This window comes from Vigna unguiculata, chromosome 10 (genome assembly GCF_037176805.1).
Source record: "Vigna unguiculata cultivar grain cowpea cultivar isolate G323 ecotype 2 chromosome 10, ASM3717680v1, whole genome shotgun sequence".
Lineage (NCBI taxonomy): Eukaryota > Viridiplantae > Streptophyta > Magnoliopsida > Fabales > Fabaceae > Vigna > Vigna unguiculata.
Genome location: NC_140801.1, coordinates 45,454,843 through 45,592,978, shown reverse-complemented (window position 1 = coordinate 45,592,978; position 138,136 = coordinate 45,454,843). Strand labels below are relative to the sequence as shown.

The window sequence follows — 138,136 nt, the reverse complement described above, 5'->3', positions numbered from 1 at the left end:
GAGTTAAACTTACAATTTTCTCCTCTCTTCCCTTTCCTTCCCTTCCTTCTAATCACTCGAGTACCTTATCGCTCATTTGTTTATACCACTTGACAGGTTTCCCCTTCAATGTATGTTAGGAAATACGTTTCTGACATAAAAGAAGTTTAACAGAATTGGATTAAAATGACTATATCCATTCATTTTTAAGATTCGGAGATCAAAATGTATCAAATTTTTGGACAAAGACGAATTCTATTTTCGTGTTAAAACAGGCTTAACTCTTTTAAAATTATGCTTCGTTTTTGTTAATGTTAGACTACAAAAATATATAATTTTAGCTTTTAATGATATTAAATATTTAATGTTGTATTTTTATGTTTTAAGTTAATCTTAAAAGTTTTGCTTCATATATTGATATGCAAGTGCAAAATAGAGGGTGTTTTATCCTCTATCTTAAAAGTTTTGCTTCATATATTGATAATCAATGGACGGAACTTTTGGAGTATGCTCGAGTAATATAATGGCAATTTTGAGCTCATAAAGTCTAACACATTTATAAGGTTATAAGGACATATATATTTGTGACCAGTGGGAGATTGTTAGTAATTTTGGGTCATGCATATATATGACACATAATTAAATGTGTTAGGGCCATTATTTATAAAGCCAAATAATAAAGTGATCTGACTAAATTAAAGATTTGGCTAAAGGTAGGGATGGCAACGGGGCGGGGCGGGGACGGGTTTCGCTATCCCATACCCATCCCCGCATAAAAAATTCATCCCCATCCCCATACCCAAACCCAACGGGTATCAAACTTTTTTCCCATCCCCATCCCCACCGGGTAACGGGTATAATCTCGTACCCATACCCGTACCCGTGTTCTAACTACTTCAATATTAATTTTTATAAAAGAAAAAAAATTACGGTAAAGAAAACATAATATTATGAAATATTCAATATTAGGAGGATTTTCTTCGATGCCAAATACCTTAAAATAAATTATAATTGTTTACATTTTATATTAGAATACCAAATAAAATTTCATGTGAACCAAAACATTTATTAAATTTGCAAACTACAACATTGATGAACTTAGTTGATAAAACTAAAAAATATTTCAAAAAAATATAAAAGGAAAACAAATATTCAAATTAAAATATATTTTAAATGTTTGTTTACTTCAATTTTTTAAATTCTAATGAATCTTTTTTTTATACACTAATAAAAGTTATAATATATCACTTGATCAAAATGACACAAAGAACACATAATAAAAGGAAAACAAATATTCAAATTAAAATATATTTTAAATGTTTGTTTACTTCAATTTTTTAAATTATAATGAATCTCTTTTTTATACACTAATTAAAGTTATAATACATCACTTGATCAAAATGACACATAGAACAAATAATAAACATAATAATAAAATTTTGACATAGATTTTGTATCTTTTGAACTTCAATATATGTAGGATAGTGACAAAAAAATATTCATAGAAATTACATTAAATTTTTATATTGTAGTAAATAAAAGTTATTTATACAATTAAAGTGAAAAAAGTTACAGTATGATTAATAGTGAGTTATAAAATAACAAATAATTAGATAGAATATATCGAAATATTATTCTACATGATGAAAATAAACAATAAATAAAAATATTAAAAAACTAACAAATGTGTGTTTTAGAAATAATTTGAGAAACTATCGAAAGAAATCGCACAAAGGAAATCAAATGTATAATTAAGGTATGATAAAATGAAAAAAACCTTAGAGAACTGATTATTAAATTATGTTTGAAGTGGTTAAAAATAAATAGAAATATCATTAGTGACCAAAAAATGTGTCATTAAATTACAAATAAATTAGTAATTAAATTGGTCACTAAATCAAGTACCGATTCGATCATTGAATCGGTCACTAATTTAGTCATTGATTCAGACAATAAATCAACTACTACCACCAATGACGAAAAATAGTGACTGATATGGGTTACTAACTAAATCAGTCACCATTTCATATTTTTCTTGTAGTGAATTATCATATACTATTCCTAAATATCATTATATATATATATATATATATAATTTTAACCACTTCAAACAGAATTTAAAGTGAAAAAATTACATTATGATTAATAATGAGTTATAAAATAAAAAATAATTAGATAGAATATATCGAAATATTATTCTACATGATGAAAATAAAAAAAATAAATAAAAATATTAAAAAACTAACAAATGTGTGTTTTAGAAATAATTTGAGAGACTATCGAAAAAAATCACACAAAGGAAATCAAATGTACAACTAAGGTATGATAAAACGAAAAATATCTTAGAGAACTAAGAAAACTTTTCAAATATCAACATATATACTTAATGGTTGAAAAATAACGAAAATTATTTTAATGAAACAAAAGAGTTCTTCAAATTAAACAAAAATTAATAATAATAATAATAATAAGTAAAGAATATTTTTTATATTACCTTAAATTGAGAGTATAAACATTCTCATGTGAAAGGAAAATTTATAATAAATAAAAATATTAAAAAATAATATAAATATTCAAATATGAGGCATAATTTTTCTTTTATTAACATACATCATTTTAACATAATTACATAAAGGTTATGATAAGATAAAAAATATATTGGAGATGAGAATAAGTTTCATGACAAGTGAAATAATTAAAAGAAAAAAAAAGAAAAAAAAAACATATATATATATATGGGTTACTTGATTAATTGTGAACATTTTAATAATTTAAACGAGAATGGAAATATGACGGGGACGGGTATTATGGCGGGTATATGTACATCCCCATACCCATCCCCATACCCAACTGAAAAAGTCGGGGATTCCCCATACCCATACCCATACCCAGTCAATGCGGGGATTCCCCGTCAAAACGGGGACGGGTTCGGACAATACCCACGGGGACGAGTTTATTTGCCATCTCTAGCTAAAGGCATATGTCATGAAAATAAATATTGTGTAGAGACCAGTTAGTAATTTCTAATTTGATGAGGGACCAAATTAGAAATACTAAAACTTAAGTAATTCAGTTTATAAATGGTCGTGGTCCCCTTTTGAGAGCACACACACAGAGTCATAACGTACTTTTCCTGTTCCTTTCTCCCTATCCCCATCAAGAGAGAAAATCAAAGAAAAATAAAGGTGCTCTACATAAAGGTGCTATACAGGAGGAAGATCACTGTATCATTAGTGCTCTAATATTATCGTTATGGCCAATTCAGGTAAGCTTCCGTGTTTATTTTTTACATCATGATTATCAGTATGGGATATTGTTTATGATTGATTATTAGAATCAATATTTATATTTTGTTTATGTACATGAATGTGAGTTTATGTGCGTAAAAGGGTGATTATGTGCATGAAGATGTCAGAATCAATAATAGGATCATATCCTGCATTTATGCTTAGTTCGTCTGGGTTGCGGTTGGGCTGGCGCTCTTTGCTCTATGTGTTGGGTTCTTGCGGATTCTCTTCTCGATTCTCTGCGCTTAGTTCGCCGGTCTGTTCGTCGCTCAACTCGTCTATTATCATTTCTCTCATACCGGGGTCTGGATGGGCCTTCCCTTGTTTCTCTTATGTAATGTCTGAGATGTCCGGCCCGCACGAGCTCTTCTTTCTTGTCCCGCAGGGTGTCATATTCATCAGTTGTATGGTTGTTGTTGCGATGGTAATGGTAGTACTTGCTCAGGTCCGCGTTAGGTGGGTTTTGGTACTTCCTAGGTGGGGGAATGAGTTCTGCCTGCAGGACCTCGTCTAGTATGCGAGATCTAGGTGCATTCAAAGGAGCGTAGTTGGAGAGCTTAGCGGGCCTTCGTTCCATAGGGCAGTTCTGTTCACGCGGGGGGGGGGGGGGGGGTTCTTTGTTAGGCCTCCTGATGTCGATTCGCGCCGGGGGAGTCTGAGCGTTGCTTTGGTATCGCCTCATGTCCTCGACTCTGATAAACATGGTTGCTCTTTTCCTAAGCTCCTACATGCTTAAGGGGGGACGCATTGCTAACTCATCAGCGAAGGGTCCTGGCTGGAGGGAGGTCATCATGTACATCAATATGAGATTGGAGGTAAGGTCCTTGATTTTCATGGCGATGGCGCCAAATCTGTCGATAAAAACTCGGAGAGGTTCTCCCTCCTCCTGTCTGAGATTGAGGAGGGCAATTGTGGTGAGGTCGTGGCGACGACTTGTGTCGAATTGGGTGGTGAAGGTGGTGGTAAGCGTGGTGAAGGAGTCAATGGTGTAGGGGGGAAGGCTCATGAACCATTCTAAAGCCGATCCTCTGAGGGCCACCGAAAACGACTTGCATAGGGCGTCGTCCGTGGAATATAAACCTACTTGGTTGGTGTAAATAGATACGAACTCGTCTGGATCCGTTGTGCCGTCATACGTCACAGTGGGTGCCTTCCACTTATCGGGTAGGGGAGTTTTTGTGATCCCGTCTATGAAGGGGTGGCGGCGGTTCCTCTTCGAGGCGAAGGAGCTGTAGTTACCACTGCTCTAAGTGTCGCTGGTCAAAACTAAGCTTAACACTCCCAACCACTACTCTAAATGTCGCTGGTTGATATTAAAATTGACATTCATAACCACTACTCTAAGTGCCGCTGGTCGAAATTCAGACTAACACTCCCGGCCACTACTCAAAGTGCCGCTGGTCGAAATCTATTAAAATTCCTAGCCACTACCCTAAGTGCCGCTAGTCGAAAGCTAAAATCCGCATTCCCAGCCACTACTCTAAGTGTCGCTGGCCAAACTAAAATGAGTATCCTCAACCACTACTCTAAAAACGCCGAATGACAATACACTACAAGAAGTCGTATAACAAAACAAGATATATTAACTTAGGGGCATCACATAACACAGTTAAACAAATCACGTCACCATAAAACCAACCACACGCATACGCGAACAAATAAACCTCAACTGAACAGGAAATATCGCGATATACCGCATGAAAACAAATATGAACAAACAAGCTTTTAATATTCATTTCCAAATCAAGTTACCACCATACAAGCCAATACATAACGGCCCTCTCGGATTTACACAACAAAAGGGTACCCAACCACAAACAAATCAAAATAAAGGTTCTCTCGACCACAAAGGTCCATAGCCACATTACAAACATTAAACAAGATTTCGGCGTCCTCGCCCCAAAAGAAACTACGCTAACTACCTACTCCTCCGCTACGTCGTTATCTCCGTCAGCAGCCTCGGTCTCGGCCTCTTCCTCCACACCTTCCTCGTTGGAAACACGGTCATCAACAACGTTCATTGGAGTCATCACCAAAGTCCCCTCCTCATCCCATGCGACCTCCTCCCCCTCGGCCAGCGCCTTCAGTTTGCTAATCTCTGCCACGTCCAACATCTTATTATCATAGATGTCCAAATTCACGTTGAAACGGCAGTCGGTGACAAAGACCTCTTTATACAAAAACTCAGTCTGCCTCAATGCCTTCTCAAAACCCTTCACGTGTTTCGTATACACGGCCTGCTATAAACTGCTAATCTCATCAGTCGCCTCCTCAGACTCTGTTTTCCTCCTCGCTTGCAACTCGTCCACCTCCACTTGCTTTAACTTCAATTTCTTCTCCGCAGCCAACACCCCTACCTTCGACTTCTTCACTTCAGCCTCCAACTTTTTCTTCTCGTCATCCCAGTTGCGTTGATCATGCTCTACCTGCACCTTCAACGTAGCGATCTCTTCCTGCATCATCGCCGACAACCGGCGCCCCAGTACAAGCCCACGTGACATATACTCATTCCATGCCCTCATAATCAACCCAGGATCGGCGACCTCAACAATTGCAACCTCCGGATCCGTCAACTTAATCTCCACCCCCTTCCTCATCTGAACCTTCGCCTTCTCAAAACCGCCCAAGTCCGAGTTGTTAGATCCACCAGGCGCATCACCCCCAGTCTTGGCAAGAGCTCTCAACCTTTTCCTATCCTTTCCAACCCCCTTCAGCTTCGATACAGCCGGCCTTTTCGCAGCAGGACGAACCATCTCCACCACAGGACCAGCCAAAGAAGGCGCCTTTGAAGAACTCTCCCCCTTCGAAGAAGCCGCCAACTGATCCCTGATTTTAGCAAATAGATCTTCTGAAGCCCCCACTTTCTTCGCATAATGAGCCATCACACCTGCAAAAACGCAACACATTCAGATTAGTCCAACACGCGAACCCATATAGCTATAAGAAAACATACCACAAACATCTCGCCCCGGATCATCCGTCAAGTAGCAACACACTATCCACTTCCCAGGGGCCCTAGGCGACAATCTCTCCAAAACTTCTACAACCCGCCTACTTGCTACATCCAACGTATCTTTAGACATCAACTCTCACTTGGTAGGCGAACTCGTCCAGTACAGTGGAAACCTCGTCGCACCCACCTCTTCAAAATACCACGGCTCATTCCCCACATCCATACTCACACGGAAAAAGCCATCTTTAAAATTCTTGAAAGATTGTGTGAACCCATCCAACACGCAACTCCTTGGTCTACCCACAAGCGACACCCAACTGCATGGGTCCCTCAGCCTCGTCACATAAAAGTACAATAAGCTCTCGGCAGTCGGCTCCAACCAAAGCGCCCTACACAGCAATCTGAACGCTTGCAAACTACCCCAGCTGTTCAGATGCAACTGGGTAGACGCCACGTTCAACAACCTAAGGACACCCATCGTGAAGTCGTCAAACGGAAGTCGGACGTGCAACTTCACAAACATACATGAGTACATATAAAAGAAGTCAGCAGTAGCCCTCTCTCTACCATGACATACACACTCCACGACACTCACCCGCTCCACTTTCATCATGTCCGGATCAAAACCCCTCTCAAAAAGATATATGCTATTCAACCAAGATTTAAGCAGCCGAGACCACCTATACTTCGAGTAACAATTCCTCACACCTTCGGCCACCCAACCATACCCGTCCCGTTTCGGCCATAGGGACTCGACATGCTCACTAGGCAGATCCTCCCGCACTTCCCGCTCCACCTCAACTCGCAGTGACTCAGACGAACTACTGAGAAACTCCAACCTTAATTCTCCATAACTCGCGTCAGACTCCCCGGAATTAGAACCATGAGAAGAGGATGACATACCTTCACAAGAAACAACACGGCCAATTCACACGAGTATCCTTAATCCCTAGCCGCTATCTCTCTTAGCAAATTCAAGGCGCACAACTCAAGTGTGAACCAACCACCACCCACGAGCCTTAAATACCAACCACGCACCCTTTCACATCCCACGCGAAATAGTGCAAGCCCAAGGCCCAAACCCCTTCGAAAAACGCACCCTGACGCAGAACAGTGCAACCCAAACGTCACATCAATTCATTGCACCCTGACACCCCTATAGCACCTTCTGACAGCCACCTACGAACTCATACTTAACCCTGAAATTCACCCAAACCAGCACATACATAGCGGCCTATACACAACAAGCACCCCCTCACCGCCATCCAGTAAGTCTTTACATCACTTCGTTTCCTCAAGACTGGGAGGCTGGTATAGCCATAGGGTACGCGACCTTAACCCACAAATGAAAATTGCAAAGTACCACAACCCCGGTAAATCTTTACGTCGCTATCTCCTCAAGACTGGGAGGTTGATGTCCCAACCTAGGTACACGGCACCAGACACGCCCGCCAACAGCGTACCTTAACAAAGCCCCTACTGGTTCATGAAGCACCCAACAAGGCTGATGACCGCCCACATCACCTTCCGCTATGGAAGATCCCAACCCCTAGTATACGGCCTCCAGCAAAGTCTCGTAGCCGCTTACTTAACCCAGGTCCCACCAACCGCATACGTCACACCAAACGCCCTCCCTGAAGAGCACGGCCCTCAGCAGGATCGGGGACTGCATACTCATAGAAGGCAACCTCACAACTACGCGGTCCTCGGCGACCACCCTGGTGGCTGCCTACCTCGCGTTACAGATCGCATACCCCACATTACAAGTATCCTTCCACAAGACAGCCCAGATCCGTGACGTAACCACTTCAGCCAACAACATGAAACCATCCACCCACAGAGATCCTCATAACCAAGTACCGAATACCGTCAACCCCTGAAGGATCCCTTGGTAATTTCCCTTCTAAACATTGGATCCAAGAATAGCCAAAAAGGGAATGATTGGGCCAGAAAGCCCATTCTAGGTAGGACCCACAGGTAAAATAGTATAAATAGCACATTGTTCCATGCATTGATTACGCATTAAATTATTCTGATACTCTGACATCACCAATGCTGACTTAGGCATCAGAGTGTCTTTTGCAGGTCCCCTGCTCCGCCCCTGGAATCCCTTTGAAGCAATAGAAGAACAGCCGAGATCAGCCATCCGAAGTTCTCAAGTGATTTGTGAATTACAACCTTTGGTCCCGTAAGAACAGGTACCATAAATTTCATCAAGTAATTCTCTCATTTGGCTTCGAGATGAATCTTTTTTATGACTGTGTGTATCACAAGTTTAAGCGGAGCAGGTTTATTTTCCTGATCTTGTATGTTGATGACATTTTGCTTGCCACTAATGATATAGGCATATTTCACGAAACTAAGAAATTTCTGTCAAAGAATTTTGAAATGAAAGATCTTGGTGACACCTCCTTTGTATTAGGAATTCAGATACATCGAGATCGATCTTGGGGTATTCTAGGATTATCACAAAGGAGCTATATCGATAAAGTTCTTAAAAGGTTTAGCATGCATGAATGTAAATCCGGGGATACTCCACTTGCTAAGGGAGACAAGTTCAGTCTTAATCAGTGCCCAAAGGGAAATTTGGAATTGAGGAAATGCAGAAGATTCCTTATGCGTCAGTTGTAGGGAGTTTGATGTATGCCCAAGTATGTACGTGTCCAGACATAGCATACATAGTTGGGGTTCTAGGCAGATACTTAAGCAATCCAGGAATGGACCATTGGAAAGCAGCAAAGAGGGTCATGAGATATTTAAAGAGAACAAGAGGTTATATGCTCACATATAGGAGGTCAGACCAGTTGGAGATCACTGGGTTTTCTGACTCAGATTTTGTAGGATGTCAAGATAGCTTAAAATCTACTTCAGGTTACATTTTTATGTTGGCAGGTGGTGCGGTTTCTTGGCGCAGTGTCAAGCAAACCCTTACAACTTCATCCACCATGGCAGCAGAATTTGTAGCATGCTATGAGGCATCTAATCACGAGATATGGTGAGAAATTTTGCCACAGGGCTAAAAATTGTGGAAAGCATTGAAAGGCCACTTAAGTTATATTGTGACAATAAATCAGTTGTATTGTATTCCAACAACAATAGGAGCTCGACTAAGTCGAAGCACATCGACATTAAGTTCCTAGTTGTTAAAGAAAGAGTACAAAGTGGACAGATTTCCATAGAACATTTAAGGACAAACTCCATGATTGCAGATCCTCTAACTAAAGGACTTGCACCCAAGGTCTTTCATGAGCATGTTGCTCACATGGGTGTTTTACAGTTTGAGGAATATGAGGTTTAGTGGGAGATAGTCATTTTTATATGTTTTATGTTCTGTGTTTAATTTCTTGTATACATACATTAAACTTTCAGACATATTTGGTTATTTATATATGTGGTTTTAATTTTACACTTTGTACATTAAGTTTTTTATATTGATCTCATTAAGTTAAAGTTTGGACCAGTTGAAAATAGATGTGTATATATAGATCACCTTCACATAATTTTTCATGCTACACATCTCATGATGAATCCATGTCATTTGATTGTGTCAGAATTAGTGATCATTGTTGGTTTTAGTTGCGATTGATGCAATGAAAAACTGGTTTGGTTCTACATACTAATATAATCAATGGACGGGACTTTTGGAGTATGCTCGAGTAATATAATGGCAATTTTGAGCTCATAAAGTCTAACACATTTATAAGGTTGTAAGGACATATATATTTGTGACCAGTGGGAGATTGTTAGTAATTTTGGGTCATGCATATATATGACACATAATTAAATGTGTTAGGGTCATTATTTATAAAGTCAAATAATAAAGTGATCTGACTAAATTAAAGATTTGGTAAAGGCATATGTCATGAAAATAAATATTGTGTAGAGACCAGTTAGTAATTTTTAATTTGATGAGGGGCCAAATTAGAAATACTAAAACTTAAGTAATTCAGTTTATAAATGGTCGTGTGGTCCCCTTCTGAAAGCACACACACACAGAGTCATAACGTACTTTTCTTGTTCCTTTCTCCCTATCCCCATCAAGAGAGAAAACCAAAGGGAAATAAAAGTGCTCTACAAGAGGAAGATCACCGTATCATTAGTGCTCTAATATTATCGTTATGGCCAATTCAGGTACGCTTCCGTGTTTACTTTTTACAGCATGATTATCAGTATGGGATATTGTTTATGATTGATTATTAGAATCAATATTTATATTATGTTTATGTACATGAATGTGCGTTTATGTGCGTAAAAGTGTGATTATGTGCATGAAGATGTCAGAATCAATAATAGGATCATATTCTGCGTTTATGCTTACAAGCGAGTCTATCCAGCATTTATATTTTTATTGTTTTACGATAGTGATTATATCGTTCTAGTTGCATGATGTATTTTCCTTATCTGAATTAGTCATTCACGGATAATTTAATTTATTTTTTTAATCTTCCTAGTAGTGCTTTGTTAAAATTGATTTGCCTAGTAGTTGTGACTTTCACTATGTGAATCAAGAAAGATATCAATACAACAATTCTATGTAGGTTGCTACGTAGACTTTATCTAAGGTATATGTGGGAACAATTCTAAGAGAAGTATGAATAATGTTATGCTGATTTTTTTTTTAAATATTTTGATATTAATATTGGAATGGGAAAAACTATTTTGTATAATCAAGTACTTTTTGAGTTTTTGAACTATTGGGTGGGATGTTGCATGTGGAGAATTATTTAGAGGTAGTTTGGGAAAATTCATTAATGAATTTTATTCTTTTCTTGGAATGTAGAAATATCTTTATGCATAACTCATAGGTGCTATCTTGACACTTTAACATTGTAAATTGGTTTGGTATTGACTTATTTGATTGAAAAGTGATTTAATGTTGATATGTAAAACTTTCTCCTCTATTCAAGTTGTCTCATAGTCTTTTAAAGGACGGTGACGAACCATTTTAGAAATATGTAAAACCATAGAGTTTAAAAGTTCACCTATTTATTGAGAGGTAAATATTATGCGGATAAATTAACTATTACAGAATTAGGAAATGAAATTTTGTAACCTATATTACGATTTGATTTTTTTCGTAATAGGTTTCAACTACCTATGTTTAGAATTGTAATTTTTATTGCATGGATTTGGTTTGACCTCCCATATTTTTTCTATATTTTTTTCTTATTTCTTAATAAATTTTTGCATGTGAAGGCAAATGATCATCATGTTTTATTTTGAAAGTAAGCATACTTGAGATATCAAAAATACATAATAGTGTTTAGCATGAATCTAAAAAATATTAAATATTTAAGGTTTAATTAGTCATTTGGTCTCTGTTTTGGTCCCAAAATGTTAAGTTGGTCTCTATTTTTTTAATCAAAATTTGGATTCGATTTATGAAAAATTGATACAATTAAGCCATTTCTGTTAGTATTGACAAATGGTGTCAAAAATAGTGTTACATGTCAATTTGTGGTTTTTTATTATTATATTTAAATATTTTTAATTTAAAAAATGGAATTTTTTTTGTAGGTCGAAGTTGTGTCACGTGGCATTGTGGTGACAATAGCATTGTGACGTGAGAGTGTCACGTGACAAAGTCTGAATTTAATTTCTATATTTGTTTTTTATTCAATTTAGTACAAATTTTCATTAAAATGGATCAATGTTGTCCCTCTTCAATTTTGGGCAAAATTTATCTTTTGTATAAATTTTATGCTGATATTTTTATTAAAAATTTATGAAATTATATATAAACCAACTCTAACATTTTTATAGATGTTTTTATTAATTAAAATAAATTTTTATTTATCTAAACTTGTTTAATTAATAATTATATTTTTTAATTTTTACATGTCTAAAATTTTTAACTATATTAATCAATTTAATAGTTTTTATATACTTGAACTATAGATTAAAAATATTTCTAAAAATATTCAATAAAAATGTCAATTTTAATAGCAGCATAAGATTTATACAAAATATAAATTTGTTTCCAATTTGGAAAAGGACAACCGTGCTCAATTTTAACATAAAGTCAAACTAAATCTAATCAAAAAACTTAAATGTAGGAACTAAATTGAGGCTTTGCTACATGGCATTGTCATGTCCCACTAACAGTGTCGCATGGCACAATTTTGATATAACACGTGAAAAAAAAAATAGATAAAAAATTCAAGAAAACTAAAAATTAACATATGATGTTGTTTTTAACACCGTTTGTATTGTACTATCGGAAAAAAAAAAACTTAATTACATCAATTTCTCACCGACCAGGACCAATTTAAGACTAAAAAGAAAAAAATAGGAGATACAACTTAATATTTTTAGATCAAAATAGAGACCAAATGACAAATTAAACCAATATTTAATTTTATATTTTGTTAGCTTATTATTCAATATTGGTATTAAATCGTGGATAACATATGTTTTATTATATTTAATTTAAAAGGGGAAAATAAAAAGTAAATTTTTAATAAAAATAATAGAATTAGAAACTAAAATCCACAAAAACGAATCTAAATCAACTCGTACATAGAGATGGCAAATAAATTTGCCCCGTGGGTATTGTCCGAACCCGTCTTCGTTTTGACGGGGAATCCCTGCATTGACTAAGTATGGGTATGGGTATGGAGAATCCTCGACTTTTTCAACTGATATGGAGATGGGTACGAGGATGTACATATCTCCGCCATAATACCCATCCCCGTTTAAATTATTAAAATATTCACAATTAATTAAGTAACCATATATATATATATATATATATATATATATATATATATATATGTGTGTGTGTGTGTGTGTGTGTGTGTGTGTGTGTTTGTGTATTATTTATTTATTTCTTCTAATGATTTGGTTTGTCATGAAACTCATTCGCATTTCAATTATATTTTTCATCTTATCATAACTTTTATGTAATTATGTTAAAAAAATGTATGTCAATTAAATTTTTTTTATGTCTCATATTTGAATATTTTTATTTTTTTTAATATTTTTATTTATTGTATATTTTCCTTTCACATGAGAATGTTTAATACTCTCAATGTAAGTATTTAATATTTCTATTATATTTGATATTTATGTCTCATATTTGAATATTTCTATTATTTTTTAATATTTTTATTTATTGTATATTTTTCTTTCACATGAAAATGTTTAATACTCTCAATGTAAGTATTTAATAGTACAAACATTTCGTTTACTAGGTATTATTAAAAAAATCATTTACTTATTATTATTAGTTTTTGTTTCATTCGAAGAACACTTTTGTTTCGCTAAAACAATTTTTGTTATTTCTCAATCATTGAGTATTTATGTTGATATTTAAAAAGTTTTCTTATATCTCTAAGATATTTTTCAACTTATCATACCCTTAATTTTACATTTATTTTTCTTTGTGCGATTTCTTTTAATAGTCTCTCAAATTGTTTGTAAACATTGGTTAAATTTTTAATATTTTTATTTATTGTTTATTTTTATTATGTAGAATACTATTTCAATATATTTTATCTAATTATTTTTTATTTTCTAACTCATTATCAATTATACTGTAATTTTTTCACTATAATTGTATAAATAACTTTTATTTACTATACAATATAAAAATATAATATAATTGTCATGAATATTTTTTTATCACCATCCAACATAATTGAAGTTCAAAAGATATAAGATCTATGTTAAAATTTTATTATTATGATTATTATTTGTTCTTTGTATCATTTTGATCAAGTAATGTATTATAACTTTTATTAGTGTATAAAAAAGAGATTCATTAGAATTTAAAAGATTGAAGTAAACAAAAATTTAAAATATATTTTAATTTGAATACTTGTTTTCCTTTTATATTTTTAAATTTTATCAACTAGGTTTCATTAATGTTTGCAAATTTAATAAATGTGTTGGTTCTCATGAAATTTTATTTGGTATTATAATTTAAAATATAAACAATTATAATTTATTTTAAACTTTTATTATGATTATTATTTGTTCTTTGTATCATTTTGATCAAATGATGTATTATAACTTTTATTAGTGTATAAAAAAGAGATTCATTGGAATTTAAATGATTGAAGTAAAAAAATATTTAAAATATATTTTAATTTAAATATTTGTTTTCCTTTTATATTTTTTAAAAAATATTTTTAAATTTTATCAACTAGGTTTCATTAATGTTTGTAAATTTAATAAATGTGTTTGTTCTCATGAAATTTTATTTGGTATTATAATCTAAAATGTAAATAATTATAATTTATTTTAAACTTTTATTATAATTATTATTTGTTCTTTGTATCATTTTGATCAAATGATGTATCATAACTTTTATTAGTGCATAAAAAAGATATTTATTAGAATTTAAAAGATTGAAGTAAACAAACATTTAAAATATATTTTAATTTGAATTTTTTTTTTTAATTTTAAAAAAAATATTTTTTATATTTTATCAACTATGTTTCATTATATTTGAAAATTTAATAATTATTTTGGTTTTCATGAAATTTTATTTGGTATTATAATCTAAAATGTAAATAATTATAATTTATTTTAAAATATTTGATATGGAAGAAATAACCATCCTTCTAATATTGAATATTTGGTAATATTATGTTTCATTTACCATAATATTTTATTATTTTATAAAAATTATTTCAAATTAATATTGAAGTAGTAAGAAAATGGGTATGGGTATGGGTACGAGATTATACCCGTTAGCCGATGGGGATGGGATAAAAGTTTGATACCCGTTGGGTTTGAGTATGAGAATGGGGATGAATTTTTTTACGGGATGGATATGGATAGCGAAACTCGTCTCCGTCCCGTCCCGTCGTACAAATTGGTTTGGTTTAATTCTGTTCATATTTGTTCACTTTCAAATGAAACCAAAACGAATTGTATATATTTTTTATGTTTAATTTGAATGTATTTCAACAAAAAGAAAATCGAATCAAATATCACCAGAAATACTCCTAATTATTAGTTAATTTTCTCAACTACTTGATAATTTGAAACTTAAAGAGATTATAACTTAATTTAACTTTTATGTATTTAAATAATTTATAAATACATAATAACAAAATAAACATTACATGTTATTTTTTTATATTTTTTTAGAATGCATCCTAAAATATTTCTAACCATGTTAAAATAAATGAAAATTAATTTTTTAGTTAATTTTTTATGTTTAATTTGAATGTATTTCAACAAAAAGAAAATCGAATCAAATATCACCAGAAATACTCCTAATTATTAGTTAATTTTCTCAACTACTTGATAATTTGAAACTTAAAGAGATTATAACTTAATTTAACTTTTATGTATTTAAATAATTTATAAATACATAATAACAAAATAAACATTACATGTTATTTTTTTATATTTTTTTAGAATGCATCCTAAAATATTTCTAACCATGTTAAAATAAATGAAAATTAATTTTTTAGTTAATTTTTTATGTTTAATTTGAATGTATTTCAACAAAAAGAAAATCGAATCAAATATCACCAGAAATACTCCTAATTTTTAGTTAATTTTGTCAACTACTTGATAATTGGAAACTTAAAGAGATTATAACTTAATTTAACTTTTATGTATTTAAATATTTTATAAATACATAATAACAAAATAAACATTACATGTTATTTTTTTATATTTTTTTAGAATGCATCCTAAAATATTTCTAACCATGTTAAAATAAATGAAAAATAATGTTATGACTTATTTTTATTTATTAGTGTAAGTATGTGAAATAGTTTGAAAAATATAATTAAATTTATATTGTCTAAGTTTTATTTATTTTTTAATTTTTTACCTAAATATGATATATATATATATATATATATATATATATATATATAGCTTGATAATTTTAAAAATTATTTAATTTAATTAAATTTAAATTCAAACTTTCATTTTGGGATTTAGCCTGATAATTTCAAAATTCTTCTAAGCTTGATGCAAGATTCATTTTGGTCCAATGTAAGTTTTTGTTGTATTATTGACTTAAGTAATTCCATTTAGGGGAAAATGACTTTTAATTTAAGGAATGTCACACAAGTGAAGATATCTCACTCAATAGATATTCCTTTATTCCGAAAGTAGTTTTATCTTTTTCTATATTAGTTTTGAAAGTTTTAAAAGTAGTATATGATAATTTAATCAATTGTTTCACTTGATATGACTGGTTTCAACGACATGATTGCACCAAGAATATACAAGTAGGAGTATTAAATAAAAGATGTAATGACTGAGGAATGATTACTAGAGAGTAAACTAATTAACCTTGTTTGATATGAAATGTTTTAAGATATTTTTATTTTATTAATAACTTCAATTTTGTACATAAAGACGTAAGATTATAAAAAAAAACTACTAAAAAAACTCATATTTTTTTAATGGTTTTTCTTTATTGTTCCTATGTTCATTACTAAAAAATCATAGTTCTTGTCAATTTTATTTTAAATTTTTTTTAGAAAATACTTATAAATTTTGTTATGAAAAAATTTTGTTATGAAAAAAAAATGTGTAGAAAATTGCTATCAATTTTTTTGTAAAATATTTTGTATAAAACACTTTTCGCAACAATTTTTTTACGAAATACTTACAAATTTTATAATTTTGTAAGAAATAATTACTCACGAAGGAATTACCTACCAATTAAGATTCTTAAAAAAATAGCAGGAAAAAGTCTTTTCTTGCAAATTTTTTTAACATATTTGCAAGAAGATTCTCATGTAATATGAGAATTTTTAGCAATGGTTGTGTCTTCAAACTATACTGATGGCCATTAATTTTTAAATTTTAAAATATATTAAAATATAAAGTACCAAAACAATGTGTTTTTAATGTTCAACAGATCACATAACAAAAAATTCAACAGAGAAACCAAACTCAAAAATGGTACTCATGGTTGAAACATTAGGTAGACATAAAAAAGTTGAGCAACATATGGATGAAAACCTATTGTCTTAAGATTTTGGGTTGAAAATGATGTCAACCTCTTGTACAAGGTGGATTGCTGATGATATATATTTTGTTGAATTCTCTAATAATTTGTTTTTGTAATCTTTGATGTCCTTGATAGATGATAAATGCGTATGAAATACTTTATATAACCATTAAGTATTTTGTTTCATAATTATTTTGAGATTATATAATTTATTTATTTTTGAACTAATTTATGTACTTTTTTAAGAGACTATAATAATTGTATTTCACATGAGAACACACAAGCATGTGGGTAGGGAACAATCCGATGAAGAAGAAATAAAAGATATGAAATTATGGGGTTAGAAGTGTTTGTTTTGTACTAGTCCATACGACAATAACTTTAGCAGCTAAGCATGTGCAAGAACAGAAAACATGATGTGAGGAAAATTTGACGTACGAAACAAAAATATGGTGGCAGTAAGAAGTGGAAGATTAAACGGTTTATATAATTAGAAAAAGAAAAATGGGTAGGAATGGAGAAAGTGAAAAGAAAGTGGCATTAGCATTAGCCTAGGAAGATGTTCTTCCTTACCCAACCACAACATATGCTCCTAAGATACACACACAAACTCTTTTCCTTATCCTATCTTATCTCTGCCCTTTTATTCTTGCTTTTCACCTACACATTATTCTTTCTATCTATCTATCTATATATAGCCTACATCAAATTTACTTCATTCACCAAAATCAATGAAAATAAACTATTAAGGAATACGAAGTTAACTTTTTTCTAGTCCGTTCAAATAATTTTATTATAATTATTTAAACTAATAAGAGGTACCATGGTGCACCGATACTTCAATTTGTTCCACGTATCTGTATCCGGCATGTATCCGTATCGATACTTTAGGATATTTTACTGATACTTATTAATGAAATATCTAATATATATATATATATATATATATATATATATATATATAATGTTTTTATGATGACAATAATTTATAAATTTTTATGTTTAAAATATTTAATACATTTGATTTTAATTTGGATTCACACAATAATATATTTCTCATGTCTTTAAAAAAATTGTATATTTTTTAATATGCATATATCATGTGTCATGTCCTATTATTTTCAAAATTAGCGTATCGATATATAAGATACGTGTCATCTCCGATATAGGTATTGTATTTTTGCATCATACGTGTCACTTCATTTTTTTTTTTAAATAAAAATTGTCATATGTCAAGTTAACGTCTTGACAATGGCAGTATGATGTAGTCGTGGTAGAGTTACTTGTAACTATCATACCAAGTGTCAATTGCCTTAGTCTCAATTTTATCCCTATATTTTTATTTGTCTCACTTCAATCCCAATATTTTTTAAAATTAAGCAATTTGATCTCTTTCCAAATTGAAACCAAATTTAATTTTTATATAATATTATACAAATATTTTTACTATAATTGATATTTTTGAAATATTTTTAACAAGATTAAATTTATTCAAGTTTATATATTACATTGAATTTTATTTAAAATTATTAATAAAACTTAATGTTAATAGAAAAAAAAATTAATTTCAACTACCAAATATGCTAAACTTGTTTAACATTGCATTTCACAAAATAAAATGAATTTTTCAACTTTTTTAATATTTTTAAAATTTTAATTTTACATTGAATTTTATTTTGTATTAATATTTTGTTACATCATACTTTAATATTATTTTTTTATTTGAGTTTATATTTCAAATTATTATATATTTTTAAAATGTGTAAAATTTAATAATTTTTATACAAATATATGAGTTGATTTAAAAATAACAATTTTATAAATTTAAATATAAAATATTAAAATAATTTTAAACAATTTTATAACAATTTAAAACAAATTTAAAATTTGAAAATAATTTTAAATAAATTTTAATATAAAATATAAATTTAAATAAATTTAATCTTGTTAAAAATATTTAATAAAAGTATTAGTTCTAACAAAAATAATATTTGAGATTTTTTTTAAAATAAAAAAATGAAAGACATTATTTAAAGCGGTGCAAAAGAAACAGTAGTAAATGTATAAGAGAATTTTCCACAAAGAAGTTAGCTAACTAATAACATTAATTTTACTAAAAAGTAACATGTAGAGTTTAAAATATGATGATTTTATTCAATGAATAAATGTCAAATTGTCAGAATTAAAAGAAAAAAAAAAGTATATGTTTCCCCTTATTTTAGATAACAAATAGTGAAAGTAGATCTTGAAGTCACACAAACTTTTTAGGTAATTGTATCAGCTTTCAAACAAGACAAAAATCACGCCACTGTAACTTTATATATCATTTTTTCCATATGTCCAAAACTTTACATCAAAGTTATCTAGTTCCAATGTAAATTTACATCACCACATCCATATATCCAAATATTACTTCATATAAAAACTAAAAAATCTTAAAAAAAAACTTATTTTGTGATAGTAACATTTTAATTTACAGTGTATTGTGTATTAGTATATATAATCCTACTTTATTTTATATATTACCATTTGATACGATTATACCACATACATTTGAAAAATAAAAATACTAATATATTTTCGTCAATTAAATGAATTTATTATTAAAAATGTGTTAGTAGATGAAAAGTTTAAATATATATTATATATATATATATATATTATTTTTCTTGTTAAGAATTTTTAAACATACTTCCCATAAAAAAAGTATTTTATTTAAAACTTTTACGATAAATGGTGTAACAATATTCTTTTATTTTACCTTTTAATAAAGTTTTTATTGAAACAAGTTTTTTTGTTTTTACCATCCATAATAGAAAAAAATTTAATAACACTATCTCATAATTAAAAGAAATCATAGGTTTAGGTCATTCGAAATGATTTCTAAGTGTTGTTCACTGAAACGTGATTTTAAGTAGGGTTATAAAATTTTAAATAAATTTAGTCTTTTATTTTTAAAATATATAAATTTATTCATTTACGTTAACCATTTAAATTTATTTGACATTTCAAATATATTTTTCAACTAACAATAAAACAAAAATTATCAAACGGTATAAATAAATTAAAATAATAAAATAAATAAACTTAATAAAATTTAATTAAAATAACTAAATCTACACAATTAAAAAATTAAAAGATTAAATTAATTTAAAATTAAAAAAAAAAATTAATTTTTTTAAAGATAATTGAAAAACCAAAAATATTTAACTATTTTAAATAAAATGTTATACACACACCGGTGGAAGTCGTATATATTATTATACTGGCAAGGACTGACATAAATCACCAACTAAAAAGTTGATGAGTTCAGACCCTGCAATCAACTTTTTCTCATTAAAAGCCTTGTCTAAGGATGTTTACAATTCCAAGAGTGATAATCAGTTTTTAAGTATTTTTTTGAAACAAAAATTTTACCCTTTTTGGTAAAGAAAAGTTACCTTGGAATAAGTTAAGAAATAAGCAATAAAGCACACACACTTTTTCTGGTCCAATGTCTTGAAAATCCAAGAACCCTAATTTTATATAGTTTCTTCCCACCAAAACATTTCCCCATACCATATTTTGAATGTTTTTGAAGACATTGAAGTGGTCACAGGGAAACAAATTATGTTGCATGGTACATGGTGGATAGAAAATAAAAAACAATATAATGCTAACTTTAGTGAGACACAGATCTTTTCATGTTGGATAACTTTTTCTGGCATTATAATAGAGAAGATGACAAGTTTGTGGGGCATGCCTAAGTCTGTGATAGCTGTGTTCTATAAGCTTGCTTTTTCCACGTAAAGAATAGCCATGAGTTTTCTTTATCCAAAGTTTGGCTGCAAATGCATGAATTGTGCTACTTTTTTTTTCTTTTTTTTTTTAATTTTCTATTTCACATCTCATCGATCATATCTATGTTCATGTCATATTAGTTTGCACATGTTGTCACTTGTTAACACAACCTCAAATTCACTTCGATACATGCATATGAAGGACATGTGATGAAATAACTCTTTATGTGTCTATTGACCTTATAAGGTCCGAAACTCCGAATCTACCACTTCCTCTTAGGATTGTTTTGCCACAAAATGAGACAAATTATCAACCCATCCAAAAATAGGAAACCATCATTTTAGGTTTTCCCCACTTTTTCTACATCTAAATCCAACCGTTTTTCTTCCATTCTAAATTGTTTGTATACTTTCCATATAAAAATCAAATTAGTCACAGGATTATTTCCTATGATTAGTATGTATATCAATCAATATATTCTAAAAAAACATAAAGAGAGTTAAGAAAAGTGTTATATCGGATTATATGAACGATTTTGTTAAATCGTTCACATGTCATCTAATATATAGGGCTGGGCATAATTTACTAAACTATACTAAACTATAGTTAATTGTACTATATTAAACTAAAATATATTAAACTATTCATAATAATAATTGAACTGTACTATAAAATAGTTCAGTTTTAAGAAACTAAACTTATGTTAAGTTAACTAAGTTAACTATTGAACTATAATAGATTGAAAGAGCAAAATACCTCAAATAAAATATTAGTATTAGGATAAGAATTGGACTTATGTGTTTTATATCTTACGTTCTATTCTTTCTCTTTCATATTGAAATATTTATTTTATTTTGTCTTAATTTTTTTCTTTACTCTTTCTTTGAGAAAATTATAAAATATTTATAATTAATTTATTAAAAAAAATTATAAATTAATTCAATATCTTATTTTATTTTTGAATGAATTTTACTATGTAATGTTATTTTTATGTTATGATTTTACAGAAGTTATTTTTAAAAATTAAATTATGTGACAACTAACATTTTTATAATTTTTTATTTATATTAAAGTATTTTGTAACTTAAATATTGAAATTAGTATAATAAATATAAATATTGGTACTAATGTATTTTTTATTTTAAAATCTTATATAATATTATTTTTTTAGTTTTAAAATATTCATTATGTGGCATCAACTTTTTTAAAGAGAATTTAATTTAAAAAATTCTTAAAATATTAATTTTAGAACGTCATAAAATTTCTATAACATTTTTCACACAAATATTAATGAATACAAATGTTAAAAAAAAATATTAATTTTGAGAATTTTCTAAAATAAATCCTTTTAAAAAATTTTACGCAACATAATAAACATTGTAAAACTAAAAAGTAATATTACATAAGATTTTAGAATATAAAAAATAAGTTAATACCGATATTTATATTTATTATATTAATTTTAATATTTTAATTACATTTTAAGTTACAAAAAACTTAAATATAAATAAAAAAATTATAAAAATGTTAATTAGTGTATTGAAGTATGATGCATATTTCAAGTATTATTTTCTAAGCATTTTCAAATTATAAACTTTAGATTATTATTGCGTAATACAATCATATGTAATTAGTGTAATTCGATTCAAAATAGTATAATTCAGTTCAAAAATAGTGCAATTCAATTCAAAATCAATGCAATCCGGTTCAAAAATAGTACAATTCAGTTTAAAAAGAGTGAAGTTTATTCAAAATCAGTACAATTCGGTTCAAAAACAGTGTAGTTAAGTTAAAAATTAGTGTAGTTCAGTCCAAAAATAGTGCAGTTCAGTTCTGACGTAGTGCAGTTCATAAAATAGTTCAGTTTATAACAATTCAGTTCAGTTTATATTATAGTGCAGTGCAGTTCAGTGCAGTGCAGTTCAGTCCAGTTTATTTTTAAGAATAACAGTTCAGTGCAGTTCATCTGAATTGTTTTCCAGTTCAGTACAGTTCATGCGAACAGTTTTTTAGTTCAGTGCAGTTTTTGGTAATGCAGTGCAGTTTGGTTTATTTTGCCCAGCCCTACTAATATATAACACTTGTAATTCTTTAGTATTATTTTTAAGGTTAATGATTTTAATTCTTTTGATATAAGTTTTACAAATTCGTAGTCAAATTATCTTTAAAAAAAATGATTGTACATGAACACTTGTAATTCTTTAGTATTATTTTTAAGGTTAATGATTTTAATTCTTTTGATATAAGTTTTACAAATTCGTAGTCAAATTATCTTTAAAAAAAAATGATTGTACATGAGATATCGTAAGAAAATTCTCAATTAGAAATCAATTTTATAAATCAAAAATAGTTAATTATTATAGTGACTAGTTTAGATATCAATTTACAAAATTAAAAATTATTGGTTACTAAAATAGTCACTAAATTGGTCACTAATTAATTAGAGACCAATTTAGAAACTAAGTCATTTTGGTAGTTAAAACCTAGTAGCTAATTTTTATTGACCAATTTTCTTTGGTAGCCAAAGCCATGGTAGTTAATTTTAAATACCAATTTAGTAATCAATTATAATTTTTTATTCATAATAGTGACTATTTTAGTAACCAATAATTTTTAATTTTGTAAATTATTATCTAAAATTGATTACCATAGTTACTATTATTAGTCACTAAAACTGGTTACTATTTTTTTTTATTTTTTTTTTGTAGTGATGTCTAATAAGAATGAAGAAAATTGTTTTACGAGGATTACAAATTACAAAAGTATAACCAATTCTTTTAATTTATCTAACATTTTTCTTATGTTTTGCTTTTTTTTTATCTTATATTTCTATTTTATTTTTATAAGATTGCTCATGAACAACTTCTTCTTCATGGTATATTCATAATTTGAATTTGTAAAAGGTAATTCCTTTTTGGAAAATTGTGTCAATAAACACAATTGACTAAATGTTTCATTTTACTTTTATCACATAACTTCTAACTAATAATCTCACAAAAATAAATTGCGTTAATAAAGTTGTTTTATTAAATGCATCTTAACATAAAAAGAGAGAGAAGATAGACGTGAGATTAGTAAGATTAGGTGACCAACGCGTCAATTCGAGTACACATGGCCAACTTTAGCCAACTTCCTGTGGTTGGCTCTGCTTTGGAACACCAGGTAAGATTATATTAAAAAAAATATAATATTTTTATTTATGTTTTTTATCTTCGTTCTTACAAAAGAAACCAAATAATTTACTTTCTATGATATTTTTTACATAATTATTAGAGACAATAATAGAGTTAATTATTGGAAAGTTGTGTTATTGATACATATAAATGAATGGATTAAACACAATAGGTAATAAATAGTTTTAATATAGAGAATGTAGATGATTCATCAATACCTTAAAAATAATTTATGTCATGACATTTGGGCAACACTAATTCTTCCAGTACAATTTGAAATTAAGCAAACTTGTGAGATCAAAAGTTCTGGATTGGATCAAAATAATAGAGTTGAACAAATATAATGATAAAATCCATAAACTTATTACTTTAAGGATTTAGGTTTGGAAATAGTGTTAATACATTACGTGGATCCATCTTAAATTTTAGGGTTAAATATGTGTTTTGTCCCTTATCTTTTAGTGAAAATTAGAATCAGTCTCTCTTAACAACTTTGAACAAATTTAGTCCATTATTTTTAAAAAATAGGATGAATTTAGTTATTTTAACCAAATTTTATTAAATTTATTTGTCATTTTAAACGTATTTCTCAGCTAATATTGAAGCACGAAAATGAGTTAAACGGTGAAACAACTCAAATACTATTATGAAATACATTTGAAATGTTAAATAAACTTAAACAAGTTTAATCAAAAAACTAAATACACGCATTTTTAAAGTTGAAGGACTAACTTAATTTAAAATTTAAAAAAAAAAACTATTTCTAATTTTGAGTTATCTAAATTTTATTCCTTCGACGTATCCAATCCATCAACTTACATAATTAAACAATTTTATTATTGATTAACAAAACATGATAATATATATAATATTTTGAAGCAAAATGTGGATGAAGAATAGGGAAATATAATAAATGAGAGGAGGTTTTGCAAATTCCCGTACATCCGATGTCTGTATTTATTTATGGTTTCTGTAAAAAGGACATAGTACCTAAACCAAAGTGGGCATTGACGTGACCAATTCCAACTCGTGAAGGGTTTTACTTGAGAATTAGAGAATTATGAAGGTGAAATTGTTCCGTGACATGTTCAATCAAAATAATTGCCACCATCTCCATTGCCAGCAATGTCTTGGAACATCTATGTACCATGATTCATACAACATAAATCAACTGCAGCTTTTAAATTATCTAAATTTCTAACACAATTTCAGGACAATGCTAAATCTTCCACCCTTTCACTAGATATGCACAGAAGAATCACTGTATGTAATCAGATTTCGATCTGAGTCACCTATCACTCCGTATAAAGAATATTAAAAAATATATATTTAATATTATTAAGAAAAAACTAATATTAATTAATTAATTAATAGTATTCGATTCCATACTATGTTAACTTATTATAGTTTCCATTTTTGAAAACCAACGTACTGTAAATTAGTTTTTAAATTGATTTTATTAGAGGTAGATTTAAAGCCTAACTCAATTCTACAAAACTGGTTTGTAAGGTGAGGTTTGCACCTCATTTATATATCGTTAGCAGTCCGATATTGGGTGAAACAGAATATCCAAGAAAGTTCGCTAAGATATGCTCTAACTTGACTCTGATATCATGTTAGAGGTGAGTTTAAAGCCTAACTCAACCCACAAAACCGGTTTGTAAAGTGAAATTTGCACCTCACGAATTGGTCTTATCTCGAATCGATGTGAGACTTTCAACAACCAACAGATTTTGTTAATTAAAGTAGTTTAGTATTAGTTAAACTGCTTTTTTTTTATTTTAAAATTGACTTAATTTAATCAACGTTAAATAAAATCTCTTTTTAGTATTAATTAATTTAATTTGTATTGATTTAATAGATACTAATGTCAATAATTTAAAAAAAATAATCGTACAACGCTCCTATTTTAAGTAAAATAAAAAAACAAAAAAAAATAGAAAAAAATAATTCTTGTAGAAGATGAGTGGACACATGGGAGACGAAAGGGAATGAATAAGAAGATTGCGGTTGAAGGATATGGATATGAATAAAGGAGATAAGTGTGATGGAAAGAGATGAATGCAAATGAAGGAAATAAATGTAAAGAGATTTATATAAAAAGTGAGAAAATAAAATTGAGCAAGAAGATTTATTATCTTATAAAATATGGATCTTTGATAAAAATAATATAAAATTCATATTTATTGTCATGAAGATGCATGAATCTATGACATATAAAGTTTAGTTGACTAACTTAAATAAATATAAATTAAAAAATTAAATTAAATTGATATTAATCTTATTCATTTTTAATATTTATTTTAGTTAGTATTAACTAAACTCCCGTTAGTATACAAATAGCATAAATAATTTTACTTATTTAATTTCTTAAAAAATATTTAGTATGACAAATATTAAGAGAAAGTCGCTTCTACCTCAAAAGTCTTTTTAAAGAAGTTTATAATTTTTTTTTCTTATATGTTTTTTCATCTTAAGAGATTCTAACTTCGCACTTCAATCTTTCATAGAAAAGACCAATACAAATGTGAGAAAAGTAAATTGAGAGAGTAGTTGTAATATTAACATATTTAAAGACTTGTTAACTCCTTAAAGAATAAGATAATCCAAATACAATTAAAATAAGAAAAAAAATATAATTAGTTATTATTACATGCAATTTGTACATAAATAATATTTTTTGCCCTTATTATATATATTACATTTATTTGATTATCATATTAATCACATCACAAGTGAATTATAGAACTGAATATTGTATGAGAAAAACAAAAAACGCGTATCACAATAGGTAATATACATAGATGAGCTATAATTAGGTTGGATCGAGGAATTGCGACATATGATGGGAGATATTCAATATATCTATATAAGTTTTATCTAACTAATAATTTCACAACACAAAAATTATGTTGGATGACAACTATGGTCTCTCAATAGATAATTTTATATATATATATATATATATATATATATATATATATATATATATATATATATATATATATATATATATATATATATATATATATATATATATATATATATATATATATTCCTATTATCTAACACTTTACACTTGATTCATTTTTTTTCTATTGAAATGAATAAATTCAAAAAATTTTAAAAGTTATAACTCAAATGTAATAAACTTGAATGCTACTTGTTTTTATCTTCGTTTTCTATAATAAGAAAAAACAATTTTTTTTCTCTCTAAGTCAGCTTCATTATTTTGTTTCGTGTGTCTCTTTTATTATGAATATTTACTTGAAAAAGATCATGTGGAGCTTAAACTATTTCCTTTGAAAGAACTTTAACATACATGAAAGATATACAAAAGTGGAGAAGTAGAAAATTTATAAGAATATAAAAGTGGAGCAAAAGACAGACAAAGAACTAACTTGGAGGAAGGAATAAACTTTTTTATTAGATCAAACAAAAACAAAAACAAAATCAAAAGGAAACAATGAGCAATTTTTCTTTTGCATGAAACTGGAAAATAAAATGTTCATTATTCTGTTTTGTCGTTTATAAAAAACTACGATTCCTTAAACAGATTGTCAAAAAAGTGTTAGGAGCCTTTTAATTATTGTTTGGTGTCTTCGAACAAAAGACCCACGTATTATCTTTGAGACAATAATGAGGTATTTGAATGCATCACCTTCTCTTAAAAGTTTAAAATATAAATTTGAATTTTTTTTATAAGATGTTTAATTTTCTTAATTTTACTTAATATAAAACTTAAAACTAATATTTTTGGATTCTAAAGCATATTTTTGATGAAAGTAAAGAAGTGATATGAAATTATGGGGTTAGAAGTGTTTGTTTTTGTACTAGTTTGACACCATAGTAACTTTACCAGCTAAGCATGTGCAAGAACGAAAAACATGAAACGAATGGTGAAGAAATTTGAAGGTACGAAATAAAGAAAGTGGTGGCAGGAATGTTTTGTGGGCAGTGGAAGACTATATTTATATAAGGAAAATTATCTTTTAACAAAATTTATTTTTGACAAAGTTTTTGTAAATAGAATTAAAATGGATTAATTTTTATTTTTTAACCAAATGAAAATAAAAAAGGAGTACATTTTTATTTAAATACATAGTTTGTTGAAGTTTGTAGAAAAAAACTTTGTCAGCCTATCATTTTCTTTTATATAATTAAAAAAAATTGAGGGACAGTAAGAAAAAGGGTGGAATTGGTACGAATGGAAAGGGTTGTGTTTTGTGGGATTTTGCAAAATTTACTTTGTGAAAAGAAAGTGGCATTAGAATTGCCCTAGCTAGGGATGCTTCTTCGTTTCTCGACCCTTTTACATACCCCTATCTTATCTTTGCCCTTTTATTCTTACTTTTCTCCTACACTTTATATTCGCTATACATTTCGTAAGTCTTGTTTTTCTTGAAATAAAAATAATACATATATTTGTGTATTTGACTTAAGTGAAACTAGTGAGAAGGGATGGCAACGGAGCGGGTGATGACGGGTTTCACTATCTTATACCCATTCATGTAGAAAAAATTTATATTTATTCTCATACCAAAATTCAACGAGTATTAAACTTTTGTCTCATCCCCATGGTAAGGATATAATCTCGTACCCATATCTGTACCCCTTTTCTTACTATTTCAATATTAATTTTAATTAATCTTTATAAAATAATAAAAATTTATGGTACGGGAAACATAATATTATTAAATATTCAAAGTTAGGAGGATGCTTGTTTCTTCAATATCAAATACTTTGAAATAAATTATAATTATTTACGTTCTAGATTAGAATACCAAATGAAATTTCATAAGAACCAAATCATTTATTAAATTTGCAAACATTAATGAAACATAGTTGATCAAATTTAAAAATATTTTTAAAAAATATAACATAAAAACAAATATTCAAATTAAAATATATTTTAGGTTTAATTATGCCTTTGGTCCCCATGTTGGAGTCAAAATCTCAAAATGGTACCCATATTTTTAAAAGTCTCAAAATGGTCCCCTTTTTTGTTGAAACGTCTCACGTTTGCCCTTGCCGTTAAGTCAAGGTTGATGCCGTTAGAGGAAGTGCCACGTGTCAGTTCCTCGATTTTTTGAATTTTTTTTTGAATTTTTTTTTTTTGAATTTTTAAAAAAAAATCAAAAAATTGCCACGTGTCAAGTTGTCATCGTGCCACGTGGCAGTGACAATGACACGTGGTGTAATACTGACACGTGTCATTTTGTTAGTCTCAATTTGGTCCCTTTATTTTAATTTGTCTCAATTTAGTCCCAATTTTTGTAAAAATTAGCAATTTTGTCCCCCTTCAAATTGAAACAAAATTTAATTTTATATAAATGTTATACAAATATTTTTACTAAATTTGATATATGTATTCAAATTGATATTTTTATTATATATTTTTAACATAGCTAAGTTTAGTTAAAATTATGTTTCACATTCAACTTTACTTAAAATTGTTTTAAAATTTTAAATTTATATGTGTTTTATTGTAACATGAACTAGGTAATTTATGAATTTTTTTCTATGAACATTATTTTCTATTAACAACTTTTAAACCATTTTAATTAAAGTTCAATGTAAAATATTAATTAAATGAACTTAATTTGGTTAAAAATATTTACTTGAAATATCAATTTTGATGGAAATATTTGTGTACATTTATACATAAATTAAATTTGATTTCAATTTGGAGAGGGACAAAATTGCTCATTTTTTACAAAAATTGGGACTAAATTGAGACAAATTAAAATAAAAGGACCAAATTGAGACTAAGGAAATGACACGTGGCGTAATACTGACATGTGTCACTGTCACTGCCACGTGGCACGATGACACCTTAACACGTGGCAATTTTAAAAAAAAAAATCAAAAAAAAAATAATAAAAAAATTCAAAAAATCGAGGAACTGACACGTGGCACTCCCTCTAACGGCGTCAACGTTGACTTAACAGCAAGGGCAAACGTGAGACGTTTCAACAAAAAAGGGGACTATTTTGAGACTTTTAAAAATATGGGTACCATTTTGAGATTTTGACTCCAAAATGGGGACCAAAGGCATAATTAAACCTATATTTTAAATATTTGTTTACTACAATTTTTTAAATTCTAATGAATGTCTTTTTCACACACTAATAAAAGTTATAAATACACCACTTGATCAAAATGACACAAGGAACAAATAATAAACATAATAAAAAAAATTGACATAGATCTTGTATCTTTTGAACTCCAATATATATTGGATGGTGATAAAAAATATTTACAGAAATTACATAAAATTTTTATATTGTAGTAAATAAAAGTTACTTATACAATTATAGTGAAAAAATTACAGTATGATTAATAATGAGTTAAAAAATAAAAAATAATTAGATAAAATATATCCAAATAGTATTCTACATGATGAAAATAAATAACAAATAAAAATATTAAAAAATTAACAAATGTGTGCTTGGAAACAATTTGAGAGACAATTGAAAGAAATCGCACAAAAGAAAAACAAATGTATAATTAAGGGTATGATAAGATGAAAAATACCATATAGATCTAAGAAAACTTTTCAAATATCAACATATATACTCAATGGTTAAGAAATAACGAAAATTGTTTTAGCGAAACAAAAGAGTTCTTCAAATGAAACAAAAATTATTAATAATAAGTAAAGATTTTTTTTTATATTACTTAGTAAATGAAACTTGATGTTATTAAACACTTAAATTGAGAGTATTAAACATTCTCATGTGAAAGGAAAATATACAATAAATAAAAATATGAAAAAATAATAAAAATATTCAAATGTGAGACATAAACATTTTTTAATTGACATACATCATTTTAGCATAATTACATAAAGGTTATGATAAGATGAAAAAATATATTAGAGATGCGAATGAGTTTCATGACAAACCAAATAATTAGAAGAAATAAAAAATAGAAAGTATATATATATATATATATATAGTTACTTAATTATGAATATTTTAATAATTTAAACGGGACAGAGATATTGTGGGAACGGGTATTATGGTGGGGATATGTACATCCTCATCCTCATTTCCATACCCAATTGAAAAAGTCAGAAATTCCCCTTACCCATATCCATACTCATTCTATGCGGGGATTTCTCGTCAAAACGGGGACGGGTTCGGACAATACCCACGGGGACGGACTTATTTGCCATCTTTACTAGTGAGAAGATATAAACATGACTTAGGGATAAAGTTAGAAAGGAAGGTGAGAGAAAATTACGAGTTTAACTTTTCCACTAACACTTTGGACAAATAAGGTTGCTTTGATAAGTTGGAATACGAGGTGGAAGAGGTTGAGTTTAACTCTTTCAACTAAAAAATACTAATAACTAACATTGCCGATAAAAAATGGTGAAACTAAAGAATACAATAAAATTGTTTTGTAAAAATAAAATAAAGTTGTTTGCCCTTTAAAAACACCTTAAACCGTGGCGGAACTTGGACACGCATTTCAGGGGGCCAAATTACATTTTTTATTTATAATTTTTTTTCTAATAAAAAAAGTTTCCATTTCCAATCATCATTTTTTTTCTACTCAAAACAAGCACACATGATAGTAAAATTCAAACAAATATGACAATAATATATATGAAAGTGAAACATAAAGTTTATCATCAACAATAATATTATTAGAAAAAACAAAAATTACCTTTAGTCAAAGTGTTGCTCTTACGCTCTTTCAATGACTTAAAATCTTCAATAATTGGATCACAACTAAAACTTGTTGCAATATCTCTTTCAATATAGATGATCATACTATTTGCTAAAAATTCAGCCTCCATCACCCGTTCTTGATTATTTTCGTTGCAAAAAAAAGATATTTCAGTTGTAACTATAAAACTAGAAGAGTCATGATATAGACTAGACCCCATTTTATACAAGTCATTCGTACCTCATCAATTTGATTTGGTAGGTATTGCCAAATCAAATTCATTATATGTAACTCTAGGAATTTTATACCCACCAAATCAAATTGATGAGGTACAAATGGCTTATCTAAAATGGGTCCATATCAGATGCATCTAGAAAATTATCCGATGTCTAGTAATGATGGTTATCCAAGAATATTTCAATATACATGGTTTAACTTATTTTCTTCATGGTTAGAGTATTCGATATTTACCATTAAAAGATGTTGCATATTACTTATTGTGCTATCTTTTTTGTAAAAAACCAAGCGAACGACCTGACTAACATATTTTCATTGTTACATGTAATTGAGTTGATTTTCATTAAATTCTAATTGGCATTGAGTTTATTGTCATCAACATGTTTTAACTTTTTTGAGTGTTTTTTTTTTTATAGATTTTAAAAGTTTTTATAGCAAGCACTATGATAATCTATATTGCAAGGGATATTGCAACAAACTTCACTTCAGTTATGGTTCCATTATTCAAGATTTTAAGTCATTGGAAGAGCATTGAGAAACACTATGACTAAAGGTAATTTTTGCTTTTTTTAATATATGATTGTTCATAATAAACTTTATGTTACACTTTCATATATATTATTATAATATTTTTTTGGATTCTATTATCATATGTGTTTATTTTGAATAAAGAAAATGATGTGAGGAAATAATTTTTTTTAATGTAAAAAAATAATTTATATATAAAAAAATATAATTTAGTCCTTCTAAAATTTTGGTCCAAGTTCTTGAACAAGGATATTTTTATGGGTCAAACTTTTAAGATTTATCAAATACCTATTTAGCATAACCAAAGTTAGATAATAATTAATATATATATATATATATATATATATATATATATATATATATATATATATACTAACAAATGATCAAGACCATAAAAAAAATACTATAAATTTTTTATGATAAATACTCAACTTCTTATTTAACTTTTTATACTCATAGCGAATAAATAGGATATAGTTCCATATATTTAATAAATGTGCAATAAAGTGATAAATCTTACACATATAGGTCAAATTTTACATTTTTATTTATTATATTATATTAAATTTATTAAATTTGATATTTAAAGCTTATAAACACTTTTTTTTCATATTTAACTTTTATATATGTTTGTGTTACGAGTACAAGATGAATTTAATTAGTAGAAATGGTTTAGAGGGTTTTATATAAAATTTTAACTTCTAAGATAACTTAGTTCTGATATTTTTAGGTGACATTAGATATATAAATACATTTTTTTATTATTCTCATGATTAAACAAGAATATATATATATATATATATATATATATATATATATATAAATAAATAAATAAATATATATATATATATATAATGTTTTTAAAAGATCATATTATAATTAGGTTATTTTTAAAAAAAATCATCCAAATTTTTTATCCTCCCAATACAATACATATTGGAATCTATATAAAATAAAATTTGAGAACCTCACATGTTACAATAACAATTATCTTTTGTACATTCAAATTTGTGCATCAACTTTAATGTTGTGTTTGGATTCGGATATAGATTTGGAAGAGTGGATTTACGTTGATTTGTAGGTAAAGATAAAGTTGTTTGGATTAAGAAAAAGATATTATGATTTAAGCGAAAATGAGTGGAAAGTCGATATATTATGTGATTGGTAAGATTTAATAAAATTTTATTTTAATAGATTAAATTGTATAATTATCATTTTACTCTTCGATGTACAATAAACATTTGCTTAAGTCTGCATTTATTTAAGTCCGCATCATGTATAAATCTACATTTGGAAAGGAAAAATTTTCAGATTAATAATTTTGTGACTTTATTTTCAGAAAAAAAATCACATAAAGTCATTTGACGATTATTTTCGATTCATTCACGTGTGATTATCGATTGACCATTTTGGTAAAATTCGACTAAGGATAAAGAATGCACCCATAGCTTGATTTATTTAACTGATGATAAATAAGTAGAATCTTTCAACTCACTCACATTAACATCAAGGTTGATAACACCTTCTAATGAGTCGAAAATAACATTGTGTTGGTTAACTTCATATAACATATCTCTTATATCTATCATATTTTCACAATCTCCAAACATTTCCAACACCCATAATATTTCATAGTATAATTATATGACCTGTAATATTTCATATTGTATTATGACTCCTAAAATTTCATAAGTTTGTATCCCAATTAAGTCCACATTAAATTTTTAAAATCAAAATGCGGACTTAAGCGAATGTTTACTGTAATTATATATATATATATATATATATATATATATATATATATATATATATATATATATATATATATATATATTATAATATATATTAATAGATTAAATAACAGGGAGAATTATGTAAATTTAACGTGATGAGGTGGTTTTCCTTGTAAATCTTTTTCGTTTAGAGAGTGTCAAAATTTGGAATTCACTCGCAAATCAACACTCTCAATTTCCTACAAATTAGTTGAATCAAACATGTTTTGGAATTCACTCGCAAATTAACACTCTCAATTTCCTACAAATTAGTTGAATCAAACATGTTTCGCGTTTTGTTTTTTATCTGCGTGAACAGTATTGATGCAGAACCAAATACAACATAAGTAATATTTGATGAAGAGAAAGTTCTACCATTTGGTGCAGAAAAAATTTTCTAAACTATTTTTTTTTTGTATAAAAATGAACTTTTACAAAATTTTATGGAATATATTAACTAGGGATTTACTATCTTAGCAATAATGTATTAGTTTTAACTAATTTATTTTTAAATTTCACTCAAAATAAAATATTTCCAACAATATATTTAGAAACACTATTCTAAAATATTTTGAAGAGTAAAAAATAAGAAAATAAAATAAAACAAAATAGTTCCGAAATGAAAATTAGTTTTTACATAAATTACTATATAGAAATTCTTTAATATAATTTTTTTAAAAGTACAAAATATTTTTAATTTATAACAAACTAATTTTAATTTTAAAAAAAAATCTTTAATGTTCAAAAAATTAGTGTCTTTTAATCTTTTAAAATTTTAAATAAAACTATAAATTGTTTCTACCATCGGGAATACTGAGTAAATAATTGGTCAACAAAATGACAGTAATTATGATGATAAAGGCTAGTTAATGACACCTACTATATAACAGTGACAATTATGATAATTAAATACAATTAAAAAATTAATTTTGGTCAGACCATAGATTGAAAGGTGCATGCAGAAGCATAGGGAAGATAAAAACACTTCATTGGTATAATTAAAGGTTAGTTAATGAGAGCAGACACACAAGAACCCTAATTGGAGAGATTCAATCTTTTCAAACCTACCTATTTCTGTGTATCACATTAATTTTATCTTTTGTTCTTTCTTTAATAGGCACAGATTTTTCTTTTTCTTTTCATGTGCAACCATTCACCCTGATCCTACTTGTAACCTAGTATCTGTAGCTCTAGGTTAGACGTTGCTTTCCAAACTTTGTTTTTTCTACTTATTATTAATTTTTAATTTTGCATCATATATTCCCTCATTTTTCTTCATATATATTTTATTTTATTTTTCTAAAATTGCGTGTCTTTTTCTGTATCATTAGCTTTTTCTTAGTGCTTTCATGCATCTTCTTATATATACTTGCAAGGAATATTATTGATATTGTTATGTTCCTTTTTAAGTTGAATAGAATCCAAGAAGTTAATTATTTGCATCCTACCTATAATTTCACTCCACTTGTTTTATTCTTCTTTATTTGTTAATACAATATTACTTTTCACTGGAATATGCTGTAATTCAAAAGTAGCAAAATCATATTTTCATGTTTGTTACAAAAATCTTTTCCTACAATTAGGAGAGCTATAAAGAACTAGAAAGTTTAAAAAAATGAATAATGTGATAAAGAAAAATAGAAACATAAATTATAAAAGGATTAAACATGTTTTCAATCTTAATTTTAGACGCGAAAATAAAATTTATTTTTATCCAAATTTTGATGTAATTGAATTTATTTCATACCGACATGTGAGATGTTTAAACTATTTGACATATTTCAGTTCAAATATCGGCCTAAAATACCGTTTAACACATCAAAAAAGTTAATATCGTTGGATTAAAAAAATTATTCATTTTTAAAGTTTAAAAATTAAAATATATCAAAATTTGAATAAAAAATGAATTCTAATTTTTTGTCTAAGTTTAGGGAGTAATAACATATTCTGCTTATTTCCAAGGATGAGGTTGATGGAGAGTAAGTAGATCGATTTAAGAGAAGAGAAGAATAAAATAATTTATTTTCAGGGATGGAGAAATGAAAGTAAAAATATTTGAAGATAAAATTTGATAAAACACTTATGATTAAAATTAATATAAAATAAATTGTAATTATTATTATAAAACACTTATTATAATAATAATAATAATTATTATTATTATTATTAGTATTTATATTATTATATAATAATGATAATATAATGATAATAATAATTATTATTAAAATTATTAATTATTATAATTATTATTAATTATTATAATTATTATTAATTATTATAAATGTTATTAATTTTATAATTAATTATTCAGAAGATTTAATAAAATTATTATTGTTATTATTATTTTCAATAGTTTTGATCTCACAATTAATGTTATTATTAAAGTTTGGTATTAAATTGTCTTTCCCAACTCATCCTTATCCATCTCATCCATACAAGTATGGAAATATTATATTAATTTTTTCTTAAATTCATCTGTACAAAGCACCTATTATCAATAAAAGGAAACGTATTTTGCCCTTCCTTATCTATCATTTCCAATCCTCTAAAATAGTGGATATGAGAAAAAATAATAAATATATAGTATATTAGTGATAAAATAGATAGAGAAAAAAATAAAGATAATTTATTAACAATATCAATATTAATTTTGTTTGAATAACATTGAGCTTAAAAAATTTTAGTAAGTTCAAATTCTTTAAATAATGAAGCTAGTTATTAAATATAAATGTGAAAACTTTTGATTCTAGTAATATATACTTGATTTATCAGTAATTCCCAGTAATTTTGCCATGATTAATACTTGTTTACTTTTAAGATTGGATTCTTCAACATATAGAAAGGTGAGAATTTTCTTTGTTTACTTACACTGATTTGCTAAGATTTGAAAGAGTGGATTTAAGGGATTGGAGTATGATGAATCTACGTCCAAATGCAAAGATTGAAGGATATATTTACAGTTCATAAAATCTATTTTACTTAAATATCCTGTTATCATTTGAAATTATATTGGAGTTATATGTAAAGAGGATGAAATGAAAAAAAATGCAAAAATGAATAGAAGATCATTATAAAGGAATTTAATAATAATAATAATAATAATAATAAATAAAATAATAATTATATTAATAATAAAATTAAATAATAATATAATAATAATATAAACTCATACAAATACTAATTACATGAGTAGTAATATAGTAATTTATCTTTTATATCTATAAAAATATTTTTTTATCTATTACATTAATCAAATTACTCACAAACTTTACTCTCAAATTCACTTACAATTATCTCTAAATCTTTTTAAAAAAAAAACACACAATTCATCGTATTCACTCAAATCCATCCATTCTCTCTCCCTCAAATCCATCTCTTAAAGTGAATAGACCTAATACTTAACTCATTAAATTTATAACAAAAAGAAAATACTTAATAATTTAATATTTCATTAAAATTAAAGAAAATAATGTGATTTATTAGAAGTACCTAATCACTTTATCTTTATTATGATGTTTTGCAATCTAGCAAAACAAACTAATAAGATTCTTTGATATCTGTTCCCCGACTTCCCCAATGAATCCTCTTGGCCTTTATCAACACTCCATTTCACCACCTATATAATAACCTCTTCCTTTGTCTTTCCCTTTCACTCAAACACAAAAACACTTCTCTTCTTTCTTACTCTCTCATATCACTCTTCAACCAAACCCTTTTTCTCTTTTCCCTCATCCAAAAACATGTTGATCCCTCATTCATCAGTGCTGGTTGCACCCCAAACCACCACCCCCATCCACTTGGATGCACCTCTCCTTAACCATTCCAACATACCCTCTGAGTTTGTGTGGCCTGACAATGAGAAACCATGCCTTCAGCCACCATCACTCAAGATCCCACCCATTGACATGAAAAGCTTCCTCTCAAGAGATCCACAGGCTGTGGAAGCCATTTGTGCAGAGGTGAGTGAGGCATGCAAGAAGCATGGCTTCTTCCTTGTTGTCAACCATGGTGTTGATAAGAAGCTCCTAGAGAGAGCTCACAAGCTCATAGACACTTTCTTCTGCATGGAACTCCCAGAGAAGCAGCAGCTTCAGAGAAAGCTGGGAGAACACTGTGGCTATGCTAATAGCTTCATTGGGAGATTCTCCTCCAAACTCCCCTGGAAGGAAACACTCTCTTTCCATTACTCTAATGATAAATCCACCAGAACTGTTGAGGACTATTTTCTAACTTCCATGGGTGAAGATTACAGAGAGTTTGGGTAAGATTTTTTACTCAATGCAGTTTTTTCTTTCATGTAAATATGCTTACTTTTTACCCCCTAAAAGACAAAAAATCTGTCTGTTCTTTAACTAAATCATTTGAATTGCTATGAAAGTTCAAAATAAAAAAACACACACACACACACACCCTTTCTGTTTTACACAGATAAGGTAAAATCCTTTTCTGTTAAGAATCTTTTCTGAGTTTCCTTTTGTTGTCTTTCTCTACAACAACACATGCATGCACACACACATATCTGAATACTCTTGTTTTGATGTGCAACAGGAGTATGTTTCAAGAGTACTGTGAGGTGATGAGCAAGCTGTCTCTCGAGATCATGGAGCTTCTGGGAATGAGTCTGGGAGTAAGCAGAGAATGTTTCAGAGATTTCTTCGAAGACAATGAGTCTGTTATGAGGTTGAACTACTACCCACCATGCCTAAAACCAGAGCTAGCTTTAGGAACTGGGCCTCATTGCGACCCCACTTCCCTAACCGTTCTCCACCAAGATCAAGTCGAGGGCCTCCAAGTCTTTGTCGATGGAAGATGGTACTCTGTCGCCCCAAAAGAAGATGCGTTCGTTGTCAACATTGGCGACACATTTATGGTAAGGATCGTATAATTACAAGGTTGACATGTTGCTTTTTGCATCATAATGGACACTATGTCTTGTAGGTCCATAACTGTCCTTAAAAACAATGAACTCGATTCAATTACCACAATGATTAAGTTTAATCTTTTTTTCTTTTCAGGCTCTTTCCAATGGGATATTCAAGAGTTGCTTGCATAGAGCTGTTGTGAACAACCAGGTTGTGAGAAAATCTCTGGCTTTCTTCCTTTGTCCGAATAAAGACAAAGTGGTGAGTACTCCGAAGGAACTAGTTACCGCCGAGAATCCAAAGAAATATCCAGACTTCACATGGCGAACTCTTCTTGAATTCACACAGAAACATTACAGGTCTGACGAGGAAACACTTGATGCCTTCTCGAAATGGTTGCTGGAGGAAAACAAGTGAACAGGTGGACCCCACCAGTGTTCCATGGCCAACAACACTCTCTAAACTAAGCTTTAACTTGTTTCTGTTTTCTGTGAGGACGATGACATCATGTGAAGAAGTGAAAAAGAGAGTGTTTTTGGTGGGCTGGTTCTGGAGAAAAAACATAAAATAAACATGAATAAATGTTGTTAGTGTTGGGAGAATAAGTGCAAATGGAAGAACTAAGACCATTTTGTAGGAATAAAGAGTTTGTTTTGTGTAGTGAAGTTATTCCATGTTGTCACTACTAATGCATTACTACTTGTCTTAAGCTTTGTTCTAGTTTCGTCTTATGCATATGATGTCCAACTTTTAATTATTCAATAAATTGCTTTGCATTTGTGTCATCACATCACGATGTTTTATGCGAAATCTCCAAAATCTTCAGTGCTTAGTTTAATTGCGACTCTAACTCAACACTCGTGATATGGATAATGCTGTCGCCATCTTTTTGGGACTCACCAATTTTAATTTTCAAAATAATTTAAGTTTTTTTCGATAAATAAATTGTTAATATCAAAGAAAATTTAATATATATTTTTCCCTTTTACATAACTGGTTGAAGATTAAGGTGTTTACCTGTTGTTAGTAGAAAAAAACTGAACAAAGTAATTAATTATAATACTCAAAAGACATGTTAATTAGTTTATTCAATAGTAAAATCGAAGTATTAAAATAGAAAATAGAGTGTTCTGTTCTTCTGATCACTCATCAAACATTACCTATGCAACCACTCATTAATAAATCATGAAAACATGCACTTACAATTTTGATGATGTGATCCATCCTTAAGCTTTATCTAGACATATAATTCTTTTTGTTGTTGTCAACATAAAAAAATATAAGAGATCTGATCCTTGTAAAAAAAATACAACTAGAGAGGGTTATAAGATATAGTTATTTGTATAAAATAACAAAGTTAATCATAAACTCAATTCTCTTTAAATATATTTACATTTATAAAAGACACAACAATCATGAAATATGAGTCAAATATATATATATAAAATTGACATAATTTATAAGATGTTTAATTTTCTTATTTCCAATTAACATGAGACATAATCTCACATTTAAAATTAATCAAGATATACCTTATTTTAACTTAAATTAGAGAGTCTAAATATTAAGAGAAAATTAAATTAATCCTCATATTATCTTCCTTCTATCAAACATGAACTTTGATATTAGGAAAACTGTTTTATCGATCAATAAGAAAAATCACTCACTATTATAAAAATTCATATTTTATGTCAATTTTATTTTGAATTTTTTTAAAAAAATACTTATAAATTTTGTTATGAAGAAAATTACAAGAAATTATCACCAAATTTTTTGTAAAATATTTTTTATAAAACACTTCTCACAACAAATTTTATTAAAAAATACTTACCAATTTTATAATTTTGTAGAAAATAATTACTCACGAAGAAATTATCTTCAATTGAAATTCTTAAAAAAAATAGCAAGAAAACATAGTTTTTTAACAGAAAATTGTAATTTATGTAAAATAAAAGTTTTTAACAGTGACCTTAAATTTGATTCATCGCAATCATAACCATGTGTATGACATGTTTGTTGTCTCAAAAGAAAAAAAATGGTGTTAGCTTGTTCATTATGATTTTTTCTCTTCTGCATGCAAAACAAACAGTGTTTCATTTGTGATTTCAGACGAGGCTGATTTATTTTAATGAGAATTTTTCACATTTTAATTTAGATTTTTACGAAATTCATGGAGTTATCTAGTTTGAAGTGTTGACTACATCTCCATCAAACGTGAAACACTAGTTTCTTCTTTCTGCATTCAAAAAGCTGAAACGAAACTCATGCACGCTATTTCAAACCTGTGAAACATGGTATGATGAAATGATTTAATGAATATTATTATTATTATTTATTTTTCTTTTGTGTGTGTGAGATGATAAGGACCACACAATAAGAAGAATATGTTATGTGAAAATGGTGGCACACAATTTGAAACTTCACCGACTGAGGTTGGACTCAATTGGTGCTTTTATATCCAACACGACAAAATGTCACTTTAATAACACTGCATGCAACCAAGTCATTATAACCTTAGCAGCAAACTTTGTTTCTAGCAATGCAACACGGTCCAATGGTTGTTTCATTCATCACACTTCACAAGAAAAACCACAGAACATACATGTTTTAGCGTGCCATTATTAATATAATAATGTATGATTATTCCACTTGATGGAACTTTAATTTTGTGGAATTAGTGTCACATCAACAATAGATATTGGATTACTCTATTCTTTAAGCATTAATCTTCGTTTATATGCGTAAAGTTGTTTAACTCCTTTAACAAAAGCACAGCAGAAACGACTAGCCATCCTAATTACTCAAAAACATGTTTAGCAAAAGGTTTTAACAATGATTAGGGATAAGCTCGAAATTATTTAAATCTCATTATTGTTCCCTAAAAGATAGTGCATGATGAATTGAATTGATTGATTATCAACTCAAGTTTATTATTATAGATATATTAATAATAAAATCATTTATGGATTTAAACCTTATTTTTATATTATTTGTTAAAGACTTTCTGAATGAACATGCTAAGGTTTCATCCTTGGTGTAGAGGTATAATAGGTTTTAAATTGTTAGTAAAATTCAAATGCGATTTTATAAATTGTTTTTTCTTTCACTCAAACTTTAGAGGTCTCAATATCATGTTCTGATGCAACTGATCATGTTTTTTGCCTATATATGTAAAAAAAACTGATGATGTTTTTTCAGATTTTTTTCATGCATACTAATTATTAGAAATGAATACTTGTAATTCATTTTAGACAATTTTTACTAAATATCTATAATTGGCCAAGTTAAAAAATTTTAATTTTTAATTAACATTTGAACCTTTTAATTAATATTTCAACTTTAAAACAATATGTTTAAATTTAAATCTTTGAGCAATTTTTATCTTTAGCTTGTATATGTTTTTTTGCTAACATATAATGAAAAATAACACTTGGTATTAAAAACTCATACCAAGTGCATGAAAGAGTGAAAAGACTTCGAGTCACAATTTATAGTAATTAAAATTACAAGTATTAATTTATCAGACTAAATAAATATAAAATTGCATGAGAAAAAAAAAACGGTTTTCATTATTATATCAGTGTTATAAAACAAAATTTAGTGACACACGCGTAATTTCACTTTTTATGTATTTTTAAAATTTATTTTCTATTTTATTTATGCAATTTTAGTTCATCCTCCATCTTCATATGTCATATTTATTAAACACTAAATGTGATCATGTAAGTGTTACACCTACAGAAATACTTCCCAATAAAAAAAAAATTACTGCTAATATTTAAGTAAAATATTAACTTAAGTCTCTTAATTTCATATAGTTACTTTTTTAATTCTTAAATTAAAATGATTTGTGTCCTTCCTACTCATCAAAGCAATCTCATTGAGTTAGAGAAGAAAAAAAAATCCATAACATACAATTCAGTCAATATAGATGATTATATATGCACTCTCTTACTTATTCAACTCATTTCATTATTCAAATATGTAATACTTTTCTAGTCAATCATTAAGGTTTTATTAAAAAAAATTTAAAAGACAAATAAAAAAAATTGACATGCCCAATTATACACGTTTTATTTTATAATAAATTCATTTATTACATGTAATATTTGGTAATTTGTCATTCGTTTGTAAAATATGTAACAATCCTAATGGACCGACGGAAAGAGATCAACCTATTTTTCATACTAAATGTGTGTTTAGTTATGGGTCGAATTGATGTAGAATTAATTAGAATCGATGTTCTAATATAGAATCAGGATATGTTTAGTTTTCAAGATCAATTAAAGGGTAAAAAATTTACGTAGAATAAGAAATAACTAATTCTTACTTCAGCATTGGAATCAATTTTCCAACGCTGTACCAAACACACCCTAATTTTTACAATATTTAGATTACTAAAAAAATAATTGTATTTCTTAGGACACATTTTTTTCATATACTTTTAAAGACTAAAAGATAAGAGACTAAAAATATATTAAAGTAATTATAAATGCAAGAAATAGTAAAAAAAAGACAAAAAATTATAAAAACAAAACTAATTAAAAATATTAAGTCATTATTGTACACTTGCATTTGAAGACAAAGATGTACACTTGCACTTCTAATTTTTCTAAGCTACAATTATGATAAGATTTAATGTTAAATATAAACCCTAAATTTATATATTGATTCCATTATTTTTGAAAGTCACACATTGACTAAAGATAAAACAATTTTATAGTATATAAAAGTGGGTGCAAACTTTACTTTACAAGCAGGTGTTATGAGGTTGAGTTAGACTTAAAGTCTACTTGTTAATATGATATGAGAGTCAATTGTATCACTTGTTATGAAGAAATTTGTTGTTTGTTGGACATGTTATTCCACCCTTTACCGGACTGTTATCGGACCACCTATTTATATCTAGTCTCATAAATAAGATGTATATATCTCGATATGAAGAAATGTGTTGAAAGTTCGACAATATTTATATTCATATATTGTATAATAATAATAATAATAATAATAATAATAATAATAATAATAATAATAATAATAATAATAATAATAATAATAACTATTATTATTAATAAATTGTTGAGAGTCTAGAATCCAATTGATTGAATTGGACCTATTTACATTTGATTCCTCTTTTGAATAAATAGAGAAGGTGACTAACTTTAATGGTTAAGTTGCAAAGAAAACTGTAGGAAGTTATAAAGTTAGTGAGAGGGGTATACCTTGAAGATTATCACAAACATGTTATGTTATGATATGATGTTTTGTTTTGTTGTTGTAGAAAAAGTAGAAACTAATCCAATGAATTGGGCAATGGTACAAAATATGTTTGAGATTCTAAGGAGTTATTAAGAAATGAGTTGTTTTAGCACTTACCATAACAAACAAATGTCATATTCATCAAACATGTCAAATAATTTGTAAAGTGATTCGGACCTACTATGTTTTCTATCTACGGTGTTTTTTTCTTACCCAACCCTCGTAATTTTTTAAATAACCGTTTTACCTTGATTTCTGGATAATTTATTTTAAAATTTTTGATTTAATTACTTATGGTTTCTGTTATCAAAAAATATTAAATTGGCCTTCACTTTTTTAGTTTCAATTTTGTTTCGATTTTTAAAAAATTACAATTTAGTTATTTTTGTTAAATTTTTTGAAACGAAATGATATTTCATCAAAATTAAAATTTTTAATAAAAATAATTTATTTTGTTGGTGTAATTAACATAGTCTTAGTGTAAATTTTGATGAAAAATTCTTATTCTGTTTCAAGAAATTAAGAAAAAAAATTAAATTTCATCAATTTTACAAAATTGGAATCAAATTAAGATAAACAAAAAAATTAGAGGATGAACTTGACATTTTTTGTCCTAATAAAATTATAAAAGTGATTAAACCAAATTTTTTGAAAAATAAAATTTTTATAATTTTTATAATATAATTTTTGGACCATGATTTTTGGAACAATTTTCTCGAAATATATTAAATGCTTTCTAAAATACGTTTTCAAGAATAACTTTTTTAAATATACTTTTTGCCTTTACATATACATTTCTTTCATAACGAATTTAACGAGTTTTTAGATATGATTTTCATAACAGAATTTTTTTAAAAATGCTTTCTGAAATATAAATAATAACTTCTACAATGAATTTTTCAAAACAAAATTTCTTTTGGAACAAGTTCTCTCCCTCTTTTTTTTTTTTTTTTTTCTTTCTCTCAAAGTACAGTGGAGAATGAATGTACAGTGATTATAGTGCAGCAGTAGCAAAAGAGGTGTTTTAATCTTTTTCTGTTAGTATTAGATGCATTTAGTAATAATGGAGGTGCAGGAAGTAAAAGCTCTATCAAATTAAGCTTGAACCTTTAGATACGCAATTCATTTGGGCCAAATTCTGCAGATCGTGATCCATATGGTAATATGACTAATGATTAACAACATTTCATAAGCATATCTGTAGATTTTGCATGGTTGTCAATGAGAATAATAACAAATAATATATATACACAATAAAGCTCATCACTTAATAATTTAAATTGGAAATAACTATTTTTTTTTCAGAAATTTTAAGTTTTGAATAATGTAGTCCAAGGATTTTCTTTTTTCTGAGCTTAATCAGAGATGATGAAATTAGAGAAACGAGAAATAAAAGAAAAAAAAAAGGGTTATTGTTTGGATGGGTTGATAAAAGATACAGGAAAAGTTTGCACAGGTGAGATCTATCAAAACCATTGAAATTGGATGGAAATAGTTGTAATATTTTTTATATTTATGTTTTAAGTTTTAAAAAACGAAGATTTTTATGAAAAATATTTTTCTGTAATAAATTGGGAAAAAAGTTTATTGTTTGGGATTTTTTTTTTTGGATAAATGATTTCTTTCACTCTCTTATTGTATTATTTTCGTGCTTTTTCCCTTTATGTCTGTCATTTCTATTTGTTCTCTTTTATTTCATTCTTAATGAAGAAACAAAGTATTACTATATGAATGTGGTGTCATTAAAGAGTGCTGTGATATTCTTCCAATTACCCTCCTCAAAAAAAGAAAAAAAAATGTAAGTCACTAAACTTTCCAAAATAATCTCCAACCATTCTAATTTTGCCAAGAATTTTTTTAATATATGTACTTTTTATATAAAAGTTATCAAATAAACCCAAATTTATTTAGATTAATTTCTTCATAAATATTTATAAAATAATATTTTTTGTCTATAAATTAAAAATCAATTTATGCATATTAAGTTTTAGAAGTTAAAATGCACAATTACAGAGGAAAAAAAGAACATATATTTTTTTAAAATTTAATTAATTATTTTTTTAATACATCTTTCATATCTCTTAATAAGGTTAATGACAATTTAAATGTAATTTCTTTTTAACTTTATAATACACAATTTAAAAATAAAACTGTGATTGGAGTTTCTGACTAAAAAATACTCTAAAGTAAACATCTCAAATGCAGTATATTTGTTTATTTTCTATTTCTACAAATGTTTGACAAAGAAATTTATTGAAATGTATTTAAATGTGTGATTAAGTAACCACTTAAAAGTTTGCATAATCAAGAACATAGTGTTTCATGTGAAAAATTGAACACATTCACCACCTGGGTACTTACCAAGGCAAAATCTCTGCTCATTGTTTCACTTCTATACGAATTCATCCTTCCCCACAGCCAATACATTGTCATTATGTTTCTCATCATCAATGACAAGCACTTCGAAGAAGGTGAAGCTCCCATAAAATGGGGTTTGAGAAATTTAAACTCTTGACCATTACATAACAGCACAACAATGCGAAGTTGAACAGAAAAAAACTAAAATAGATGTAGCTTATTTGATAGTGGAAATAGTTACAGTAAAACACAAAGGTTTTATCAGAACATTGAGAGATCTAAGCCAAGGCCTTAAAATCTTATATAACATTTTCAACCTTTTTTTTTTCTTTTATCAAATATTAGTTGTTAATATACTGTTTTTTGTTATAAGAGATTCAAATCAATTGCTTATATCATCTTTACTCTTTTTTTTTTTCCTTTGTTTTCATCTTACCTCCAAGTTAATCTTATAACTACATATATAACATATTTCACTCGATGAGCTGAATGCTACAGAAACATCTCAGTTTCTTTAAAGCAAGAAAAGTAGGACCAGAGCTTCTAGTATCACACACAACAATTGAGTTTACTTTTGAAAGTCATACTTCTGTTAGAACTGAGATGTTTTCCATTCTGATGATTTTTCTTTTTCTTTTATCACTTAGTGTTTTTTTTTAAATTAAAATAAAGTGCTTCTCATGCAAGATAAGTAGTTTAATACCTATAGAGCAAATGTGTGCTTTCTTAAGGTCTACAAAAGCAACTCTTAGGGTTCATGCAAGAATTGAGTACCAGGTCAGTTACTTGAAAAGAAAACTTGCAGAGCTTCTGCTGCAAGTTTACAACATTCATTGAAACCATTTGAAGTAAATGAAGAAGCATGTGGGGAGAGGACCACATTATCCAAAGCAAAGAGATCATTGGGAACAATAGGCTCATTCTCAAAGACATCCAAGCCAGCACCCCCTATCTCCCCTTCCATCAAACACTGCACCAATTCCTTTTCATCAATCAGAGCTCCACGCCCAACATTCACAATAAATCCATTTTTTCCCAACGCCAACATCACTTCCCTATTCACCATGTGCCTTGTTTCTTCATTTAACGAGCAACAAAGCACAAGGACATCACTATCACCAGCAAGCTCAACAACATTAGAATAAAAGGGGTATGAGACAAATGGCTTCTCGTTTCTTGAATTGTACATCATTTTGCAACCAAAGGCCTCAAGCCTTTCAGCAACTGCTGTGCCAATTTTTCCCAATCCAACAATCCCTACTCGCTTGCCTTTTAGCTGAAACACAAAGCTGAGTGCTAGTTACCATTCATGCTCGAAAAATTCATGTTTTATTTGTCTATTCTAATGAGTACTAAAAGCAAAACAACACTGACTACCTTCTCCAGACATAGAAAGTGAAATTTCAGTTTAACTAAATTCTACAAAATCGACTTATAATATGAGATTTACACTCACTTATATACCAAGAATTTACCTTATCTTTTAGTTGATGTAAGACTTCTAACAAGCACTTGATTAGAGTTGATATTGTTAAAAAAGACATGTTTTGACTGGATTTTTAGCAATAACAATTGTGTAGGTTTTACTCCATATTTAATTATCTCCATTCAAGATTTGGTTCTTTCAAATAGATATTTACTAATAGTATAAAGTTATAGAAAAACAGTGATGGAGAATATTTTGCCAGTACTCCACTCATTGAAAATCGTCATTCAAGTAGAAATAGGAGATCGGAAACATTTGCACGAAACAGATACACCATGTTTGAAAAGCACATGCATAGATAGAAGAAGTAGAAGAATGAGTAGTAGTACCTTGGAACCAAAAGAAAGATTGAAGGGCATAGAAGGACCCCATTTCCGAACATGTCGATCAGCGGCAGAAATTTTGCACACTACATCAAGCAACAACCCCACAGCCATATCAGCAACATCACCGGCATGATCTCCAGCAGCAGAGACAACCTGAATACTATGACGGCTGCATTCTACCAAGTCTATGTGGTCGGTTCCAGCACTGCTGGTCACAATGATGCGGAGTGATGGGAGGAGACGGATGGCATCTGCTGTGACCTTCTGTACAGGGTTGCACAATATGGCTTGAATGGATGAGGGGTCAACCTTTTGCTGAGTGAGGAATTGGTGGAGAGAGATTTGTGAGGAGAAAGCTTTGATGAAACGGTAGTTGTGAGAGTTTTGGGCTTCAAAAATTGGAAAGATTGTTGGAGGACCAAACACTAGGAGTGGTTGAAGCTCCTTATTATCTTTTAGGTTGTGTTTGTCTTCCATTGCCATTGATGGTTGAGCTCCTGGAAAGTGGTATTGTCAAACTATAGAAATATTTATTCTTACTTTCAATCTTATTCTAAAATCTAGAACACTGTCAAACTAACAAGGACAGAACTAAAAGAGGAATGGTACTATTGCATCCTATATGCAGTGCACATTCAGCCACAATAACCACAAAACATAAGAATAGGAGTGCCCTTTATTTTGATCACCAATTGGTGATCAAAATGCTCCATTTCTTCATGATGTTTTCCATTTTCTGTTTTCAAACTTGAACACACCATGTATATATGTAATACTCATTCACATTCCATGAAGGGGTTGGCAGAAAGTGGAATAAAATTCAAAACCTTGTGGAAACATGTAGAAGAGCTTAAAAGTGGAAAACTAAATCCAAACTATGCAGAAGTTCCCAGCTGGAAAATTTATCAAACACTACACCCGCATAGAACAAGTAAATGCTCATGAATGTAACGTGCTTATACACAAAAGCTGCATCTAAACCAAACCGAATTAATTTGCTTACCAGAAGAGATCAGCTGAGAAAGCAAGTCAGAGAAGTAGAGTGATTAAGTTTTGACTTTGGTAGCCCAACTCCATCATGTGCTGTGGGGAATCTTTGGGATGAAAATTTGATTCGATTCATACAGTACCAATAATTCACAACAACAAAACAAAATATCCGGATAACTTTTTCAGGCACAAGAGAATAATTTATTTATTTATTTAGAAAATTTAAATTTTCTTAATCTAAAATAATATGTTTGGACGAAGAAATTAAAAGAAAATTGAAATTAAGAAATTTTAAGAAGATATTTCAAATAACTAAATAATAGAATTTCAAATTCATTAAAAAAAGAAATTGAAATTTTATGGAATTTCTCATTGATTAGGATAAAAGATGAGCGAAGATTACTCGACCCACAATTATCCGAATGACTCAGCCGAATTCAGTTATATTTCGCTCAGTGACGACTTGGCTGAAATTCTGTCTGAATTGACTTGATCGAATTCGGCCAAATTTCGGTTGGGGTCGACTTGGCCGAGTTCGACTAAATCTTTATCTAGAGCCAACTTAATCTTATCTGGTGAGAGTCGACTCGATTGAAAATTGGTCGGGACTAACTCGATCAAATTCAGTCGGGGCCGTCTTGGCTGAGTATAGTCAATTTTTGGTTGGGGCCGACTTGGCCGAAATTCGATCAAATTTGGCCGAGTTGATCTGATCGAAATTCAGTCAAGTTGTTCTCGTCCAAAATTGGACCACATTTAACTGAGTTGACCCCGACCGAATTTGGCCGAGTCGATCCCGAACTAAATTTGGCCAAATTGGACTGAGTTTATGCCAACAAAAATTTGACTGAATTCAGTCGAGTTAACCCAATTGAAATTTGATCGAATTTAAATATTTTAATTTGACTAATATATTTTTTAAATTTAATTTCAAATTTTTATTTATTAAAATAAATATTGTTATAATGACACTTTATCTCACAGGAGAAATTCAATTATTTTATCCAAATAAGAAATTGAAATGTGAGATATTTGAATTACTCTATCCAACCAAACTATTTAGAAAATGAAAAAAATTCAATTCCAAAAAATTCAAATGCAATATATTTCAATTTCTTAGAATTATTAAAATGTTTTATCCAAACACAAAGTTATTTCTTGATTGATTGGTATTGACTTAAATAATTCTAATATTTTAGCATTTAGGTAGTTGTCTCATGGTTTCTCTCTTAGTGTCATACATGTAACATGTGTGTAGTCGTTCTTTTCATTATTCAACAATTTTAAAGGTTAGTGGTATTATTATGATATGATTGAAGTATGCTCATGGAAAAACTTTTGCGATCAAAGGAATGTTGAAGTTTGATTGAAGACAGAGTAGCTCCATAAGCAGAGTAACTTGAATCTAGTAATCTTTTTATTGATCTAGATGAAACCTTCAAAAACAAATATCAGGGAGAAGGAATAAACAAATCTATTTCCACATGCAGCCATGTGGAGATTCTTGAATTGGTCATACTCATACTTATGGATTAATCAATCCAATATCCAATAGTGGCAAAAGGTACAACATCAATTTCATTGATGACTTAGTAAAAAACATGAGTCTACTTTTTGTTGAAAAAATTAAATTTCTTTTAACTTTAAAAAATTTAGTAATAAAGAATTTCGTATAAATCGTGAGAATGAGTTTACATTACTTGAATTCACACATTTTTTATAGTTAGAATGGTATTTGAAGGCAACTGATAATCCTCTATACTCCTTAACAGAATGGTATAACAGGATAAAAAAAATTAGACAATCATAATTATGGTTTAGAGAATAGTATTTGGACAATAAATTCTAAAAACAATTCAACATACTTTTCGGCCTGAAGTTGTAAACTGGATAGTTCTTCTTAATCGAGTCCAACATTTGTAGTAAAGAACAAAGTCATAGAAGAGGCTTTGAGTGGATACAAAAGTAAAAAAATAATGTATTTTTCTTGATGTTCCAGACAAAAAATTTAGTGTCTTTCGGTCTTTATAAGAAAATAAGAACTCTCTTTACTTAAAGTGAACAGATAACACTAAGACCAAAATAATTCTATCCATTAGTCATGAAAGTTAACGTTTTATTTATAAGCAAATTAGTTACCAATTGTTTATTCTCTGAAAAATGAGAGAATATGTCAGTTATCTAAAATAATAACCGAATATTCAATCTTTCCTATACAATAATATTTGTTAATCAAATCTCAACTACTCACAAGACAGACGTAGTACAATTCCTAGGCCCATAACTTATAGGTTGACTTTTGGATGTCTCATCTATCTTCGAGTATTGGGTCGAGCCTTGGACGACTAGGACGGTACATAACCCCTAGCCTTGATTTTCTCACGTCATTTCTAGGTAAGTTTCTTTCTTTTTGTTAAATTTGGCGTCCGTCTCTAGCCGCTTAATAATTTATGATTTACTTTACCTTCAAAATAAACAACTTGTTTGTGAGTCGTATGAATTTTTTATCCCTTGTTGATTCATCTGTTAGCCAAACTGGAATGTCGAATATGTAATTTTCTTTAGTCAGGTTACAATCTGCTCCCAATCGAGCTGGAATGTCGAATTTGTAGTTTTATTTAGTCAGGTTATGGCATGCTCCCAGCCGAGCTGGAATGTCGAATATGTAGTTTAAAAGAGAATACTTCAATTACCCAAAATAATAACCAAATACCCAATCTCCCATATACAATAATATTTGTTGATAAAATCTCAATTGGTCACAAGATGGACTTAGGCCCAATTTCTAGGTCCATAAATTATAGGTCGACTTTTGGATGTCTCATCCATCTTCAAGTATCGGGTTGGGCTCCGGATGACTAGGACGGTACACTTAGTGTTAGAGAGGAGTCAAGCACATATAAGTTGTATGATCATATTTCTCACATGATGATAATAAGTAGATATGTAGTGTTTGAAGAAGAAAATAATTGAGATTGGGGTACAACTCATGTTGAAGATTCTTTTGCTAACTTGAATTCCAATGATGATAACTGAGGAGCAAATACAATATCCAAAACAAATAAAGATGAAGTTGAAACCAATGAAAATAATGGAGAAAACAAATAAAAATACATCCACATTGAGTGAAGAGCAATCTGTTGCTGATTACGTGTATTTGTAATGTTTTTGATGATGTCCATAATAACATGAGAATGATTGGAATTAGAACAAGACATAAATGTATGTATGTGATAATCTGAAAATGTTAATTTGTTGTCTTGATAGTCGACTAGGCTACTAATCTAGTTAACTAGGTTAGTTCTGGAACTTGGATTTGGACCCTGTCATAATGTAGTCAACTAGCAAACTAATCTACTCGACTAGATTCGTTCTGACAGCAGCTGATAAGATAAAAACAGATCCCCGCACCTTCTGAAAGCAACGTTTTCAACCAAAAAGAAAGTAAAAAGAGTGCTGAAAATCTTCTTAAAGCAAATTTTGCAGTAAGGGCTTAAGTGTTCATCAAGATCAAATGAAGAGGGTGTAATATTAACACCAAAGCTGTGTACTAAATCAGGTGTTATTGTTCCATTACTATCAATGTTTTTGTATTAGTTTCTTGTAGTTTCATGAATCTAAAATTCTGAGTGTTATCATAGTGATTGTGATAATTGTGTGTAATTGCTTGGAGCATTACAGTTTGCACATTTCTTGAAGGGGTGTTTTCAAGAAAGTGTGATTTTAGAGTTTAGAAATTGCATAGGTGTTTCTTGTATTCCTTCTCTTGTTGACATAGTGAAATTTCTAGTGAGAAAAACTAGAGATTGGATGTAGATTCATTTGAATCGAACCAATATAAATCTTGTTGTCTCTTGTGCTCTTTTTCATTCTCTTTTAATTTTTGCTAGGTATAAAGGTTGAACAATATGCATTCTTAAACTCCTTTTTGTCAATTGGTTAAAGATTCCATAAAAACTGTTTTTCAAGTGTAAGAATAAATCAAAAGTTTGAAAAACCAATTCACCCCCCTCTTGGTTGTGAAATATTTGTGCATCAAAGTAAACACAATCATAACAATGTATAATGAAAATGTTGAGAGTAATTCATGAGTGGGTAAGTATCAATAGATAGAAATAACAAAGTTAAACACAATATAAGAAAGAAGAACCATAAATCTATTGCCTCAAAAATTTTGGGTTGAAAGTGAAATCTTTACGTGAATCAAGTTCAAGTCATATTTATGTAATCTGATCCTAATGAACACTCTCGAGTGTCCCATATAGTCATACTTCCAAAATCAATGGCGCATCCTATCACATTTTCCTCTACTTGCTTTTTAGCGTATAAGTATATGTATTCACCAACCTTTGGCATAATTCAATTTTGAAATTGCAACCAAATGAAATTCAATCGTTCATTAATGTTTATAATTTTTTTCTGTGAGTAGTTACAAGAGGTTATTTGTGGGTCCATAATTTTTCCTTAGCCATCTACAAATGATTTTACATACGTAGAAATATATATTCTTTAAATATAAGAAGTAAGGGTTTAAATTTTTTGATCTAGATTCAAGACAAGTGTATATGTGTAACTAGTTCATTAATTATGCACGTAAGTATTTTAGAATAATTAAGAAAATCTCAGACAAAAAGAAAGTAGTAATTTGTTATGCGAAGAATGTGGATTTTTAAAACATGAAAGTTCCACTAGTGTTTCCAATTTTTGAAATATGTGTCCTATGATCGTGTTAACTTACCCTATCTGCTTGTGGTTGACGATGATCGTGTAATACGTTACATGGGAGCAGATGATGTTGCATGTGGTGCTGATGAGACATAGAGCTGAGAGGGGCTATCTTAAGAGAATTATTTTTATGGCATTTACTGATTTTACACTTATGTATTTGAGAATAATGTTTTATTGGTTTTTGAATTGTAATATTGGTATTGGAGTTTGAATTTTATATCTAGAGGAGTTAATAAAGGTTTTAAATTGTCCTACGTTTTGGGAAGATAAGTTATAATAAATGCGAGTTTGTGTTTATTTCTATTTTATTTCATTTTAATTAGTAATATTCGACCAAGATGTTATAGGATTGGCTCATCAACCCACCCGTAGATAAAGGGTCACAATTTTTTTTTTTGTATTTGCATCATGTTTTTTTTAGCCAGCATATTGAGTTGACAAACGCAAATCTAATATTTTTGTGAGTTTGGTTTGTATTTTGGGTTGAACATTATTTTGGATTGTAGTGAAGTTTATTTATATTTTAATCACAATTATAATTTAGTTTTTTCGAGACGAAAAAAAATTGCATTTTTTTTAATTGAGTCAGTGAGTTAACCTGTTTACCAGTTGTAAGCCAGACTAGGTTCTTACTTTTTTGGCTCGTTAATAAGTGAGTCAGGTTAGGTTGGTTCACTAAGTGGGCCAACCTGTGGTGGGCAAAGCCGGACGGACCGTTTTGATAGCTCTACTTCTATAACACTAATATCCAATGTTATTTTCATTTTCACCAACTTTATGATTTACATATAATATAATCCATTAGGTTTTAGTTTTTATGGAACCCCTATAAACATGATGAAATAAATCGATTGATTGTTATTGACATCTCTTGTATCTCGAGGGCAATTGTTCTTATAATTTGCTTTGTCACAGTTGAATTCCATCAAGCGGATCAGGTGATGCAACAAATTGAGTTCTGACAAAATATCCCTTTTGACCCAGTTAACCTCGATCAAGCTCACAAGGATGATTTGAGAGGAAGAAATGACAAAAATTAACTAGCGCATAATGAGCAATGGATCGTAATTTGGAATGACCAACAAAATTGTGTCATTCAAGGAACATCATTCACCGAAAACAACCATTTGCGTGACAGTATACCATATATGTTATCCACACTATCCACTACATATCTCAATCTTTACAATCTTCCAACAACGAGGTGAACTTACCTTTAATACAATATTTTTTTTATCATTTATTTTATCCATGTCAATAACCTTATTGTTTATATTATAGTATGATATGCCATAAGAACCTCCTCATCGTCCTTCATAATCCTACACTGTCCATGTCGGGTCTTCTGAAGATTTTCTACCCGATCCACATCAAGCTTTTGGTAATTCATTTATGGATTACGGTAAAATGATTAGATATTCCTACCCTCAGCTCGACAACCCATCATACACACCCTTCCAACAAGTTCCTTCCTCGTATGCAATCAAGGATTTCATCAATGTCATTTTATTCTCCACCGGTGCCTTTTCAAACATCACAAATTGTTCACCATCCTCACTTTCCTCAAAATGAACAGATTGATGAAGACAACAAACCACACGAACAACAATCACAAAGATGATCTAGAAGACTAAGAAGAAGACATCCATGTGACATTAAAGGTCACATATAGATGAATTCTATGTTTTATGTAATATTTATTCTTAAAGACTCTATTATTATTATTATTATTTTAAATCCAGATGTTCATATTTCTAACACCACCTAAGTTTAAAATTAATCCACATTTTGCTATATTTAAAAAATAATCAAAAACTAAAACAAAATAAATAAAATTGAAGTTGTATAAATGACGACTTCACCTTTTTTGAATTTAATGAAGAAATCGTCCTCATTCACTGTGACTTTAATTTAGAAGTGGACTTGCCCTGTGATGTGATATATTAGTCAACAATCCCATTTTTATAAATAACGAGCAAGGTTGCCCCATTGTTAAAAAACCTATTTGAAAACAAAGAAATATATAAGATAAATGTACAATATTAAAACGAAACACAGTGTACGATCTTGAGAGAAACAATATAAGCTAGACTAGTAGTTTTTCATGCATCTTGAAGCACCCTACTTTTATTAAATCATGTAGCAGAAGAATCTAAAGAAAACACTAAAAAATAATTAACAAAAGCATGTACTCTGCTATAAAAATGGACTTCATAAACTTACCCAAATAGAGTTTTGTTCACCTCCTTCCTTTAATGCAGAAAGTATGAAAGGCACTTCACTGGTATGGTTCTGGAAATAGAACTATGCCATTTCCGACTCAAGAATCATTGAAGGAATGAAATCAAATTCTACAGGACGATATTATGTTGTCAAAAGAACAAGTTATTCAGGCAACGTAACTGGAGAGATTAGGGGCTTATTTGAGAAAAATGCCTCTAAATTCCCTCCAGCAACTTCACACATATTCATGAAAGATTCCTCAGTAATAGCAGCAGCATGTGGAGACAAAACCACATTATTCATTTCAAAGAGCTCTTGAGGAACACGAGGCTCGTTCTCAAACACATCCAAACCAGCACCTCCAATTTCACCTTCCATCAAACACTTTACCAATTCCTTTTCATCAATAAGACCCCCTCTTCCAATATTCACAATAAATCCTCCTTTTCCTAATGCCAACATCACTTCCCTGTTAATTATGTGTTTTGTTTGCTCATTTAGTTCACAACAGAGCACAAGAACGCCGCAATTAGTTGCAAGCTCAACAACAGTGGGATAGAAAGGATATGAAACTGTAGTTTTTTTATGCTTAGAGTTGTATGAGATTATGCAACCAAAAGGCTCAAGCCTTTTCGCCACTTCCATGCCAATCCTTCCCAATCCAACAATCCCAACTTGCTTCCCTGATAACTGAAAGTAACACCAATGCTTTTATTCTTTTGATTCTTTAGTGCACTATACATGCATATAATGTAAGATTGATCTATATGACTACAGTTTGAAGTAAGAAGAACAAGCACCAATACATGTACTTTCCCAATTGTCACTTTACTTGATTCCACGGAAATTTATCAACTAAGCTCTAATATAAAATCCCTTTAAAATTAGCAATAACAAGGTCAAATCAGATACGAAAAACATTTGAATTTCAGACAAAGTACTGCAACATAATACTGAAGACAAAATTACTCATACAAGTTACAAATATAGTTGAAGTGTGCCTTCATAATTGTGTGAATATCAAATCTCAAATTTACTCATAAGGCACTATTTTCCTTTTCGTTTTTCCAAAATTCTTCTCAGCATTTCCACAATAGTAGTTGAAGCATTAAAAAAAATTAATAAAAATACTTAATATCACAAAAACTGCTAAAAAAAACTCTTGATACATTCTTTTGAACATATTCTTTGTTATTATTTAAAGTATATCATAAATCACACAAAAAATTGTCATTCACACTTTTTATATTGAGATTTTGTAATTTTCGACAAATATTAATCGATAGTGAAAGTGTATTATTGATTCAGAGCATCTAACTCTATGGCTGATTACTGTGTTAAACCAACACTGGGTTAGTACACGTTTGTATTTATTGCTGACCTACTTCTGATGAACCTGAATTTTTGGGATTTAAGACTTTGTACTTCAGAGGGTGTTTATAAATAGAGAAGTTGAATTCTCACATGTTTTACACACCTTAAGTGTATTAATTCAAAAAATTAATAAATAATAAAATAATAATAATAATTTATTTTTTAGAATGTTTATTAGTATACATCTATTCTTTAACATAGGTTATATAAATATCATCTATTATTTTATTCTTTTTAAGTATTTTTAAAATTATCCACTAAAATTATCTACTATAACCTTTCCCATTTTTATTTAATTTGTAAGACATTTTCTATTTAATCTTATTTTCATTTTTATGCATTTAATGAATTCTTAATTTAATCTCGATGAACAAAAATTTATTAAATTGCTTTCATACATTTTATCTTATATTTAAAGCTTTTTTTGTTTGATTTTTATTTATAGAGCACATTTTTAATATGATCTCTACATATATATAATAATTTCTTAAAGAGATTAAAATTAAATGATAAGCTTAATTACTTTTGATTCTATCATACGTGTATTTTGTTAATTTGATCTTCTATTAGTAAAAGCAATTATCTTTAATTCACAAAAGGTAACGATATAACTTTTAAAAGCTTTAATCAAATCCTTCAATTTTGACAAATACAATAACAATCCATCAAAACAACGCTGTAAATGTTTATTTTCCTTATATCATACTAGTATAAACATAGGCTCGGCTGTCGCGTTTGTAGCTTATATGGCGTATGTGTGTATGCATTTTTTAAATATACGTGATATTATATTAGTAGGTAATAATATTGTAATATTATTAAGTTATTATATAAACTAAAATTATATTTATTAAAAATAAAATAAAATATATCAGATGAAAAAATAAACATTGACAATAAAGAAGAAAAGAAGAAGCAAAGACGAAGCAAAGACAGTCAAATTTATAAAAATTTGTAAAAATAACGCTCAATTTTAAAAAATTTAATAAATTATTATATTTAAAGGATAAAATTGATATTTTAAAATATAAACTAAAAAAAGAATTTCCTATATATATTATTATAGATTTTTTCCGTTGAATTGTATATAAACCAGATTATGCGTAAATTAAAATCGTAAGTGTGTAATAGACTTAATTGGATATTTTATTAATAATAAAATCAAATTGAATAAAGTAAAAACAATATTATAAGGTAATAATTAGTCTTAGCTTATATTTCTAATTTGTATAAAATAGGGATTCATATAGTAAAAATCATAAAAGAATAAGAAAAGATATATATACTAATAATGCAAACCTTGGACCCTAACGGGAATAAATGCCAGGGCGTATTGTGGCGATTCTGCGTTCTTAACCACCGATCTGCCGCCGAGATTTTCCTCATTCCGTCGATGAGCAGAGCCACGGCCATATCTGCCACATCCTCCGAGAAAATAGCTCCGGCGCTGGTGACCTGGATTCCGCGGCGGCGACACTCACGGAGGTCGATGTGATCTGTTCCGATGCTGGTAGTGACGAGGAGGCGGAGCGACGGGAGGAGGCGGAGGACTTCAGCGGTGACGGAGTAGTTGGGGGAGCAGAGAATAGCGGCAATAGAGGGAGGGTGGTGGATTTGAAGGAAGTGTTGAAGCGAGAGATCTGAGAGGTGAGGTTTGAGAAAATGGAATTTGTGAGAGTAGAGAGGTTGAAGTGATGAGAAGGACAATGGAGGACCCAGAACCAGCACTTTGGGAAGACCTTTCATGTCACTGCTGCTATTGTATGCTTCTTCTGCCATTCAAGGAGCTCTCTGGATTGAAGATGCTTCGCTTTCAAACCCAAATGCTCAAACGATAATCTTACACCACAACCAAAACCAAGACAAAACCCACTGAATATGCAGAAAATTAATATTTATTAATGTATCTCAAAATATAAATTATCCTTCTTATATAAATATTTTTAATTTTAAATCAAATTTATTTTTAACGTAATATTATCATTTTATAAAAGAAACGAAAGTATTTGTGAGAAAAAAACAAATGATACTGTATTGTTTTCTTATTAAAACAGATAATAATAATTAATTGACATTATTTATACAATTAAATCCCTAAATAAATAAATAAATATATAAAAATTAGTAGTTTGTTTCCGTGACAGTAGTTCTGATATTTTCGAAAATAAACATTGTAATCTAAGTTTCAATTTTTCATTTTTGAATTATCTATTGTAACAACTTAATAATTATGTTAGATGTAGACTCAATTGTATCAAAATATATAAAGAAAACGTGTATAGAATTAAAAATCATAGAAAAGTTACATTTTTTTTAATGTGTTGATCTTGATTTTAATTTTACCTTTCTTTCTCATTAAATTATTTATCACGAGACACAGACTCTATTATTATTTTCCAATGATGCTGTCATGATGACCTGTCAAATACGAGGACAGATATTTTAAGTAGATAAAACATCACATTTTCAAAAGTTTCATCAATCATATAGAAAAGGAACCAAGCAACTAAATTAATGTTATATAGATTTAAAATATATAAATATAAATATATAAATATATATATATATATATATATATATATATATATGCATATTTCTTCTAAAACCAAATATAATTGATATTAAAAAAATACTTAAAATTCATTTAAAAGACAAACTTATCTCCTTTATATCATTTTTTAAAATTGAATACACATGTTTTATTTCATTTTGATTATATGACAAAAAATAAACTTGATGTCCGGATATACATTATAAGAATATGAGAATAAATAAGTAAATATCTATACACGATTCTCATTCTCGGTGTCTATATTTATTTTTTAATTTTGTTTTAATTGAAAATTTTTAAAATTAAAATAATTATTTTATTGATATAATTTTTAAGTAATCTTATTTTTTAATTTAACCATTTTTTTCTTTAATTTGAAGTTTTTTAAATTTAACTATTTTCTAATTATAGAGTTACCTGCAAAATAAATAATAAAATTAAAAAAATTGTTTAACTTAATTCTATAATTATAATAATAATAATTTTATTTTATTACCATAAAAAATTGAGCGAGAATGTGTGTTCATTAATAATGTAAAGGTAATTAGAATAATTTTATATTTTATTTGAATTAAAGGATGAAAACTGAGGAGTAAAAAAAAGAAAAGAAAAAAAGTAAAATTATTTAAATATAGTGATGAATTAAATATATTAATTTGTTGTTATTTATTATTTATTTTAGAAATATTATTTAATTGTGTATTTTATTATAATAAAAGAATGTAAATAGTAATAAAAATTAATGATACAATCAATTATATTAATATCATAGCCCAATATTTTTTATATTGTCTACGTTAATAAAATATTGTCATATAATTGATTACCCATGACTTCTTCTTAATTTTATTATTTTGGGTTAAATACCTTTCTGGTCTTCATTCTCGTAGTATTTATTGTGGATAATCATCATTTTTTGACAGAATGTTTAAAATGATCATCATTTATACCGAATGTTTAAAATGGTCCTCATTTTCGCAATTCGTGTTTTATTTTGTCCTTTTCTGTAATGTCGTTTAAATTATTAACGAAACATTGTACAGGTGGCACAATTTGTATTAGGGTGTGTTACTTGTACTGTACATGTGTGGTAATTAGATATTTGGGGGTAAATAAGTGAGCTAGGGTTTTAGTAAGGAATGTTTAGGCAGTTGGTGAGTTTTGACAATCTTGTTCCTCCATTCCCAATTGGTGTTGTTGTAATCTTCTTCTTCCTGCAATCCCATTATATAGGTATGTTATGGTCCCAATCTTCTTCCTTTACCTTTGGTTGTAATCGTTGGAGGCAACCGTGTTGTATCACTTTGTGCACTGTTAGTGATTCAACGAGAAATGGATTAATCCCGATTTGTAGCTGCGGAGATATGACAACTTTGAGGATGACAAGAACTCCAAAGAATATTGATAGAAAATTTTGGGTACAATCTGTTTTTATTTGTGTTAATAATAAATTGGTTTTAATTTTTGGTTTATTGATTTACAAAGTGGTGGTTCCAATAATGTGGGCTGCAACTTTTTCAAATGGTGGTGTTGATGAAAAGGATGTCATCATCATGACACAAATGAGGCAGATTAATGATTTGGAGAAGTCATTGAGGCAGATTAATGATTTGGAGAAGTCATCGAAGGTTACTGAGAAGAGGCTGCAATTAGTAATAGGGTTCACTTGTGTTGTTATTGTATTATTCGTACTGTTATTGTGTGTAATCTTTTAAAGTCCAATTTGTACTATTGTTAAATTTGTTAAATGAAGAAATGAATTAGTTTGATTATGTTGATATTAGTCCCAACATGTTCAAAATGACATCTTAATCTGAGCCTTGAAGTAAGTGATATTGATCTAATCTTGGAAAAAATTAAATTGATCTAAGTCTGGAAGAAGTTAAATTCATAACATTAATTCATCCTCATCAAAATGCACTACATCAATGTTTGGCAAAAGTGAAATTGAACGAAGTTTAAGGAAAGTCAAAATGCAATACATCAATAATGAATTCTACATCAAAAATTCAAAAAAAAAAATAACTGAGACGTTTGTAGCTGCTATCATGGCCTCCTCATAATCTGTAATTTCATTCTAAACTGCTGAAATGGTTCCTCTGCAATTTCATCCTAATCTGTAATTTCATCCTAAGCTGCAACTGCAATCCAATGATGAAATGACAAGTATTAGCTGCTTCCTCTGCAAATCCGAGCTCAAGAAAGACGAAGATGAAGAAATTTCCTTAATTGCAAAATTTCCCATAAATGAAAAAATTAACGTTAATTAGTCATATGTACCATACACGTAACACACCCTAATACAAACCGTGTCACCTATACAATGTTCCGTTAATGATTTAAACGGCGTTACACAAAATAAAACACGAATTGCGAAAATATAAACATGAGGACCATCTTAAACATTCTGTCAAAATGAGAACCAATAAGCTATTTAAGCCTATTATTTTTATGAGAACTAATTTTAATTTTGTATCATTTCGAAATAAATAAATCTTTAATGTCTATAAGAATATCAACAGTAATAATTTAAGAGTGAATAAGCAAGTTTCATATATTTAAAAATAAAACCAAAGGAAAGATGGGTCGGTGGAAGGATGTAAGGGTGTGTCAGCCTCTCACTTATTTCTGTCTGTGTCGTTTTTTTCTTTAAAATTGGAATAGGACTAATATTTTAAAGAACAAAATTAAAGAAAAATAGGTAACCCGCTCACCTACACGAGGGATTGATAAATTGGTCCGTCATTTTTTTTTCTTTATTTTTATTTTGAAATTTTAAAATTTATATATATATATATATATTTATAGTATATTTAATCATTTTTAAGTTATTAATTATTAATTAATATTTTTAATTAGATAAATGAAAATAATTATTATTATTATAACTAATAATAGTTGGAACTTAATTTGTAAATGTTAATGATTTAAATTATAATAATATGTTTATATATTTACAAAAAATTAATTTAAATTTTAAATTTTTATTATTATTTTCATTTTAATTTTTAATTTATAAAATAAAACAATAAGTTAGGGGGTGACTAGTCTACTTTTGACCCATCAATTTGCCAGGTTAGGTAAATCGAGTCAAAATAGAATGAATGGCTAAAAATTTCAATCCAACCCATTCTATTTTGATGGAAGGGAAAACTGACGGGTAGGCACAACCACTTTGACATTCTTATAAGAAACATAGTACTTAAAAGAAGTGTGATAAAGTTTTTTCTTCTTTATAATATAAAGTTACATCTAGAAGCTTCTTTTTTAATAAGAAGGAGTGAATTGGTTTGATGTTAAAGATTTTATTTTTAAAATTTTTTGGCTATTTAAAACTTGTTTATCATAAATCTTAAGTTAAGTTTATTCCAAGATTTGATTGCAAATATCAAAGTATTAGACCTTTGGAAAGTTTATAAAAATTTAATCTTGCAATGCAAAAGTAGAATAAAGTGAATAAGGAATTGAGAAAGTCAAACACAAAATTTTTATATCCTACATTCAGTGGTTAATCAAAGAGAGTGATTACAAATTACTATCTTAATAAATTCATATTACAGCCACTAATACAAAGTTAAACATGCAAAATCACGATTAAGATGATGGAAGATGCCTCATTTTCAAAACCTACAAAGGATGAGAAGACACTCTTGAAACACAAGAGATGAAAAAACTTTTCTTGATAAAACACAAGCAATGATAAACACCTCTCTTGAAAATACAAGACAAAAGAACACTTTCCTTAACAAACATTAAGGGGCGAACTAAGCTTCAAGCCCTAGCAGCAACAACGTTATCACACAAGAACACTCTTGTAGAACTTAAAAGTCATTCTTTTTAAGACTAGGTTAAACCAAAGATTATTACAAAGCAATTTCACACTCTTACGTCTGTATTTTGAAAATATAAAGTTATGGTTAATTTATAGAAGAAAATCGCATTTTAGCCCATATTAGAAAAGATCCATTTCAAAAATAGGTCAGAATTATCTATTATTGTTTATGATAATTGATTATTCCAAAGTGAATTTGAAAACAAATTTTTACTGGGATAATCGGTTATTTTAGAGATAATCAATTATCTTAGTCCAAGAAAAAAAATTAATTGATTGTTAAAAGTAATAATCGATTCTTAAATAGAGAAAATAATTTTACGAGAATCTCAAGAGTTTTCGAGGTGATAATGATGAAATTGCGCTACAATTGTCTTTCACTTACCATTTAAACTTTTTCTTACTCTAGTTTAACATAGAAATTTCATTCCTATGACTTCAACACAATTTTTACAAGTCTTCCTGATTGTTTATACATCCAAGTATTCTTAAAGACTTGATCTTTTTCTTCATACATCATCGTCATCAAACTTTTTCTTTCATTATGATTTAGAGCTAGATATCCATCTTCATCTTAATTCAACAAGCATGTTACACTAGGCATGCTACACTAGAGCAACAAAGGCATTATGATTTAAAAAAGATTTTTTGTATCGATTCTGAAACCGACATAAATACAACCAACATAGATCGTTTTCATTTTTTATGTCGATTATTGTCACAACTGGCATAGAAAGTCTTACTTTCTCTGACTCTTCTCGCTCCACAAAATTCTAAAGCTCAAGACCAAGTAGTAATAGTTTCTTTTTCTCATTGTCATTGTCATTCACTCCTTACTTCGCTTCCTCTGCCTTTCTTCATTCACATCTGTGAGGTATGCCTTCTCATCGCCCCTTCCATGGCCTCTAATACCACTCTCATCACATCTTCGTGAAAGAGGTTTGGGACTCTGGTGCCGACATTGCAAACACAAGGAACACATTATTACACCTTCAATGATCTCAATAGGAATGAAAAAAAAATCTAAATGAGAGGAAAACACTCATTTACTAAATGAGAGAGTTGTGAAAGTGAGAGTGAGAACGAGAGCGCCATGCTAGCGACAATTAGCAAAACGAAGAGAACACAATGACCATTGAAACGAGGAGGCGATGAGTGTATAAATATATAAATTAGAAAATAATTTAATAAAACTCAATTAGAAATATATAAATTTACGAAAAAATTGAAACTTAATATTAATTAATTTAATAAATTATATAATATATGTTAAATAAATAAATTAAAAAAGTTCAAAATTTTCATTGTTTCAAATTTTTTTAAAGAAAATTGAAAAGTTGTGCTAGAATTGTGTGGAAAACTACTATGTAAGTACGATGAATAACATGTTATGTAGCTAAATTTATTTTAAGAAAATCTCTAGGAGGTTCTCATTGAAATGGTTGATGTTTTCTAGTTATCACATGAAAGTGACAAGAAGAGGTGCCATTATCACATAAACACAGGTAAAAGAAGCAAGAACTTTATCATGCACTCACTCCCACACCACACTTCACAACCACCATCAATGGAAGACCAAAACCAGTGTAAAACAAGTGACCAACAATTGCAAAACCTTAATCTCCCCAAAGTTCTTCTTCACGGTCCCCCAGGTTTTTCCTCTGTTCTCCAACCACCCTATTCCGAAAAGTTCCATCTTTTAAACCACTCATCGCTTCCCCTTCACCAATTTGCGGCCACCCACCCCCACCACTGCGCCACCGTGGCTGCCGTCCTCTGTGATGGGGGCTACCCCCTCACCGTCGACATGCTTAGTCTCCTCCCGTCGCTCCGCCTCGTTGTCACCGCCAGTGCAGGCACTGATCACGTCGACCTGGACGAGTGCCGCCGCCGCGGAATTCAGGTTGCCGGTGCCGGAAATTTGTTTTCCGAGGACGTCGCCGATTTGGCGGTGGCTTTGTTGATCGACGTGGTGATGAAGATATCAGCAGCGGATCGGAGTTTGAGAAAACGACACGTTGATTCACGAGCTATTACGTATGCTTCCAAGGTACGTGATTTTGTATTATTCGTAGAAAGTTCGTCACCAAGAAGTTTAAATTTTTGTTTAATTAGTCAGATATTATTTAATTTTGTTTGAATGTGTTTGTCTGATATCCCATTTTAGTAAGGTGTTAATTGAGTTTTGAACAGGTGATTTAATTAGATTTTTCTTAGAAAAAATTATTAAAGCTATTAAGGTGTTAATATTTAAAATAATTTATAAAATAAGTATTAATATTTATCAAAACTTATTGATAAAAATCATTAACAAAGTTAATTATGTTAATATTTGATCTTATATTAATATTTATTAAAATTTATAAATAAAAGTCATTAACAAAGTTAATTAGGTTAATATTTTTTTCTTTTTAAAGTTAACAAATTGAGAATTTTTTTAAAGTTGAGATGCGATTAACATTTTTAAAAGTCACCAAGATGACATATAAATATTATCCGATTAATTAATAATAAATTTTATTATTTTATGTTAATAAAATTATACTAAAAGTTAAAATAAAAATAGATACGTTTAATAATACTTAATGTTGATAATTTAATTATAAAAAATGACATAGACGATAATAGGTTTTTTCCAGACAACTTTTCTATACATTTGGAATAGATTATTAAGTTTTTATTTAAAATAAATAATTTTTTTCATATTAATTATTTAAATAAGTTAAGTGATTTTACCTAAAAATTTAAATATATTCTTTAATTTATATTTACCTAAAAAAATCTATCTTTATAAAATAACGTTTAAGCCGTGGAGTATCTTCTTCTTTTTTAAATTGATTTATTCAAGGAATTATTATTTGTTATTCTCACTCCGAAACTCAAATTCCAAAAGGAATTGTATTTTATTTTGAATTTCAACATAAAAAGTGTAATCAATTATAAAATTCAATATAATACAAAGGACACGTTATATAAACTCATACTTAAACGAATGTGGGGAAAAAGACAAATATGTATTCGGAGTTCTGAAAATGTTAATACTATCTGTTTTAATTTTTACAAAATATTTATTTCACACTAGAAATATAAATTCAAATAATAAGACAAAAGTTTACTTTGAGATAAATTAATTGGAATAAATTAACTTTACTTTGAGATTATGAATATAAAGTACGAAACTATTTTTAAAAGCAATATCATTTTAGTTTTTCAATTTAGTCAGCACTCTAATACTACACGTATGAAATTATTTTATACACGTATTAGGAATTTCATAATTGATTGAAAGTAAAGTTAAAAAAATTAAAAAATATATAAAACAAAAATAAACATTTAATTTTAAGATTTTAAATTAGAAAGAATGTGATGATTTTTAATATATCTTATCATTGATGTAAAATTTGTTTAGTATTTTTCATAAGAAAAAATCAATAGTAATATTAAGAGTTGTGATTTATCATATTGACCAAATTGTGGTGTTGAATTTTTTTAATATTTTTCTGTACGAAAATCCTAAGAAAATAAATATGGTATGATTTTAAGAAAATGGTGTATGAAAATATTTTTGGATTTTGTTTTTTCTACTTAAGCAAATTACTCTTTCGCACTATGAAAAAGTTGTAAGAAAAAAAAGTTAAGAGACAAGACAAGAAGGATTTGATGAATGGAGCATAAAATATAGGGATTAGGTATATTAGCACTCAATGCCTGGGACCAAAGAACAAAAGTTGTATGGAAGTATATTATTAAATTAATTATTTTTTGTTCTTATTTTCAACGAATATTTAATTAATAATACGAATTTCATCAAATTTTATTGAACATAAATCACGTTAGTTACATTAATAGGAATTTTATCAGTCAAAAAAAATCAATACATGTTAACATGAATTATTATAATTTTTTAAAATTTAATTTCAATCGAATGAAGTCTATGCGAACAAAGACAGTCCAAACATTCTCTTTTTGTCCAACTATGGGAGAGATGTTAATATAATATATTAACATTCAATTATGGATTTAGTTCTTAAAATTTGGGGTAAATTTAATTTTACTATTTAAATTAAAAATATATATTTTAACTTCCAAATACGAAATTTAAAGGATAAATTATTTTTAAGTCGTTTCTTTATTTTCTGAATTAAAAAGCTTAAAACCTTATTTTTTTAATTTAAAACACTTGAATTTTAATTTTTTTAGTCTTACAAAATCAAAACTAAATTTATGTAAAAAAATTAGAAACTAAAAAGAGCGAACTTAGTAAGATTATATATATATATATATATATATATATATATATATATATATATATATATATGATTTTTTTTTCATAATTATTTATTTTTAATTTATTCTTGATAATATAATTATTTATTTATTTTTAAAGATTAATAGTTATTTTTATATATTTTCTATACAATTATTTTAACAGTTTTTTTTCTTTTTATTTTATTATTTCATTTTATTTTAATAAGTATAAATTATTTAGTATACTAACTTAATAATATTATAATATTATTACCTATTAATATATATATATATATATATATATATATATATATATATTTAAAAAATATGTAATGCAGCAGTGTCAATATTTATTACTTAAAGGTAATTTTTATATAAAGAATGATTAGTTCTATTTCTTTTATAAGAAAAGGTATTTTAATTCATCCGCAAAATATTTCCTTATCTTGTTGATATTATATGATTTTGAAATTTTGATACTAATATACAATATATTATTAATTTAATGAGTTATTTGATTTCAATTTTAATTGAAAAATTTTAATCTATAATTTTATATATAAAAGGTTTTTTTTTTCACCATCACTTATTTTTAATTTATCTTTTATAATATAATTATTTATTTATTTTTTAAAAATTAATAGTTACTTTTATATGTTTTTTACAAAATTATTCTAACAATTATTTTTTGTCATTCATTAACAATTACTCTATTTTTTTCTGTTTATTTTATTACATTTTTAATAAATATAAAATTATTTTATATATTAATTTAAAAATATTATAATATCATCATTTATTATTATAATATTATATATTTAAAAAAATTAATTTTAATTAAGTAAGTTTTTTTTTAATTAAGTTTAATTATTTAATTATTAAAGTGCCGACAACGTTAAAGTTCTGTCATATCTCATATGTTAAAAGTATTTAATTTTTTGTTTTTTGTTTTTAATTTTTTATCATTTATTATTGTCTAGAGCGTGAAAACACTGACAAAATGTTTATCGAACCAATCATGATTGGTTAATATAAGAATCACGTTTTTCTTTTTCGTATTGTTTTCGATAGTTGCAGGAGATAAGGTTTACGAAAAAAGATGATATTTGGGATGAACATAAAAATCTGAACATTAAAAAATCAATTTTATCTATAAAATAAAAAATTCAACGTTGTCCATACAAATAAAAGAAGATAAATTTTGTCCATAATTGATTGAATAGAAGATTCAAATTGACCTGATTTGATTTAGAAATTTCAACATTAATTAAAACGCAACGATTCTATTAATATTGCATTGTTTTTTAGTAGAATTGAGAATGGGTTTTTAAATAAAATTTTGATTTTGAGTCTTGGGGTTAAAAACAACTCCATTTAACATAACTAATTAACTTTTGAACAGATTAATTATCAATTAACTTAATATAAATATTTTATAACATCGTAACAACAATTATCCCTTCAGATAGTCAAATTAAGAAAGTTTCATGCTTTGTTTTAGTTAAACTTGATTTCGAACTCAATTTTCTTTCTATTTAACTTTTAATGTCGTTTTAAACAAAATAAAAAAGAAGTAACAAAATTTAAATTTAAATATATTGTAAATTTGATTATTTTCATTAAAAACAAATTTGTTATATGAATGTTCATTATTTTATGGTTTTTAATTGAATCCACACTGTTTGATTTTGTCGTTAACTAAAATGTAAGTGTTACTTTGCATTGTTAATACAACTTAGTACTTTTACATAAGTAAAAGTTTAATTTACTTAAATTTTTATTAAATTTAAATATTTTCGGTTGAGTTTTTATAAAAGAAATTGTTATTGATTGTTCAAAATTTTTTTATTTTTTAATTGAGTATATGCTCTCAATTAGAGTAACGTAATTCCAAATAAAATAACAATAATAAGAATGAAATTTTTAACCTTAACTATCTTTGTAAAAAACCACATTGTTTCATTATATAAATTAAATACGAAACAATGTTACTTGATAAAGAAGTATAGGGTTACATAAGAACTCCACTCGACAATAAGAACTCAATTAAAAGATATCCATATTTTGGATACTCAACAGAAAAAAAAATGTAATAAAATTACTCAAATTTATGGAAAATTTAAAACTTAATTAAGATTTGTTTTTCTTGTTGATAGACATAAATAATGACAATACCAAACAAAAGTAATGATATTCTAATTGAAGCAATAAAATTTTCTCAATATAACAAATTTTCAAATTTTATTTAAACTTAATTAAACCTTAAATTTAAAAGAGTTTATCTAAACTTACACAAAAAATATATTGGAGTAATCTTTAAATCTATTTTCATTCACACATCTACATGAGAAGTATATGAAATAAAAATGTGAGAAATAAGCAGTGGTAATTGTTTTTTCTTTTTTGTTGAAAAACAAGATTATGATACTAGTTTGGTTTACTTTGTTTGAAGCATGCATGATAACGATAACAACGATGGTTGTGTCAGGTAACAGGAAAGAGAGTTGGAATAGTAGGTTTGGGAAGAATAGGGTTGGAAGTGGCACATAGGCTTGAGGCCTTAAATTGCAAGGTATCATACAACTCCAGGAAGCAGAAACCCTTTGTTCCATACCCTTTCTATTCCAATGTTGTTGATCTTGCCACTAACACCAACGTGCTTGTTCTGTGTTGTGCTCTGAATGACCAAACAAGGCACATCATCAACAGAGAAGTCATGGTGGCACTGGGAAAAGGAGGAGTTATTGTGAATGTGGGAAGAGGAGCTTTGATTCATGAAAAAGAACTGTTGAAGTGTTTGATGGAAGGGGAAATTGAAGGTGCTGGTTTGGATGTGTTTGAGAATGAGCCTCTTGTTGATGAACACTTCTTTTCCTTGGATAATGTAGTTCTCTCACCACACGCAGGTTTTTCCACGTTAGAGTCTTATGTTGCTATTTGCCAACTTCTGGGACGTAATTTGGAAGCTTTTTTCTCTGATAACCCTCTCATTACTCCTGTCATTTAGCTTCTTTCAGTTTTACTTGTTTCCTCTTGAGAACACAAATATCATGTAATGGTTCCACCATTTTCTATTTGGCTTTATCGTGTATTTAATATAATGAGTAATATAACATTGTAAAACAAAATTGGACAAGAATGAACATTGATAGAATATGCATGTGTTGGAAAGTGGTTCAACATAACACTGAATTCTTGCCTTTCAAACAAAAGATTAAGAAGGCCAAAAAGTTCTTTAACCGATAAAATCTATATCCAAAACAAAACAAAACAGAAGATCAACTGCGAATATAGGGCTTAAAAAGTTTAATACACGGATTTGGATCATTCTGCATAATTTCAGCAGCACGTTCGAACTCATCCCTCAGAACTTTGATGCTACATTTATCTACCACTCGCCCAAGATCATGAGATGTTTCAAAAGGATCCTCTATACATATCAAATGACGATCATTGCCAATCCCTCTAGTCCAGTCCTTCTCTCGTTTGCTACACCAAAATACAGTATCATATATTCAGTCAAATAAAAGTAAAAAACAGTTCATGTTTTACCCCCTGTTATAACCTCAGCACAACAGATTTAAATGAACAAAGCATTACCCAGTTCCTATGACTTTGTTAACACCGGAATGGAACATAAAGGGTATGAGAAATATTCAGAGATAACGAGTTCTCATACCTGATTATGCCTCCTGTGCGCACAGATATAACAGAATTTGCATAATCATGACAATATGCCCAATAGTGGAAAAATCCCTGCACAAGCTCAGCAATTGTTTCCTTGTTGTGGCGACCAAAATCACCAAGGTCTTCAACTTCATCAAAGAAAGCACAACTAATATCATCCACAGTCACAGAATACGTTGTCTCCATCTCCTGTATACAAAATAGTATTCAATCATTAAATTACAAAATTATTCATATGATGTAATGTTTAATGAGGTACAAACTTGACAAAGTTAACTGAACATCTTTGAGTTGCATACTGCAAAAAGTTATTCCATTGACACTGGCCACGCAATTGCTAAAGTGGTTTTCTCAGAGTAAAAACTGATTTGCCATTAACAACTACAAGGCTTTGCCACAGCATAAAAATTTGAAGTGGTTTTCCAGACAGTTGTGTGGAAAATGAAAAGAAAACTAGACCTTAGTTAATTAATTTTTTTATTCTGTGGAAAATGGAAACACAGAACATTATCTTTAGATAAAAATAGAGGGTTACATTTGAAACAATAATAGCGGAAACAGTGACATTCTACTTCTTAAAAGGCTAAATAAATAAATATCTGACATAGAGGAATAGAAGAATGAAGTCTGAAGTACACACCTGCAAGCAGGGAAGGATAGCAGGTCTTCTCATTTGTAAATAATGAATGCACATCAAAACATACCTGAAATTAAAATTAAATTGTTTTGATCCTGTCTACTTTGATTTTTCAACATTAGCACAGTACCTTGGCTAATTATAATGAAGACAAGGAAAACATTTTTCAATAAGAATAGGATCAGAGGTTAACTTACGCATAGCTAGACAGAGTTCCATGGTAAGTTTCATTGACTCTTCTTGACTTAGCCCAATGTTTGATAATGAAGGCTAGCTGCCGTAACCTTGGATCTATGTGCGCATAATCCCGAAGAAGCTTTGTATTCACAACAGCTAGAAGTTTGTTAATGCATATGTTACAAGAGATTCCTGTCACTGGATCCACGAGCTTTACTATGGGAACCCGTGCACATGTCAATGCCTACAAACAAACTCAAATTAAGAACTGAAGAAATTTTTGTTTTAATTTAATTACTACAAATGAATGTTTCCAAGGGCAGTAAACCAGCAGCAAATGCATTCTTTTGAAGAAAATTGAGTCAGTCAGTTACCAGTAATTTCTGTCATATTCTCCACCTAATCCACTTCCTTTTCCTTCTTTATTATTAACTACATTTATTTCTAAGTTTCAAAAAATTGGCCATCATGTTTTACTTATCATACAACTCTTTTAACCACAGCATTTTCTCCAAACTTATCCACCCATATAAAGGCCCCTTTATAAGTGATCCATAAATTTGAAAGTATCAAATAAAAGACAGCAAAAACACCACATTATGTCCTACATCCATGCAGAAACACAATATAAATTAGGAAAGTCTCCTTATTTGCAGTCACTCAGCCTTAAATATGGCCTCTTAGAAGTATGCCTTTTTTGCAACATCGTGGATAAGGAATTTAGTCCCACATTGACAGGTGGTATAGAAAAAAATAGAATATATAAGTATATAAATTACATCTAAGTCGCACCAGTTTTATCGGGTTAAGTTAAGCTTAAACCCATATCCTAAAATGGCATCAAAATTCCAACATTCTATTATATAATAAAGTCAGATTCTCTTTAATAATCCTCTACAGAAGAGAGTAATAGCAGAATTTTGAAGGATGTGTGTTTCCTGTAACTTTTCAATAAGAAATTTTAATCAAGTGACCTTCTTAGGTTTGCAAGGCTCAGGTAAGGACCAGACTAGAGTTAGTCTTCCTACAAATAGACTACAAGTAAAATGTAAATTTTGTTATAAAGCTTGTTGGGGTGGCATAGGAAGGATGAAACATCATCTTCTTGGAACAAAAAACTCTTATTCCTTGTCCTAGTGTTCCAGACAAAGTAAAAGGAAACACTTGGGAAGCTGCTGAAAATTAAAGAAAAAAATGAAAAGGAGAACAACCTTGATTGGGCATAAGTTACAAAAGAAGTAGCAAAAGGAAATAATGCTCTCCAACAAATGACAATCAATGCATCTTATATAAATAGAGATGTAATTCAGAAAGTTTGGAATGCAATTATGTTAGTGCATTGCCATTTAACCTTGTAAGGACTCCTCTTTTTATCCAAATGTTAAAGGCTGTTGGATAGTATGGTAAAAGTTTAAAGCCTCCTTATCATAAGAAAAGGGTCTCCTATTTGAAAAGAGTTGTTAACAGTGCCAAAACCAACAAAAATGGAAAATTCATAGTAGCAAACAAAGAAGAAGTTGGAGACATTGAAGAAGGGGGAAAAGATGAAGATGACTTCGGTGATGTAGATCTTGGTGAGGAACAGGATGAAATATGAATATGATTTTGGGGCTGTTTAGTATGTGTAGCAGTAGCAACAACCATAGTCAACTTACATCGTATTTCATCGGACAACCTTTTTACACTATCAATCTTATCTGGCCATGTTTCCCAAATCCTTGTTTGTATGTCATAAATTTCTAAAATAAAACTCATCTTATATATGGGGAGAAATAAAACCCTCCCTTGCCAACTTCAATCTTCACCAACAATCCAAATTTTCATTAAATTTGAACAGCAATGAAGTTGATTACAGACTTAGGAAGTTATACGCCACGAGTAGGAAGACAATTAACTAAAATCTACAACCAGTATAATATGCACATATATTCTCTAATTACCTTCGAAAAGATATCAAGTGTTGGGAAGTATTCGGTGCGCAGTAACTATTTTTTATTATCTAAGACAAAATTCAAGGACAAACCAGCTATAGCAAATTTCAATATTTTTCCATTCAAAACCAAAGTCATTAAATCTCCTTTGTGAAAACTTCTTAGCAAGCTTATATAAGTACCTTCGCTTCTCACAAGTTATTGCACATTTCTTTATATGTCTCACAAACCATCAAGATAAAAATGGAAATGCAAAAGAAAGACGAAAATTTTCTCACCTGCACATTCTGCAGATTACCTGATTGCAAAATATCCGCCAATTTCATTATAACCTTAGCTTTGTCCATGTCTGCTTCCTCGATAGCAAGGCAAACATCAATGACACTTTTAGAAGCACCAAACGAATTAGCACATGATCCATAGAGATGGAGCTTAGCTGCTGGCCATTCTTTCCTAACCAATCTCTCCAATAATGCCACTAATTGCTTTTGCTTCAGCTTTTCTTCTTCAGGAGGTATAAGAGACTCATATATTGCAAGGAAAGGAGCATTAAGAACATTGCCGCTTACATTGCTCCTTTCACCAGAAACCATTCTCACACCTTCCCTCTTGTCATACAAATTCTCAATCCTACCTCTTGATTCCACACGACCACGCCCCCCTCTTTGGACAAACTGTCTAAGGTGTCCTGCTTGTATAAGTTCTTCTATTTTGTCCTTCAACGATGTACACTCTTCCGTTTCATGTCCATATTTTCCATGATACCGACAATGCCGAGACATGTCTGCATTCCACGATGTGGCTTTTTTCCTTGGCAGTTGTATAAGATCCGCATTAAGAGCCTCTTCCAAGGCGCGCGATCTTGCTACGTTCAACTGCGTGTATTGATTGAAACGAGGTTGCCTTACCTCCTCAGGCCGAAGTGAAGATTTGTGATGACTATATCGGTCACAGGCTTTATTGTCAGTTGGGCTATTCTCAGCACCCATTTCTTCTCTAAGCTCCCTAAGCTCCTCGTACTGTATATATTCCGCCGCCCTCTGTCTCAGCTCGTCGAGGCTGGTCGTCGGCTTCATGGCTAAGTTGTCTGCAAAGGGACCAGGTCTTAACCCCATTATCATGTGAAGCCATGCTACTTCAGGACTAAGATCCTTGATCCTCAACGCCACCTTTTCGAACCGTTGAATGAAGGTCCTAAGCGCCTCTCCTTCCTCCTGCCGAATATTAACCAGAGCAAACGCGGTCAAATGATGTCGGCGACTGAGCACAAACCGGGTGCCAAACCGAGCTACCAATGTGGAAAAACAATCGATTGACATGGGAGGGAGCTCTTTAAACCAGCTAAGGGCTGCATCTTTTAGGGTAGTTGGAAAGACTCGACAGAAAATCGCATCCTCCGTAGTGTAAAGGCTTACATGAGTAACGTACACGAAAACATGGTCATCAGGATCCGTGGTACCGTCGTACCGATCAATAGGGAACCATTCCCAATTACTGGGCAGAAGCACCTTGGTGATATCATCAGTGAATGGATGCCTCCATCCACTGAGAGCAGTATGCGGACGCTTGGAACCGTTCTGACCTACTTCGTCAAGCTTCCTCTTCATCTTAGCGTTTTCTTCTTTCAACCGCATTTCTCTTTTTCAACTCAAGCTAGCTCCTCTTGTAATTCTCTAGGAGGTTCTCTTTCTAATGGTTGATGTTTTCGAGTTATCACATGAAAGTGACACGAAGGGGTGCCAATATCACATAAAACAGGTAAAAAAAAAAAAGGCAAGAACTTTATCATGCACTCACTCCCACACCACACTTCACAACCACCATTAATGGAAGACCAAAACCTCCCTCACAACACTTCACAACACTTCACAACCACCATCAATGGAATACTAAAACCAGTGTACAACTAGTGACCAACAATTGCAAAACCCTAATCTCCCCAAACATTCCTTTGTTCTTCAACCACTCTATTCCCAAAAAGTTCCATCTTTTAAACCACTCTTCGCTTCCCCTTTTTCAGTTTGCGGTCACCCACCCCCACCACTGCGCCACCGTGGCCGCCGTCCACTGTCACGAGGGCTACCCCCTCACCGTCGACATGCTTAGCCTCCTCCCGTCGCTCCGCCTCGTTGTCACCGCCAGTGCCGGTACCTATCACGTCGACCTGGACGAGTTCCGCCGCCGCGGAACTCAGGTTGCAGGCGCCGGAAATTTGTTTTCCGAGGACGTCGCCGATTTCGGGGTGGCTTTGTTGATCGACGTGGCCATGCAGATTTTCGCAGCAAATCGAAGTTTGAGAAAACGACACGATGATTCCCGAGCTATTACGCTTGCTTCCAACGTTCGTGATTTTGTATTCGCTGATATAGGAAGTTGGTCACCGGGAAGTTCAAATTTTATATCACTAAATTAATAATAAAATTTATGTTAACAAAATTGTACCAAAAAAGAAATTAAAAATGTTGATAATATAATTATAAATTTTTAATAATAAAAAATAATTTTTCTATTCATAAAAAGAATTAAAAAGTAAAACAATTGATGCTGTCAAGTTTATTTAAAACTTCGTTGATGTGAAAGTAATAATATCTTTATAAATAAAAAAGTAATATTATTTTGACATTTAACCAACTTTTACGTACACTATATATTTATTATTTTACCTTTTAATTAGGTTATAAAACGAATTGTGGCTTGTGGTTCAGCCTATCACAATACCACAGGTCAGTTGAAATTTTTAATCCATTATTCCATTTTCTTCATGTACGTTTTGTCTTTTGGTCCATTCAACTCCGACATGCTAATTCATTTTTTTTATTATTATATATTTCAAAAATATAAATATACAATATTATTATAATTAAAATCATTAACATTTAAAAATTAAAATTTAATTAATAATTATGATAAAATAATCTAATATATAACAAATGTTTTAATTTATTTAATTCAAAGTATTATTTAATTAATTCAAAATTTTTAAAAATATTTATATACTTTTAATATTTATTTATAAATTTATAAGTACATATAAACAAATTTTAAAAATTTAAAATTAAAAAACAAAAGTAACAAGAATAACCCTCTAACATTTTCTAGGTAAATTGTAAGTTCTGACATGTGTTTTAGTATCGAATCAATCTAACTCAATCCATTTTTTTATAAAAAGAAGTCAACCACTAACTCATTTTGGTACACCTACTTTTTATCTATTTTCTTTAAATATAAAAATTAATTATTTTTAAAGTTTAATATTTAATTTAGTCCTCTAATTTTATCCGAATTTTTAAAAAGACTCCAAGTTTTTTATTTGACCAATGTAGTCCTCCAATTTTTTAAAAGATTTTATATTTGGTCATTTATGTTAAACTGACGTCGCATTGGTACATATCATGTGTCAATTGGTGAAACTTTTAATTTTTTAAATTTTTAAAAAAATTTAAAAATGCTTACATGTTAGATCATGATTGTGTCACGTGGCAGTATGCCACTTGTCATGTTACTGTCACATGTCACATGATAATGCTCGTTTTCAATTTTGTCTTCATATTTATAATTTTGATTCAATTTAGTATTTTTTTTTTAAATAAAATGAAGTAATTTGGTCCCTCTCTAATTTGAGATCAAATTAGTAATTAAATTTAATTACAACTTATATTATGTACATGATAAAATACTTTTAAAAATTGTATATATCAATCACTCCACCTAAATATTCAAGTTATTATTTTATACATTTTTACATACAAAAGTACTTATTTAAACTTATATTTTATTAAAATATTAAAAATATAAATGTAAAATAATACCTATAATTTTTGAATGTTTAATGTGACAAATACTTTTAATGTCACATGTGTCACTTTATATTTATATTTTTAATATTTTTTAAATATTATAAGTTTAAATTGGAATTTTTTATGTAAAAATGTAAAAAAAAATAATTTAAATATTTTGGTGGATTTTTTTTCCTGTATAAAATATTAAAAAAAAGTAAAAAAAAAATATAAGTCGTAATTAAGTTTAATTATTGATTTAATCTCAAATTGAAGAGGTACCAAATTAATTCATTTTATAAAAAAAAAGGACTAAATTGAATCAAAATAATATGAGGACTAAATTGAAAACATGCTAGTTTTTATAATTGTCATATTATGAATTTGTTTGAATTGAATTGATTCTAATAAATATATGATTTGTTTGGAGTGATTTGTTCTAAATGATAAAAAATGAGTTTGATTCAATTGATATTTAAGAATGAAGTTATGTGTGAAATGTATTGGTTTTTGTTGTCGTTAGACAAGCCAATTTGTCAAGAATTTTATTAATAAGTAGATTTTAAGTTTAACTCAGTTCCATAAAACTAATTTGTAAATTGAGGTTTGCACACTACTTATATACAATGAAATTGTCTTATCTTTAGTTTATATCGGACTTGAGGACTTGAAAGCTCTAGAGATGTTTTTGTTAGGCGCATACTAGACTCGCTAGACATCAAAGAATTGTGTTAGGTGTCATCTAGCTGGCGTTCGATAAAAGTCTTTCAATGATACCTTTATTTGAGTTGGATTGAGTGATGATTGTGGGTATTAGATATAGGTTTAATGATTTTTATTATATGATTTAACTTAATTAAGTGATATATATATATATATATATATATATATATATATATATATATATGATATGATATGAGATTATTAAAGTATGAAAAGGTAAGTTTCGGCTTATTGAAAGTGGAATGACTTCAAACGGAAGAAACACATGAATTATTGTAATTTTTTTTTCCATAATATCGATAATAGTAATTTAATTTCAATCAAATCAAATCCACAGTCCCTACCTTTTCGTTTTGTCCTACTATGGAGAGATGGTAATAAATTTGTTAACATTCAATCATGTTACCTAGTTCTTAAAATTTGGGTTAAATTTAATTTTAGTCTTTAAATTGAAAAATATATGTTGATTTCTAAATACTAAATTTAAAGGATAAATTATTTCTTTAAATCGCCTTTTTTTTCATTTTCTGAATAATAAATTCAAAAGATCAAAACCGTTTTTTTTTTTTAATTTAAAACACTTTTTTTTTAATTTACAAAATCAAAGCTAGATTTATCTAAAACATTAGAAACTAAAACCTTAATTGAATAAACTGTTTAAACTTTAATAAGAACTCTTTTTATTTTACCTGTGGTTGGTAGGTAACCTAATTTAGTAAGATGGGCTGCTTAAATTAAAGGTAATTTTGATATAAAGAATGGTTAATTCTATCTTTGTTATAAAAAGAAAATAACTAATCGAATGAAAAAATAATTTAACCCATCTACAAAATATTTCCTTGTCTTATTAATATATTATATGATTTTAAAACTTGTGATATTAATATATTATTATTGTCTGTTTATTCAGCCAATAATTTTTGCTAAACATAAAAATCATTTATTTAGTATTGTTTTCACGGCTAAAAAAATCATCAAATAATGACTAATTTTATGACAAAAAATACCTTTAGAGAGCAATTTATAAATCAATTTTGTAATTAGAGACTAATATAAAGATCAATTATTTTGGTAGCTAAAACCTAAGTAGCTAATGGTAGTGACCAATTTAGAGACAAATTCATAATAGAAACTATTTAGTTACCAATTTAAAGATCGATTATAATTTTTTAAAAGTATTGTACTTACCAATAACTTTTAGTTTATAAATCGCTACTTAAATTGGTCATTATACTAACTAATTATTTTTTGTTACTAAAGTTTATCAGTAATCATCAAGGATCTCCTTGTCGTGTTTCTATATTGCAGATAAGGTAGTCAAATCGATATTTAAATTGTAAAATCGTAAGATTCTACGAGTAAATCTTACACACATAAGACAATTATCAACAAACAAAATCCTAAGATCGTGTAAATCATTGTTTTCTTTTTCGAAATTTCTGTTGCCCTACCTATTTATATTCTTTGATGAATAATTAAAATTAATTTTAAATCGTTATATGTGTTGTCAATCACACAACCACACTTTACCTAATTAAATTAAATATTAGTGTAATTAAAATTAATTTCTCAATAAAAAGTTATTATAATTAAAATCAAGCTCGAACACATCAAAATACTCTGCAATTAAAATTTAATACAATTATAATTTTTCAAGTTTATAGTCATAATTTTGTATAAACCCAAAACATAACTACTTTTAGTATTTATTAATTATAGCGATAGTATTTATTATTTCTCATATAAAGAAACATAATAACATTATTATTATTTTTTTCTTATATAAAGAAATTTATAATAATGTTATTTATGAATATTAATGCTACTTACGAAGACGGATAAAAAATTATTCTTTTGATTTATTCTTTTTCTGTTATTTCATTTTAAATCTTTTTGTATTTCTATATTTTATTATATTAATTATTTTCAAAAAACATGTTATTTAAATTATAAAATTAGATTAATTTCTACTTTTAATATACATGTTATTACGCCTCCAATTCTAGATTCCAAGTGCTCCTTCAATGTATGGACGAGATTTTCTGTTTTTCTCTACTTTTGGGTTGTGTTATGTAACAATTGGAGCTCCATGGATACTCACTTTCAAGTTTTCTTTGCAATGCAATAAACTATGGTTGTTTCGTCTCATTCCCTTAATCTCTATACCCTAATTTCCAGAGTTCTGCTCTACTTTCATTCTTCTTTGTTCTTGTTGGCTTTGATTCTCAGTTTCCATGCACTTCTGTCGATTGTTTTTAACTTCTTTACATTTTGCATTGAGTACATCTTAATTTACACCACTTACATTATGTACACCGTTTTCTCCCTTTCTACTTTTAATCATTGCAATTCCAATTCAATTCTTAATTTCATTTTAGTGTAATTGCAATTTTATAGTTTAGTAAGTTTTACAGTTTCAATTTTAGTCATAGTTGAAATTTCAATTTTTGGCTGTCAATGTGTTCTCTCAATCTTTTTTATTCAAAACGACATCATTATATACATTGATACTTCAAGAAATATCTATGAAATATCTATTATTTGTCATCACACAAAAAATATTATTAAAAATAATAAAAGTACTAAAGGAATACATAGATAATTGGTATTTGATTATAAAAAAAGTCCATCATATACTAGGAAGCATATCTAGGATACCAAGTTAAAGGTTCCCCTTTAGCCAATCCTAAACTAGCCAATTTATATGCATAACTTCAAACATCTCCACCATCTCCCTCTAATCGCCTATGGAACAATCATTTGGAAAGTAAAAGCTTAAAGTCAATACCTTAAAGTCAGTAATATAATTCACATTTAAATTACTGCAGTACAATGAACTAAGCTGAATTTAAAATGAAAGCAATGACATAGTAAAACAAAATGAACTGTATGGGACAAGAATTAATATTGATAGAATATGCATGTGTTGGAAGGTGGTTCAACGTAACACTGAATTCTTGCCTTTTAAATAAAAGATTAAGAAGGCCAAAAAGTTCTTTACATTGAGGATGGCATTTAAAACCCTAACTAATAAATACACTTATAAACATGAGACTAGGTTAAAAATATACGAGAGATGTGGTAAAAGAAGCTTTACAAGCTGAGTGTCCATTACCTCACCTATAAAATCTATATCCAAAACAAAACAAAACAGAAGATCAAATGGGAACATAAGGCTCAAAAAGTTTAATACACGGATTTGGATCATTCTGCATAATTTCAGCAGCACGTTCGAACTCTTCCCTCAGAACTTTGATGCTATATTTATCTACCACTCGCCCAAGATCATGAGATGTTTCAAAAGGATCCTCTATACATATCAAATGCCGATCATTGCCAATCCTTCTAGTCCAGTCCTTCTCTCGTTTGCTACACCAAAATACAGTATCACATTCAGATAAATAAGAATGAAAACAACGCAGATTTAAATCAACAAAGCATTACCCAGTTCCTATGACTTTGTTAACAACGGAATGGAACATAAAGGGTATGAGAAATATTCAGAGATAACGAGTTCTCATACCTGATTATGCTTCCTGTGCGCACAGATATAACAGAATTTGCATAATCATGACAATATGCCCAATAGTGGAAAAATCCCCGCACAAGCTGAGCAATTGTTTCCTTGTTGTGGCGACCAAAATCACCAAGTTTTTCAACTTCATCAAAGAAAGCACAACTAATATCATCGACAGTCACAGAATACGTTGTCTCCATCTCCTGTATACAAAATAGTATTCAATCATTAAATTACAAAATTATTCATATGATGTAATGTTTAATGAGGTACAAACTTGACAAAGTTAACTGAACATCTTTGATTTGAATACTGCAAAAAGTTATTCCATTGACACTAGCCACGCAATTGCTAAAGTGGTTTTCTCAGAGTAAAAAGTGATTTGCCATTAACAACTACAAGGCTTTGCCACAGCATAAAAATTTGAAGTGGTTTTCCAGCCAATTGTATGGAAAATGAAAATGAAAAGAAACCTAGAACTCTTAGTTAATTAATTTTTTTATTCTGTGGAATATGGAAACACAGACCATTATGTTTAGATGAAAATAAAGGGTTCTTCTGAAACATTAATAGCGAAAACAGTGACATTCTACACCTCTTAAAAGGCAAAATACAGAAATATCTGACAGAGGAATAGAAGAATGAAGTCTGAAGTACACACCTGCAAGCATGGAAGGATGGCAGGTCTTCTCATTTGCAAATAATGAATGCACATCAAAACATACCTGAAATTAAAATTAAATTGTTTTTAGGCAATACTATCTAGTCATCATATTTAAATGAACTTCAATTGTTTTGATCCTGTCTACTTTGATTTTGTTTTGCTATATTAGCACAGTACCTTGCCTAATTATAATAAAGACAACAAAAAAAACTTTTTGAATTACAGTAGCATCAGAGGTTAACTTACGCATAGCTAGACAGAGTTCCATGGTAAGTTTCATTGACTCTTCTTGACTTAGCCCAATGTTTGATAATGAAGGCTAGCTGCCGTAACCTTGGATCTATGAGCGCATAATCCCGAAGAAGCTTTGTATTCACAACAGCAAGAAGATTGTTAATGCATATGTCACAAGAGATTCCTGTTACTGGATCCATGAGCTTTACTATGGGAACCCGTGCACGTGTCAATGCCTACAAACAAATTCAAATTAAGAAATGAACAAATTTTTGTTTTAATTTAATTACTTCAATTTCCAAGGGCAGTAAACCAGCAGCAAATGCATTCTTTTGAAGAAAAATTGAGTCAGTCAGTTACCAGTAATTTCTGTCATATTCCCCACCTAATCCACTTCCTTTTCCTTCTTTATTTTTACCTACATTTTTTCTTAAGTTTCAAAAAGATTGGCCATCATGTTATACTTATCATACAACTCTTTTAACCATAGCATTTTCTCCAAACATATCCAATAAAAATCAAACAGAAAAAACAGATTAGAGATGCTGTGGAAGAAAAAAAGGGGGATGAAAAGACTCAGACACAGGAAGCAAAGAATAACAGACAGAATATGTTAAAGTCTAGGCACTAGCATTGACCAGTGAAGACAATAGCATCTATGCTTATCCAGCCATATAAGGGCCCCTTTATATGGAATCCATAAATTTGAAAGTATCAAACCAAGACAGCAAAAACACCACATAATGTCCTACATCCATGCAAAAACACAATATAAAGTAGGAAAGTCGCCTTATTTGCAGTCACTCAGTCTTATATATGGCCTCTTAGAAGCATGCCTTTGTTGCAACATCGTGGATAAGGAATTTAATCCCACATTGACCAGTGGTATAGAAAAAAAATAGAATATATAAGTGTATAAATTACATTTAAATCGCACTTTATAAACCAATTTTATAGGGTTAATTTAAGCTTAAACCCATATCCTAAAATGGCATCAAAATTCCTACATTCTATTATATAATAAATAGCAATCAAGTGCTCAGGTAATGGCTACACTAGAGTTAGAGGGGTTCCTTTATTTGATAAAGAGGCGAGCCCAATATTACTAGGAATATTTTGAAAGTCTTCCTACAAATAAACTACAAGTAAAATGTAAATTTTATTCTAATGCTTGTTGGGGTTGATGGGAAGGATGAAACATCATCTTCCTGGAAAAAAACAAAGATGTTATTCCTTGTCCTAGTGTCCCAGATGAAGTAATGGAAACACTTGTGAAGCTGCTGAAAAGTACACAAAAAAATGAAAAGGAGAACAACCTTGATTGGGCAGAAGTTACAAAAGAAGTAGCAAAAGGAAAGAATCCTCTCCAACAAATGACAATTAATGCATCTTATGTAAATAGAGATGTAATTCACAGGAAGTTTGCAATGCAATTATGTTAATGCATTGCCATTTAACCTTGTAAGAAGTCCTCCTTTTATCCAAATGTTAAAGGTTGTTGGATAGTATGGTAAAGGTTTAAAGCCTCCTTATCATGAGGAAAGGGTCTCCTATTTGAAAAGATTTGTTAATAGTTAATAATGCCAAAACCAATAAAAATGAAAAATTCCTAGTAGGAGACAAGGAAGAAATTGAAGACACTGAAGAAGGGGAAAAAGATGAAGATGACTTGAGTGATGTAGATCTTGGAGAAGAAGATGATGAAATATGAATTTGATTTTGAGGCTGTTTAGTATGTGCAGCAGTAGCAACAACCATAGTCAATTCACACCGTAGTACTTCATCTGACAACCTTTTTACACAGACAATCTTATCTGGCCATGTCTCCCAAATCCTAGTTTGTATGTCATAAATTTCTAAAATAAGTCTCATCTTATATCTGGGGATAAATAAAAACCCTCCCCTTCGAACTTCAATCTTAACCAACAATCCAAATTTTCATTAACTTTGGACAGCAATGAAGTTTGATTACAAACTTGGGAAGTTATACGCCACAAGTAGGAAGACAATTAACCAAAATCTAAAACCGGTATAATTATGCACATATATTCTCTCATTACCTTCCCAAAGATATTAAGTGGCACATGCCTTTTTAGTCCATTGGGAAGTATTCGGTGAACAGCTATTTTTTATTATCTAAGAAAAAAATTCAAGGACAAACCAGCTACAGCATATTTCAATTTTTTTCCATTCAAAACCAAATTCATTAAACCTCCTTTGTGGAAATTTCTTAGCAAGCTTATATAAGTACCTTTGCTTCTTAAAGTTATTGCACATTTCTTTAAATGTGAATACAAACCATCAAGATAAAAATGGAAATGCAAAAAAAAAAAAAGACGAAAGTTTTCTCACCTGCACATTCTGCAGATTATCTGATTGCAAAATATCCGCCAATTTCATTATAATCTTAGCTTTGTCCATGTCTGCTTCGTCGATAGCAAGGCAAACATCGATGTCACTTTTAGAGACACCAAACGAATTAGCACATGATCCATAGAGATAAAGCTTAGCTGCTGGCCATTCTTTGCTAACTAATTTCTCCAACAATGCTACTAATTGCCTTTGCTTCTGCTTTTCTTCTTCAGGAGGTATTAGAGACTCATATATTGCAAGGAAAGGAACATTAAGAACATCAATGTCCCTTCGACAAACTAACTGCCTTTTGTACATTCTTGCCCGCTGGCTTAGGATCTGCTGCCCTCTTGAATCCGATGATCTGGCATCCTGATAACAAATGATACAAGTGTAAATAACATTCATACTTTACCAAAAAAAGACACATGACCCTCATAATTTGATCACCAGTAGATAACTGTAAAACTCAACAACCTATCTAGGCATTAAAATAAAGGTCCTTCAAACAAATTCAAAATTAAAAATATCACTGTATTATAAACAATTAATGGCTACTCAAAATACTTGATGGAATTTAGTTTAAAATTTAGCTTAGTAATGATTTACAACACATAACAAGTTAGCTACCAGCAATATTATCAACAAATATAACCACGGACCTTCTCTCGAGTGGCGCGTCGTTGCCTTGAGTTGGTCCTGTCATCAGAGTCATCCTCTATCAACAATGAATCAGCCAACTGCTCCCCAAGGACATCAACATGAGCCCCACTTCCACCAGTCTCATTCACAACACTGGAATGCAAGTTACTCCCAGCAGGTGGCCCAGGGCGATCAAGCTGATCAACAAGCCCCATTCCACGAACTACATTGCCTCTAACATTGCTCCTTTCACCAGAAACCATTCTCACACCTTCCCTCTTACCATACAAATTCTCAATCCTACCACCACCACCACCACCCATTTCCCCACCCCCCACCCTACCATCTTTCCTACCCTCCAAACCCTTCCCTCTATTCCTGTTCCCAAACCCTGGTGGAACCCTACTAGCCTCATGAGACAACGACCCACTAGCCGTATAACCCTCAAGTCCTCTTCTTTCCCTGTCCACAACATCATGATTACCCTGAAGAACCACATTCCCACTGGAATTAGAACTGGGGTGATCGACATGCAAGTTCCTGTCGAACCCGTTGTACCCTCTGTTGAAGTTCAAATTGAGCAACGAGTCCACATTGGGAGAAACTTCAGATGCAGAGTACGCAACCGTGGGCAAAGACCCGAACTGCAGTTTCAGTTCTTGCTGCTGGACGAAACCATCGACCTTGCTGTTCTTTTCTTCGATGGGAAACCCTAGTTTTCGCAGATCGTGGGTGAGGCCAGCGTTAACGTTGACACCGTTAGTGACGGAGTTCGGGTTGACGGGGAAGTGGGTCCGAGGAGGGGGAAACGGGTTATGGGGCAACCCGAAAAAGTTCGGAGGGTAAAGCGGAGAAGAGAGAGTGTGGGACCAAGGAGGAAGATGATGAGGGAGAGGAAGGGGGTGTTGGTGATCGGCGCCGGCGATTTGCCACTGCGGCGAGCCAACGGGGATCGTTGGACCGACGACGGCGACGGCGGGATCTATCGCCGGAGACTGTTGCCGCGGGTGTGAGTGGTGTTGGTGGGGGCGTTGGATGAGTGAGAGGAGGAACTCACCGCCGTTAGAGGGCGTCGGCGGCAGTGGCAAGTCACCTCCACCGCCGTTCATGGAGGCGGGTGGCGGCGGAGAGAGGGTGACGTGGCAGTTGTGAGATTGCGAGGGAAGAGAGAGCGTTGAGAGAGAAACTTAGAGGAGAAGTGTAGGAATGGGAGTGTGTGACTTTTAACTTTATATATAAAGCAAAAATGTTTTGATTAATGTGATTTTCGTTTGTTATTATTTTCAAAATTATTGCTAATCTTTTATCTTATCTTCTTGGTATTCGATAATAAAGGAGATAAATTATACTCTAAGAAGTTTTTTTAAATACAGTAAATAATTAATCAATATCTAACATGCTACTTTTTTTTTATGTATACAGTATCAACATGTAACGAATATTATTAAAAATATCATGCATGACCAATCTAAATTCTTGATATTAGTTAAAAATCATTGTTCATATGATTTTTAAGAAAAAAAAAACGGTATGCGTGGTTTTTCTAAACAAATATAATAAGAAAGATAAGGTATTATCTAACAACATTGTAAACTTTACATTAGTTGTAATCATTATTAGTTACAGATTAAAAGTTACTCTCACAATATATAATTATTAAACCCGTAAAATTATCATGTCATCAATCAACAAGAAAGTTTTACTTTTAATCTTTAAATAATAAAAATAATTTATCTTTTTCCAATTTAATAAAATGTATATTCCAAGAAAGAAGGTTAAAAATATGTCTATAAAATTAACAAAAATAGAGCAGTATTATTCTGTAAATAAGTAAAATGTTTTGGTGTGACATGACTTAAGGAATGTTAATATTTTTTTTTCATTTCTCTATTTATTTTGCTCTATTACTGGGAAAACCATATGAAAGTTACTTATTTAAATCAATTATTAAAAATAAAAAATATTATATTATATTATAAGGTTTGTGTGAATGAGAGAGGATGAACTTAGTGAAGAAGTTTGGTGATGTAAGTGGGTAAGACTTACTTTATTATAAAGTTGTCATGTGGAAAGTTTGGATCGGAAGACTGTGGAGTAATTTTACTTTTTATATATTTTTCTTTTCTCTAATTCTCATCTTGTTTCTTTGGTATTTGATATAGAATTGTCTAACAGTCCTAATTAATAAACATCTAACAAATTTCGCTAAATATTTTTAATTAATTAAAGAATCATATATTTTTATATTTTTTTATTATAGTTGGTGAATTAAGAATATAGCATTAAATAATATTTTTTTTAAATATATGTTCAAATTAATTTTTTTAATAAATAAAAGTGTTTTGAAAAAAACTAATTAAAGCTTGTTCCTATCTAAAATAAGATATTGAAATTGTTGATATCGATAGTTATCGTATTTTCTACTTTAGCAATGACATTATTGACTTTTTTTTTACCTTTTTATTTTTTCTCTTTTTAACTTAGGTTAAAAAGTATATTTTACAAATCATATTATATCTTAGATTCATGATCTAACTCTAACTTTGTTTATTTTTCATTTGTAAAGACATTCAACATGGATAAAAATGTTTTACATAATTATTATCACTAGGAGAATGGAAAGAAATAGTAAATTAATTAATTTAAAGTTGAAGTTTGCTTGAATTATTACCTCTCTAATTTGGAGGCATACAAGTATAACAACTTGAATTGAATTTCTTGAGTTGAATTCTCTTGACTACTACTAGTGCTTTCAACTCATCCATATTTATTGAAAGTTGATGTACAAACTTTCAAAAAATAAAATTGTAATCCAATCATCATTGTATTATTGCAATGTTTGGGTAGAGGTTGCAAATCTCGAGGGATGAATCTATAAATTTCTTTACAAAGTTGCAAATAGATTCATTATCCTCTTTCTTGATGTTACTTGTGTGGTTGAATGAGGTCGGTTGGTTGCAAACTACGCTTTGAATTTATGAGATGTCTACAATGGAATTTTTTAGTAAGGTCAAATATTAGTATTACTCCATTGAGTTTCATAAAGAACATTCGACAAATAATTGTATTGATTTTAAAGTAGATTTTCACATGAGATAAACATATCAATATATTCTCATCATGATTAGTGTAACCATGTATCACTATGAAAGAACATTAGTTTGATGACTTGCTAGCTATTAGAAGATGTATAGAATGTGCAAGTGTCGATCAACATTTGAGCTTTGTATCTAGTGATAGAAATAATTGTGTTTTGCTTTGTATATTCATTGTTTTGATGGGGATGATCATTTGTTACCAATGTGGACATGAAGTCAAGTGTTAATATGTTTTGATTGAGATTGAGTTCATCCTAAGAATATGAAATATCACCATTGAGGTGACAATTGAGTTATGATTGGTGTGTTTTTCTATTCAACTTTTTACCAATGTTTGAATCTCGTCTAGTAGGATTCTCGCCTTAACTTGATGTTGTTCTCAAAGTATTAAGTCACTTAGTGCCTTTTTTTGTATTGTCTCAAGGCATTCATTATTTTGGAGTTGTAATGCTAAGTTACAAAATTGTAAGGCCTTGTGTTGTTACCATTTACTCATGTGTTCGTGTTGTTTTCCTTGCATTTGTTTGATGTGAGGTTTGAGATTGTTATCAATTTATGACTATTACATGTTGTTGGTTGATGAATTTGAAATGGTTTTGCCTATAATTAAAACCATAAACCTATATGGCATAGGTAAAAATTTACCCAAGATAACATAGTGGACATCAAATATTTTCAGTGGACATTTTTTTATCGACAAAAAAGATATTAATAGTAGAACACTTGGAATAGTCTAACTCTTTTACAAAAAAATATTTCCAATGTTACTTTTCCTTACCAATCCAAAAGATATTCCTTAAAATCTAAAATTACAAACTAGAATATATTTTTCACTACTATGTGGTAACACTTAGTAGTGGGGAGCCCCATGTGATGCATGTATCAATTTAATCTTATTTATACTTATCAATCTTTGTCATTAAGTGTCCACCATCTAGGTATATATTTTACTAACATAGTAAATCAACTTGTTTAAGTATTGCATCTTTGCCTCTAATAAGAGGTCTTCATTGCCATTTAATTGTTATCATTGTCATTTCTTCATTATTTTGTTTAGCATTATGTGATAGCACCATCATCTTCATTACACTAGTTCAATCTCATTGTAAATTTTTGTTGATCGTACTATGTTATCATCCTTCACTTTAGTTAGGTATAAGTTCAAATCTGCAAAAGAACATTTTGTATGTATCCTGGCTAACAACATGAAAAAGCTATGAGAATCAGTCCATCCTTACAATAAAAACCTTTTCCTTTGCTCCCAGTCTGGAAATTACTTATTACCCTTATCTAATTACTACCCAATAACCCAATCATTTGTCCATTTATCATAAAAAATTTAAGCATGTTATAGGGTTTAAACACCAATCTAAATATGTTATAGGCTAGAGTAAATACCTTTGAAGCATATGTTAACCCATTCCTAAAAATGGTTTTATTTCTTTGACCCCATAGAAGCCACAAAATAGCCATCCATATGCTACCCCAAATTATGTTATATTTGTTGCTCAATTTTAAAAGTTCAAACTGACAAAAGTGGTATTGTGGGTCATTGTGACTCACACTAGTATTTCCTACCCATATATGGCATTGCTTCCACACACACTTTGCTATTTTACACGTAAAGAACAAGTGACTATTGCTTTCCTCTGCATTACCGTACATTACACATAGTGTAGAACTTGTAATTATGCCCTTCCTCCTCAGATTAAGCTTAGTCCCCACTCTATTGAGTATAACTTTCCATGCAAAGTGTTGTGTTGTGGGGAGAGCTCTAGTCTTCCAAAATATTTTAAATATTTCGTTTTGCTCCCCTTGGTTTGTGCCAAGTAACTTTTTATAGGCAGATTTGACTATATAGTTGTCACCCTCTTCGTCTTTCAACTGTAATGTATCATCCCTATCCTTGGATAATGGTATATGTGTGAGTTCTTCCATAGATTTTGATACTAGAGGAACTTACCATTCAAACAAATGTCTTCTCCATTTAAAATCCCATACTCAACCATGGTTCATCCATACTTTAAACTCTTTTATTACTCTAGTCTTGTTTAAAGAATTGGCGTATAATCTTGGATAAGCTATACGCTTAAAGGTTGTTCTGGAATCTAGCTATCTTCCCAAAATTTAATCTCATTCCCCTTTCCCACTTTTCACTCAACATTATTTACAAACCAATTCTCTCATTCTCGTTCATTTACAACTTTCTTAATATCCCTCCACCACACAGATTTCTGGCTCTTCTGGCATTTATTGTTGGAGGAGTTTTTCCATTTTCCATACTTTGATTCCATAATTTCTTTTCATAGTCTTTCCTCTCCCATTGCTAACCTCCAATTCCATTTCCCTAGTAATGCAACGTTGAACATCTTTATATCTATAGTACCTAATCCACCCTCTTCTTTTGGCTTACAATTGTTATCCCATTTTACCCATGCTAACTTTTTACCTTTACTACCCAACCTTAAAGAAATTGTCTCTGGATTTTCTTAATGTTCCTTTCCACTTGTGTGAGAATTTTAAAGAAAGATATGTAAAATAAAGTTAATGTTATTAACATCGATTTTAATAGGCATGTTCTTCCTGCAAACGAAAGATATTTTTCTTTCCATCTAACCCATTGTTTCTTAACATTCTCAACCATTCTTTTTCATATGCTATAACTTATAGGATTACCTCATATCCTCATTCCAAAGTATGTAAAGGGTAAATTCATAATCTTACAATTCAATATTTCTACATATCTCAAAACCATATTTACTTCTATTCTCACACCACCTAATTTTGTTTTCGAAAAGTCCACCTTTAATCCTAAACCAAGCTCAAAACATTTCAAAAAGCTCTTAATAATCATAATATTTTGTGTGTTTGCTTGACTTAGAAATAAAGTGTCATCTACAAATTGCAGCATATTCACTAGAATATCTCTCTCTCCTACCTTAACCCCTTGTAGCAATTGTTTTCTTGTTGTCATCCTAACCATTCCAACAAACCCTTCTGCCACTATTAGGAGCAAAAAAGGAGCTAAAGGGTCTCTTTGCCCAACACCTTTTGATGGGTTGAATTATTTTGTTGGGCTACCATTTACAAGCTCTAAGATCATGGAAGACTCCAAACATTCTTTTTATCCAATTAATCCAAATGTTACTAAACCTCATCCTTTGCATCATATAATATAGGAACTAGGCGTGAGCAAAAAAAGCGAGACCGACCGAAACCGATTCATCCGAATCAAAAAATAAAATGCGGGTCGGTTTTATACGAATTCGGATTTGAATGGATAAAAATTTTCGGGTAAAACGGATATATACGGTCGGATATGGAGCAGAAAAATAAAATCCCCAAATACCCGACCCGACCTGTTAAAGTTTTATCAGTATAATTTTTTATCATCTAAACCCTAGCCGCAGCCCCTTTCCTCTCCTCCTTCTCCTGCAATCTCTTACCCTTTCTTCTGCAACTTTCCTTTTTTTTTTTGAATTCACGACCTTTCTTTTGCAACTTCCCTTTTTTCTTTGAATTCACTCACACTTCGTGCTCATTGGAAGATACTGAACTTTCCTTTCATATAAAGCTACTGTCTTTTTCCGGCGAGGTGAACTGGCTTGCGTTCGCGATGCAGATCTGCGTAGTCACACTTTTTCTAGCGAGGTGGACTGGCTTGCGTTCGCGATGCAGATCTGTGTACTCACAGTGGTTGTGTCGAGATTTCTCCTTTGTTGTTCATCTTCCATTTGTAGTTCTCACCGTGTTGCTTTTGAAGTCCGTTGTGACGTCATTCATAACTTGTTGCTTGTCTTTGACTGGGAGAGAGGAAGAGGAAGAGGTCGCGGCAACAACAACTAAGTTCATAAGCGGCAGCAGCAGCAACTAAGTTCATAAGTGGCGGCAGCAGCAACTAAGTTCATAAGTGGCGGCGACAGCAGCTAGTTTATAGGCCGTGAGGGCGTTTAAAGAAGGGGGAAGGACCAAAGCGTTGACGGTGGTGGTGATGTTTATGGAATGCCGTTGACGAGCTTCTGGTGTGTGTTGCGTTGATGTGACGAAGATACTTTCTTCTCTTTGATTAGTAATTCGGGTAACCCGTAGATCCATCCGTAATAAACCGATCCGAATTTATCCGAAACCGTCTAATTCGAATTGTTAAATGGTCAGGTTTGGATTTGAAAAAATAAATTTGGGTTGTGTCGGATTGGGCATATTGAACCTGAATTCGGTCCAACCCGACCGTTGCTCAGCCCTAATAGGAACTGCCATCTAATAGAATCATAAGCTTTCTTGTAGTCTACCTTAAGGATAACACATTTTTTTCCTTTTCATTTCATCTATGATCTCATTTGTAACTACGAGCAAACATTTATCTTCCAAAAAAGATGATTAGAAGTAATCAATGACTTCGTCTAGAACTTTTTTAACGTTATGGATAGAATTTTAAATGGATATAAAACATTTTTTTATCAAGTTGTTTAATGTGAAATTTATGAGATATTATATATATATATATATATATATATATATATATATATATTATTTTTAAGTAAATTCAACAATAGTTAATATTGTTTCAATTAATAAATATCTCATTTCAGATTTCATACATAGACTACATAATTATAGACAAAATTTCTTTTACTATTTTAATTTATATTTTTGTAAGACCCAATATTTCTGCTCTTATGTTTAAGAGTTGTCTCAGATCTAATTGGGCCTAAGGGCTGGCCCATGAGGAGCCAAAGACATTAAACCAGCCTAACACTCTCACTCCCATCTCACTTTCAGAAAATATTTGTCCTCAAACCCCTTCGTTCTCAACGGAAGCTCTACTAGGGTTTGATCCTTAGCCTTCGTCAAGGATGCTCAAGCTCTTTCGACCCCACCTTCTAAGTTTGTTCCTTGAGCTATGGTGCTCCGCTGTTGGTGTCGAGGCCTTGCACTAGCTCATTCCAGGTAAGGGAAGCTAGAACCTAATCTTGTATTCGTCCTTTTCACTGTTTGGCTGTTGTACTACAATTCTGTGGTTGATATGACGTCCTGGATGCGTGACATGCTTTAGTGTGTTATTCTTGGCTTGGTATGAATGGCTGTCGCAGGAAAACAGTGGCGAGACCTGATAATCTCGCCCAGACGAGATGAGTAGAGGCTCGCCCAGACTTTTTATGCGAGGGGTCGCTTAGGCGACCAACTCAGTTTTAAGCGAGTGAGTGTCTCGCTCAGGCGAGGGGAGTCTCGCCTAAGCAAGAATGCGCAGAGGCTGTTGTGGTGTGTGTGTCGAGCTCTCGCCTAGGCGGAGGGAGCTCGTCTGAGCGAGAGTCCTTCTCGCTTGAGCGAGATCCTCCAACCTGAGCGACGAGCTGGGTGAGAATGCGTACTGAATTGGGTTACCTCTGTGCTTGAATGTTTAGCTGGTACTTGTATGAGTTATTGTATGATGGCTTAATGGGAATATTTATGCATGATTGGGAGAGGGTTTTATGTGTAAATCATGAGTTTGACATAATCTTTATATGAATTATACTCGAGAGGTTGAATATATGTATATATGTGGTCATGAGTTTGACATGAGCAACAATGGACATGATGGTTGGTAATCCAGTGGCATGGCTTTGGTATGAGGAGAAACTCTTTACTCATGGTTGGGAATGACGAATTGGTATTGATTCAACGTATGATAAATAAGGATTGGTTACGAATGAGGGGATGAGGTTCCTATGTATAATATATGTATCTGTTACTTGGCTATTTGTGTATGTTTGTCGTGTGGTCAGTACGTAATTCCTTGAAGTCTCTAGGTGGGACTTCAGGGTCGTGCTTCAGTGGTCAGGACGTAATTCCATGGCCCCTGTTAGTGGGTGTCCATGGTGGTGTCACATCTATATAACTTGGTAAGGATTCAAGGTAAGGATCGCATCTTGACACTCTAAGGAGTCAGTTAGTCTCACTTAGAGCGGACTGGCTCTTGTGGTAAGAGTAGCATAAGGCCTGAAACTCATTAAGGGCTAACCTTGTGTGTGAGGGAAATTGATTCATTGTAATACTTGTAACACATAGCTCGGGGGTGAGCAGAGGTATCCACCACAAGTGCAAGCATCTGCTGAATCCGACCCGGTTATATGTATCCAGATGAGTCGAGTCTTAGTGTATTGTTTTGGAATGTCATAACATGCTTGGGTAATGTATGTATAATTGACTGTGAAAGCATATCAGATTGCATGATAAAACCACTTTTGGCTCTAGCTTACCCTTTTTGTTTTTGTTGTGTGTCCTGCTGTGTGGTACTCTCTTTTGCGATGATCATCAACTTGTTGATGTGAGCAGATGCGAGGAACACCCGTGGTCAACAGGGAGGTGATAGTTCTGCTGCTTAGCCTTTGGGTTGACTTCTACCTTTGGGCTCTTCATTTAGGGCTAAGGCCCATGTATTGTTTTCTCCGAAAATTTGTTTAAGTCTTTTTCACTCTATTACTTTACTTTGTACCTGGCATCGTGGTGTATCTCTTTTATTCGTCCTGTAAGCAATTGGAATATCTGTAGGAGTGACGTTATACTCTTTTATCCTCGCTTCTTATATTATATTGTGTGACATATCCTTTATTTAGCTTTATTAACTAAATGAGGTGTTACAATTTTCCTCTATTGTAGAATTATTATGAATAACGAGTAATAACAATAATCTATAATAATATATCTATAACAATATATAAATATGATACCTTCTTTTTGTTCATATTTCTTTATTCCAATTTTACCCTTAATATTATTTTAAAAATTAATTATTTTATAAATATAATTTACCTTTAACTGTCCTTCTAAAACTTTTTTTGTCTTTAATTTTAAAAACTTCTCAGATTTTACTCTTTTAATTTTATATTGAACAATTATTTAAAAAATTAGTTACATTTTTTTATTGATCTTAACTCAATTTTTTATATAAATTAAAAAATGCGAACACACAGACATGATAACCTCACGTTTGTGTTTTTGCTAATAATAATAATAATAATAATAATAATAATAATAATAATATATAAAGAGATACCCTTTTTGTGTCTATATTTCGTTATTCCAGTTTTACCCATAATATTATTTTAAAAATTAATTATTTTATAAATATAGTTTACCTTTACGTAGGGGTGGCAAACGGGCCAGCCCGACCCGTTTTGGCCCGGCCCGTATGTGGCCCGTCAAAAAACGGGCCGGGACGGGCTGACCCGTCAAACAGAAACGGGCCAATATTCACAACTCGTCCCGTATAGGACGGGCTAACGGGCCGGGCCGGGCTGGCCCGTCTAGTTTTTTTTTAATTTTTTTAATTAGTTTTCAAATTTTTTAATTTGTTTTATTTTTTTAATTTGTTTATATATACATATAAATTATTATTAAAGTCATATTTAATCAAATAAAATATTATTTTAACTTTTAATTGATTAGTTAATGTTTTTAATTAGATAAGTTAAAATAATTATTAAATTTACATATTAAATTATTCAATTATAACTAATAATTCAAACTTAATTTGTAGGTGTTAATGATTTAAATTACAATACTATTATATATTTCTACATTTAAAATATATAATCTAAAAAATTAATTTTTTTAATTATTTTTATTGTATTTTATTTTTTTAAAACGGGCCAACGGGCCAGAACGGGCCAGAACAGGCCAGCCCGTACTTTGGCCCGTCAAGTTGACGGGCTGGACGGGACGGGCCAGAACGGACTGACGGGTTGAAATCTTCAACCCAGCTCGTTCCTTTTAGCACAGGCTGACGGGCTGGCTCGTTGGGCCCAACCCATTTTGTCACCTCTACCTTTACGAGTTCTTCTAAAACGTTTTTTGTCTTTAATTTTTAAAATTCCACATTTTATTATTTTATTTTTATATTAAACAACTATTTAAAAAATTAATTATATTTTTTTATTGATCTTAACTCAAATTCTTATAAAAATTAAAAAATGCGAACACACATGTTTTTGATAATAATAATAATAATAATAATAATAATAATAATAATAATAATAATAATAATAATAATAATAATAATAATAATAATAATAATAATAATAATAATAATAATAATAATAATAATAATAATAATAATAATAATAATAATAATAATATACACCTATATATAAGTATACCCATTTTAGTATCTACACTTTTATTCTATTTTACCCTTCAATAAATATTTTTTTTTTTAAATTAAAATAACTAATTTATCATTTTTACATTTCAAATAACTACTTTGTTATATTTAACTGTTTCATTCACTTAATTTTTCTTTTTAAATTAATATTTTTAAACTAAAATAAGTAGTTTTTACAAATGAATTAAATATTTTAACAAATGATTAATTTAAAAAAATTGAATAAATGAAACTAAATAAAAAAATATTTATATCAAAATTTAAAAAATTCTTCATTGTTATTTTAAAAAAAAAAAAAAATAAACACAAATAGCACGTATGTTTCACTAGTAATAATAGTAATAACAATACTAATACTTATACATCTACTACAAATACTACAAACACAAATAATAATATTAATTCAAAAAATAATACTAATATTAAGATCTAATCATGTTCATGGTCTCCATTTTCATAGCAAAATCTCAATTTGGTCCCTCTATTTTTTTTCGTTTCAATTTGGTCCCTTCTCTTGGTGGTACAATAAACCATTAAGGGGGTGTCGCATGTTAGTTCCTGAAATTTTTGACTTTATTTTTTATTTTTGAATTTTAAAAAAAATGTCACGTGTCAAGTTGTCATCGTGTCACGTGGTAGTGATAGAGTGATGTGGCAGTGACAATGACATGTGTCACTTATATGTCAGGTGTCATTTTCACTTACTTAATTTAGTCCATTTATTTTAATTTTTGTCTCAATTTAGTCCCAATTTTTGTAAAAATTGAGTAATCTTATCCCTCTCCAAATTGAAATCAAATTTAATTTCTATATAAATGTACACAAATATTTATAATAAAATTGATATTTCAAGTAAACATTTTTAACAAAATTAAGTTTATTTAATTAATATTTTACATTGAACTTTATTTAAAATTGTTTTAAAGTTGTTAATAGAAAATAATGTTAATAGAAAAAAATCATAAATTATATTGATATTTTATTACATCGTACTTTAATATTGTTTTTTATTTGAATTTATATTTTAAATAATTGTATATTTTTAAAATGTGTAAAGTTCAATCATTTGTACACAAATGTTTGAATTGGTGTAAAAGTAACAATTATAAAAAATTTTAAAATAATTTTAACTAGTTCATGTAACAATAAAAAACATATAAATTTGAAATTTGAAAACAATTTCAAGTAAAGTTGAATGTGAAACACAAATTTAAATAAACTTAGTCATGTTAAAAATATATAATAAAAATATCAGTTTGAATAAATATATTAAATTTAATAAAAATATTTGTATAACATTTATATAAAAATTATTTTTTGTTTCAATTTGGAGAGAGACGAAATTGCAATATTTTTACAAAAATATGGACTAAATTGAGACAAAAATTAGAATACAAGAACCAAATTGGGAATGAGAAAATGACACCTGGCATAATACTGACACGTGGCATTGTCACTGCCACGTGACACGACAACACAGCTTGACACGTGACAAATTTTTTATTTTTTTAAGAAAATAAAAAAACAAAAATAAAAAAGAATCAAAAAATCCAAGAACTGACACGGGACACCACATTTAACGATGTTACTATACCACTCACGGAAATGACTAAATTGAGATCAAATTTCCCAAAATAGGAACCAAATTGAGATGAAAAAAAAAATAGAGAGACCAAATTGAGATTTTGCTACGAAAATGGGACCAAAGACATTATTAAACCTGATATTAATACATATATTAAATACAGGGACGGAGCATCATAGGAGCAGGGAGGGGCCTAGGCCCCCCCAATATTTTTGATTTTTTTCAAAATTATATATCCATTTTTTTAATTTTTAAAAATTTTGAAAATTTTAAATAGTATATTTTAGAAATTGATGATAATTAAATTGTGTCTCTTTATTTCTTTTATAAAATACAACATTTAATGTTAATAAATAATAAAACATAAAATCCAAAATAATAAAAAATAAAAAAATATTTAGGTTTAATTAGTCTTCTAGTATCTGTTTTCATCTAAAAATATCAAATTGCCACTAAATTGAAACTAAAAGAACTGGAAGATCAACTTACATATTTGGAAACAATAACCAAAAGAGTAATTAAACCAAATATTTATTAAAATATTTTTTATTTTCTTCTGTCATTGCCTTTTTAAATTTTGACAAAATTGTACTCATCTCTCACTATCATTATGTTTGCTGTCATTTCTCATCTGTTTCCTTCATTTCTCGAAGAAAAAAAATGTAACTCTCTCTTGTCTTACTTGATGATGAAATATTACTTTAATAGTTATTAAAATTATTTTTTATCTCATGAGCCTTTTGTATACTTACTTTTTATGATTATAGAAGAAAAAAAATAATGTATTATGTGTTTTTTTATAACCGATTTTTAATTGTGACTTGATTATAATATATTTTTCTTCTAATATTTATGTCTCTCAATATTTTATTAGATTATGATAAATTATTTTTTAATATATTTTAAAAAAAACATATTGAAGAAGAATAGAATAATAAATTTATTTTGTAGAAGTAGTAGAAGGGAAGAAGCTACACATGAAGATAAAAACAAGTTAAATTATATTTCTTCACATCTTTTAAAATATTTAAAGCATTATACTAATAATCCAATCTAAGGATCCAATTATTTTATAGAAAGAATCATTTTTTAAAGTGTTATACTAATGGTCCAATCAAATGATCAAAAAATTATATTATTTTGGTCACTCCAAAACTTTTGGTCAAGATCCGTCACTGATTATATATATATATATATATATATATAGTTATAGATACATTTTGTCGGACGGGAAACAAATTTTAGTTTCTCATGCTACCATATTATGTTGAAAACTACTTAATTCATATTTTTTCACCCTTTTTTTTTTTTCAGTTCCTCCTTTTTCTTGTTCTCATTATCTACCTTTTCTCTCCAAACAAACTCCATATCTTCTTATCGTAATTGAATATATTTGAATTAAAAAATAATAATATTAATATAGTAACCTAAAATGTAGACCTCAACCTCAAATTCTGAAGTTTCCAAAAACACACTGCATTTTACCAATTCACTCGGTGCAAAACCTTACACATGTTAGGCCAAGCTATCATATCTAGTAAGAAAAATTCTCACTCCCTTACGAGGTTACGTGCATGCACTCATCCAACAACCTACGATTAAATACTGCATCATCATCTCCTTAAACAAACCAAAAGGCAACAAAAATGTCTGCATTCGACCCTTACGCTCACCTTGGCTTCATCAAGAACCCCGACGGCACCATCACACGTTTATCCAAATCCCCAACCGTGGAGGCCAACCCTGACCCTTCACCCGGAATCACCGTCGTTTCAAAAGATGTAACCATCGACGCCGAAAAGAAAACGTGGGTCCGAATCTTTCGACCCACCAAGCTCCCTTCCAACGACAACACGGTGGCGCGTTTGCCCATCGTCATTTACCTCCACAACGGTGGCTTTGTGCTCTTCACCCCTAGCAGCATCGACAGCCATAAGAAGTGCTCGCTCATCGCCGATGACGTCCCCTCCATCGTTGTCTCCGCCTCTTTCCGCCTCGCGCCGGAGCATCGTCTCCCGACACAGTACCAGGACGCATTCGACGCCGTTTTGTGGGTGAAGAACCAATTAAACAACCCCAATGGAGAGAAATGGTTAAAAGATTATGGGGACCCTTCTAGATGCTACCTTTATGGCTCTGACTGTGGTGCCAATATAGCTTTCAACGTTTCCATGCAGGTTTTTTTCTATGCATATCCACTTCTCATAATGTAGTTTCACAAATCTTTCTTTTTCATTTCAATAAACAAATTCTGCTTTTCGTGTAATATTCATGAAATGTTTTCGTGTAGACTGCTGACACAGATTTGAAGCCATTAAGGATTCGTGGTTTGGTTCTGAACCAACCCATGTTTGGAGGGGAGAAGAGAACAGGATCAGAGCTGAAGTTTGCAGCAGACCAAGTATTACCTTTGCCGGTGTTGGACTTGATGTGGAGTATGGCTTTGCCCAAAGGCACAGATCGTGACCATAGGTATTGCAACCCTATGGTGAAGGGACCGCACCTTGATAACGTTAGGAAGGTGGTGAAGTGTCTTGTTATAGGGTTCAATGGGGACATCATGGTGGACCGACAACAAGATTTTGTGACCATGTTGGTCAAATGTGGGGTGCAAGTGGAAGCACGTTTTGACCAAGTGGGGTTCCATGATATTGACATGGTGGATCCTGCTAGGGCTAGTGCTGTTGTAAATATTGCCAAGGACTTTATTCTTGGTTGAGTTACCCCTTTTGTAGCTTCTTTGGGTTAAGTTTCATGATTCTGAAAACTTTAAGAAAGGTTTTGTGGTAATTCTGAGGTTCTGTAACTATGTCATCGTGTGTATGGTTATGAGTCAACGTTATGAGTTATGTTGGACTTTTCTTTTAACATCATTGGTGAATTGTTCTTTTTACTGTCCATTAAATGGTCTAAAACTTACGAGTAGATGTTTATAAAGACGTTGAATAATTGGCTTAATAAAACACTAGAATTTAATTACCAAATTTCTAACTTCTATGAATATTTGTACTTTGCAAAATCATTTCCAGAATCAAGTAACTCAATAGATGGACTATATGAAAGTTGAAGAGTAAAACTAAAATTAAGTCTTTGCCTCTCTTTCGCTCCCTTTAGGCATAATAATAAAACTACTTATATATCACTAAAATAAAATATCTTATTAATAATCAATTTTAATAATCAAAAGTTGTTATATTGATAAATTTAGATACCAATTTACAAAATTTTAAAAATTTACAAAATAAAAATTTAATTGGTTATTAAATAGTCACTATTATAAATAAAAAATTATAATTGATTGTTAAATTGGTCTCAAATTTAAGAGAGACTATGTTGCTCTATTTTGAAAAAAAAAATGAGACTAAATTAAATCAAAAACAAATATGTGGAGACTAAATTAAAAAAAAGAAACATATGTGAGGATTAAATTTAAATTAAGACAATGACACTTGATGGTAACACTGTCACGTGACATTATTTTACCACGTGGCACTCACAGTGCCACATGTCACACAAAAGACTTGACATGTGACAATTTTCTTTTTTTAAAAAAGAAAAACTTAAAAATTTAAATTTAAATTTAAAAAAATTAAAAAATCACATATTTACATGTGACACGCAGTTAATGCTGTTAGTATTTGTTTTTTTAATGACTTAATTAACACATTTTTCAAAATTTGAGACTCAATTGAAATGTTTTTAAAAGTGAAGACCAAATTAACATATCCCCACCAAAGTAGGATCATCCGACTAATTCAACCTAGTTATCATGTTATCATATTTGTCGTGGTTTACTTATAGAATGTTTTGATTTTTTTTTTTCATTTAGCCTAAAACTAACAAAGACCCCAACTTTGATTTTTTTTTTTTAATAATTTTATGAAAGCTAACTTATTATATTATAATGGGTTAATAGTTGAATTGATTATATGGCAAGTTCTATTTGTTAATTGACTTAAGATAAATATTGATTGTTCAATTAAGGGTTGTCCTGGTTTGACTTCATATGCTGGTATTTTTAAAGGAAGTCGGGGTGAATATGTGAATACTTTTTCAGTTTTTTTAGGAGTGTTATGATGAGTTTATAGGGGACATTTATACTTTGGAAAATGCTTGGAGGGAAAGCTTTCCGAGGTTTTGGTTGGAAAGTGATTCTTCTTTATCATGTCATATTTTTTGGATCAACAAGTTATTTCTTGGAGTCTTAGAGGGAGATAACGTTTATGCTTGCATTTTTGTATGCATATGTAGTTTAAAGTTTTTCATGTTTTTTTGAAAGAAAATCATTGTGTTGATAAATTAGCTAATTTAGCTTTCATTCATAAGAGAGCAATATAAGTTGTTTAATTTTTTACCTACATTTGTTTATTTATACTTTTTCATAATAGGTAACGTGACTATATATCGTAAAATATAATTTTTATGATAAATTTGGTTTGGTCCTTCCATGCTCTATATTATTTTACTTTGTCTTCTTTTTTAATAAATTTTGGTATAAATATACATTTGGTACCCAAACTTTTTCGGAAAGTTCAATGTGGTACCCGAACTTTAGGAATGTTCAATTTGGTACCCCAATTTTCTAAAGAGGTTCAATTTGGTCCTCTCCGTTAAGTTGGAGTTAACACCGTGTCCGTACAGGACACGTGTCAAGCCATGAAATTTTTATTTATTTTTTTTTTTCAAAAAATTAATTTTTTTTTCAAAAAATTAATTTTTTTTTCAAAAAATTTAAAAAACTGCCACGTGTCAGTTTATCATCGTGCCACGTGGCAGCTTACAAGCATGACACGTGGCAGTGTAATAGTTGTTTTCAATTTAGTACCCCAATTTAAATTTTTGGTTCAATTTAGTACCCCAATTTTTTAAAATCATTCAATTTCGTCATCTTCCATTTGAGACCAAATTAGTAAATAAGCTTAATTACAACTTATATATACATGTTATAATAACTTTTTATAATATATATACATCAAATCATTTCACCTAAATACTTAAATTATTTTATTTTTTTCATTTTAACCTTTGTAATTTTTTATACATGAAATTTTTTACACTTGTAAAAAATAAAATAATTTGAATATTTAGGTGTAGTGATTTGATGTATAAATTCAAAAAAATTATTTTAACATGTTTATATAAATTATAATTAAGCTTATTTACTAATTTGGTCTCAAATAGGAAAGGACGAAATTGGATCATTTTAAAAAATTTGGGTACTAAATTGAACCAAAAATTTAAATTGGGGTACTAAATTGAAAACAACTATTACACTGCCACGTGTCATGCTTGTAAGCTGCCACGTGGCACGGTGATAAACTGACATGTGGCAGTTTTTTAAATTTTTTGAAAAAAAAAATAATTTTTTGAAAAAAAATTAAAAAAAAAAAAAATTTCATGGCTTGACACGTGTCCTGTACGGACACGGTGTTAACTCCAACTTAACGGAGAGGACCAAATTGAACCTCTTTAGAAAATTGGGGTACCAAATTGAACATTTCTAAAGTTCGGGTACCACATTGAACTTTCCGAAAAAGTTTGGGTACCAAATGTGTATTTATACCATAAATTTTCATGCGATAACAAATGATTGATAGGTTTTGAGATGTCAACATAGCTTGAGATGTTAATATAGCTCAGATGTCAAAGTTCATAATGATACCTAATATAATCTAGTTTGGAATCAACTAATAACCTATTGACTCAATATATACATGAAAAAAGAAATTAAAAGAATTATTCTTTTAATTTGATTGGTAAATGTTGTACATTTGAGTTATGTTATTATTATAAAATACTTGATATATGAAATAATTATCAATTTCATATTTTTCATGCAAGTATCAACTAATCATATCTTAGTTATATTATTTTCCATTTAACTTTATAAAGAAGACAAGGAAAGGAGTTCAAACCTCCAGAACTTGGGCCATCGGCACCCACTAGTCATGTGTGGGTTTTTCATGTACTCTCATAATTTCTATTTTATTTTTATGAATTATTTATATTTAATATTTTATGAATTGAAAACTTTAAAATTGACTAATTTAGAATTAATTTTCTTAACTTTTGAAAATGTTTGAATTTTATAAAAGTTTTAATCTGAAAATCTACTCTACATTTCGGAATAGAGGACTGATTTTGCACTACCAGGTTGATTGATTAACTCTCTTTTTTTATATAAATCCTCTATTTGGTATGTGATGATTATGGGTCTAAGGGATAATGATGAGGGATGATAGAGTTTTTATTATTCAAATGTATAATTTAGCATTTAACCTAATGTTGAACTAACATTGAAATAAAATAATTTAAGATTGGACAAATCCTCGTTCTAGATGTTATTGGATTGCAACTCCAAATCTTCAGTGTTCTGTTATTAATTCATAATATTTGCTCTCTTTTGGAGGCTTTCCATGGTAGGTACCCCGGAAATCACAATTGAAATACACAATCAAGGATACAAGTCTCACTTTTAAAATTAAGGGAGTGTAGACAATAATATGCAGGTGCAGGAAGTAAAAGCCGAACATAAATGTAAATTTCGGCCTTGTAACATAGAGCATACCAAATCAAACCTGGGGCCTAAGGAACAGAAACTAAAAGCCCTATTTGATTTGGGTTATCACCGGTTGACCACACCACACATTCGGTAGTTTCTTACTGTACATCATTTCCAAAATTAATTTAGTAAATTTCAAAAATAAAATGACGAAGTGTAAAAAGAAATTTGATAGGATGTCGAGAGAAACTGTCCACACAGATAGTATGCGAGTGCAGTAGAAAAGCATAATGTATAGTAGAAAAGCATAATGTATACATCTCGCATCATATGGTTCCTAAATGAATGAAAAGAAAAGAACAATAGAAAATCAAATTTAGCCTTCTACGCTCAACCATCTTCGTTATTGCAACAACTAACCTGCTCTACTTTCTTGTCTATTAATTCACATATTAATTTCTGTAGGGAAAAGTTGTCCTTTAACGTTAAAAAATAACCTAATCCCATGTCACCTCACGTTCCAGATAGTTAAAATTGATATATAAATTGTAAAATTATAATTTACGACCTAGATTTCACATATAATCATAATAAGTAGAATCGATAAGATTATTATATTGTTCCATCATCTTCATCCTTTTTTTTTTTTATAAATGAATTTAGCTTAAATTAAATTTAAAGATGATATTTATAATTTTTATTTTAAATTAAATTATTATGTTAGATGAATTAAATTGAATAAGTTGTTTTTATTTTCATAAATGTGTGTAAAGTGATATATAATGTTTATATAAAAAATAAATCTACCAGTACTGATATTAATTACTTTGTCCACACATTTCTTTTCTTTTCAATGTTACCTTCCAAAATCTCATAAATTAAACAAAAAATTATATTAAATTATTTTTTAAACACATATTCAATTACATTCATCACATCAACTACAAACTTTTTTTTCAAGCACAAAAACCCTAAATTTGGCATTCTCTATCACATCCAAACTAACTTGCATTTTAAAATAATAAATGGAAACATAAAATAGGAAGAAGAAACGATGAAAGACTCAATTAGAGGACTGAGAAGTAAGAGAGAGGACGAAGTTCTTAATATTTTGGGCCAAAGCGAGAGCCTTAGTTTCATCAAAGATCTCCACAGCATGGTAACCATCCTCCACGAACCGTTTCTCCACGCGCACGCCACGCGCACGCCACGCGCCTCCAAAATCTTCGCGAATTCCTTCTGCTTGTCCACCAAGGGATCTCCACCGTACCCGTTTATGAAACACGCCGGCAGCCGTCCGATCTTGTTCCCGTAAGCGGACTCCGCCGCCGTTGGATTGCAGTACACGTGGTCGCGATCCGCGCCCTCGGGAAGCGAGAGGGACCACATGAGGTCGTTAGCGGGTAACGGCAAGATACGATCGTTAACGAGACGGAGTTCAGAGTCGGAGCGCTGGGACCCACTGAAATAGGGCACGTTCATAAAGATGCCGAGGATTTTGAGAGGGGAGAGATCGTGGTCGAGTGCACGGAGCGCTGCGAAGTAGGCGATGTTTGCCCCGGAGCTGCTTCCCAAGAGGAAGCACTTGGAGAAGTCCACGTGGTCCCGGAGCCAGGGATGGGCTTGGGCTGGGTCACGGGCCTGGGCCTGGGCCCAGAGGAGGGCGTCGAGGGCGTCGTCATAGGCGGCCGGGAGGCGGTGTTCGGGGCTGAGGCGGTAGTCCACGGAGGCGATGACGGCTGGGAGGGAGGCGGCAAGAGAGGTGCAGAAGTGGTGGGAGATGACGGAGGAGGGGTGGAAGAGGATGAATCCGCCGCCGTGGATGTGGATGATGAGGGGGAGTTTTTGGGCGGGCGGAGGGTGCGGGAGGAAGAGGCGGAGGGAGGTGTTGGTGGCGGCATTGAGAGGGATGTCGACGGAAAGAGAGGGTTCGGAAGAGGGGGGTGTCGGGGAAGGAGGAACCGTGGGAACGACGTAGTTTCTGGTGAGAGAACCGTCAGGGTTGAGTTTGATTTTAAGGAATTCAAAAGGATCCATGGCGGATGAAGAAATTGAAGGTGCTGCTGCTTCTGACATTGTTTACCAACAAGGTGTTTATAAGCTATGAGAAAGAAAAAGAAGATGAAGAATAAGAGTTCAAGTGTTGACAGTGTGAAGTGAAGTGAAGGTTGTTACGTGGATAGTTTTTAGCACGTGAATTCATTGCATTCTTCGTTATAATAAATAATTAAAAAATATCAATTAAACGTAATAATTTTACATTTATTTATCGTACCCCTTATTTGGTTTGCATTAATGATTATGCAGCGCAACCTAATAATAGGTTACAAATTCTACCATCTCACCTGTACCTACATGAACCACTCTCCATCACTCTCCCTCATTTATTTCACGTATTATGGTAATTTGGCAAACGTTTCTTTTTTTTATAAAGTTTATTTTTTAACACATACCAAATATTTCTTTATCTTTTTGAATCATATTAAATATATTTTTTTATTTATTGAGATTTTTCACATATATATTGTCAGAAATTTCTCAACAAAACAACATTAAAAAATAAGTTTCCTATTTCACATAACAAATGTACTCCAAAATCTAAATATGTCATTCTTCTGATACATGCCATTGCCACAAACCAACCAAAACAAACATTTTTTTACGAGGTTTTGGCACAAAAGATCAAATCCACTTACTCATTGTACATTATTTGTTGTGTTCATATATCAAAAAAATTAAACATTCATCATCACCACTCAATTCAATTATTCTTTAATGGCTTGTAAAATGATAATTATCCTTATTTATTCAAGAAGAATATACACTTCGTACATTAAGATGAATTTTGATATTATATTAATGGTATAAATTTAAGTTCAATTTATTTTAATAAAACCAATTTATAAGATAAATATTACTCTTATTTATATTAATGAAAACATATATATTGGATGTATTTATGTCTATTGTATTATATGAGTTGGTCGGTCAACCATAAAATAATTGGGGTAGAATATGACTCATCAACTATTGTGGTCTATCAGAATTGATGCAACGTGTCGACCAACCAATGATTAATTAAAATTAAAATATCGATCAGTAGGAATCAGTCGAATTTCTCCTTAGTGTCAGCAGTTAGACTACCTAGGATTCCACTTCGGAGTCCATTTAAGCAATGTAGATATAATGAAGAATCCTATTTATAATCTCATATCATAATATCATGCTACAGGCGTGTATTTACTTTTTTTTATCATAAAAAAATTATAAAATTTTTTTTAATATTTTTGTTATTATAATTATTAAATAAAATATAAATCATTTTTATAATTTATTTACAATAAGAGTAGCACAATCCATTATTCAAGAAAAAAAGAGTAGCACCATCCATTGAGGTAGACTCGCCTCTTGGAATAACTTCATTCATAATCACGCTTCCAACCAAATATAAATGAACGTATTAAACTTTTACTCCTCTAAATCTAAAATTTGGGTTATTCATTATTAAATAAAGGGTTAAATATGTTTTTGGTCCCTCAAATTTCAATGAATTTTGAAATTAGTCCCTCATCAAAACTTTATACCAATTTAGTCCTTCATCTTTCAAAATGCGTGAATTTAGTCATTTTAACAAAATTTTGTTAAGTTTATCTGACGTTTCAAGCGCATTTCATGATAATATTTAAGTTAACATTGAAACAAAAATGTGTCAAAGAGTGTAAATAATTTAAATAATATCATGAAATGTGCTTGAAACGTCAGATAAACTTAACAAAATTTGGTTAAAAGGAGTAAATTCACACATTTTGAAATATGAAGGACTAAATTGGTCAAAAGTTTTGATGAGGAACTAATTCCAAATTTCGTTGAAACTTCAGGGACCAAAAACATATTTAACCCTTAAATAAAAGATAACATACTTTCCACAACAAAAGTATAATAAGGATCTGACTATCCACTCTAACAAGTATTAACTCAATTTGAGTTTTCAACCTACTTTTCACGAAGGTTGACTCAAACATAAAGAGCATAAATAGATTTAACAAACTGTATTACCAATACTCATCCAAACACCAGAGACCCACACTGAAAACTGGTCATAATATAAACAATAACAAATCAAAGAGAAATAATCTAGAGACGAAGGCACATTTGAACTCACCTGCGGACCACCACACATAATCCCTCAAACCTCTTCGCCAATTTGAAAAGCTTCACAATGAAATCACACTGAAAGACAATGCCTTTAATAGTTGAGGTACCTGGCACAACTCAATATACCTGGCACGTAGATTTAATTTCTACATCTTCCATCATGATAATTGTATGAAATAGTTATTTAGTCTCATTTTGTGCATTAAAGATTTCAGAGTAATTGATATTAGAAGTAATTAGTTTCTAGCTTAGCTTTTAAGTTCATCTCCTTTAGTTTATATACCTTTTCTTAGAATATTTATATCTCAGTTTTCTTACATATATAAGATACAAAATCATCATAACAAAGAGAAACCATCACTTATAAATAAGGGTTAAATATGGTTTTGGTCCCTCAAGTTTCAGTGAATTTTGGAATTAGTCCCTCATCAAAACTTTATACCAATTTAATCCTTCATCTTTCAAAATGCGTGAATTTAGTCCTTTTAACCAAATTTTGTTAAGTTTATCTGACGTTTCAAGCGCATTTCATGAAAGTATTTAAGTTAACATTGAAGCAAAAATGTGTTAAACAGTGTAAATAATTTAAATACTATCATGAAATGCGCTTGAAACGTCAGATAAACTTAACAAAATTTGGTTAAAAGGACTAAATTCACGCATTTTGAAAGATGAAGAACTAAATTGGTCAAAGGTTTTGATGAGGGACTAATTCCAAATTTTGCTGAAACTTAAGGGACCAAAAACTTATTTAACCCTATAAATAACTACTAAATTGAACTCATAGAAGGATCCAAAAAAAGAAACCTTAATTTGGTGAACATTAAGAATGAGCTTTCAAAAAGGAGAGCAGGAAGACAAGTAGCTAACAGAACGTTTGGATCAATCTATGACCCTGCATATAAAAAATATCAATTACTTCAATTATTTTTAAACAAGAAGTCGTGGAGATGAAAGCTTATTAAATTGAAAATATTCTAAAATGCCAGTATATTCACATGCTCAAAGACTGTACATTGAAAAGCCTTTTCTTTTTTATTGCTGAGTACACAAGTTTCAAACTAACTAGAATAAAAACATAACAAATATAAAGACGAAAAGGAATTTTCTTCTGTCTAAGAAAAGCATAATGCAAACTAAACTTTAAATGAAATCAAAAAAATAACATAAACTGAAAAGTTCCAACTTCCAATCATAAAAGCTGTTAATTTAATTAGTTCCAACTTATCTTTATGATTAAAACAGTGATATTTACTCTGAAAAAAAAACTCCACTCTTTCAAACTTCATTAACAAGTCTAATTAAATTCAAGGAAACTAAGCACTCTTACTTTTTTCTTTAAGAAACTAGAAAATCACAAACTAGCTATGTACCTAAACTACATATTCACACTTTTAATGCAGTAAAACTTACTTACTAAAAACAAAATTGGACTAGATATTGAAGCAGATTTTAAATTCCTGTATATGCACAATTGGAAGTAAGAAAAAACATGCAGGATTAAAATTCAGAATTAAAGAAAAGTGGAACAAGAATGTGGGAACCACTAAACCTGTTAGGAATCCTAGTGTGATTCTAAGTCCCACATTGACTAGAAATGAGAGAGTGGAACACTATATAAGAATAAAGACCCATAAACCTATTGCCTTAATGTTTTGGGTTGAGAGTGATGTCAATGCTTTATGTGGTTGAGTTCAGGTCTCATTGGTGTGTTATATCTCCCCCAACTAGCGAGTAGATTACTAGTAGGCTAGCTTTAACGGTATTTCTTAATCACTTTTCTCTACTTCCACCCCATCCTTCAATTTTCTTCTCAACATTCTCGAATGATGACATGATGAACACTCGAACTAGGTAAGAAAACAATAGCTCCTCCCCAGGGTAGATAAGATGGTGGCAAAAACAACATTCCCAGGTTCTAAGCCAGGCTCGAAAGTGAATTTGACAGGAGTGTCTGCGACATTAGAGGAGCAGTGAAGGAGTGTGAGAGTCCAAGACAGAGCCATGTAGAGATAGAAAGCGAAAGATGAATCAAAGAAGAACAACAACGGGGTTTCCGATTTCGATTGCGACTCCAATTTTAAGTCTCTTTATTTCGATATACTTCTTAATACTTATTCATTACATTCCATTATTTGTGCACAAAAACTATGGAGCTCATTTATCTATGCATAGATACAATACAGTAGTAAATTGGCACGATTAAATGGAAAGTAGTTTGTACAACTTTGAAGCTTTAATTTACCAATACAGTGATCCAGAAAACTCAGATTCGAATTTTCTCATACCTGTGAATTTGCTTCAGCCACTTGTCTATACATGTTCTATGAAATTCGTGATGGCATGGCACTACTCTCATGTGTTCTCCATCATCATACTCCACAAGGCATATATAGCATCTGTGAAAAAAAAAAAAAAAGATAAGCAGAGTTGAAAAACGTAAAATACCTCTATAGTATATGTAATACTTGCAGATACTGTAAAAGTGACAAGTTGCACAATTTGACTAATTTATAAATTCTTAACTTTTGAAATCTACTCTACAGTCCGGAATAGAAGACTGATTTTGCACTACCAGGTTGATTGATTAACCTTTTTTTTTTGTTATAAATATTCTAAGTTCTAATATGTTTGGAATTTGATATTCCTTTCTAATTATGGGTCCAAGGGATAATGATGAGGAATAATGGAGAATGTCCTTTTACTCATTTTCATTACTCAAATGTATAATTTAGAATTTAACCTAATGTTGAACTAACATTGAAATAAAATAATTTAAGATTGGACAAATCATCGTTCTAGATGTTATTGGATTGCAACTCCAAATATTCAATGTTTTGTTATTAATTCTCATATTTGCTCTCTTTTGGAATAGTAGGTACCCCGGAAATCGCAATTGAAATACACCATCAAGGATACAAGTCTAGTTTTTAAAATTAAGGGAGTGCTGACAGTAATTTACAGGTGCCGGAAACAAAAACTGAACACAAATGTAGATTTCGGCCTTGAAATATAGAGCATACCAAATCAAACCTCGGGCCTCAGGCAACTTGTTTGACCTATTGCTTCCTGCAACCCCACAGTTACTAACTGCATCTCTGCACTAATAGTAAAAAACTAAACAATCTTTCACATTGTCACCACTGTCCTTACTTCCATCACTGTCACTGTTACAGAGGAAGAAGAAGAGAGGAAGAATACTGCATAGAAAGAAAAACATTAAAACGCGAAAAAAAAATGCTCGTTCCGAAAAACGTTTTCCAAAATGTATTTTCTGATCCGGATCAGAATGCATTCAATGTGTGGTATTCCAGAAATTTTGTTTCAAAAGACATTGTATAGATTTTGGAAATTTTCTTTTTAAAATTTTATTATGCAAAGCTTTTACAATGTATTTCATATTTTTCCAAAAAAAATTTGAAAATTTTATTTAAAAAACCCTATTTCACAAAAATTGAGGAGTACACAAACTAAAGCCCCGACAGTTTCTTCTTAACTCCTATCAAATTTCTTCTTGTACTTCATTATTTCGAATTTTATGTTTCAGAATTCAATAAAAAATATTTTTTCAAAAAATGAGTGGTGTGTGTTTAGTAAGTCTCTTCCAAAAAAATATTTTCAAAATTAATTTAGTGAACTTCAGAGAAAAAAAATCCAAAATAATAGGGTGTAGGGAAAATTTTGATAGCATACAAAAAGAAATTGTACACACATATGATGCATGCATAACCGGTCGAGCGCAATTTTTAAATTTTGTTGTTTTTTATTTTTTATCGACAATTATTAATTATTAAATTTTATTAGTACGAGAGTTGAATTTACAATTTCTTTCGTCTCCGTTCTAAATTATATCAAACTATCTTTATTTATCTAAATGATTAGCGAAAGAGTTTATAACTAGCCATGATAAAAGTAAAAATTATTTCATCAATTAAATAAGTGAAGAATACTTTATACAACTCATGATTCTAGACGAATGAAAAAAAAATGCATTAAATTTAGCTTTATGCTCTCAACCATCTTAATTATTAAAACAACTAACATTGCCTACTCTCTTGTCTCTATTAATTCACATTAATTTGTGTAGGGAAAAGTTTTCCTTTAAAGCTACAAATAACCTAATCCCCTGTTTTCACAAACACAATGTCACATTTCTTTCTTTTTTCAATCCTACCTACCAAAATTTCATCAAATAAAAAAAGGTTAAAATACGTTTTTTTCCTAATTTTAGTCAAATTTTGTCAAAAAAGTCCTAACTTTTTTTTTCAAATAGGTTATAATTTTTGTCAATTTTGTTTAATTTGTTATTTTTTGTTAACATTGTTTAAATCATTAACTGCTATTAAGAGTGACTCTCACATGTCACTTCATGATGTTTTTATTATTTTTTAATTTTTTTAAATTTTTAATTGTTTTTAATATACACCTGTCAATCCACCAGTATGTCAATCCATGTTTAACATTCAATTTAGTCCTTATATTCGTTAGTTTTATTCAATTTAGTTCTAATTTTTTTTAACATAAATTAATTTTGTTCATTTTCAAATTGAAATCAAATTTAATTTTTATATTAAAATTCACATTTTTTATTAAATGTTTTTATATAATATATTAAAATTCACATCATTATAACTTTTATATAAAAAATAAATTTGTTCTCATCTTTCACAGGGATAAAATTGGTCAATTTTAAACAAAAATGGAATTAAATTGAACAAATATATGGACGAAATTAAATATAAAACATTGACTTTATTTTAACCAAATTAAATTGAACAAATATAAAACAAAATTAAGATTTATTTGACAAAATATAACGAAAATTGAGACTAAAAATATATTTTAACCAATAAAAGAAAAAACTTTTTCTATTAAATTACTTTTTAAACATGTACAAACACACTTACTCAATTACATTCATCCCGTTTATTACAAACTTTTTTTTCATGCACCAAACCCTAAATTTGACATTCCCCTCCATAACATTCAAAAAAACTGTAAACATTAAAAGAACAAATCAGAAGAAGAAACGGTGAAAGAGTCAAATAGAAGATTGAGAAGTAAGAGAGAGGACGAAGTTCTTAATATTTTGGGCCAAAGCGATAGCCTTAGTTTCATCAAAGATCTCCACAGCATGGTACCCGTCCTCCACGAACCGTTTCTCCACGCGCACGCCACGCGCCTCCAAAATCCTCGCCAACTCCTTCTGCTTGTCCACCAAGGGATCTCCACCGTAGCCGTTGATGAAACACGCGGGCAGCCGTCCGATCTTGTCTCCGTGAGCTGCATCCGCCGCCGTCGGATTGCAGTACACGTGGTCGCGATCCGCGCCCTCGGGGAGCGAGAGGGACCACATGAGGTCGTTAGCGGGTAACGGCAAGATACGATCGTTAACGAGACGGAGTTCGGAGTCAGAGCGCTGGGACCCACTGAAATAGGGAGCGTTCATCACGATTCCGAGGATTTTGAGAGGGGAGAGATCGTGGTCGAGTGCACGGAGCGCTGCAAAGTAGGCGATGTTTCCTCCGGCACTGCTTCCCATAAGGAAGCACTTGGAGAAGTCCACGTGGTCCCGGAGCCAGGGATGGGCCTGGGCTGGGTCACGGGCCTGATCCTGGGCCCAGAGGATGGCGTCGAGGGCGTCGTCGTAGGCGGCCGGGAGGCGGTGTTCGGGGCTGAGGCGGTAGTCCACGGAGGCGATGACGGCTGGGAGGGAGGCGGCGAGAGGGGCGCAGGAGTGGTGGAAGATGAAGGAGGAGGGGTGGTAGAGGATGAATCCGCCGCCGTGGAAGTAGAGGATGAGGGGGAGTTTTTGGGCGGGTGGAGGGTGCGGGAGGAAGAGGCGGAGGGAGGTGTTGGCGGCGGCATTGAGAGGGATGTCGACGGAAAGAGAGGGTTCGGAAGTGGGGGGTGTCGGGGAAGGAGGAACCGTGGGAACGACGTAGTTTCTGGTGAGAGAACCGTCAGGGTTGAGTTTGATTTTAAGGAATTCAAAAGGATCCATGGCGGATGAAGAAATTGAAGGTGCTGGTGGTTCTGACATTGTTTACAAGGTGCTTATATGCTATGAGAAAGAAAAAGACGATGAATAAGAAGAAGAAGAAGAGTTTAAGTGTTGACAGTGTGAAGTGAAGTGAAAGTTGTTATGTGCAGAGGCGGAGTTCTTCAGGGACAGGGTGGCCACAAAATTTTGATTATATATATATATATATATATATATATATATATATATATATATATATATATATATATATATATATATATATATATATATATATATATATATATATATATATATATATTTAAAATTTATTAAATTTTTCAAATTGCAGGTAATACATATTAAAAATTAAATTTTTTATATTTTATTTCTTTTGTTTAAACATAATATTTAATAAAACATAAAATTAAATATAATAAAAAATAAAAATATTTAGGTTTAATTTTTGTTTTAGTCTTTATTTTTATTTAGAAATTGATATTAGGATTATGTTAATTACACCAATAAAGCAAATCATTCAAATCATCCATATTAAAGTCTCAATTTTGATGAAAAGATCATTGATCTATTTCAAAAAATTTAAAGAAATTTATCGTAAAAGATCGAATTACATTAGTTTTTAAAAAATTGAGACTAAATTGAAACTAAAAAACATGGAGGACCAACTTAACATTTTTATTAACATTTTTAAACGAAAGCGTGAATTAAAAGAGTAATTAAATCAAATATTTATTAACATAATTTTTATTTTTCTTCTCGTTGTCTTTTTAGTTTTTGTTGTAATAATCTCCCACTCCCATATGTCTTATTTTTGTTTTTAAAGAAAAAAAAATTAGACATAAACTCATTATATTTCTCATTTATCTTCTTTATCTTCCGTCTCTTGTCTTACTTGATAATGAAAATATTATTTTTTTATCTCATGAGCTTTTTGTATATTATTTTTTGGGTTAAATATGTTTTTAGTCCCTCAAGTTTCAGTAAATTTTAGAATTAGTCCATCTTCGAAACTTTATACCAATTTAGTTTTTCATCTTTAGAAATGCGTAGATTTAGTCCTTCTTACCAAATTTTATGAAGTTTATTTGACATTTTAAACGCATTTTGTGATAATATTTGAGTTAACATTGAAGCAAAAATGTTTTAAACGGTATAAATAATTCAAATACTATCATGAAATGCGTTTGAAACGTCAGATAAACTTAACAAAATTTGGCTAAAAGAACTAAGTTCATGCATTTTTAAAGATGAAAGACTAAATTGGTCAAAAGTTTTGATGAGGGACTAATTCCAAATTTTGCTGAAACTTGAGGGACCAAAAACATATTTAACCCTTATTTTTGTATGAGTATAGAAAATAATAATAGTGTATTATGTATTTATAATAATGAATATATTTTTCTTTTAATAATTACATGTTTCAATTTTTTATTAGATTATGATCAATTTTTTTAGTATTATTTACAAAAAATATATATTGATAAAGAATGAAAAAATAAATTAATCGTTTAAGACTGATGAAAAAAGAAATTATTGACTAAAATAATATAAATTTTATCTCTTCACATATTTTGAAATATTATACTAATGATAAAAAATGTTCAGTTAGAGAAATTATGTTTTTAAAGTATTATATTATACTAATGATCGAATCTAATGATTTTAAAATTATATTTTTTATTTTTCTGACACTTTTGATCGAGATGAGCCATGGATTCTATGTGCATATTTTTTAGCACGTGAATTCATTGCATTCTTGGTGATAATAAATAATTAAAAAAATATCAATAAATCGTAATATTTTTACATTTATTTATCCTACACTTTATATGGTTTTGCATTAATGATGATGCGGTGCAACCTAGCAAAAGGTTACAAATTCTACAATCTCACCTGCACCTACATGGACCACTCTCGCTCATTTATTTCACACAACAAACATACTCCAAAATCTAAACATATCATTCTACATGCCATTGCCACAAAGAAACCAAAACAAACAATTTTTACGAGGTTTTGGCCCCAAAGATCAAATCCACCTACTCATTCTACATTGTTTGTTCTGTTCACATATCATAAAAGGAGAAAAATTAAACACTTACCACCACTCAATTCAGTTTTTTTTAATGGTTTGTAAATGATATTTATTTATTGGGTCTCGTTAATCCGCCCCTACTGATTAAAGTAATTAATATGAATTGAATTCTATAAAAAAATATATAGGTAAATGTAATATTAAATTAAATCTGATCTAATCATCATAAATGTAATTTTATTTTATTTAAAAGATAGAAATGTTCATAATTGTTATACATGTATGTTTCATATTTTATCTAACGTTCATCAATAAAAGTTAAAAAATAATTAAATAATAAAATAACTATGTTTTATTATTTTTAAAAATTAAATATAATTAAATATAAAGAAGTTTAAATTAACAGTGCAACCATAAAAAAATAGTGTTAAATATATACAAAATTTATAAAAAAGAAACAAAAATAAAATATTTTAATAGAAACTTTAAAAATTTCAAAGTCATTATCCTGTATCGATAAGTTATTGTCTAAAGCCTTTGGTGTCGGTTTTAAAGCCTAAAAAAATGCATTTGGAAGCACGTTTATCAAGCTTGGTTCGTGCAGCAGTAAGCGTGGAAGCATATGCTAAACAACCAAACATGCGTAACATGTTTAAATCAGGAGGACTGCCATAAAGGAGTTCGTAAGGGGATTTATTTTGAGACTTTTTCCCCTGTTGTGAAATTAACAACCGTTAGATTTCTTCTTGCCATAGCTGTCTCCTCTGGATGGTTTCTACACCAACTAGATGTAGATAATGCCTTCTTACATGGGGATCTTCATGAAGAAGTTTATATGCGCCCTCCTCCTGGTTTTCAAGATTCATCTTCCAAAATGGTTTGTAGATTACACAAATCGTTATATGGATTGCGTCAAGCCAGTCGACAGTGGAATGCTAAGCTTACTGATGCTTTAGTTGCTTTTGGTTTTATCCAAAGCACTACTGATCATTCTCTTTTTACTCATCGCCAAAACCAATCTTTCACAGCTCTTTTGGTTTATGTCGATGACGTTGTCTTAACAGGAAATGATTTAACTCTCATCATTGAAGTCAAGCAGTATCTTCATCATCACTTTCGTATCAAAGATATCGGTGAACTTAAATACTTCTTAGGATTTGAGGTTGCTCGTTCCCACCGTGGCCTTGTGTTAAACCAAAGAAAGTATTGTCTTGAAATTCTTTCTGAGTTTGGCCTTACTGCTTGCAAACCAGTTGACACTCCTTCCACTCCTACTGTCAAATTAAATCCTGACACGGGTGATCTTTTGGATGATCCCACCAGTTTTCGAAGATTAATTGGAAAGCTGATATATTTGACTAATACCCGTCCGGACATATCCTTTGTTGTTCAACAAGTCAGCCAACATATGTCTCAACCACGCCAACCACATCTACAAGCTGCTCTTCGTATCTTGAAATATCTCAAAAATGCTCCTGGACAAGGTCTGTTTTATCCTGTTATCAACAACAATCGGCTTCATGCTTTTTCTGATTCCGATTGGGCAACTTGCAGCACTACCCGTAAATCTGTCACTGGTTATTGTGTTTTTTATGGAAGTTCTCTCATCTCATGGAAGTCTAAAAAGCAAAATACTGTTTCCCGCAGTTCCACTGAAGCTGAATATCGAGCTCTCGCTTCCTTAGCATGTGAGATTCAATGGTTGAAATACATCACTGATGATTTAGCTTTAACAATCCCTATGCCATTTCCTGTTTTTTGTGATAACCAATCAGCAATCCAACTCGCTAAAAATCCTTCTTTTCATGAACGAAGTAAACATATAGAGGTGGATTGTCACTTCATTCGGGCAAAGGTTCTTGAAGGTCTGCTCATTCTCTCCTATGTTCCATCTAAGCATCAAATTACTGACATGCTTACGAAGTCTTTGTATCCAACGTCGTTTCAGCTCAATTTATCCAAGATGGGTTTGCTTAATATCCATAATCCATCTTGAGAGGGGGTATTAGAATTTATTTTCTGTTAAACAATATTTTGTTTTCTTTATACAGTTGTTTCTGTTATAACAGCACACCTATTCTTTGCACAGCTGTTTCTGTTATAACAGCACACCTCTTCTTCTCTCTCTTTTATCTTGTATATAACAGCACATTTACAATAATAAAAGTTGAGTTGATCTTTCATATTCTCAAGGCTTCTTCAATTCTTTAGCCATGATTCTGCATCGCTAATAGTTACTTAAATTTCTAAAATACTTGGTGTATGAAAATTTTCTGGAAGTATCATCCGAAGTAAAATTACTCTGATTCGCTTCTCTAATGAACTTCTTTTGTTAAAATCTTCTTTCCTTCATTGTCAAGATTACCCAATTTCTGAGAAAATAAATATCCAAAGAAGGAATTAACTGTTCTTTGTCATTGAAATATTAATTTCATTTTCACTTACACAACTTTCATTATACAACATTTTATTTTATGATATAAATTTCCATTAAAGCCTAACTTTTCAAAAATAAATTTATTAAGCGCTTTATATAATTTAATTAAGTCTTCCTGTTTTTCTTTTTTTTTTTTCCTTTTCCATTCCTAGATAGAGTTTTTTTAGAAAGTATATTGTGAAAGCCAACTAAATAGTAAATTCAGACAAGAAAAAAAAAACACTTAATTTATTAGGAAAAAGACCAGGAAAATTAACACGTAGAAAGCAAATCAAATTGAATACTGTTTACATTGTCATGCTAATTCCAAGAGCTAATTAACTTTTCTTGTAGTATAAATTAAAACATTTTAAACAAATAAATTAAAAAACTAATATAAAAATTAAAACAATTAAACAATCAATAATAACAATTAAGGAATTAAAAATAACAAATGTAAACATTTAAAAATACCAATGTGAAAATATTTAACAAAGATTTGAAAGGAAAATAATAAATTGTTAAAATAATTTATAATTTTCTTATAAATTTAATGTAACTTTTTTAAAATAAAATATCACATTTCTAAATTCGGTACTGTAAAGTACTTTTTTATTTTTTAAAATAAGTTAAACCACAATGTTCAAATTTATTCCGTCAGATGCCATAGAAAAGATGTTAGTATGTGCGTGTTATTCTTTCCCGATTTTTCTCCCTTCTATGTGGAAAACAAAAATTGTACTTAATACAATTTAGGGTTAAGTATTTTTTTTATTCTTGAATTTTGATTTAAAATTGAGATTCGTTTCTGTCTAAAATTTCGATAAATTTAGACCTTTAAACTTTAAATTGAATGAATATATAGTCGTTTTAACTCAATTATGTTAACTTTGTTTGACGTGTCAAACATGTTTCAATTTAGTATTGGAGTTCTTTACATGTTTGACACATTCCGGTTCAATATTTGCTAAAAAATACGTTCGACACCTTAAAAATAGTTAACATAATTGGGTTAAAAAGACTATATTTATTCATTTTTAAAATTTAAAAATCAAAATGTATTGAAGTTTCAAACAAGAATGAATTACAATTTTGGATCAAAGTTCAGAGACTAAAAACATACTTAATCCTACAATTCAATTACAACCTTCCAAACACAAAATATCTTTCAATAATCTAAACCCATCTTTTTTTCATGTTTTTGTTCTTAATTTCATTTTTGGTTTCTAAATTGTATTTAATGTTTTTTTTTAATCAAGTTAAAAAAAATGCAAAAACACATTTCACATATACTGAAACATATTTATGTGTGGTAACTGGGATATGTAATGTGTAGTTGGGTAAGGGCCTATATGTTCCTAGTATAATTTTTCGCTGGAAAATACTATTAAATAAACACGAATACTCATGAGTTTTATTAACTGCAATAAAAATAAAAATATCAGCATGAATTGTATTGAAATAAAAATATCTACGTTTAGTTTGGTGAAGAGATATCATCATTAAATATCTACGTTTATGAGATGAATTTCATGAGAAAAAGAGAATCTCACTCTAATTATTTTTGGAGTACTCAATTTGTTGCTTACTTATTCAAAGCTATTGCACTCTGCTTATTTTGGAATAAATGTAAATTATTAGGAATCTTTAAGGGAGGACCTAAATTTCTGTTTTCTCATATATGATATTTTTTCCTATACACATTTTTTTTTCAGGGAATGATTTAAAAGGTAAATTGATCTTCAAAATACTAATTAAGTAGGAATAAACTAAAAATTAAACTAAGAGTCTCAAACATGGCAAATTTGCTTTTGAATAGCTTCCTTATAAACAAGTTTCTATACTACTTAATTTCGATGAATAAACCTCTCCCAATTATAACACACACAAATTATAAAAAGTTTATTTAACTTGTAAAAAACTTTACCATTATATATTCTTATTCATTTGTTATATTAAGTGTTTATTAAAAACATTATCTAGAGTGCTTCAGTTGTTATCTTATAGATAATTCAATAATCAGAACTTGTTTCACTTAGACATTTTTTTATACGATTTTATCATCATTTTTGAATTTGAATCCTCGATAGGTCTAATAAAAATATATCAGAGAAGAACGCAAAATAAGATAGAGATAGCAAATGCCACAATCTAGTATATTGATAAGTCAAGCGAATATTTGTCACAAAGATGTTAATCTTTGATAAGAATCAAAATTCTAATCAAAAACCAAGAGAATCATCTTTCAAATAATGCAAATGCATATATATGACTTAAAAGTGTTTGTATCAGTTTTTGGTACCTCTATATATAGGTACCTAAATTTAAAAAAATCTGAAATCCTACAAAAATGTCCGAGCCCAAAAACATAAAAACATAAAAAATTTATAAAAGAAAATTCAAAGTCCAAAAACATAACTATTTTTCCTAAAAATTATCCTTCAAATGTTTTCCAAACCATGATCTTCATATCTTTTAAATTTTCAGTTGCTTGTAACATGAAAAGCCTTTGAATAGATTTGATCTTCCAATCTCTTGTTTCATACCTTTGTCATAGATTATTTGAATCATAAATTTTTCATGTATGAAATCTTGGGATAGTGTTCTATATTTTTTTCAAACCAAAATTGTCAAGCAGTGTTAAAACATGATACTGGCATTTGACAATGAGACAATAATTTCTAAATCGTGTGTTTGATTATAAACTACTTATAAAAATTCTTATCAGAAAAAATAGGTTACATCGGAAGAATGAGACATTTTTATATGTTTATTTAATCATAAATTATCACATGATAAATCGGTTGTTTTTTATAATAATCAGTTAAATATTGCACTAAAAGTAATACAGGGTATAAATTATGGACTTTTTCCATTTGTCCGGTGACTTCCTAATTTGGCATGGGTACCCTGTATAACTAAACACTTATATTGTCTGATCAATTTTACTCTGCTAATTCTAATCATTTTAGAAGTTTTTAGTTAAAATTCTTGCATTCAATTCAATCAAAAAGGATAACAACCAAAATCTAAAAATTTCATAAGACCAAAATCTCTGTAAAATTTGACTATCCAAGAAATAAAAAGGAAAAAAAAATATATATATATATATATAATAATAATAAATTAAATAAAATATAATATGTCAATAAATAATATTAATCATACATAATCTGTCTTACTAAGACATAATTTGTTAATCAATAATATTATTAAAACATAATTTATCATAGTATTGTCAATTAATTATCTCAATAATTACACGTACCTTTTCAGAAGAAATACACATTTACTCACTCAATCTGGTATATTGTTTTATACTCGTCATATTTTCTTCTTTTATTTTTTACTTACATATGTATTAGAGAATCTTCTAGAGGAAATTTCTCTAATTTTACTTTCCATGTCATCCTAAACGACCTATACTCTTTTCCGACAAAAAAATGTCTGGTTTTGAACTTTTAAGTTTGACGGTTAGCTAGTAAATTTCGGTGAAGGTTATTTAATGTAGTTTTGTTGTGTTGTATTAAAAAGTTTATTATTTTGAAACTTCTTTAAGTGCAATTAATAAGTTGTACAACTATTTTCCCTTTCCTTATTCAAATTTGATTTCATTAAATTATACTTAAAACAAAATATCATAAACTGAAACTTCTACTTTCACAGGAAAATAATAGCGACTGTAAACATTCATTTTTCTAATACATTACCATAAATATTCGTTCAACTCTGTCCTCGTTTAAATCTGCATTTGTCCAAACTTATATTTGAAAAAGAAAAAAATTTGAATTAATAATTTTATAATTTTATTTAAGAAAGATTTTTGTAAAATCATTTGATTTTGTATTTTGTTATATATATATATATATATATATATATATATATATATATATATATATATATATATATATATATATATATATATATATATATATATAATAATAAAATAATAAGTTTTTTTTAACATATTTCTTATATTTCATATTTTTATAATTTAAATTATTTTTAACATTTATAATATTTTATATTATAATTATATTATATGATTTATAATATTTTATATTATAATATAACGTTTATAATTATAATATAATATTTTATATTATAATTATAATATTTCATAATAACTTTTATAATATTTCCTATACATACTGAATATTACAATCGTTATTTAGTAAAAATGATAACGAAAACATAATTGTATATACCCAGTAAACAACCAAAAAGCACATCTTACCTTTTTCCAAATTTTTTGATGTTTAACTTTATAGTTATCATGTTATCATATTTATCGTTGTTTACTTGGATAATGTTTTTTATTTTTTAAAATTTTAAATAGCCTAAAAATAACAAAGACCCCAACTTTGATTTTTTTTAATAATTTTATGAAAGCTAATTTATCATATTAATTAATGAGTTAGTAATAGACTACATTGATTCAATATATACGTGAAAAAAATTAAAGAATTATATAACTCTTCTAATATGATTGGTATATGTTTTACATTCGAGTCCTATTGTTATTATAAAATACTTGATATATGAAATAATTATCAATTTTAAAATTTTCATCAAATATCAATTAATCATATCTTAGTGGTTATATTTTCCATCTAACTTTTAAAAGGAAGACAAAGAAAGGAGTTAAAACTTCCTCCAACTTGGACCATCAGCACCTACTCGTCATGTGCAGTTTTCCTTTATGCACTCCCATAATTTCTTTATTATTTTTATGAATTATTTATTTTTAATATTCTTTTAATATTTTGAATTAATTTAAAACTGACTAGTTTAGAATTATATTTTTAACTTTTAAAAATATTTGAATTTTATAAAAGTCTTAATCTGGAAATCTACTCTACAGTCCGGATTAGAGGACTGATTTTGCAGTTGATTGATTAACTTTATTTTTTTGTTATAAATATTCTAAAAGTTGTAATATGTTTGGAAATTTGGTATTCCTGCCAATTTGCTATGTGATGATTATGGGTCTAAGGGATAATGGTGAGGGATGATAGAGTTTTCATTATTCAAATGTAGAATTTAGCATTTAAACTAATGTTGCACTAACATCGAAAATAAATCATTTAAGAATGTAAAGATGTTATGAGTGTTATATATTTATAATAATATTGAAAAATAAGAACATTGCTGTTGCAACTTGAGCAAGTCTTCTTCATTTTTAGGATGATGTATGTTCTTGCAACGAGATTTCTTTTACAGGTTGATCATCCATTTTTTATGGAATATTATTTTCCATACTAGGTTTAGCATGAATTTTTTTTAAATTCAGCTATAAATAGGAGCTTAAATCCTCTTCCAAGATATAACATTTCTCATCTCTTCTTATTTTCCTTATTTTCTCTCTTCTCTTATATCCTGGGTTACTTACTCGGTACAGAGTTCATCTTACTAGTTTCTGTTATCTTCAAGATATATATGAGATGTTCCTGTTTACGTATATACTGCGGATAAATCCTTAACGACCGTGTAAGAAATTCCTTTTATTTATAGAAATTCCTTTTATTTATATTTTTATCTCTTTTATGCATATTTGCTGACAATCTTAAGGATTTATCTTATAGTCGACTAGAAATAACCTTTGTATTTTTTATGTTATTTTGGTTCTGTTTTCTTTTAAATAAAAAAAAATTGTACACAGTTATGACTGCAAAACAGAAAATGGGATTAACAGTGAAACCCATGCCACAACTATGATTCTCACTCCCAATCTCAGTCTCAAATAAGGGCAACTGCAGTCTCACTCACTTTCACACTGCAATTCCAACTCCTAAACCCAAACCAAAGTCCCCGCTCAAGAAGAGGAAGAGGTATTGGAAGTTGTATCCCGGAGAAACCACCGGCATCACTGAAGAGATGAGGTTCGTCGCCATGAGACTCCGCAATGTCTCTGTTTCCCACGACCAACCGAATTTCGTCGAGTGGCACGCCTCCATGGAAGGCTTCATCGCTTACCTTGTTGACACTCACCTCATCTTCGCCACTCTCCAGCGCATGGTCGACCAATCTGACAACGTTTCGTATGCATACATGAGGAAAACTGGGTTGGAAAGATCAGAAGGGCTTTCGAAGGATCTGAAATGGTGATTAGAAAGAAGGTTTCTGAGAAGCTATTGGAAGGTGGAGGCATCGTCGCCGGTGACTGCGGGAAACGAGGCGGCAACGTGGAGACTGACCCGAGATGATTCATGCGAGTACGCGTGGTGGACAATGTCTCCGATGACAACGTGACGAACGGTAATCTGCCCAACGTGCCTAGTAAAAAGGAGAAGTTAAGAAAAAATATTATGCATGGTGGTGGGCCACGGGTTTGCAGTTTACAAAAGTGGCATATAAATATAATTCAAATTTTGGACCGCATAATTTATTAGGATAATGATATTCCAACAAAATTTTTTGACAAGGTTTTGACACAATTTACGTGACAGCAATTTTTTTAATTTTTAATAACTGAAAATCTTTGTTCGCACGTGCAGCTGAGAGGGAAAGAAAAATGAGATTAAATGTCCTTTAGAGAGAGAAAGAGAAGAGAAAAAATGGGGGAGGTCCGCTCCGCAGTGAGAAGTGAAGAGAGAGAAGGTGGAAATACCAACTTGCGGTCGGAGTTAGAAAGTGAAGAGATAAAAGGGGGAAAGTGAGGTCTGGGTGGGGCGGCCGGAGTTAGAAAGTGAAGAGATAAAAGGGGGAAAGTGAGGCCTGGGTGGTTTCGAACTGAGAAAGTCAAGACAGAGAAGGGGGAAAGTGAGATTCCGGCAACCATTTGGGTTGGTGGTGGTGGGTCGTTATCAGGCAATGCGAGAGTGAGAAGAAGTGGTCGACGACAAGGAATTCGTCAGCCCAAGCGTACAATCGACCCTTTGGCGGAGCCCATTTAATTTGTTTAAGCCAAAGGTAACGTTTTTCGGTCGTATCACTGTCGCAACCGGAATCGTGACGGGACGACGAACAGAAAAAAGAAAACTAGTTTAAAAAAGATTTGGAAGTCGCCACCATAGTTATTCTGGAAAACTATGGAAAACCATAAAAATAAAACAAGTCTGCAAAAAAACCAGATTTTGGATCCGAGAGTCGGTTACGCATAGGGAAGGTGTTAGCACCCTACTGCGCCCGCCCGAGGGCGGTACCTTTAATTAAAAATGTAAAGTTGATGTGATTTTCAAAATGTTAATTTTCCCCAAAAATAACAAGACAAAGATGTTAAAAAGAAACAAAAATATTTTTTTTAATTTTTTGGGCCCGACAAGGATTGACCTTGGTCCTACGTATTCTCATTCAAAATGAGAAATCAGGGTTACGTAGTTCTTTAAAAGATATTTGAAAAACCAATGAGAACAAGATTTGATTTTTTAGAGGTGAACCTGACAAGGACTGGCCTTGCTCCTACGTATCTCACAGGGGAGAATCAAGGATCACGTAGTTCTTAAAAAAGCTTATTTGTTTGAAAATGTTGAGATTTTTGTATTTTGAAAATTTTGTATTTTTGGGTATTTTGAATTACTTGAAAATATGTGTCACACGACGCGAACGGTCGGACAGACACTAAAAGAGAAAGAAAACTATTTTTGGTATTTTTAGAAAATAAATGTCACACGGTGCGAGCGACCGGACAGACACGATAAAGTGAAAGAGAATATTTTTTCATTTTCTGGATTTTTCTTTTTTTTTTGTAATTTTTAATAATTTTCAAATGTTTGGTTTTCTAGGAAAATAAAAAATAAAAAATAAATAAAATAAAAAATGAAAAATAATAATAAAAAAATAAAAAAATAAATGAACGAAAATGAATAAATAATAATAATAAAAAAAATGAAAATAAATAAATAAATAAATAAATAAAAGAAATAATTTAATTGAGAAGGATGAAAGTGGGAAACAAAATATGGGGGTGTGTGAGTGATTAGTGGGAGGTATAAAGCAAATACAAAAACAAGCCCAAAAATAAAAGACAAAGAAATAGGGTGCAGGAGTATCACATGTGGGAGGTGCATGTAGTAACAGGTGGGGTGCGTACAGTAAATAGAGGGGTGTGCTAAGGAAACACAAAATGGAGGTGCAGGAATTAAAAATGGGGGTGCACGAAAAGAAAGGAGGAGGGTGTGGTTGAGGTAAAAGAGGGGGTGCGCGTGGTAAAAATGTTGGCTGCCAGCCCAAACTCTTCCTTTCTCAAATCAGAAAAACCCTAAAGGATGATTTCTCTTCCTCTCACGCGGACCTCGCCTTCGCAGAACCACCCCCGCCGCGTCCTCCGTCACACCTCCATAGCCAATCATGCTTGAGCTTGCCGCAGATGCATTGCGTCGGCCGACCAACGCCACGGCCATCACCTCTGACCCCCTTCCGGAGCCGTCGCCGGTACGGTGATCACGATCGAGCAAACCCGGCAGCGACGCGTCCTTCTCTCGAGCAGCCGCCACTTCCGTCGAACCTCCCCCTAGCCGCACCTCTGGTGTTCGTCGCCGTCCATGACCGTTCCGTACCGGGGCCGTCGCGATTGGGGATGAGCGAGCACCATGGAAGCCCAACCCCTGGCCTTCGCGACCCAGATCGCCTCCGCCTGCTTCACCGCGCCACCACGCCACCGTCACGCGACCACACTCCCGTTCAGAGCTTCGAATCGCCGGCGGCGAGGCGGCCGGCGAGAGTTTCTCTTCTCTTAGTTTTCCGTTTCTGATTTGGGACGCGATTGTTTGGCGTACTGTGTGAGATTGGTTGGTTCGTGGTGAAAAGTTGCGTGAAGAAGATGATCGAGAGGATGCGAATACGTTGTTCTAAACATGTGGGTTTCGGTTTTGTGTTTCTGTCCTCTCTGGTTTTTGTGCAGGTGAAGGAAGAAGATGAAGAACGAAAAGTTAACTGATGGTGGAGATGGAAGCCTAATGGTGATGGTGGGAGCAATGTGGAGTATGTAATACTGGGAAATGGATGATAACCGTGAATGCAGTGTGAATGAAGTGTGGTTTTTGTTCTAGAAAGGAGAATGGAGTATTGTGTGTTTGTTGTGGTAATCGGTAATGGAGGAAAAAGTGAGTTGGAAGGGTGTGACGGTAGTGAGAGCTTGGTGATGGAAGAGTGTTATGGTGTTTCTCGGGTGCTATGGAGCTTGTTTTGGATAATGAAAAATGTGTTAATGGTGATGAAAGTGAGGAATGGTGTTTTGGTGGCTGCGAATTGGTTTTTTAGATGGAGGAATGCGGTGGAGGTTCTTGATGATGGGAATGGAATGATGAAGATGAACTATCTATGGAGAGTCCCCGGAATAGGATAGTATGATTCGGCAAAAGAAGCAGTGTTGGAAGAATTGGAGAGAAAAGAGGTCCCCTCCCAAACCCATGGATGTAGGTCGGTCCTTTTTGGTGAATCTCTGTGAGGTTGGTCATGAATCCTCTTCCCCTAAATGATTCAAAAAAAACCACCTTTTAAGGCATCCTGGAGAAATGGTGGTTGCTTCTTACCACTGCTTGCTTCTTACCCTTTTTTCCGCTGCAATTGGGTTGCTTTTTACCATTTCTTTTTACTGTAATGTTGGGTCACTTCATCCTTTCTCAATCACTCCAAACAGACACTTTTTTCCCTTTTTGTGTAACCATCAACAGCTCTTAAAATTGGTATAGAGACCATATTCAAATAAGGACAAGCTATTTTGTTCAAGCCCAATCACTTTAAACTCTACCACCTTTATTTCTCCTTTTTGTTTTGTTTTCTTTTTTCTTTCCTTTTTTTTTTTTTTAAGAAAAAACTGTTTGAGAATGAGAGGAAAAAAGAAGAAAAAAAAGAAAAAAAGAAAAAAAAAGAAAGAAAGAAAAGGAAAATAAAAATAAATAAAAAAACGGAAAAGAGAAAATAAAATAAAACAAAGTAAAGGTAAAAATAAAAGAATACGGTGGAATAAAGTGAAAATAAAATCAAAGAAAATAAAAATGAATAAAAAAAATAAAAAAAAATAAAATATATAAATATATTTACTCTTAAATTAATAGTATATTAATTTTTTTTGTTGCCGGACGAAATTGGGTGTTGACAATTACGCAGAGGATGTGTATGTGGTTGTTTGGTGTTCTTTTCAAAGATAAACTGCATTCAAAAGCGGGGAGTTATGCGTACGTAAGTGGGGAGTAGAGTTTAACTTTTGCAACAGTGCTACAATATGGAAGAAAAACTATTCTTAAGTAGCCTCTTCGAACCGTTGACCATGTAGTTGATAAATCACGACGTCTAATTGCCCAATTTAAATTGAATGATCGGAATTAGGTGGATTTAATATGGCCACACAACTGCATAAACAGCTGAGGCCGATGTGGGGAGTAAGGAAGGAGTACGTGGGGAGTTGAAGCAAAGTTTTCTCAACAAAGGTGCAGGACATAGAAAAAAACCTAAGTAAAGTAAAATGTCAACCATTATTACTATTTCTTTTCTTAACACATAGATTCCTTGATGTGACTCAAGCGTTAGTCATTTTCAAATAATTTAATTTAATGTGACTGGACCCTCACAGAACCCCAAAGATATACTGCATTCAAAAGTGGGGAGTTATGCGTACGTAAGTGGGGAGTAGAGTTTAACTTTTGCAACAGTGCTACAATATGGAAGAAAAACTATTTTTAAGTAGCCTCTTGGAACCCTTGACCATGTAGTTGATAAATCACGATGTCTAATTGCCCAATTTAAATTGAATGATCGAAATTAGGTGGATTTAATATGGCCACACAACTGCATAAACAGCTGAGGCCGATGTGGGGAGTAAGGAAGAAGTACGTGGGGAGTTGAAGCAAAGTTTTCTCAACAAAGGTGCAGGACATAGAAAAAAACCTAAGTAAAGTAAAATGTCAACCATTATTACTATTTCTTTTCTTAACACATAGATTCCTTAATGTGACTCAAGCGTTAGTCATTTTCAAATAATTTAATTTAATGTGACTGGACCCTCACAGAACCCCAAAGATATACTGCATTCAAAAGCGGGGAGTTATGCGTACGTAAGTGGGGAGTAGAGTTTAACTTTTGCAACACTGCTACAATATGGAAGAAAAACTATTCTTAAGTAGCCTCTTCGAACCGTTGACCATGTAGTTGATAAATCACGACGTCTAATTGCCCAATTTAAATTGAATGATCGGAATTAGGTGGATTTAATATGGCTAAACAACTGCATAAACAGCTGAGGCCGATGTGGGGAGTAAGGAAGTAGTACGTGGGGAGTTGAAGCAAAGTTTTCTCAACAAAGGTGCAGGACATAGAAAAAAACCTAAGTAAAATGTCGTCAAGCCTTATTCCTATTTCATTCGTTTACAAATAAATTCCTTGGCGTGACTCAAGCGTTAGCCATTTTCAAATAATTTTATTTAAATACCTCATTCATATTTCATGCTTTAAGAAAATAAATATTTGTCATCATCGAACTAAAAAGGGGAGTTACTCAACCGTATGTGGGGAGTATAGTTCGACTATTTCAATAGTGCTTCCACGTTGAATCAAAACTATTCTTTAATCGCCTGAGTCGACCAATGGCCATCATGTAAGTGAACAATGAAGTCAATCACCAAGTCCAGTACAGTAATTAACATTGCATTCGTTTAATTTTGTGCATTGTCAACTACATAAACCGTTAAAAAACATTTCACGCATATATGGGCACTTATGCATACATATGTGGGGAGTAATGGCAAACTTTTTTAACAAAACTGCAGAAAACGTTAACACAATTACTAAAATGTGTAAACACATGATTTGTGTTTCATTTTTCCCAACAAATTTTCCCGTGTATTATCCATTCCAAATGAAGTAATTTGTTTGGATGTAGACTTAGTACAGGCAACATTTAAACCTCTGATGGTAAGTGGGGAGTTAGGTGTAACTACTTGTGGAGTGGAGTTGAAATTAATCAGTATTGTACAATGAATTAAAAGTTGTTAAATACGTCTACAATATTGAATTTTGTCACACATATGCTGCATACATTAACTGGGGACTAAACCAGTACTATGTGGGGGGACTAGTGCTACCTGTTCCTATTTGCACTGCAATAACTAAAAAACATTTCAACCTGCTGTTGTAACCTGACATACAATTGCCAAAGGGTCGATTGTACGCTTGGGCTAACGAATTCTTTGTCGTCGACCACTTCTTCTCACTCTCGCATATCCTGATAACGACCCACCACCACCACCAATCCAAATGGTTGCCGGAATCTCACTTTCCCCCTTCTCTGTCTTGACTTTCTCAGTTCGAAACCACCCAGACCTCACTTTCCCCCTTTTATCTCTTCACTTTCTAACTCCGGCCGCCCCACCCAGGCCTCACTTTCCCCCTTTTATCTCTTCACTTTCTAACTCCGGCCGCAAGTTGGTATTTCCACCTTCTCTCTCTTCACTTCTCACTGCGGAACAGACCTCCCCCCTTTTTTCTCTTCTCTTTCTCTCTCTAAAGGACATTTAATCTCATTTTTCTTTCCCTCTCAATTGCACGTGCGAACAAAGATTTTCAGTTATTAAAAATTAAAAAAACTGCTGCCACGTAAGCTGTGTCAAAACCTTGTCAAAAAATTTTGTTGGAATATCATTATCCAATTTATTATGGTGCAAGATTGGTCCCACAGTGTGTTTAAGAACAAATTGGGCTTTTGGAATGGACGCGGCACCAATAATCTTTTCGTGAGAGGATGAAGCTTTGTGGACCATAAGGTATTTATCTTTTTATCAATCTTGGAATATTTAAGACCGTGGGGTTAGATAATTTTACTTAATTATTAATGTGTGAATGAATTTAACCCATTTTCAAAGGAAAATAAAACAATTATTTGGGATATGGCTTTTTCACATTGATATATGCAATTTGATAGTTTCTAGAATTAAGTTGTTTTAGAATTTTATTCTAAAATATAAGTTGTTTCTAGATGAAGCCATGTGATTTTTTGTAAGATAGAATCATAAGGAAGGGTGATAGTATTATTAAAAAGTGTTCTTGAGAAACTTCTTAGGAAGTTTAGAAATTAGAAATGAGTAAATATCCCTTATGATACTAATTAAAAAAAATAGAGGAGAATTATTTTCTCAACCTCAGTATGCCCAGATAATTGGGAGCTCACTACCTGTGATGGTCTTTTTTAGACCAGGTGTTGTTTATGTAGTAAGTAGACTGAGAATATACACTTAATATTCTAATTATGAATATTGAGATTTATGAGATGCTTAAAAGATTCAATGGAAGATGTCATTGAATATAATGGATTTTCCCATTGAACTAAAAGGGTACAATGATGCTAACTGAATCTCTGATTCAGACAAGACAAATCTATTAGTGGTAATAGATTCACACTTGGATTGGGCTGAGTTCATGGAGATCAGCCAGACAAACAATTATTGTTAGATCAATAAGAAATATGAGTATGTTGTTCTTGAAAGGTTGATAGTGAAGCTGAGTAGTTGATGAACTTCTCAGCTAACATTCCACTAGGAATGAAAATACATTGTGATTGTCAATCGGTAGTATCTACTGAAGAGTGTAACAATTTCCATTGAGTATGTGAAGTCAGAATGGAATCTAGCAGACCCTCTGACAAAATCCTAGGATGAAATATGGTTATAGAAACATCGAGGGGAATGAGACTTGGGCCACTTGAAACAAACAAGTGATGATAACCCAACCTTTGTGATTGGAGATCCCATGAATAAGGTTCATATGGGTAAGAACATGTCACTTGTTAGTTCTGATAGCACTAAATTGATTCTAAAATCAATTATGTCCATTCCTATGGTGTGTGTGTGTGTGTGAAAGTGCTAGAGACTGCATTATTGAGAGGTTAAACTTTTTAATTAAAATTTTCTGTGGTGTAAGAATTTTAGTGGAAACAAAGTTTTAATGATTTTCATATCCCTTACGGGTGGTGTATGATTTGCAGCATACACTTGATGAAATCACCTATATGAGTGTCGAGTGGGGCCGCTTGTATGAGATATTGGCATGATCTCTAGAGCACTCATGAATACCGGGCACGCGCATGGCCTAGTAGCGCAACACAGCGATAACAAAAAGAATTGTGGGGGTGTATTGTGATTGATAAACTGCTAACACACATTAAGTGTCCTTGGTTCATATAGCTTGCTATACCAACTACACTGTGTGTTAAGTTTCTCAATCTAAGACTGGTTCATATAGCTTGCTATACCAGCTCTAATGCATTACATCTTAGTTGAGACCCATGATTTTCTTTCTTTCTTTCTATCTCTTATCTTTTGCAATATGTGGGGGATTGTTATATATTTATAATAATATTGCAAAAATAAGAGCATTGCAGTTGTTGCAACGTGAGCAAGCCTCCCTCCTTTTTAGGATGGTGCATGCTATTGCAACGAGATTTCCTCCACATGTTGATCCCACATCCACTTTTTATGAGATATTATTTTCCACACTAGGCTTCAGTTACAGAGCATGAATTTCTTTTTTTAAATCCATTCATCAGCTATAAATAGGAGCATAAATCCTCTTCCAAGATATAACCTTTCTCTTCTCTTCTTATTTTTATTCTTTTCTCTCTTCTCTTATATCCTGGGTTACTTACTCGGTAAAGAGTTCATCTTGCTAGTTTCTGTTATCCTCAGGATATATCTGAGATGTTCTTGTTGTACCCTGGGAGGTTTGCGCATATACTGCGGATAAATCCTTAAGGACAGTGTTTCCAACACGCCTCAGGAATTCCTTTTATTTATATGTTTATCTCTTTTATGCATATTTGCTAACAATGAGAGGATATTGCTTCCTGGAACCACCCAATTAGTAATTGCACACCTACAATAATATGAAAAGACTCAAATATCCTTTGTCATTGCCAGTGGCGGATCTTGACTAAAAATGTTGAAGGGGCTAAAGTAATATAATTCTGAGATCATTATATTTGGTCATTAGTATAAAGGTTTAAAAAATTGCTTCTTTACTAAACAATTTGATTATAATGTTTCAAAATATGTGAAGAAGTATAATCTATCTTGTTTTCATCAATAGTTTCCTTTTTTAATAACTTTTTAATAATGAATTTATTCTTTTATTCTTTATCAATATATATTTTTTGTACATAATATTAAAAAATAATTTATCATAATTTAATAAAAAATTGAGACACATAATTATTAAAAGAAAAATATATTATAGTTAAGTCACAATTAAAAATCAATTATAAAAAAATACATGATACATTTTTTTTCTATATTCATGAAAAATGAATAAACAAAAAGCTAATGAGATAAAAAATAATGTTTTTATTATCAAGTGAGACAAGAGACAAGAAAAGAAGAGGATAAATAAGAAATGAAAGCAAAAATAATTTTGTGTCTAACTTTTTTTTCTTAAAATACAAAAAGAAAATATATGAGATAAGAGATTATTATAATTTGTGAAAAAACTAAAAAGAAAATAAGAAGGAATATAAAAATTATAATAATAAATATTTGGTTTAAGTATTGATTTATGTTTCGTTTAAAAGTGTTAAGTTGGTCCTCTAATCTTTTTAGTCTCAATTTGGTCCTAAATTTTTTAAAAAATTATGCAATTTAGTCTTTTACTTAAATTTCTTGAAACGGGTAGATGATTCTTTCATTAAAATTGAAACTCTTAATATGAATGATTTGGTTTATTGACGTGATTAATATAATTTAAATGTCAATTTTTTGACAAAAATAGAAACCAAATGAGAAATTTAATCTAAATATTTTTATTCTTTATTATCTATTAACATTAAATACACCATTTAATTTTCATCAATTCCTAAAATATATTACCTATGATTTAAAAAATTTAATAAAATTTTAATATTATATATATATATATATATATATATATAATTTAAAAAAAGGGTTAAATATGTTTTTGGTCCCTCAAGTTTCAGCGAAATTTGGAATTAGTCCCTCATCAAAACTTTTGACCAATTTAGTTCTTCATCTTTCAAAATGCGTGAATTTAGTCCTTTTAACCAAATTTTGTTAAGTTTATCTGACGTTTCGAGCGCATTTCATGATAGTATTTAAGTTAACATTGAAGCAAAAATGTGTCAAACAATATAAATAATTTAAATACTATCATGAAATGCGCTTGAAATGTCAGATAAACTTAACAAAATTTGGTTAAAATGACTAAATTCACGCATTTTGGAAGATGAAAGACTAAATTGGTCAAAAGTTTTGATGAGGGACTAAACCCAAATTTCGCTCAAACTTGAGGGACCAAAAACATATTTAACCCTTAAAAAAATTCAAAATTTGGAAGGGGGCTATGCCCCTCCCTGCCCCTTTAAACATCCGTCTCTGGTCATTGCACCGCTCCACTGCCGCCACCATTGTGGTCTGGCATAGGAAGAAGAGAGGGAAAACATTATAGAGAAAAAAAGAAAGAAAATGCAGAATTTTTTTTTTTCAAGAAAGCTTTTCTAGAATAAATTTCATGTAGTAGTATTGTGGAAAGTTCATTCTGGAAAATATGTTCTGGAAGGTTTAGATGATTTAATTTTGAAAATCTCATTTTTAAGAAATATTGTTCCAAAAATTTCGGCTTGTTCCATAAAGTTTATGGAACATATAATCTGGAAATTTTTTATGAAAGGTAAAATAGTTGTTTTGAAAGTTTGAGGGAGTTTGCAAAATGTCTCATTTTTAAAACTACGGGAGTGCTGATAATAATATCCGGGTGCAGGAAGCAAAATTCCAACACAACTGCATATCTAGACCCGGTAATATCGTGAGCAAAATTTCATCCTTTCACTCCCATATTTTCTTCTTGCACTTATATTTTTTATAAATTTCAATTATACTCCTACTATAATTATAGTTATTGATTGTGCAATCATAATATTTTGAATTAATTATAGAGTTCATAGTGTTAAATTACGATCTGAATCGTATAATCCATAATATAACTTGATATTTTGGATTGTACAATTTGTAATGTAATTTAATATTTTAAATTGTATAATCTATAATACAAATTTATATTATAGATTGTATAATTCTTAATACAAATTTATATTTTAAATTGTATAATTCAAAACACACCTAGATTATGGAACTCATACCTTACATTTCACGTATTTTATTATTGATTCTCATCTTTTTCCTTAACTTCATGTTATTATTGAGAATGTTTTTTAGGATGGAGGTGAAAGAAGATGAGATGAAGGTGGAGATGGAAGAAGGAGAGGAGATAAAGGTGAAAATGGAGATGGAAGATGAGGTGAAATTAGAGGTAAAAGAAGAAGATAGAGTGAAAGTGGAAGAAAGTATGGAGGTACTGTAGGGGAGAA

The 138,136-nt window shown here is 30.1% G+C and overlaps 9 protein-coding genes and 1 pseudogene across 13 annotated transcripts; 4 read left to right on the top strand and 6 right to left on the bottom strand.

The window, feature by feature from the left end:
• The first annotated feature begins 8,936 nt into the window (after positions 1 to 8,936).
• Positions 8,937 to 9,517, top strand: LOC146883339 (secreted RxLR effector protein 161-like). Its single transcript, XM_085667515.1, has 2 exons — positions 8,937 to 9,214; positions 9,319 to 9,517. The coding sequence occupies exons 1-2, from the start codon at positions 8,937 to 8,939 to the stop codon at positions 9,515 to 9,517; spliced, it is 477 nt and encodes a 158-aa protein (XP_085523641.1).
• Positions 9,518 to 37,958: 28,441 nt separating this feature from the next.
• On the top strand, positions 37,959 to 39,972 carry LOC114166040 (gibberellin 20 oxidase 2-like). The gene is made up of 3 exons (XM_028050694.2): positions 37,959 to 38,583; positions 38,871 to 39,192; positions 39,338 to 39,972. The coding sequence occupies exons 1-3, from the start codon at positions 38,063 to 38,065 to the stop codon at positions 39,599 to 39,601; spliced, it is 1,107 nt and encodes a 368-aa protein (XP_027906495.1). The 5' UTR covers positions 37,959 to 38,062; the 3' UTR covers positions 39,602 to 39,972.
• Positions 39,973 to 47,476: 7,504 nt separating this feature from the next.
• Positions 47,477 to 49,763, bottom strand: LOC114167511 (phenylpyruvate reductase-like). Of its 2 annotated transcripts, none has more exons than XM_085668113.1 (3): positions 49,617 to 49,763; positions 48,617 to 49,110; positions 47,477 to 48,077 (listed from the first exon to the last, which is right to left on the bottom strand). In XM_085668113.1, the coding sequence occupies exons 2-3, from the start codon at positions 49,094 to 49,096 to the stop codon at positions 47,580 to 47,582; spliced, it is 978 nt and encodes a 325-aa protein (XP_085524239.1). In that variant the 5' UTR covers positions 49,097 to 49,110; positions 49,617 to 49,763; the 3' UTR covers positions 47,477 to 47,579. The 2 variants fall into 2 exon arrangements, with proteins under 2 accessions (XP_085524239.1, XP_085524240.1); XM_085668114.1 differs by having other exon boundaries at positions 48,617 to 49,131; positions 49,617 to 49,754.
• Positions 49,764 to 50,623: 860 nt separating this feature from the next.
• Positions 50,624 to 59,811, bottom strand: LOC114167510 (glyoxylate/hydroxypyruvate reductase HPR3-like). 4 transcript variants are annotated; one of them, XR_014985368.1, is made up of 4 exons: positions 59,228 to 59,811; positions 56,555 to 57,244; positions 56,194 to 56,259; positions 50,624 to 52,635 (listed from the first exon to the last, which is right to left on the bottom strand). XR_014985368.1 is itself a non-coding variant. In XM_028052609.2 (2 exons), the coding sequence occupies exons 1-2, from the start codon at positions 59,705 to 59,707 to the stop codon at positions 56,717 to 56,719; spliced, it is 1,008 nt and encodes a 335-aa protein (XP_027908410.1). In that variant the 5' UTR covers positions 59,708 to 59,811; the 3' UTR covers positions 56,275 to 56,716. The 4 variants fall into 4 exon arrangements, 1 of the variants encoding a protein (XP_027908410.1); XR_003600247.1 differs by lacking the exon at positions 50,624 to 52,635 and having other exon boundaries at positions 56,148 to 56,332; XR_014985367.1 differs by lacking the exon at positions 50,624 to 52,635 and having other exon boundaries at positions 56,148 to 56,259.
• Positions 59,812 to 65,740: 5,929 nt separating this feature from the next.
• Positions 65,741 to 71,713, top strand: LOC114166513 (glyoxylate/hydroxypyruvate reductase HPR3-like). Its single transcript, XM_028051255.2, has 2 exons — positions 65,741 to 66,361; positions 71,048 to 71,713. The coding sequence occupies exons 1-2, from the start codon at positions 65,840 to 65,842 to the stop codon at positions 71,564 to 71,566; spliced, it is 1,041 nt and encodes a 346-aa protein (XP_027907056.1). The 5' UTR covers positions 65,741 to 65,839; the 3' UTR covers positions 71,567 to 71,713.
• Positions 71,688 to 77,355, bottom strand: LOC114166512 (UTP:RNA uridylyltransferase 1-like). The gene is made up of 5 exons (XM_028051254.2): positions 75,270 to 77,355; positions 73,081 to 73,304; positions 72,887 to 72,950; positions 72,239 to 72,435; positions 71,688 to 72,048 (listed from the first exon to the last, which is right to left on the bottom strand). The coding sequence occupies exons 1-5, from the start codon at positions 76,623 to 76,625 to the stop codon at positions 71,838 to 71,840; spliced, it is 2,052 nt and encodes a 683-aa protein (XP_027907055.2). The 5' UTR covers positions 76,626 to 77,355; the 3' UTR covers positions 71,688 to 71,837.
• Positions 77,356 to 82,414: 5,059 nt separating this feature from the next.
• LOC114166793 (Nucleotidyltransferase family protein) lies at positions 82,415 to 88,111 on the bottom strand. The gene is made up of 6 exons (XM_028051627.2): positions 86,920 to 88,111; positions 86,258 to 86,629; positions 83,918 to 84,141; positions 83,669 to 83,732; positions 83,014 to 83,210; positions 82,415 to 82,859 (listed from the first exon to the last, which is right to left on the bottom strand). The coding sequence occupies exons 1-6, from the start codon at positions 88,006 to 88,008 to the stop codon at positions 82,649 to 82,651; spliced, it is 2,157 nt and encodes a 718-aa protein (XP_027907428.1). The 5' UTR covers positions 88,009 to 88,111; the 3' UTR covers positions 82,415 to 82,648.
• Positions 88,112 to 101,359: 13,248 nt separating this feature from the next.
• Positions 101,360 to 102,618, top strand: LOC114165842 (putative carboxylesterase 9). Its single transcript, XM_028050440.2, has 2 exons — positions 101,360 to 101,902; positions 102,016 to 102,618. Exons 1-2 carry the CDS (start codon positions 101,372 to 101,374, stop codon positions 102,442 to 102,444), a joined length of 960 nt encoding a protein of 319 aa, XP_027906241.1. The 5' UTR covers positions 101,360 to 101,371; the 3' UTR covers positions 102,445 to 102,618.
• A 4,509-nt stretch (positions 102,619 to 107,127) lies between these two features.
• LOC146883338 (putative carboxylesterase 8 pseudogene) lies at positions 107,128 to 108,445 on the bottom strand (annotated as a pseudogene).
• Positions 108,446 to 115,272: 6,827 nt separating this feature from the next.
• LOC114167414 (putative carboxylesterase 8) lies at positions 115,273 to 116,544 on the bottom strand. The gene has a single exon (XM_028052501.2). It carries the CDS (start codon positions 116,423 to 116,425, stop codon positions 115,424 to 115,426), a length of 1,002 nt encoding a protein of 333 aa, XP_027908302.2. The 5' UTR covers positions 116,426 to 116,544; the 3' UTR covers positions 115,273 to 115,423.
• Between the last annotated feature and the right edge of the window lie 21,592 nt (positions 116,545 to 138,136).

Excerpts from the sequence above, each read along its gene's own strand:
- LOC114167511 (XM_085668113.1), bottom strand. The coding sequence starts at position 49,096 with ATGGCAATGGAAGACAAACACAACCTAAAAGATAATAAGGAGCTTCAA. Across the intron at positions 48,078-48,616 it reads ATCTTTCTTTTGGTTCCAAG|CTAAAAGGCAAGCGAGTAGG; the intron begins GTACTACTACTC and ends TTTGTGTTTCAG.
- LOC114166512 (XM_028051254.2), bottom strand. The coding sequence starts at position 76,625 with ATGCGGTTGAAAGAAGAAAACGCTAAGATGAAGAGGAAGCTTGACGAA. Across the intron at positions 72,436-72,886 it reads CTATCCTTCCCTGCTTGCAG|GAGATGGAGACAACGTATTC; the intron begins GTGTGTACTTCA and ends TTTTGTATACAG. Across the intron at positions 72,049-72,238 it reads CGCACAGGAGGCATAATCAG|CAAACGAGAGAAGGACTGGA; the intron begins GTATGAGAACTC and ends ATTTTGGTGTAG.
- LOC114167414 (XM_028052501.2), bottom strand. The coding sequence starts at position 116,425 with ATGTCAGAACCACCAGCACCTTCAATTTCTTCATCCGCCATGGATCCT.
- LOC114166513 (XM_028051255.2), top strand. The coding sequence starts at position 65,840 with ATGCACTCACTCCCACACCACACTTCACAACCACCATCAATGGAAGAC. Across the intron at positions 66,362-71,047 it reads CTATTACGTATGCTTCCAAG|GTAACAGGAAAGAGAGTTGG; the intron begins GTACGTGATTTT and ends TGGTTGTGTCAG.
- LOC114166793 (XM_028051627.2), bottom strand. The coding sequence starts at position 88,008 with ATGAACGGCGGTGGAGGTGACTTGCCACTGCCGCCGACGCCCTCTAAC. Across the intron at positions 84,142-86,257 it reads ATAATCTGCAGAATGTGCAG|GCATTGACACGTGCACGGGT; the intron begins GTGAGAAAACTT and ends ATTTGTTTGTAG. Across the intron at positions 83,733-83,917 it reads GGAACTCTGTCTAGCTATGC|GTATGTTTTGATGTGCATTC; the intron begins GTAAGTTAACCT and ends TTTTAATTTCAG.
- LOC146883339 (XM_085667515.1), top strand. The coding sequence starts at position 8,937 with ATGGACCATTGGAAAGCAGCAAAGAGGGTCATGAGATATTTAAAGAGA. Across the intron at positions 9,215-9,318 it reads GCATCTAATCACGAGATATG|GAGCTCGACTAAGTCGAAGC; the intron begins GTGAGAAATTTT and ends CAACAACAATAG.
- LOC114167510 (XM_028052609.2), bottom strand. The coding sequence starts at position 59,707 with ATGGCAGAAGAAGCATACAATAGCAGCAGTGACATGAAAGGTCTTCCC. Across the intron at positions 57,245-59,227 it reads TATTCCCGTTAGGGTCCAAG|TTATCAGGGAAGCAAGTTGG; the intron begins GTTTGCATTATT and ends TGTTACTTTCAG.
- LOC114165842 (XM_028050440.2), top strand. The coding sequence starts at position 101,372 with ATGTCTGCATTCGACCCTTACGCTCACCTTGGCTTCATCAAGAACCCC. Across the intron at positions 101,903-102,015 it reads CTTTCAACGTTTCCATGCAG|ACTGCTGACACAGATTTGAA; the intron begins GTTTTTTTCTAT and ends GTTTTCGTGTAG.
- LOC114166040 (XM_028050694.2), top strand. The coding sequence starts at position 38,063 with ATGTTGATCCCTCATTCATCAGTGCTGGTTGCACCCCAAACCACCACC. Across the intron at positions 38,584-38,870 it reads GAAGATTACAGAGAGTTTGG|GAGTATGTTTCAAGAGTACT; the intron begins GTAAGATTTTTT and ends GATGTGCAACAG. Across the intron at positions 39,193-39,337 it reads ACATTGGCGACACATTTATG|GCTCTTTCCAATGGGATATT; the intron begins GTAAGGATCGTA and ends TTTTCTTTTCAG.